The sequence below is a fragment of the Callorhinus ursinus genome, unplaced genomic scaffold, assembly GCF_003265705.2.
Source record: "Callorhinus ursinus isolate GAN/ISIS: 27379988/994484 unplaced genomic scaffold, GSC_fseal_2.0 scaffold32, whole genome shotgun sequence".
NCBI classification, from domain to species: domain Eukaryota; kingdom Metazoa; phylum Chordata; class Mammalia; order Carnivora; family Otariidae; genus Callorhinus; species Callorhinus ursinus.
The window spans coordinates 18,346,447-18,490,625 of NW_027397094.1; the positions used below are offsets into that span (position 1 = coordinate 18,346,447).

General features: G+C 45.7%; 1 long non-coding RNA gene and 1 other non-coding gene across 2 annotated transcripts; one reads left to right on the forward strand and one right to left on the reverse strand.

Annotated features, from left to right (window-relative positions):
- Nucleotides 1-6,314: 6,314 nt before the first annotated feature.
- LOC141370332 (uncharacterized) lies at nucleotides 6,315-108,461 on the forward strand. The gene is made up of 3 exons (XR_012374261.1): nucleotides 6,315-6,349; nucleotides 11,827-11,927; nucleotides 108,448-108,461. It is a non-coding gene; the product is annotated as an uncharacterized lncRNA (long non-coding RNA).
- LOC112807943 (U6 spliceosomal RNA) lies at nucleotides 53,508-53,615 on the reverse strand. The gene has a single exon (XR_003204199.1). It is a non-coding gene; the product is annotated as a U6 spliceosomal RNA (small nuclear RNA).
- Nucleotides 108,462-144,179: the final 35,718 nt, after the last annotated feature.

Sequence of the window (144,179 nt, forward strand, 5' to 3'; positions counted from 1 at the left end):
GCTCTGTGAGGTAGACGGTCTCATCTTCACTTCATGGATGAGGAAACGGAGGCCCAGGAAGGTTGAGTGAACTCACGAGTGTCTCCCCTAGTAAGAGGCAGAGCCAGAATTCCATCCATGTCTGTTTCAAGTCACTGCCCTTGAGGCAGGAAAGTGGGCAGGAAGGACACAGGGGAACCTGTCGAGCATGGCAGGTCCACTCCTGAAGGCTCTTCCAGTTCCTGAATTTTGATGATTTGAGTGTCCTGAGCCAGACTGGGGACAGCTTGCTGAGGCTAACTGCAGGGCCTGAACTGTGTATGGGCCCCATGGTGTCTCCCATCTCCCCCAGATTCCCATGTTGAAGTCCTAATCTTCAGTACTTCAGAATGTGACTGTATTTGGAGTTGGGTCCTTCAAAGAGGTGGTTAGGTTGCAATGAGGTTATTAGGGTGGGTGCTAATCCACTGTGTCTGTGGTCCTTCTAGAAAGAGGAGATTAGGAATAGATACACAGAGGGAAGACCATGTGAAGACACAGGGAGAAGCTGGTCTTCTGTGTGGCGAGGAGAGAGGCCTCAGAAGGAACCAACCATGCTGGCACCGGATCTCAGACTTCCAGCCTCTAGAACTCCAAGAAAATAAATTCCTGTGGCTTAAGTCCCCCAGTCTGTGGTACTTTGCTGGTGGACCCAGCAGACTAATACACTTGGTTTCACCAAAAGGCAGGTGGAGGGCTATGAGCAGCATGCCTGGAGACCTCTCTCTCCTCTGCCACAGATGTTAAAATCACCCCAAATGTGATTCCCACGGAGAACCACCAGCAAGTTCAAGACTAGGTAGTTTTGGATGTAAATATGATAGGATTTCATAGGAGTGAACTGGAACCCTCAGAAGAAGCTTTATAAAGAATGGAAGGTGGCTGACCCTTGAAGAATGAGAAGGATGGAGATGAAGAAAGGAGAACAGAGAGCCTCCCAGGTGGGTGTCCCAGCACGTTTTCAACAAAAATCAGGCAGAGGCCTTGTCCCAGGGCTCTAGCAATCTGCTGTGACTTGCCTACTGGGGATTTCCTGAGACTCGATGTCACACTTTTAGTCCATGAAAGATACCTCCAGCACCATGGAATTTTCTGGGATCTGATGAGTTATATGGCCCGAACCTGCTGTAGGACTCCTTCTTGCCCAGTGACCCACTCAAGACTGGTAGCCTTCTGTGTCACCTGACCAGTGGGTCAGAGAAGTATCCTCATGTGCCATGTATTTGCCTCTAAAGCCTGAAGAGCCCGACCAAGCACCGTATTTCTTTTGTAAGTGCAAGTGGCAACGACTTGTCCTCTACCTTGGAGAGTATTTCCAGGGAGGATGAATTTGGAAAAAAATCTGTGTCACCTCGTCTTCATATTTCCCCACTCTAACTGGAGGATCATGGTAGCTTTTTAGATCTCCTTGAATCAGTGTCAGCTTGGACCCATATCTAATAGTTTTGGAAGTATCTGTCTAGACCTTTTCCTCGGGGTTTAGTGACTTCAGCAAATGGCCTCTGGTCACTTTGGGAAAGGTTTGAAACAAATTTAGTTCATATACTTGTGATGGTGTTGCTAAGTCTTTCTTCAAGGGGATACAGACTTCAGTCAATAGGGTCTAGATCTGTGAATGATTTAGATCTGAAAATTGAAGGAAGGACCAGCACTCAGTCTTTTCAATACAAGTTGAGTGGCACCCTAGTTGACTCTCCATCTATCTTGTCCCTGATAATACCACGAGGATCTAGTAGCATCACCACACATCCCTACAAGTCAAGGCATCTTGATGACTATTCTGGTCCTGGGAAATTGTATGCATTTTTTTCCCCAAATTTGAGTGCCCCCTGGAATCTGCAACTCTAATTTCTAATATCCTCACTGATATTAGAAAGTCCAATTCTACGACATCATATTTCACTGTCAACTCTGCCCTAAAATGTTCAGCCATCTCCAGGCTTTTCAGTGATGTTAGTCTAGCCATCACTAGTGCATTCGTTATCATCTCAGTGAAAGGTGTGTCCTCTAGGCCTTCCTGGGCAGTGTAGACAGGGTGGCTTCTCAGGTCTTGTTTGGTAAATCTACCCTAATCTCCTTACCTCCCTGTGCTGACTGGTCCTTTCCTTGATACTATGAAAAAGAAGTTGGTATCACTGCCTCATTACATGTAGGTTTTCTTTATGTCAAATTGTCAAGGGGGCATCTCAATTGACTATTAGGCCTGGCTCCAGGTTTCCTTGTCACAACACTGAATCCCAAGTTACATGTCAAATAAATTCTCCTTTATCAGCCTATGTCTTCCCACTCCAATTCCAATACCCTCAACATTATTCGCAACATGTTTTCCCAGTTTTTGACACTACTGATTATCCAGGACTGCAATTCCTTGGGTATGTAAACTTTATCCTAGAGCAGGGACTGTATTTTCCCATTTAGGTGACTTTTGTCCTGGAATCAATCAGGGTAGCCAGGAGCAAATATAGAGGAGAACAAGTGTCTTCAAGCAAGTCATATGCTTCAGGAAGGTCTTTTGCTGCTCAATTTTCCAGACAAAGGGATACTCTTTTCTAGGAAGGAGGATTGGGCTGTATATGTATATATATATTTATTTATTTATTTTAAAGATTTTATTTATATATTTGACAGAGAGAGGCATAGCAAGAGAGGGAACACAAGGAGGGGGAGTGGGAGAGGGAGAAGCAGGCTTCCTGCCTAGCAGGGAGCCAGATGTGGGGCTCAATCCCAGGACCCTGGGACCATGACCTGAGCCAGAGGCAGATGCTTAACAATTGAGCCACCCAGGCACCCTCTTCTTTAAAAAAAAAAATCTTTTATTTATTATTATTTTTAAATTTAAATTCAATTAATTAACATGTAGTGTATTATTAGTTTCAGAGGTAGAGTTCAGTGATTCATCAGTTGTGTATAATACCCAGTGCTCATTACAACAGGTGGGATCGGGCTGCTTCTGATGGTCCACTGGATTTAGGACAACTAGAGGCTCAAAATTCTCAAGTCTCATCCATTCAAATAATCTTGGTACAGGTCTCAGAGTCCCACTTTTACTTTTTTTCCTCATTAGGGCCTTGACTTTGACCTAGGACACCTATCAAAACTCTGAATTCAATCTCTTCTGTAGCCAGATATAGCTCTGCCATATTTATAGTTTGATCCTGGGCCTGATTTTCAGCCTAGCCTGTCCTGTGGCTGCAGGAGAGTACTGTCTCCTTAAAGCCAGCACTGAAGCCTTCCGACTTTTACTGTATTTGACTTGGCAGATGACTGCCCTGAGTTTATTATTTTCTTTTTTTTAAAAGGTTTTTAATGCACTTAAAAACAGTCAGCTTCCTCTATGTACCGGTCTAGTGTCTAGTACCAAGGCAATAACTTGTCTTCTACTTGTACCTCATTCCAGTTATCCATAGATAAAAGCGTTCAGTCTTTCACCATTAAATGTGATATTAGTTATGGTATTTTTTCCGTAGACAGTCTTTACCAGGTTGGAAATACCCATCCATTCCTAGTGTGCTAAGAGTTATTATCAGGAATGGATGTTGGATTTTTGTCAAATGCTTTTTCCAATGTTAACTGAGACCATATAGGGTTTTTTATTGGTCATATTATGTATTTTATTTTATGTATTGTTGGATTTTGCCCAGCTTTTATTTCATTGATTTTTCTATTGTTTTTCAATTTCTATTTGATTGATTTCTGCTCTAATTTTTTTTAAAAGATTTTATTTATTTACTTGACAGAGAGAGAGAGAGAGACAGTGAGAGAGGGATCATGAACAGGGGCAGAGGGAGAGGGAGAAGCAGGCTCCCTGCTGAGCAGGTAGCCGGATGTGGGACTCAATCCTAGGACCTTGGGATCATGACCTGAGCCGAAGGCTCAATTTTAGGATATTTAGGGTATTATAAGGCTCAAAATTCTGTCTCATCCATTCAAATAATCTTGGTACAGGTCTCAGAGTCCCACTTTTATTTTTTTTCCTCATCAGGACCTTGACTTTGACCTAGGACACCTATCAAAACTCTGAATTCAATCTCTTCTGTAGCTAATTTGAGCCTTATAATATCCTATAATATCCTAAAAATATTAGGATATATTCATCCCCCAACACAGACTTTATGCTATTGTTATCATATATTTTCCATTTTACTAATACATATAAGTGCCAACATACATTGCATCTTTCTTTTAGATGCATCTTTAAGATGCTATTTATTTGGGCACCTGGGTGGCTTAGTCAGTTAAGCAGCTGCCTTCAGCTCAGGCCATGATCCCAGGGTACTGGGATTGAGTCCCGCATCAGTCTCCCTGCTCAGTGGGGAACCTGCTTCTCCCTCTGTCTGCCGCTCCCCCTGCTTGTGCTCTCTCTCTCTGTCAAATAAGTAAATAATATCTTTTTTAAAAAATATGTTATTTATTTATTTCGGGGGGAGAGAGAGAGAGAGAGAGAGAGAGAGAGCGCGCGCGCGCACGAGTGGGGGGAGGGGCTGATGGAGGGAAGCAGACTTCCTGCTGAGAACAGAGCCTAATGCAGGGCTTGATCTCAAGACCCTGAGATCATGATCTGAGCCAAAATCAAGAGTTGGCCGCTTAACTAACTGAGCCAATCAGGTGCCCTGGTGACTTAGATTTTAAAGAGATTCAAATAAGAAGAAATGATCTTATATATTTACTCATGTAGTAGCCATTTTCAGTGCTCCTTTTTTTTAAATATAGATCTGTATGTCCATCCTGTATCAAAACAAACAAAAAATGACTGCATATAGAGTTTATATTCCTAAATAAAAAATATATCCATAAAATATATGCTAAAGAGAAAAATAAATCAGAAAAGGGAGATAAGGGGTAAGAATATGTGTACAGAAATTTCAAAGAGGGTAGTCAGTTAAGACCTCATTAGGAAAGTACCTTTTGGGTAATACCCAAAGGAAGTGAGCCAGATGGGTATCTGGACGAAGAATATTCTTGAGGTATGTGGTAGACAGCCCCTGTCTACACCCTAATCCCAGAAAACTGAATATATTACCTTAATGGCAAAAGGGACTTTGTGGATGTGATTAAGTTTAGAATCCTGAGATGGAGAGATTATCCTGAATTCTCCAGGTGGGCCCAATATGATCACAAGAGCCTTTGCAAGAGGACGGCAAGGGGGTGAGAATCCGTGAAGGGGGTGTGATGACACTAAGCTACTGGCTTTGAAGATGGTTGAAAAAGCCACGAGCCATGGAATGCAGGTGGCCTTTAGAAGTTGGCATAGGCAAGGAAATGCATTCTCTCCTAGAATCTTCAGAAGGAACTCGACCCTGCTAACATTTTGATTTTGGCCCAATGAGACTGACTTTGGATTTTTGACTTCCAGACCTATAGGACAAAGTTGTGTTTTTTTAAGTCATCAAGTCTGGGGTAATTTGTTACACAGCAATAGTAAACTTATACAAGGCAATGCCTGATGTGTTTGAGTGGTAAGAAGTGGACCAGGCCATTATAGGGACTTTGGGTTTTACCGAGTGTGATGTTTTGACTTATGTTTTAACAAGATCACTCTGGCTGTTGTGTGGAGAGTGGGGCTGGGGGAAGCAGTGTCGAAGGCCGAGCAGGGGAGACCATAGAGGAGGTCATTGCAGTAACCCAGGTAAGAAGTGAATGGTGGCCTGTCAAGCAAATTAACCATTTGGCCCCTGTGACTGCTCCTGTGTTTCTTCTGATTGTGCTTCCCAGCACCCAATTTTCCTCCTTGATGATGTTGACCTTTTTGACTCTCAGTGCCTCTCACTTGGCGGTCTTTTGTTATGTGCCTTAGTGTCCTTCCCCCAGTCCCTGATGAATCTTACAATGGACCTGTCACTTCCTCCTCACCGACTGCTGGGGATGATTCCTTCTGATCATGATTGTTTTCTTTTCCCAGCCTCTCTTGAATCTAAACTTCTAGCTCTGTTGCCTTTGTATGTTGTCTTCTTCTGTACTTGCCAATCAATCTTCAGCGTGCTTTAAGCGGTTAAAAATTCATCTAGGGTAAAGTTTATATTTAACTTAAAACAAAATAGTTTAACTATTAACTATTAATTAATAACAAGTACTTATGTGGGGCTTACTAGGCGTCAGGTTCTGTTTAATGTGATATATCCATATCACGTCATATAACTCTCACAAATCTATGAGGGAGGTACTATTTTCACCCCTTATTACAGATGGGGAAACTGAGCTATAGAATTTCAGAATTTTCTCCAGTTGGCACAGCTACTAAATGGCAGAGCTGGGTTCTGAACCCAGAAAGTCCTGCACCAGTTTCCCTCAAATACCATCCGATACTGCCCTTCAAAAGGAGCCAATTTTTCAGGTAAAATAATTTTCTTTCGTTTCAGCTATTGCTGACTTTGAATCTTTAGTGAATGAAGAACATCATTATCTTCCAGTGGAAGAAGTAGGAGAGAGAGAGACAGAGAAGAGAAGGTTTTTATAACATGGGTCTTGGCCAAATAATAGAAGTGCTGCTCCAAGGCGTCTGGTTCTGCGAGTATGTGTCAGACAATGGAACACACAAGAAATTTGAATTTAATGTAAAAGGGTCAACACCCTCTCTGCTCTCTACTCAAACACAGGTAGCAGTTGGCAATTACTGATGCATTTATTTCAAAGGATTTTTTTTTTAAAGTCCTTCAAAAGTCACAGGCTTAGACCCTTTCTTAAAAATCAGTAAAATGCATGCCATTATGGGCTGAATTGTGTCCTTCCAAAAATATGTTTGAGTTCTAATGAGGATTAGAAGTACTAATCTAAGGTACTGAGGAGTACCTTAGAATGTGATTTTATTTGGAGACAAGAGTCTTTACGGAAGTAATCAAGTTCAAATGAGGCCATCAGGGTGGCCTAATCCAAAATGACTGGTATTCATATAAAAAGGGGAAATTTGGACATAGACAAATGCAGGGACAGCAGTAGGTGAAGATAAGGCAGAGATCAAGGTGAGGCTTCTACAAGATAAGGAACACCAAAGATTGCTAGCAAACCACCAGAAGTGAAGGGGGAAGCTGGGAGCAAATCCGTCTTACAGCCCTCAGAAGGAAGCAACGCCTGCCGACACCTTGGTCTGGGACATCTGGCCCCCAGAGCTGTGAGACAATACATTTCTGTTGTTTAAGCCGCCCAGGTTGTGGTACTTCTGTTACGGCAGCCCCAGCAGACTAATAATGCACTTGCAGACACGACTTACTGTAAAAATATCTCCGTCTTCTTAGTTTCTTATTCTACTTTCTCTCTTCCCTTTTGTTTTCATTTTCTCTCTTTCCCATGCATGTTCTCTGATGCCTGTGGTCTCTGCGGCCCCAACCCCCTGCCCTGCAGTCTCTCACTCTTGGTTTCATTTGAAATCGTCTGCTCCAGGTGGATATAGGACCCAGGGGACATGTCATCTTAGGGACAGATGAAACTGTCTAGAAACTGTCTGGGTCCACCCCTGAATTCCTCAGCTCAGTTAATAGTTGCTTGACTTTAAAGAAATGCAAAAAGGCAGTTACCAATGCTGCTGAGCAGGCAGGACAGGTTTTGAAAGTGTGGATAAAGAGAAACCAAACCTGAGTCAACCCTTCTGATTTACTGATTATTGGAAGATATTTTGAACCTCTCATGATGCAGTGAGGCACTGAGCACCCCACTGTGCCCTCTGTCAGTCCTCCCACTGAAGCAGGGACAGTGAGGCAGGACACCAAGAGCCTTCTGTGACCCTGCCTGCTCCCGACCCCTGACCTCCAGATTCCTAGGGAGGGCAGTAGACGGGGACCCTGAAGTCTGCCCGCCTGGGGTTAAGCCCGATTCTACCACTTCTCTTGGCTTTCCCACATGTGAAATGGGAACAACAGTCGACCTCATAGGATCGTTCTGTGCACTGACATGAGATGGGTAAGTCACTTAGAAAATGGCCCAGAAGACAGGAACTATTCAAAGAAAAACATGTGACTTGTTCTCACCAGTCCTAAAGTGGGGGAGGACACAGTTGCCACTGACTTTCTACACAAGAAGGGAAATGAAATGACCGACCATGTCCCTAGAGGAGTTGAAAGGGGATGGCAGCTTTCGTGTAACCAAACCCTGTCCCCAGCAGCAGGGCATGCTTTAGTTAACAGGCACTGACTAGCAGAAAGGTCTTTAGAATGTGAGCAGTGTGCTACCATGGATCAAGTTTCTCTGGAGGTTGATGGTGGTGGCCAAGACCTTGCTATGCAAGTAAGTGCTGGCTCTCACCATGGAAGCCTGGCCCTGGGCTGACTGGCTGGCTCCCTGCTCAGTGCCTGGAATGCTGCAAGGAAGGGCCCACATTGGCCTCTGTTGACCTGGGGCTAGTTCTTAGAACTAGTGGCTGACCGGAAGAGCCTCGTTCTGAGCTACAATGATGTTGCTTAGACGCTCTCCCTCCCCACTATTTCCCTGACCCTACTTGGAGGCAAGTTCCCTTCCCATCCCATTTCAGTTCTGTTTTTAGTTTTATTTCGATTCTGGCAAGGACTAGCGATTAAACGATAAGGATTTCTTTCCTTGCAGGCACACATCGCATAGTAAACATGGAATGGGAACTACGTGTAGCAGGGTACCGGTCAGTTGCTGGGGGTGATTGGGAGGAGGGCTGGTTGGGTATTTGGAGGGTTTAGAAGTGTGTGTGCTCAAAAACACGATCTCTAAGTCAAGAGAGAAAACTGGGGCTGCATTTTGAGCACAGCTCCTTTTCTTCCCTCCAAGAGTGGGGGGAAAAGCAGAACCATTGTTGGGTTGACAGTCTTAGATTTTGGATTTTATGGCTTGAGCATGATCAGTGTAAACTTTGCTACTTCATACTAAGTGTCAGTGAAAGCCTAACAGTGAATGTTCTCATGAACACTCTTGTAACATTCTCCAGCCCCAAACAACTACAGGCTCTGGGACCCCAGTGACCATCCAACCATAGGCTCAGCCCCTCTGAGTTTCTGAGCCACTCTGATTAGCAGATGGACTCTGTGCTAAGTCTCCATAGTAATCTGAGGTCTCCTCAGCTTGTGGAGACTCTGCCCTCACACATGGTCTAAGGATCATGGGCTCCCCTAAATGCAGCTACGTGCTCCTTACCAGGCTTCTGTCTCAATTCCCTGATTTGCAACCTACGTACAACAGCAGCAACAGACATTTTCTGAGCATTTGTCGTGTGTAGGACATTGATGGCTACAAAGATGAATCAGACATGGAGGCTGTCCCCAAGGTGCGACCATTCTAGTTGGGGAGATAGACCGGGAAATGGAGGATTCTAATGCAAGGTAATGAAAGAAGAGGTGAGAACAGGACATTGCAGGAGTCCTCAACAGGGACCCCTAACCCAGACTGGGTACAGGAGACTAATCCAGGGAAGATTTCCCAGAGGAAGTGGAACACTCCCACCTCATGCCTGGGACCGAAGCCCTGATTTTTGAATCTTACGTGGGTACTGCATCCTGTCGCTTGTTTCTGCAGCAGATGTCTGAGCTCTGCTCTAGGTCACAGCCCACCTGGTCTTCGGACATGCGATTGCTGCCCTTCAGTATTGCACGGCCTGAGGACTCCTGGTACTTGTCTGCCCACTGTACCACAACTCCAGCCACAGCCACCAGTTGGGTCATGTGTGGGTTCCTCACACTCAGTCATTTATTTGGGGTCCAGTCCCAGAGGGTGCTTTGGACTCTATTTTTTGGGGGGGAGGCAGTTTATTCCCCAGTAACCTGGCTGAGAGCCTGCTGTCTGTCTTTCTGACTGAACTCATCTGAGTGAAGGCAGGATCTTTTGCAGATGGTATATTGACTTCCACTCTCAGTACAACCAAAGAATTCTACATTTGTTTTGCTCTTGACCTCCTACGGGCTGGTTTTGGGGTACCTTATGTACCCTTCAAAGTACCACACACAAGAGACAAAAACAGATTCTCAGGGAGCAAAGAGGAAAGGAGCTGGGTGGCAAAGGGGCTGGCTGGTCCTCTTTCCTCTTTGGAAAGTCATCCTTAAGGCTCAACCTATCCACTAGGTGAGTGTAGGGGCCCAGCCTCCTGACCATGGTGTTCAGACATTTTATGACAACGTACAGATGTGGGTTTTGATGTGATTTCAGGAGGCTAAGAATATATGATGGAAAATAGCTAATTTTAAAAAAACAAATCTTTTTCTTTGGTAAAGGCCCATTAGAGACCCACATTGTTTGTGACGTTTCCCTAAGGCTCAATTCTTTCTTTGAATTCTTCCCCAGACTGACTCTCGATCTGTCCAACTCACTTGGAAATTTAATCCTGGCCTGCCTTGCAGTACTTTTTCCATTTATAAACTTTGTTTCTGCAAATAGATGGTCAAGGCCTTGAGGCCAAGGGCTATGTCACACTTCTTTTTATCACCCGCCCCCCCAGCCACCCCTTCCCTAGAGCTTTGCCAGACTCGGTTTAAGTCCTCACTACACACTGGACTGGAATGATGAATGTCATCTGTTATTTCATCTAACTTTTTTTTTTTAAGTGGTATATTTTCAGTTTAAGCCACCCTTTAGGTAGACGGTTTTGAAGCTTATATTAGAGAACTGGACTATCCTAAGGGGCATGTGTACTTTCCCCTCGCATCCTGATGTTCAAGTGAGCTTTTAGAAATTTCTAGAAGGCAAATGAGGAGCAGACTCAAGGGACCATAGGAACTTTGAATTGTGGCCTAACCCCTGAAGAATGTATGCACAGAGTAAGAATGTGGGCAAAACAGAGCGGACACTGGAATGAGGGAGTGGGCTGCTCTCTCACCATCCCTGCATAAGCACCACACTCTCTGGGAGGGGAGACGCTTGGTAGCTTTCCCTGTTGGGGCAATTGATGCCAGGCTGAAGTCAGTGTCTCAGCAAGAAATAGTTTCATCTGCAAGGAGATGGGAATGTGAGAGGTTGAAGAAGCTGACTTGAGAGATGCCTCAGCCTATGCACAGCCTTCCATCTCTACGCCGTCATGCTAAGTCCCCCGGATCTCCTGCCTGGATTTCCCAGCTTGATCTACTGTTTGACCTGTTTGTCCAGTGATTCTGACACCAACCGGTATGCAGCAATTCAGTTCTGGCACTAACCACCTGGAGTTCAAGCAGACCCCATAAATTAAAGGGTGTGGTCCACAACAAGACTGCTCTCATTTCTGACTGACTAGCAACAAATCTGGGAGGTTCCCATGATCCTCCTCAGGTTTGATAATTCACTAGAATGATTCACAGAACTCAGCAAAGTGCTATGCTTGTGGTTATGGTTTTATTATAAAGGATATAAATGAGAAACAGCCAAATGAAGAGGTACATAGCATAAGTTCTGAAGGGTCCCAAATGCAGAGCTTCTGTGTTCTGTCCCCATGGAATCAAGGCATATGACCTTTCTAGCACATTGATGTGTTCACCAATCAGGACGCTCCACCAAGCTTCAGTGTCCAGAGTTTGTGTTGAGGTTTTACTACAAAGGGATGATTGATTGAACCATTGGCCATGTGACTGAACTTAATAATCAGCCCCCCACCCTTCCCTGGAGGTTGGGAGGTCAGGCTGATGCCAGTGGCTCAAAGCCCTAATTCTCTAATCAATCACATCGTTGGTCTTTCCAGCATGATCAGCGCATCCTGAAACAGTCTAGGGTTCCATGTGAGTCAGCTCATTAGCATAAACTCGGATATAAACCAGGGGCTCATGAACAATGAAGACACTCCTATTACTTGGGAAATTCCAAGGACTTAGAGGTTCCCTCCCAGGAGCCAGGGACAGAAGCTCGTCAAATTCTTTATTATATGATACTAGCTTTTGGCCTTCTTGTTTTATTTTCCAGATTCAAACTCATCTATTGGCTGTGAACTTGGGGAAGTTATGATATTCTCTATAGAGGGAAACAACTAGAGCTGCTCCCCACTGCCTGACCACTCAACTCAGGTAAGATTATGATAACAGGGAGCTTCGAGATCACTGGAACAAAGCACTGCTGTTCACTTGTGCTGTGTGGACCTTGCAGGTTGGTGCCACTCTGTTGCTTAGGGGCTTCATATGGGGCCCCAGGCTCATGGAGCAGCGGTCATCAGCATAGGGCCAGCCATTGTGGTAGAGGAAAAGAGGAGCATCTCCCAGAAGGCATGGGCCCTTACGGCTTCTGCCGTAAGTGACACATCACTTCCATCCGTTTTCATTGGCCAAAGAAGGGCTTTTGGCAAGTGATAACTATGACCCAATCTCAGATTTAGGAAGACAAATTACAGTCCAGGGGATAGCGCCTTAAGGCAGAGACAGGACCGAAGAAGGAGGGGGAGGGGCGCCAGAGGCCATGGGGAGCAGTCATATGAGGAGGCAAGGGCAAGGAAGGACCCAGGGGTTCCTGAGGGATCTAGTTTGGGTAACGTGGGGGCATTGGCACCCAGAAGGTCAGGAGGAGCCCGCAGAATGTTCTCTGCCTTTGCCGGATGGTGCTGGAGGCAGCACCTGGGCTTCCAGCCAGCAGGAGGAATATAGGGAAAAGATGAGGTTTCTTCATCTCAAAAACAATCAACCCGTCAATAAGCAGGCGGCCCTCTTAACCTGAACTCCCTGTGTTAATCGAAAGCCAGGAGGACTTTGACCATGCAGGCTCGGTTGCAGAACTGGTTTCAATGCACTATTGTTTTCCAGCCTGGTTTTTTCCATGATGAAAGTGATTCGTGGGCCCTGCTGGGCAGGAGATCATATTTAAACGTTTCCTGGGTTTGATCTCCGTAAGGGGCTTGTGCTAAGGCACAGAGTAAGTGGTAAATGGATCGAATTAACCTAGACGTATTTGAGCCATCACGGTGGGCGGTGGTGACCCAAGGTGTGGGTGCCTGTTGCTTCCCAGCCTGGTCAGCCCCAGAACTTGCCACTCTTGTACTTCACCAACTCGAAGGGGTTTGACAGTGGAGAAGCCAGGGTGGGGGTGGGGAAGCCAGGCCGGGAGCCAGGGGTCTATAACGTATTTCTGCTTTTGCTGCGAGCCTGGGCAAGTCGTGACACGTTCTAAAGATTTGCCAACTGTTCAAGGACAGTGATGGGGTGAGGGTGGGTATCCCAGCTAATGGAATATGGAAGTTTGTAGACAGCTCCTGAGGAATTCTCAATGCCAAGCCACTTTCCAGAAAGAAGAAGAGATTCCGTTTTCCTCTGTCTGCTGTGGGAGTGAGCAGGGACCATGCTGTTTGCACAGGAACCTCCACTGCCTTGAGGCCGCGCTTCCCCGACCAAAGTGGACTCTGGCTCGGCGAGCTGCGCGCCTGGCTTTTCTGCTTTGGAACCAGGGCGAGGGGGGCGTGGGAGGAGAGAGAACCGGGGAGTCAAGGAAGCAAGTGGTGAGGAGTGTCTGGAATAGGGGGAGGAAGACTCAGAAATTTGCTTACAGGAGGGAATTGGGAATTGCGCGTAGGGGTGAGACAAAGGGAGTGGAGAAAGAGAGGCAGCTGTGAGGAGACAGGCTTTGGGGGGGGGCAGAGAGTCCGAGAGAAGTTGGGGGGTCAGTGGAAGAGAAGGAAAAAGAAGATTTCAGAAACGTTTGCATTAAACTCCATCCTCTGATGTCCGCTTGAAATTCTAAGTAGTAATTGGATTGATTTTTAATCAGAAATTCCTGTGGAATGGTTCTTCCTGTGAATCCACATGTGGGATTCAGGGTGTCCCCAGAATCCGAGCTGCTCTGTGGCTTGGGTCAGCGTGGGAGCTCATGGCTGGCAGGAAACACCCTGCCCGGGAGGGCGGGGATCTGTGCCTGCTGGTGCCAGCTTTACCGCAGAGGACGCTGGGCCGGGCTGGCTGCCTGCTGGAGCCTCAGCTTACCCAACTGTCAAACGGAAATGGCCTTGCCCACTCCGTCCTGGACTCTAGCTTTCTCATTAGACGGAAAGCGCCTCAGGGGCAGGCCCCTGCCCACACATGTGTGCAACAATGGGCACTCACTCCAGGGCTGGGGAGCAATGAAGAAAGTGTGCACAGCCCGGTGTGGCCCTTCTTGAGCACGGGAGCCCTTTGGCCATGTTTCTTTGCTTCACCTTTCCTGTTTCAACGCTTCTCACTGGATCATGGGCTCACTGCATCCTGAGTCCTTTCCACTGGAAAACAGGATGTGTTGCTTTGACCTCAACCTTCTCTCCCCTACCCAATAGCTCCGAAGCCCAAACACTTGGCTTCGTTTGCTAAGATGCAGCTGGTTGGTCGACTTCCTCAGCGTCGACTGCAGCTTCCTCCTTCTGGGTCCGCAGACACCGGAAAGGTAAACCTGCCCTTCCCAGATCCTCTGCACGAGGGTTCTGGATGTGATGAAGTTTCTGCCGCCCAGAGGCACATGACGAAAGTAATTTGAAATGTAGTGAAGGGGGTTACAGAGGCAGGGCAGAGGGCTTCCAGGGCACGCACTGCTGTCGTCGCCCTGGCTTCCTGGTTTGGTGCCTGGGAAGTCCCTGATCACAGCCAGGGGGCGGGTCCTTTGGTGTGGCTTTGGGAGATGAACCTGAGGCCTGACCTGGCCTACGTTAACTGTCCCAGAGATTCTGTGAGCCTTCTGATCCCTTACAGGCTGCCCTTTTCTGCTTTCAGGTAGACTAGGTTCTCTGCAGCTGAGTCCTGCCTGCCACCTAAGAGAACCCTGGTTTGAAGGGTAGTTGTGAGGAGCCCATCTCACACGTGGTCCTGGCCACCATGTCGCAGGGCCTGAGGTGGCTGGCCGGCCCCTTGACCTTTTGCCGTTTGCCTCTCTTTTCTTCCCCACTAGAGCCTGGTTGCCAACATGCAACCAGGAAGGGGCGGTGGCTGACAGAGGGGCAGAAAAACCTGAGAGCTAGAGACCGGTGACACTGTGCCTCTGGGCTCTTGCGCGTGTGTGAGGAGCTTCTTCAGACACCGCCTTTCTCCGCATCTGGGGCCCTGATCCCTCTCCTGCCCAGGGCTAGGGTGTCTTCATTCTCTCTGGTGTTGTATTTTTGGCTCTACTGTTCCTTGAAAGCCTTCAGGTTTTCTGTGACATTGATTTTCCAGAACAATCCAAGGGTGGGTTGATGCTTTTATGTCTCTAATTTTCTGTGCTTTGTCTACTACAAGAGCAAACATAAATGTTAAAAAAGACTGTTTGTACCTTTGGATGATTAACTCCTCCTACTGATTAGGGTGGAGGGCATAGGGGGTGAGGAAGAGCAAGGAGGCTTTAGAGTCAGACCCAGCGGCTTTGAATCCAGGCTCCACCACTCACTAGCTGTGTGACTTCGGAGAAGTAACTAAACCTCTCTGAACTTCAGTTCACTCATCTAGAGATTGGTAATAGCAACAGTCACCAGCTCACTGGATTGTTAGAAATTGAAATAAGGTAATGAAATCTATAAATATTTGACTAGTTCATGGTATTTATTAAGAGCGAATTTTTATAAAAGCTCTTATTGTAATTAGCCTCAGTGTTTTCATCTGTAAAAGGGACGAATAGTAAAATGCCACAAACTAACTAATAGAGAACTGGCTCTAGAGCAAGGAATTTTTATAAGGCCAACCCAATGGTTTTGGGGCTTATTGGCCTGACAGAGGTTAAGAGGAGATCTGAGTGGATTCTGGGGGCAGCTGAGGAAGGGAAAGGCCAGGCTCTCTGTCTCTGTCCTCGCCTTATACTGGACTGCTTCCCTCTCACCCTGCGCAGACCTCAACCGATGGGCCTGCAACAAGCAGGTCCAGGACTCTCACTTAGGGTAGGTTTTCTTTCTTTTGAACATTTACACATGGCGTCTTCCTTGGGATACTGAGTCATTAATAGGGGCTAATCATCAGACAAGAAACAATCTTGTAGGGCCTAGGTTGGGTATGAAAGGTTCTTCTTGGTCCATCGGAAGAAAGGAGAATCCGCTTTGCCTGATGATGCCATAGCCCCTGAACTACTAAAGGTTGGGGGGGATCCTTCTCAGTTTTGTACACCAGGGCTCCAAGAACAAAACTATGGAGTAGTATAAAAGGGGGAAGAAATACATGTTTGTCCCTCTAAGTCCCTTCTACAAATGTTTTCTCAACTTCTTCTAGATCACTTCAAATTTGGTCTCTAGGTTGAGATATTTTGGAATTCATCTGAATAAATGTAATTAACCTCTTCTTCCAACAATCTTCAACTCAACTTACCCACAACATGAAGAATGTACAGAATGGAAGTTCAAGAAGTCCCTTCTCAAAGTTCGACTGCAGTCTTTCTTAATTTTCAAAAGTTTGCTTTGGTGTTCATTGATAAGATCAACATTTTTGGATGGGTTTAAGAGTGAGAATCAGATCTCTCCCACACGGCTTTGAAGACTCCAGCAACAGTCACCTTCCATGGTGTGTGTGGCTCTGGGCTTGGGTTGGAGGGCTGGCCCCAGGCCTCCGTGGGGATACCCCACTCCTCTGCCTTCCCCTCCCACCACCCTGGGACAGCTCTGTGGCTCCCAACATGCGGTCCCTCAGAAGGCTAGTGCTGGCCACATCTGTTCCTTGGGCTGATCCACCCCCATGTTAAAAATGCAAATGTCCGATCACAACTTGTTCTATCCCCTGCCCCCATTTTGAAAACTCCTAAGCTCTGGTGTCTGCCATTAAGAATTACATTGATTAAGGGCGCCTGGGTGGCTCAGTTGGTTAAGCGACTGCCTTCGGCTCAGGTCATGATCCTGGAGTCCCGGGATCGAGTCCCGCATCGGGCTCCCTGCTCGGCGGGGGGCCTGCTTCTCCCTCTGCCCCTCCCCTCCCCCCATGTGCTTTCTCTCTCTCTCAAAAATAAATAAATAAAAAATCTTTAAAAAAAAAAGAATTACATTGATTAGAATTAGCTTTGAGGAGACTTTTCTCTTTGTCACATGTCTAACCTGTTTATTAAAAATATAGCCTATCTTTAAATTCTTTTCCCTCCATATGTTCTTCAGTTAAATTTTTTTCTCTCATCTCCCACTCCGCTGCTAAATTCCTTTAGGTATACCCCCACTTCCTTCTTTCTCCCGGACCTCTTTTAGTCAAGGGATCCTTATGCTCCCATTATTTTGCTGGTCTCCTCATTTTACATCTGATTTACAAAGAAAACTGGCATCCTCATACTTTTCCATGCTTGCTTGAAATACCATCTAGTGAAGTAATGTATGAAAAAAAATTGAAAATAGCTTTTCGGTCTCCTTCAAAAATTTTTTCGTCTCTAGTTGCAACACATGGAGCCAAATAGCAGATGGAATACATTTCTTCATCTTTAAAAACACCAAATGGTTTTTTTTTTCCTTATTTGATTTTTTATAGTCACACTGATTCTCCATCTAGCCTGTCTGTTCTTCATCTCCCAAATCTCCTAGTTCTGTTTATCATGAAAATAATCCCCAGAAACATGAAAACTCGGGCTCTCAAGGTGTCCATACATTTGGGGAGGACAAGCTGGCTTAAAGAATAAGGGATGTATGGAAAACAGGGAGCCCCACTTTCAGGCTATGGCTACAGGGTCGGTAAATAAAAATATGAGTCTTCCCCCATTCCCACAAAAAGAACATGGGTTCTCACAACTCGGGGCACACAGCAGTGAATGAAAACTTTGCTTCTATAGTGAAGGAGCTAAATCATCTTAGCTTTATAGCTTAATAAAACATAAGAGCAAAAGTCTTATGCACTGCCCAGGTCTTGGATCTTCTGTATGGCTTCTTCGTGGGCCAATCTTCCATCGTGTTTTGATTTAAGTCTTGATGAGTCATTTCGCACATTTATAAAGTGTGGGTTGTTGATAGACCATAGTATTTAAAACAAGGTATAGATGTCCTAATCCTCGCGGCACTCAGGGAGGAATGGTTTTTGTGAGAGGCTGAAGCAAGCTCGTACACAATTATGTTCCCAAAAGAATATGATCGTCAAGACAGAGATTCCATGAGGGACGAGATCGTACCCTTCAGGGGGCACAAAAGAAGCAAAATCTGCATTAGAGCCCAAGGAAGCAAGAGAGGAAGGATTAGTTTGGGGAGTTGAGGAATTTACAGGAGGCAATCATGAAGAATTTGAAAACCTTATCTGTATGAATCGAAATCATAGTATTATCACCTATCTATTCTATAATGGTATGTATTTTCCTTAAAAATGAAAAAATGAGTATGCTATCTCTAGAACTGGTTATAAAAATAATTACAGTTCTATTCACAATTCTGTTGCTGAGGAAAACAATATTTTTGGTCAGCTTTCTCTACTTTCATTAAGAACTTATCAATGATAGTTCACTCAATCACAAATATTAATAATTTCTTTTCTTTAAAAAAATTTTTTTTTTTTTGTCAGAGAGAGAGAGAGAGAGAGAGAGAGACAGCTCAAGCAGGGGGAGCAGCAGACAGAGGGAGAAGCAGGCTCCCCGCGGAGCAGGGAGCCCGATGTGGGACTCGATCCCAGGGCCCTGGGATCATGACCTGAGCCGAAGGTAGATGCCTAACTGACTGAGCCACCCAGGAGTCCCACAGATATTAATAATTTCTTCATGGAAATAGAAAGGAAGCTGCCCTGGCCTTTCACACTGGTGGAGTGGCGGGAGTCTGAATTCCAAACATTGGGCCCTGTCACGTGAGGGTTGTAATTCGGAATGCAGACTGCAGGCCTCTGCCCTGGCACCTCCATCTGCTCAAAGGAACTTCTCCCCAGGTGAGGAGGAGGCTAGAGACTGAATTTCATCCGCCCAGATTCACACGTTGAAGCCCTAACCCCCAGTGGGATGGTATTTGGAGGTAGTGCCTCTGGGAGATGATCAGGTTTAGAAGAGGTCAGGAGGGTGGCCCCAGGATGGGATTAGTGTCTTCATAAGACACTGCAGGTGTCTCTCTCCCTCTCTCTGCCATGTGAGGACACACCAAGAAAGCAGCGTCTGTGAGCCAAGAAGCAGGCCCTCACCAGGAACTGAGCCGGCCAGCACCTTGGTCTGGGCCTTCCAGCCTTAGGTCTGTGAGAAATAAATTCTGGTTGTTTAAGAGGCCCACTCTGTGGTGTTTTGTCATAGTGCTCACTATCGCTCAATGGTGGCCCTCTGCCTCCCTCTCCTGCCCCACCCAGGCCCGCGCTCCAGAGTGCTCACAGGTGAAGTCCAGGCCTCTCGGCAGGTGCCTGTTAAGAATGGCATTTGCTTCGAACCCTTTTACTGGTGTGATAGCTCTTTCCAAGCAATAATGGTGGAACGACAATATTTGTCAGGGAGCAGTGAGAATCCTTTAATAGTTTGTTTTTGCCTCTAAATTGGACTGTTTTTTAAAGGTTGCAGTTTTTAATACAGGGGTTTACTCCCCTCCTTTTTTTGTAGCTTGCAAACTATGTTCTTGGTTGCCATATGGCTTTGTGCTTATCCGTGGGTTTGGATAAGCACAGGGGAGCTTCCCTTTATAGAGCATGGGTAAGGCTTTTGGACTCGAGGCCAAGCGGGGCTGTCAGGAGGCCGGGGCCTAAGCAATGGGGCAGTGAAGACAAGGAGGACAGAGGGGCACATTCGAGAAGAGGGAAATGCAGTAACAGGAGCAGGAGGAAAGAAGGGGCCGAGGAGTGCAGAGGTGAACCTTTAGGGGAGCGGGGGAGCCGACCAGCTGCTCCAAGTCTCGGGCCTGCGCACTGCCTGTGGAGGGCAGGGGCCCGAAGGGGGCAGGAGCCCAGCCTGGCCGCCTGTGCCCTCATAAACTAGGGCGTCACCCAAGAGGGGAGGCAGGGGGACGGAAGAGGCATGAGAAGCCTGGCCTTTAACCCAGCTGCTTTCAGGGAACTGTTTACCCAGGGGAGCACAGGAAGGGGAAGTTGGGAATGAGGCCAGAGTCTCTTCTGAGGAGGCGGAGGTTCTGGTTTATTGACCCTTCCTGAGAGCAGGAGTGACTGGGCCCGCTCCATCCCACCAGGCACGGGCCTGATAAGGCAGGGACACTTCGAAGGTGGGCTAAAAATAGGTTCTCCCCAAACCTCTTCCTTCACATTCCTACAGCCTCTGAGCTGCCGAGATAGAAAGACAGGCCCCAACCCCCCCCCTCTCCCCCCCCCCCCCCCCCGAGCCTCCCAAAAAAAAAACCCCCCCCCCCCCCCCCCCCCCCCCCCCCCCCCCCCCCGCCAAGTTTAAAGTTTGGCTCAAGGCTCCCAAGTCTCCTCCCTGCACAGGTTTGCTGTCCCAGGGGGACTGGCGCTTCCGCTGTGAAGCCCACCATGCTGGGAGTGAATGAGCACGAGACTCTCCCAGAACACAGATGATAAGTGACCAGCCGCTTTTGTCCCCAGGAGTGACAACAAAGCACAAAAGGAATGTCCCTTTGGGGCCTGGAGGTTGGCGGGCTGCCTGGCACTCAGTAGTGCTCAGTAATACAAAAGGGCTGAGTGAGCAGAGTGATGCCAGGCCTGGGCACAGACCCCACGCACTGGCTGGGAGACTAAGGCTCCCGGCTGGCCTTGCAGCTCAGCTCTGGGGCTACATCTGGGCCAGTGAGCCTGGGTTTGGGCTCAGGTCTCCAGCTTGCAGGGCATTGAGAGTGGGCCACACTCCAGGGCTGGAGGAGGCGAGGAGGGGGCCAGGCCCAGGAAGGGAATCACACCAGACCCCTGCCCCATCTATGGTCTTCCATCTCACCCCCTCTGGCCTCTCTCTCACCTGCTGCTAGCGATACTTCCCTAAAACCTCCAGCTGGCCAGGCCTCTCCCCCGCTCAGATCCTTTCGGTTGGCTTTGTAGGACAGAAGACATCCACTTATCTATTCATCAGACATTTGTTGAGGCCCAGGGACGAGGGTCGGTGGCCTGGCAGGGAGGGTGAACGTCAAGGGGCCCACAGACTGCTGAGCACGGAGGCCGTGACTCACAGGGCAGCAGAGGAAGGAGCATGATTCAGGCCCCTCCTGCGGCATCTGAGGGCCAACCTCCCTCCCGCGGCCGCCTCTTGCCTTCTTCCAGCTTTGAGCCCTGCATCAATGACAGGGTTTGCTCCATTCTGTCCTTGCAACGTCCTGGTGTTCCCAAAGCCTGGCACCGGGTTAATGCTCAGTAGCTGTCAGTTGCCCCTCTGTCCCCAGACCTTCCTTACTGTGACTCAGGCCAAATTTGCAGTCTACTCTTCTAGCAGAGAAACTGCCTCATCCATCGTGATGAGTGCACAGTGCCTGGCACAGAGTAAGCCACGATTCAGGTGGCTGGAAAGCAGTCGAAAATTGGGGCAGTTTCCATTGACAGAGTTGTCTGAGAGAGGGGACGAAGGCAGAGTGTCTCACAGGGGTATTTGGTCAGATTCCCATGGAGCGGGGGCCTGTGGAGTGAGAACAGAAGAGAACCGAGTGGGAAGGTCTAGAATGAGGGGCCCTGCCTTGGGGCCTGGGTACCTGGGAGGCCGTTGCCTAGGGCGGGCTCTATTGTGACGGGACCTCAGCTGACCATACACCTTGGGGCCACCTGCGACCACACACTGCTGGCTCACCTGGAATGTTCCCTCGGGTGCTGGGGATGGCCCCCAGCATCTGGGGTGCCAGAGCCAGGAGAGTTAATGGTCGCTTCAACTGAGGCAGCATCTCTTGGAATCAAGCCTTGGAAATTTGGGAGAATTTATAAAAACACATACATAGAAAAGCAAGAATGATTTTCCACAGTGATCAAAAAAAAAAAAAAAAAGCACAACAGGCCCCTTGGGGCTTTGAGGTAGAGTCTGTTGTCGGCACCATCAGAAGGAAAGAATTTGCATGTGATTTCTATTAAGCCAGAAGGTTTTTCTCAGGATGCTCTGGAGGCCCTGTTACTGGTTTGCTTTAACTTTGCCAATCCTTTCCCTGAACACATCTGCAAAGTTTAGCTCGGTTTGTAGTATGTAGGAATTTAAAACAATCCATTCCTCCACCTCCTGAAGAATTGATCCCACTTTCCTCAGCCGCCCTCCTAAGTTGCAGAGGGAAAGGGTGTAGGTTTGTAAGGACTTAGATTGACTCACTCGGTGCCTCTGAGCCATACCTAGACCTTCCAGGTCCATGAGGCTGACCTGACCAGCACACATCAGACAACACGGACCTCCTGAATGGAAAACCTGCCCCAGGCAGAGAGGCGGTCTCTTTCCAGATCCAGGAAAACATGTTTATCCTTTCTGTTTAGGAGTCCTCAGGTTCTATACCCTCCCTTCAAAAAGATTTCACTTCTCTCCTCTAATATAGGAAACTCGCCTGCTATCCCTGTTCCCTCTCAGCTGTGGGAGGCTCAGAGGCCTCAGTTTCCCCTGCAGAAGTGCAGCCTGGGGCCCATGGGCAGGCCGGGACATGCTTGGTTCCCAGGAAGGGCCCCCACCCAAAGCAAAGCTAGGGGACCTGAGGCTATCTCTGGCAGAAGCAGCCGGCAGGACAATCTTCAGGTCCAGCTGCGGGGTCTGCAGGTGCCCGGAGACCCCAACATGACGCATGCTTTCCTTCTCTGGCCAGGAGGGGCCAGGCAGCAGGGACACCTGACGAGAGGCATCCCGCCGTTAGCATACAGCCTCAGACCGAGTCTCCGCCACACCTCCGGCAGAAGGGCTCTAGCTGCCTGGGTTTCATTTTTAACACCCCTCGTTAATTCTCCCTGGAGGGCACTCGACAGGAGATGGGCCGGCTCATCGCGGCTGCCCCGAGACAGCACAGGCGGTCTGTTCCACGGCGGCAAGCCCCCGTTCCCATCCTTCTTCTCTTCTCTGTCTACATCTACACCTCTCAGAAAGGTCCCCCTGTGCACTGCTGAGCGTTGGGTGAAGAGCAAAGAAAATCATGCATCCCGCCTGTCCAGGGACAGCTGGTTGTTGGCAGTGGGGTCCCCAGGCCATGGTGGCCATCCCGGGCCTTCTCCTCCCCGACACCGCTTGCCACTGGGGAGAGCCTAGGAGAACCGTCAGTGATGGGGAGAACAGAGCGGGGAAGGGAGAGGAAGGGGGACAGGTGTTGAGTGCCAGATCCAGGTCCCCACCTGATACGTTGTCATGTGGACATGAGCACGGCTCCTCATCACACGCTGCCTTAGTTTTCGCATCTGTAAAATATCCCAAACTAATGGCACGTGCACCGTGTGTGTGTGTGTGTGTGTGTGTGTGTGTGCTTGTGTGGTGTGTGTGCTGAGTGTGTTACTGGGCGTGGTTGTGTGTTTTATGTGTGAGCATGGGTACGTGTGTGTGTGTTGTATGTCTGTGTGAGATGAATGTATAGGGTTGTATGTGTGTATATGCTAAGTATGTGTTACAGTGTGAGTGTGCGGTTGTGTGTGAGTATTTGGTGAGTGTGTATGGTTGTGTGTATGTGAGTGTGTGAGTGTGTGGTGAGTGTGTATGGTTGTGTGTGAGTATGCCGAGTATGTTACTGTGTGCGAGTGTGTGGTGTGTGGTTGTGTATGAGTGCTGACTATGTAACTGTGTGCAAGTGTGTGGTGTGTGTGTAGTTCTGTGTGAGTGTGTGTGGTTGCGTGTGAGTATGCCGAGTATGTTACTGTGTGCGAGTGTGTAGTGTGTGGTGAGTGTGTATGGTTGTGTGTGAGTATGCCGAGTATGTTACTGTGTGCAAGTGTATGGTGTGTGCAAGTGTGTGTGAGTGTGTGTGGTTGCATGTGAGTATGCTGAGTATGTGTTACTGTGTGTGGTGTGTGTGGTTGTGCGTGAGTGTGTGTGGTTGCGCGTGAGTATGCTGAGTGTTACTGTGTGCGAGTGTGTGGTGTGTGTGTGGTTGTGTGCGAGTATGTTGAGTGTGTTACTGTGGGGGGGTAGGGGTAAGGGTGGTGAGAGTCATTTCTGAGGTTTCTTCCAGTTCTGCAACTCGTGCAGGGCAGAGTGTAGGCCAGGCTTTGGTCCCCTTAGAACCCAGGGAGTAAGACGGGGGAGGTACAGGGGGCGTCTCCTTCCGCCCAGGATGCGCTAGGTCTCTCAGAAGTGATGGAGGAGCTCCCATGGCTTCCCTGACTGCATGGGCTTCCCTTCCCTACCCCCATGCCCTTTCCTCAAGCCCTGGGCCAGTTGGGACCCACAGGTCCTGCTGGCACACCTTGGCGATTCCTCAGCTCCCTGTCATCTTCCCTGATGCTCCTTTGCCCAAACTCCTCAAATCTTGGGGTGAAAAGGGCACTGGGGACTTAGGATCACCGAGTTCAACCTGTAGTTGGACTCTGGGCCACAAGCTCCTTCCAAGGGCTCTTCCTCCGTGCTTTGAGCACATCTGATGATGAGAGCTCATCACACCAGCATGGCCTGGCCCCTCGGAGGGGTTTTGACCCTTAGGCTTGGTTACCTTGGGCTGAACTCTGTGTCCTCACGGTGCCAAATAGAACAAGTGTAGCATCTTCTCAGACCTAGGCTTTGGCTCTCTTCAGCCCCTGTGCACCTGCTTTCCCAGACCAAACAGCTTGGCTCCTCAGCCCTCGGTCATTCGAGCCGGTCTCCTGTGAGCATCTGTACCATCTAACAGGAGCTGTAGAGAAGATTTTCTGGGCCTGGAGGTCAGAAGACCGAATGTGAACCCCAACTCTGCCATGTTAACCTGTAAACTGGGACCAAGACCTCTTCATAAGATCGTCGAGAGGATGAGATTAAAATGTATGTGAATGCACTTGGCAAATTAGATTAGACATCTTTCTGGCACTGTCTTCCAGTAAATTCCTCGGTGTTCCTCTTGTTTCTGCAATTATGGTTTTAAGATTTCAGTTTAACATTAATTTTAATTCAATGTTAAGGGTAGTATTTAATATTTCAAAAGAAGTTTTAGACTTTTTTTATGAGCCCTGGAGCTGCTATCTTAGCCCAGGGAAGCTGGTCTTCCTTGCACTTTTCCTTCCCAAAGCTCACCTGCTCTGAGTCACCATACCCTTCCTCTTGTTGACAGTTTGTTGGGGCTGACACTCTTGGTGGGCTCCCCAAAGCCATCGCCAACCATTCCCTCGCTCACCCACTTCTCAATTGCCTTGCAGCTGAGCGTGGCATGTGGAACATAAGGCAAGGGTGTGGGCAGTGCGGGAGATGCTGGGGTCCCTCTCGCACTCCTGCCTGTTCGGGTGGTGCCAAGCGTGGTGGTGACGCTCGGGTCTGGGACAGCCTTCTTGGAGCCTTGGGAGGGAAGACAGAGAACGCAGAGGTGCCATGTCACAGTTACTGAACCAGCCAGAACTTTCCTCCTGTCCTGTTCTGCTATTCAGTAAACGATGAATGCGTTTACGGTTTAAACCATATGGCCACGTCCAGCCTGCTGCCTGGTTTTGTAAATCAAGTTTTACTGGGACACAGCCAGGCTCGTCTGCACACTCCTTGTTGGTGGTGCTTTGGAGCTGCAGTGGCAAGCACTAGCCTTGTGACAAAGGCCATGTGCCCACAAAGCCTCAAATACTTAACTATCTGACCGTTCGAAGGAAAAGCTTGAAGGAAAAGCTTGCTGATTCCTGATTTAAATCATTGGCGAGTTGGGGTTTTGATTACTTTCAGCCAAATGCATCTTACCTGATCTTGTAGCAGAAAAGGCAAGCCCAAGGAGCTCATACTCTCCAGGAGCATGTGACCGAGAGAGGGCTGATGGGTGTGCTGAGCCCCGTGTGCATCCTGCTGCCTCGTTGCTGGGTGGACAGCCTCAGAGTCGTCGCTTCTGCACAAATGTCAGGCGGGAGAGGGTGATGATGTTTCCTTCTGGGTCTTTTTAAAATTTTTAGAGCAGAGCGAGCTCCCCCAGAAGCCTCTCTGGAGACCCACCTCCTCTTCATACCGAGTGGAGCTGGGCCACGTGTTGACCCCTACCCCAGCCACTGGCACGCACCGCTCACTTGGATGAACCCAGATCCACCCAGCGGAGGGAGGGGCGTCAGACACATGCAGGGAAGTAGAAGGGCCAGTGGGCACGAGCCGCCCCGAGCCCAGGAACCCCACATGTCTCTGGGACGCCATCGCTGGTCTTCCCATGCACCCTGAGATTGACCAAGAGCTGAGTCAGGAGCCAAAAATGTCCCCAGTCTGCAGATGTGCCTTTGTTGTCCTTAATAAATGTGAGGGAAGGTTGGATAAGAATTCCATCCGGCAAGTTGGCCAAGCATTGTCTGTGTGCCAGGGTCTTCTGTTATGTGCTGGGGATTCAGGATTAAAAAAAACCCAAACATAGTCCTGGTCCTGAGGGACCTCGGGGCCGTGGGGGAATCAGACAAGCCGGCAAAAGTAATGGCAGCGATGTGACGACTCAGTTGTATGCCAGGGGCCTGGGGAGACAGGAGGCAGGGGATTCTTGGGGAGGTGGCATTGATTCTGAGCCTTAAACCATGAGTGAGAACCCCTCCCTGGGAAGCCTGATGGTTTCTTCTAGTCCCACTGCTGGTCATTGGGATTCTCTTGCTATTAGTTCCAACTTATATGCTACAGGATTTTCCTGAACTTTCCCATATGGGGTTTCATCCCTTGGACAGGGCCCGGTGTGGGAAGCAGCACCCTGTGACACTTCTGTTTTATAGGCCAGCACAGAGAGGGCCTCAGAGTGATTGCCCAAAGTGTGAAGGTTGGAGCTCAGGTCGGGATAGAATCCATGAATCTGGTCTCTGTGTCCCTCAGGAAGGCACCATTTATTTGCAAAACATTGAGTAGACTCCTGCTGTAAGCTGGGCACCGTGTTAGGAGCAGGAGATGCAGTGGTGTCCCAGACGGGCAAGGTCCCCATCATCAAGAGGTCACACACTGGCATGGAGCAAGATGCATGTGTCAGATGTCTGGAAGGGAGCATGGTTTTGGGGGAAGGCTGGAGCAGGCTCTCCTCTGAGGAGTAATAGTGATCCTAAGTATCATAGACATCTGTACACACCCGACAAAGCTGTGTGAGATGAACAAACGAACCACACTTCGCAGTTTATAAAGCACTATGAGGCTAGCCAAGTGAAGAAAATACGAGATCATTTATTTGAGTTCCACGGACCCAGCAACTAGGAAACATTTCTTGCCTTAGATGAGAGGAGAAAGGCGGTCTACATTCTCAGGCTTACTAAAGATGAGATGGATAAGGCGCCTTGGAGGGAGACCTCCACCCTGTCCTGCATCAGGTGCTGGAGATGCAGAGGTGAGTAATAAGTAGGCTCTGCCGTCAAGGAGCTCAGGGGCTGGTGGTGGCTGGTTCCAAAAGCCATGCTCATTGATTCAATCAGCGAACACGTATTGCCCATGTCTGGCCTCTCAGGGCTATAGCAGCCCAGGTACGGAAACCCCGTTGCTACGGAGCATACCTTGCAGAGGCTGGGCATGGGGACAGATGTCAGGCAAGCTGCTCTCAACGCCTTACTTAGACTTACTGCCTCACCTATCGCCTGTCATGTGTCACCATCAGACTGGTCCAGACCGTGCCTTGGGTGTGTGGCTGCTTCCTGTGTCTTGCCCCCATACTACCAGGATGTGACATTGTGACATTGTGATCCTTCTTGTCATCACTGCATCCCAAGTGCCTGGCATGTAGCAGGAGGGCAATAGATATTTTTCAATAAATTAAATAAGGAAAAAACCCAAATATACAATTACAGCTAGAGATAAGTGAAGACTCCCTGGGAGGGAGAATGTGGTGGGAGACTGACAGGAAGTGCTTGAAGGAGCCATTGGAGTACCAGAAGGCCAAGGAGGAGCTGGGGTTGAAATCGGAGGGGGTGGCCATGAGGGTGTTGCAGGCAGTAAACTGGCTGGATCAGCTCTCTCTAAAGGAGGTCGAGCCTGCAGGGGAGCATGAAGGAGGGATTGGTTCACTCTGTCCACAGGGGCGGCGGGGCTGGGTGGGGAGGTCCCTGTCAGAGGTGGCATGGGAGCTGGTTCCTGAAGGAACCAGAGCATGTGGCCGGGGAAGAAGGAAAGGCCATTCCTGGTGGGAGGAAGCAGAGATGCAAAGGCCGGGAGGTCTGAATGAGAACATTGTGTTCTAACAGCAAACAGCCTGTCTGCATAATGTGTAGGGCCTGTGGGGAGTGGTGCATAAGGAGGAGCAGTTCTCCAAGAGGAGGGTTTAACATCTAAGTTAGGATCCTCTTAGCGGGCTTGGTGGGAAAAGCTGGTGGTGACAGGTTCTCATGAGTTATTACCTCTTTGCCTCCTCACAGCCACATTGTGTGGATGACTAAGCTTTGGCTCTGTCCCTGAGCTTCTGAATCCTCATGAGGGGAGACGCTAGATGGTCTGTAAGCTTCTGTCCAGATCTGTGATTCTACGATTCTTTCAGGAGCCCAGTAAGGATGGGAAACCAGTTACCCGAGAGAAAGCCCTTAGTCTCCAGTAAACGCTGTGCTGCTGGATTGTTCATGAGGGCGATTCAGGGCATGCCCCCATTGCAGTGTGCTCGTGACAGGGGCTCTTTCCTCCTCCGGGCTGGCCTCAGTCACTCTGAGACAAGACAGAGGATGAATGTTAGGCATTCTGTGGCATGCTTGAATCTGGGACTCTTGCCAGGCCCCGGTTTAACTGGCACCATTCCTGACGGTCTAGAAGAGGAAACTCGTCAGGTCTTGCCTTCCTAATGGAATAGGTCACCATCGGGAAACGGCATCACTTGAGCTGTGATATCTTTGGTAGGCAATAAAAGAGATTGCCTGGGTCAAGTTAAGAACAGATGGGTGAAAGGCAGGGAAGGATTGCCCCTTTAAATAATACAACCTTTGCTGGGGAGCTTATGAATGTTACCTCATGAGAGCAGGCAGTAATGCCGAACAACTTGGCGGAGCGGGTGATTTACCTGGGTACAAAGTGTAAGATGGTCAAATAATTTTCATGAATTCAGGCAATAAAGTTCTGTCTTTTCTCAATGTTGTTGTGCATGGTTGTGCAGACCTCCCAGTACACACCTGGGCAACCATACATGGAGACGAGGCTATTCTACAGTTCGTTTATTCTACAACATTTATTTAATAACTTCTTTATACTAGGTACATGCCCGGTGATGGGGATAGGAAGTGAACTGCAATGGGTCTCAGGCCTCAGGAAAAGACAGACAGATAGGACCTTCATGTAGGGCAGCGTGGTCAATGTTTTGATAGAAGGTTCAGGGAAGGAGCAGTGGGAGGGCAGGGAAGAAGACCTTAGCCCAGACTCGGTGGAGTGGTGGAGAGAAAGAGGAAGACAAGGCCCGGAAAGCATGGCCGAGAGAGTAGCACCCAACATTTGCTACGTTCTCCTGGCCCAGGGAACTCAACGGACCTTCTCGATGGGAGCATTGTCCTTTCAAACTCTGCCGCTGGATCCTCGTTCTTCTGATGGCATGGCATTACTGTAAGTGAACCTTCTCTTCCTGAAAGAGAATGCCTATCCCCGGGGATGTGGCTTGAGGAAGACCAAGTGGGACCAGGAGCCTGCTCCTATCTGCTGTGGTTGTGTCCGTGTGGCCTGCCCTGCCCCTGCCCGAGGTCAGGGGGGTGAGCAATAGGGCCGTGCCTTCTAGCTCCAGTTGGCCAGGATTTTAATCTCACCCTGTCTTCAGTGGTAATCCCTGTTTAAACAAAGTGTCAAATGTTTTTCAAACCATAAAAACATAATGCAGCAGCCACATCTCTTATCCAGAGGGCACTGATTTTTTTTTTTTTTTTTAAGATTTTATTTATTTGTCAGAGAAAGAGAGAAACAGCACATGCAGGGGGAGCGGCAGGCAGAGGGAGAAGCAGGTTCCCCGCTGAGCAAGGAGCCCAGTGTGGGGCTGGATCCTGGGACTCCGGGATCATGACCTGAACCGAAGGCAGACGCTTACCCGAGGCGTCCCCAGAGGGCACTGATCTTGTAACCAACCAAGACCCAATAAGTAAGCCAAAGGCTCTGGGAAACCCCAACAACTGTTCTCATCTCTGGACAGCGAAGTGAATATATCAGAGGGACCCTCAAGCCCTCACTCCTAAATGTGTTTACTCTTCTCACAAGCCCCACACTGACCAATGCAGCATATTCTCCAGACCTGTCCTCTCTCAGGGATGTGCCTGCCTCCACCCTGCCCGCCGCCCAATCTCCATGTCTCTATTTACTCTATGACTATCACCTGGCAAACAGCTTTGGTCTCCACACCCTACCATTCCCTCCTCTCTCCCCTAAATTCTTGCAGTGGTCTTCAACTGAGTTCCCTTCCCCTTGCCAATCCACCATCCAACCCTCAGCAGCCTGATGGGGGCTTTCTAAGTTGCAAATCTCATCAATTTTTCCAAATTATACCATGGTTCTTCATTTTCGCCATCATAAAATCTGAATTTCTTCACATGGCTTCCAGAGCCTCCCATGATCAGAACTCTGTTTAGCTCTCAATTCTTTTTCCCCTGGTAGTCTCTACCCCCAAATACGGAGACTTGCTCTTAGTCCTCAGAACACGCCAGCTCTTTTGCATCGCTCGCTTTTGCATGTACTACTCCATGGCTTCTATTGTGTGTCCCCAATTAGCTAACTCCCTCTTTTCCGTTAGGACTCAGTTTGGAGAGGACTTCTCTGGGAAACCCTCCCATCCCTTGTCCAGCTGGGCAGGGTGCTTCGGCAGCTATGTTTCCACGGTGTATTAGGATAACCCTTATGAGGGCATTTGTCTCAGAGTATCTGGATTCTTCCCTGGATCTTTCCTTAGACTAAATGCTGCTTGAGGGCATGGCAGGGTCTTATTGATCAAATTGCATAGAACAAAGCTCATAGAAGGCATTCGGGCAGTACGGATTAAATGAACGATAAATCTAAATTCCTGGGGAAAATTAGAAGAAGTAAGTTATTTGGGTTTGAGATTCTTGATGAAGTCAAATATGCTGTTAATTAGTTAAGAATGCTTTCGGCTGCAATGACATAAAGCCTCAAGTAATGATGGTTTGTGAGAGAAGTGTGTCTCTTCTTGTGAAAGTCCTGCGCACTGCGTGTGACTGCAGAAGTTGTGGCCTCCTGGCAATGTTGGGACAGGGGCCATCTTCTGGGAGCTTTGCCCACCGTCTGTGTTGCTTTTAGCCCTCCTGATAATTCTGTTAACTATCCAGATCTCTTTCTGTCTTAACTAGCTGGTATAGATTCTAGTTGCCTGTAGGTAACAATGCTGGCAAATACAAATCTTTTACTTGAATCCCACAAAAATGCCAAAGCAATAGAATGTCTGGTTTTATAGTAGTAACTGGGAGATGTGTAAAAGGCAGCTTTGGAAACAGTTGAGACACTAGAAGCTGATTCCCAGGAAGAGGACTGGTCCCTGCTTAAAACCCACGTATATCCTCAAATCTGTTTTTCCCATTCTCAGTTACCGAATGTTAGAATTAGAAAGGATAACAAGTTTCATAGTGGAAATGTCCTCATTTGATGAAGAGAGTCCGAGATGTCCAAACCACATGGCTGAGAGGCTAAGCTGGACTCAACCCTCGGAGAACAAGTTTGTTCCTGCTGATCCGTGCTGCCAAGGCCAGCTGAGCAGAGAAACAAAGTGGAACAGGAAAGCCTGATAAAGAGACATAAACCTTGTCTACCAGCTTAACAACAAATCTGTGTAACTGTCAAATTGCCTGCTTGTAAATGGTTTATATCCCAAGAGGGCCTAAAACAAATTTCCTTTGCACTGAGCACAGCCAGCTGGGCATGTGTAGGGCCTGACTTCTCAGCGGACAGTCATGGGGTCAGGGCCTTGCTGTCCAGAGTCTGGGCGTCAAGCCTAACAGAGGACCACACTCCATAGCCCTCTGAGTTTCTAACATTATCTATTATAGCATTTTACCTGGAAGATTTAATTAGATCCCCGGAGTTTTCTCTTTTACGTGGGTTTAACTTCAGATTTCAACATTTTAAGCATTTCTCCAGCGGTGGGCCTGGCACCTTTGGAAGATGCATTTCCTTTTGCAGGCTTTGGGGGACCACTAAGTGCTGGGAAGTTCTGACAGGTCAAATGGCCCCATTATTACTGGCCTGTGGGGGAAAGGCACTTCTCAGGGTGCTTGAGTCACTGAAGAAGTAGCAGCAGCTTCTGGAGCAGAGCCCTGCTCACCAGGCTGCCTGGGGAAAGGTGCTGGGGAGAGATAAGGGGTAGAAACCTCTTTAAAAGTTAATGAGCTCAGGGAGCCTCCCAGGGCTCTGTTTTCTACGCAGCTTTGCAGCACTTTGAATTTCCACGCCCTCTGAAGATTGGCTCCTGCAGAGCCCAGCTGGCTTTTAACCCTTTCAGGCACCTCAGATGCTCCTGTGAAGGAGGAGCTTCACTGGCCTCTTCCAGAACTAGTCTGCGTCCCATGCCTCCGGTCATTGCTCTGGGAAATCCCAGCTTCCCAGACCAGCTGGGCCTTGAATGCACATCACCGTTTGCCCCTGCTGCCCACGACCAGACGACCATGGTGCAGCCTTCCTGCAAGTCGTTGCTCCTTTGCCTTCCCTGACCCCAGGCCCTTGCCTCTCCCTGGCTCACTGGCTGCACTGCAGGCTGCTGAGCTATGAACACCCCACAAGCTCAGTCCCAACTGCAGTGTTGAGAACACTGAGTGAGGGCGCTGGACCTGTGAGGGGTGGACATTGGACATTGGACCAGGTTGCGAGGGCTTGTTGACTTGGCTTTCTCATTTAGCTGAGCCTGTGAGCAGGCACCCTCCTTCCTTAGGCCTCAAGGCTGCCTCTCCAAAGTTGCCCTTGATCCATGGTGTAGGGAAGAAAAAATAATTTTCCTCTACCCTTCTAGGTTCTTGGCTGAGACCCTGTAATAAAAAGGCAGATTAACAGGAACAAAGCAACAGAAGTTTGATAACATGTATATCTCCTGCATATATGGGAAATATTCAGGAAAACTGAATAACTCCCAGAAATGGCTGAAGCCATCACCTTAAATACCGTCTTCAGCTCAAGACAAGAAAAAAAAAAGACATTGGGGAGACTGGTGGCAGGGCCCCGTTATCGGGAGGTCACCAGGAAACCACAGTAAATAGGGTAAGGCTGTAATGCAGATTTAAATTCTTGCCTTCTGCATTGGTAAGAGTTTCTAGAGATTGTGTCCCCCCCCCCCCACTTCCTGGTACAGAGGGAGACACCCTCACACATGGGGATTTCCTTTTAAATGTGAATATCCCTTACAAAAGAATAACTTCTACTAGGTTTTCAGAGTTTCTCCTGTGTCTGCTGTTTATTAATAATAATCAGCTCAAGATAATCCTTCTGCCAAAGAGGCATAGTTTGGGGTGTCATATTCTTCCCTTCACTGGTTTCCATAGCAGGGAGGGTGTGAAGGAAGGTATCAAGATCACTGTGGGCTTTTAAAGAATTCTTATATCGTCCTTCTTTCTAGAGGGCATTTCAACATATGGCAGAAGAAGAAAGGGGACACAAAGGGCTCACACACCCATGCGCAGGCATAAGCGCGCGCGCGCACACACACGTATTTTTTCTTTTTTGGAGATAAAAAGATACCTAGTCTGATTATCCCCTCCCTAAGCTGATAAACACTGGACCAGATTAGTGATTCCTAAACTCCTGGCTGTTTCTAAGAATTCCTCAGGCTAGATTAGTTAAGAATTCAGATTCTTGGACCCCTCCTCAGATCCATTCGTTCGGAACCCTTGGGGCAGGACTCAGGAATCTGCATTTTAAGAAGTCTCCTGGGGTATCTTCATACTCAGCGCCTTGGTGGGTCACTGGGCAGACAGGTCATTGGGTAGTCTCCAGCCCCACGTGGAGGCCCAGAGAGCAGGATGCTTTAGGTTTGGGGGGTGCCTGGACCACTCTTGAGGTCAGCCCTTCAGAATTTCATGGGGACATCCTGCATCCCCCCCCAGGCTGGGAAGACCATTTACCAGTCAATTCCTGCAGCACAAAGTGAAGGGTGCTCCATCTGATAGGAAACAGACAACTGTGCTTGGTTGTGTAGCAGGGGAGGGGAGGCAGGGTAATCTAATTCACCATGCCTGTGCAAATGTGATATAAAATCAACATCCCCTCTGCTTGCAGCAGGGGGAAGGGGGATGGGATAAGGGAGTCCACAGCAGTCTGCAAGAGGACCAGGCATCAGCTCACTGCCCAGGCCACTTCCCTTCAAGGCAACAGATTCAGGTGCCCAGCGCAGCTAGCGGCCTTTTCTAAATGTGCGTGGTCCCCCAACCCAGCCCCTCTCCTCTGAGCCAATCCCTTGCAAATCCCTCAAGCATTAAAAGATAAGTTCCTGCAACCCTGCTTTCTTCAGTGTTTGAAGCTGTAATTTGACATTAGAATGTTGGCAAAGATGAAGAGAGTCGTGTCCAACAACAAACACCCTGAGGTCTCATGGAAACCTCGGGGCACTGGCCAATGAATGTGATCAAATGCTGCAGTGTCATGATCTCTACTTGTCTGGAGAGACCCACTGAGTTTGGAAGGCCACAAAGAAGAGCTTCAAAAGAAAAGATTTCCTAAAAAAAGAGAGAGAGAGAGAGAGAAAGGAAAGATTTTCTAAAAAAAAAAAAATCAACTAACAGTGAATTCACAGCTGTGTTCTGGATGGTGGACCAAGTGGGTAAAAAAAAAAAAAAAAAGCTACAGAAATTACATTCAAAGTAGAATGGGTTTCATTTCATAGTGAGAAAGAGAAGAGCAGCCTTGCACCAGGGGCTGGCCTGGTCCTCTTGGCTGGATACTCACAGCTGGCCAGTGGTGTCCTCCTGTTGAACAGAAATATTTTTGCAGAACATCAACTTCAGACAAAACACCATCCCATCGTGATGGAGCCAGGCAAACACCAGACCCCTCAGGATCAGTCTGAACGCAGCACGTACGCTGTCCAGCCGCAGGAGACCAAACATGCCCCCCTCCCGTCCTCAGGACATCAGCAGTGTCCTTCCCCAGTTCCAGGCTTGGGCCTGGGCCTCACCATCCTGCATTCTATGTGAGATTTACTAAGATACCCAATCATAAAATTACCCCTGCTCCCTGGCAGCATCAAATCCAAGCCCCTTTCCTGAAGCCCGTTCCCTCATTGCCCAGCAAAGTCCAAGTCCTTCAGGTCCTTTCTGAACCCTGCATTCAGATGCCTGCGGGTCCCTGGTGCATGTCCCCCTCGCTGCAAATGGCCATCAACTCAACTGGTTCAGCCCCAGGGGCCTCCTGGCCCTTGGCTGAAGGACTCTGACAACGGAGTCCAAAATATAGACATAGCCAAGGCATCTTGCAACACGGAGAATGTGGGGCAGCATGGCACTATGTCCTGTCTTTAAGCTAAGGTGGCTCCAGAACATTTGGTGAAAGGGAAACATACATGCCGGAGTGTGAGCTGCAGAGATGCTTGCATCCATGCGGGTGGGGGGGGGCACAAACTCCCGCATTGAATTGACCCATTGAAAGACCAGTTCTTCTTTTATAACCTCAGCAGGTTGGTGGTCCAGTCTACTGACTTAACCATTTTTTCCCTCTTTTATCTTGTGTGTGTGTGTGTGTGTGTGTGTGTGTATGTGAACACTTAAGTTCACTCTCTTAGCAAATTTCAATTAGACAGTTTTATCAACTGTAGTTACCCATTTTCTAATCCTAACCTAAATTCCCAGGTGTCACTAGCTGGGACCGACTGGAAGGCCTAGAAAATCACTTCTACATTAATATAGTCCAATGTAGGATGTTAGTCCCTCCTTAGGTCCTTCCAGACACTCCTTCAAGGCCCCAGAATGTGCCTCAGTTGTGCTCATCTCTAAGTCGTTCCCTTCCCCCTCTCTCCTGCGGAACTGATGCTTTCTCACAAGGGGCTTCTGGACCCCCACATGCCCAGGACTCAGGCAAAAGATGGGTCACAGACCCTCGACCAACCACATGTTCATCTGGTCCTGTGGGCTCAGAAACAGCACTGCTTGAGTCCCCAGAGAACCCCATGGGCTGGACTCAAGGCCTCTCTCTCCTCAGTTGGCCTCTTATCTCAAGAGACCCAATTTGGGAGATGGCACAAAGTCCCCTCCATTCCCCATTGGCATGAACCGTTCCTGCTGCTTCTTCAGGTAAAATCCAGAAGTCCCCAAGTGAATGAGCCTTGCAAACAAATTCTTCTGGGGCTCTCCATTCCTCACGTGGTGGTTATTTAAGCTCGGCTGGGCTCACAAATCAGGCAACTGTGTTAGAAAATGCAGAGGCTGAGCCACAGATTTCTAGACAGACCATCTGGTTGCAATTCCTTGATCTGCCATTTGCTGGCTTGAGCATGTTCTGTACTTTCTGAGCCTCAGTTTCATGGGTCTGAAAAATGAGGTCGATAATAGTTCCTTATTGTTAGAGTTCTTGTGAGAGTCAAACAAGATCTGGTCTAGGGATTGTCATAGTGCCTGGTGTGCACTAAGAGTTCCATAAATGTTGCCTTATGGTCACTATCGATAAACCAATTAATTCACGTGTTCAGAAAGCAGACCTACACAGAGAGGTGGGAGGAATGGATGCTGGTTCGTTTTAAAGTAAACCCAGCGAAAGAGGGCAGGATACTAAGGTGCTGTCCGTTCAAGAAGCCGTATTAAGCAGGGCTCACTGCTTGTTGACCTTCGCACTCCCTTGGCCAGGGTTCTGGCTGCATCAGAGCAGAGGGGGAGGCCAAGGGAAGGAGGCCGTGCTTTGGCCTGTTTAACTTGGCCGTCCAGCCAGTTTCAGCCTTTGCAGGTGAGGCCCCTTAATGTTTTTTGTCCTGTGAAGCAGCTAGGCTTGTTTTCCTTGATCGCTAATAGGTTGGGATTCTCTCAATTTGGCTGCACATTTCTGTTTCTGTGGGTTTGGGCTGAGCATTAACAGCCACATTTCCACTTGTGTGAATAAACTTAGGTAAACGCAGCCATCTGGGAAAGGACCCTGAGATCCATTTCCAAACCAATGAGATGCTAACACGGGGAGAAGAGAGGAAAAAACAGGGACAGAAACACCAGTCCAGTGGATGAATCTGAGTTCTCAGCAGAGGCATTGTTGGCAGCAAAATGACTCCAAGGTGGGCAGCAGGGGAGAGCAAGGAAAGCGGGGGGAGGGGTGTCGTTGATCAATGGGGCAGTGTTAAATCTGGGGCAGTAGTCAAAGTGTCCACTTCTTCCTTCACCCTGAGCCTAGATAAATGAGCGCTCTTCCCAGCTCCCCTGGCAAAAGTGCCTTAGACGAGAGCATGAGGAAAGACTGTTAGATGATGGAAAGCTTCATTTCTTTGTCTTTATACCCTGCCAAAGTGGGGGCCCATCGCAGAGCCAGGACTTAGGGGCAGGAGATCTGTTCGGCGTCTGGTTTGCCCACTGCCTTTGTTTACATACTTTGGAATCAAAGACATTTTATTTCTCTAAGACATTTTATTTCTCTCCTTTTTTTCATGGTGCTGGTCATGGAGACTAAAGCAGGGTTGCCAGATTTAGCAAATAACAGTACAGGATGCCTAGGTAAATTTGAAGAATGGCTCTACTTGCCAATTTTTTGTAGTTTATTGAAACAAGCTGAATATAGGACATTTAGGAAATCCTGACAAAGTCAGTAGAGGATGCAACATCATTAAACACAGGACAGGTCGTGGCTCTACAAGGACACTGGCAACCCCGACTAAAGCCATCACATTTAACAGCCATTTCGAACTGTGATAGATACAAAGAAGGAAGCACAACATGGAATATACATACATGTGCTCACCACTAGCTACTTATTTATAATGGACCAGTTTTACTATAAATTTTATGGGATGTGTAACCAGCCAAGATACATACAAAATATGTATGCATTATTATTCTAAATATTAATCAGTCAGCAAATTCATAGTTCTGCTGGTCAAACAGAGGCAAAAAAGATTAATTCCCCAATCAGCTTAGGTAGTTTTCCAAACACTAGTTGGCTGGTTGAAAGAACTTTTTGCTTAGGAACATATGAATATAAAATTCTATAGGTTTAGGTGGCAGCTCAGAGGTTAACTGTGAAGGCCTGACAAAAGAAATGAAGAAATCCTGGGACAATAGTGATTTTAATGTTATTCCAGTGCTATCTGAGTGAAACACTGCCCTGGTGATAAAACACTAATGTGGTTATAGAAAGCCACCTCTTTCAACGGAGAACTCATGTCGCTACTTTCATTTACACAGAGCATGTTTGTTATTTATTGCTAATTCTCAAAGCCAAGCCTACTGGGTGATCACAACATTGAGTGTTAAAGGGGGGGGGGGGAAGAATGCCAGTAGGTCAGCAATCCCTTGTTTCAGAAATATTTATTGAGCAGCCTGTGGGTGCCAGGTGGTATGGGTGCCCGGCAAGGTGCTGGGGAGGGAGTGGTAGGAGAATACAGCGTTCTCCTCACACTTATCACAAAGCCAGTGGCATCAGGAGGGAATCCTGGGTCCATACAGAAACCCAGCTAGACAGGGAAAACCTTGTGCTCTCTTCTTTAGTGCCTGACTCTGGGGTTATTTGGGGTTCTGGGTCAGCCCCCTGGCTGTGTTCCCACAGTGAGCTCACTGCTTTCGTACGGATGGGAGTTCTGATGGGCAGCAAACCTGTCCTTGTGGAACTCACCACAGGTCAACCTGCAAGAGCCGACATCATGTGGCAGGCATTGGGAGGCCCACTGAGCCCAGGTGGGCAATGCAAAAGAAACCAGGGTTGGAGAATGGGGGGTCAGGTGGGAGAAGGACCTTTATGACACACAACAGACATGCATTCCTACATGACAGATGACAACCTACAACCTGCCTTGTTTGGCTGTCAAAAAGCTGGTGAGTCTTGGGATGTGGTGGAAAGGGGTCAAGTGTTCTCAGAAAGGCTGGCCTGCTCCTGGGGCCTGGGGGGAGTGTTGGGGGGTGATGGTGAGAAAATAAAGTCTTGGGAAAGGAATCAGTGGTTTCAGTACTAGATTGCCATATCCTTCCAATCCGTATGGCTGTCCATCTGATTCCAAAATGGCACTGAAGGAGGAAATGGTGGCCAAAAGAAATTAGTGATTTTCCAAGGTCACTTAGCATACCCATGGCAGTCCTGGGATTATAACTCATGGTCCTGTTTGAGTGGAAATGCCCAGAGTAGGGGTAGAAATCTAAGATAATAATCCAAACCCTTGTCAAAGATACTTTCAGCAGACTTGTGATTCATTAAAAAGCAAAACAGTAAACAAAAGAACCAACACATTTGCTGAACACCTGCTGTGAGACCCAAAGAAGGGATCTACAAAAGCCCAAGGAGCAGTGGACTTTCCTCAAGGAGCTTGGACATTAGGGCAGGAGATGAGCCAGACACACACACGGAAGTGAGCCAACCACACATGTCAAAAGCGGTTAAGTCCAGGTTAAGGTGGAGTAGAACAGGCATTCCTAGGTGACAGACAATCCAAGAACCAGTTGAGGTCCCTGCCTCCATTCCTGTGCACTTCCAAACCCTCATTCTGCTTGCACCAAAGAAGATGAACACACAGGCTCTGTCTTCAGTTATCAATAAGAGTCAGAACTTTGCCTGTGAGTATACCTTCTGTAATCTAGGCCCTGCTTCCCTGGCCCGCGGCATTCCTTCAGCCTCTCCAGCTACTGCCTGTTGTCTGGCCAGGTGGCACAAAGCAGACACACCATATCATGCCTGTGTGCCTTTCCACATGCTGTTCCTTCTGCTTGGAGTGCCAGGCCTTTCTGCTTGCCATGCACCTAGTAATACTACTCATCCACAACAGCCCAGCCCAAGGATCGCCCCTTCAGAGGTGAGGGAACGTATCCAGAGTGTAAGTGGAAAACGGAAGGCTTTTTATCTGCCCAGAAAGAGTCAAATACTTTGTAGACTTTCAGTATAATCTTTGTCTACTTTGTAGACTTTCAGTATAATCTTTGCTAGGGGAATGGGAGGTTTCTACAATGAATACACAAATCAAATGACGAATAATACAGAAAAATAAGTTCTGGAGAAAAGAAGGCCCAAGTATTTGGGGACAATTGAAGGCATTCAGAGAGTCTCAGTTTTCTCCCGCCTTGCCAGGTGTGTCCCCATGTACTGTATCTGCCTGTCCCTGCTCTGAGGAGTAAGAACAACTTGTGAGCACAGGAAGGAGTTAGGGGGTCAGATTTCACACGGGAAGCGATCACTAAGTCAGCTTATGGAAGATGAGTTGAGTTATAGATAAGCAGATGGATGGGAAGTGAGTGGGTTACCTGGGCAGAAAAGCGTGAGCAGTGGTGCAGGGGGGGAATGTGAGCCTAGTAGGGGGAATATTCCCATATCCTGAAGCTGGCCACTTATATATGATGACTATATATATATATATATATATACATATGCCAAATAGAATATATTATATATGATACACAATAAATATATTTTACACCCCCATCACCACCACCCCCACACACGCTTGCACCACAGTGACCAGCTTCAGAATCTGGGAATAGACTCACTATGGTATATACATGTAGTATATACAGTATGTATATATAAGTGCATCTATCTTTTTGAATTCGTGTTTTCATTTTATTTGGATAAATACTCAGTAGTACAATTACTGAATTATATGGTAATTCTATTTTTAACTTTTTAAAAGGAAACTCCATGCTGTTTTGCGGAGTGGCTGTGCCAGTTTGCAACCCACCAAAAGGGCTCGAAGGTTCTCTTCTCTCTTCATCCTGTTATTTCTTGTCTTCTTAATTTTAGCCAGTCTGACAGGTGTGATATGATAGCTCACTGTGGTTTTGATTTGCATTTTCCTGATGATTACTGATGTTGAGGATATTTTCAAGTGTCTGTTGGAAATCTGTATGTCTTTTTTGGGAAAATGTTTATTCAGGTCCACTGCTCATTTTTAATTGGATTATTTGTGGGTTTTTTGGTGTTGAGTTGTATAAGTTCTTTATATATTTTGGATATTAGCTTCTTATCAGATATATCATTTGCAAATATCTTCTCCCATTTAGTAAGTTACCTTGTGGTTTTGTTGATGGTTTCCTTTGCTGTGCAAAAGCCTTTTATTTTGATGTAGTCCCAATATCTACCGGATATTGTTTTTTGCTTTTGTTTCCCTTGCCTCAGGAGACATATCTAGAAAAAGGTTGCTACGGCCTATCTGATGCAAAGAAATTACTACCTATGTTTTCTTCTGGTAGCTTTATGGTTTCAGGTCTCACATTTAGGCCTTTAATCTATTTTGAGTTTATTTTTGTGTGTGATGTAAGAAAGTGGTTCAGTTTCATTCTTTTGTTTGTAGCTGTCCAGTTTTCCTAGCAGCATTTGTTGAAGAAATTGTCTTTTCCCCATTGTACGTTCTTGCTGCCTTTGTCTTAGATAATTGACCGTATAATCATGGGTTTATTTCTGGGCTCTCCGTTCTGCTCCATTCATCTACAAGTCTATTTTTTGTGCAAGAACCATACTGTTTGATTATTACAGCTTTGTAGTATTTCTTGAAATCTGGGACTGTGATTCCTCCAGCTTTGTTCTTCTTTCTCAAGACTGATTGCTTTGGCTGTTCAGGGTATTTTGTGGTTCCTTACAAATTTTAGTATTTTTATTCTAGGTCTGTGAAAAATACTGTTGGCATTTTGATAGGAATTGCATTAAATCTGTAGATTGCTTTGGGTAGCATGGACATTTTAATGATATTGGTTCTTCCACTCCATGAGCATGGGATATCTCTCCATTTATTTGTGTCATCTCTAATTTCTTTCATCAGTGTTTTATAGTTTTTAGAGTATATTTCTTTCACCTTCTTGGTGAAATGTATTCCTAGGTATTTTATTCTTTTTGGTGCAATTTTAAGTGGGATTGTTTTCTTAATTTCTCTTTCTGCTGCTTCATTATTAGTGTATAGAAATACTACAGATTTCTGTATATTAATTTTGTATCCTGTAACTTTACTGAATTCATTTATCAGTTCTAATAATTTTTTGGTGGAGTCTTTATGGTTTTCTGTATATAGTAGCATGTCATCTGCAAATAGTGAAAGTTTTACTTCTTTCTTACCAATTTCGATGCTTTTTATTTCTCTTTGTTGCCTGATTACTGTGGCTAGCACTTCCAGTACTGTGTTGAATCAAAGTGGTGAGAGTGGACATCCTAGTCTTATTCCTAACTTTAGGGGAAAAGCTCTCAGTTTTCACTGTTGAGTATGAGGTTAGCTGCGAGTTTTTCATACATGGCCTTTATTATGTTGAGGTATGTTCCTTCTAAACCTATTTTGTTAATAGTTTTTACCATGAATTGATATTGTACTTTGTCAAATGCTTTTCTGCATCTATTGAAATGATCATTGGTTTTTATCCTTTCTCTTATTAATGTGATGTATCACATTGATTTGCAAATATTGAACCACCCTTGCATCCCTGGAATAAATACCACTTGATCGTGGTGAATGATTTTTTAAGTGTATTATTGGATTTAGTTTGTTAATAGGTACAGTCCTTTTAAAGAAGACAAATTCTTTTAGACTCTGGGACTAGTCCCTCAAACCTTCAGGAGTCTTCAGGTCAAGTATATGAAAGACTGAATTATTATTTAAGGGAGGTAGGCAATCACTTGTGCCAAACTGATCATAAGTAAATATAAATATAGAACATGAACATAGCTACTAAAATCTCCTAGATTACCCAAATGATCCAGAATACATTTGTTTTTGAATTTCTAGATTATTGCAATGAAAACAAAATAATTAAGAAGTATCTTTACCTAGCAAATCTGTGAGAATGTGTACACAAGCCCCAGACACACATGGGGAAATGGAGAAATTCTGGTCAAGGACAACAGCAAAATTCCTCTAGGAGAAGAAAAGTCTCCTGCTATGGGTCTATGAAACACCTTAATGGCTTATTGGTTATATAATGTTAACTTGGGTCTTGTCTGAGTTAAGGGGAGAGGTTAAGGCAGATATTTCTTTGTCTATGTTCTGTTTTCTTTGTGGTGGCTAGAAAGACAGAGGGTCTGGCCCTGGGTCCTGTGAACTGAGAAGGGGAATGGGGTCTTGCAGAGAGTAAGAATGAGCCCCAGCAATATGGTGGTAGGCTGGCACCAAGGAGAGGAGGTGAGTGTTCCCTGGGAGAGAAAATAACCAGTGAACTGAAGGAATAATGAATCCAACATTTAATCTCAGATATTCCTAATCCCAAATTATCAACAACAGACTGATGGACCCAATAACTTGTTATGCTTGGAGAATGAAGCGGGGAGGAAGAGGCTGTGTTCACTCTGGAGAAAGGAATAGAGAGAGAAGGGCAGGTCCAGGGATGCAAGGGGGAGAGGTTGGGAGTTAGGTGAGAGCAGGAATTCAGAGTGAGAGAGAGTGGGAAGGTGGTCACGTGGCCATACTGGGCCATCCAGGACAGTGCTGAGCATCCCTCAGTCCCATGGGAGATGTGGGTTGGGCTATATATTCGAGTTACCTGTATGCAGGCAGTGACATCTCTTCCGTTGTCTGGTCTTTACTTGTATTATTTATTTGTATTTATAATTATATTTGTTAAACTTTGCGTGTGTGTTATGTTAGTGTGCTCTTCTTCAGCAGACCCTGATTCTTTGAAGGGTACAATGGACAGTTAAAATTAAATTTGGAAGTCTGTATAGAGGCGTAATCATAGAGAAGTTGGAAGAAGTTGGTTAGAGCCAGATCATTGTATAATGTTGGTTGCTATATATTTCAGAATACTTCAGTGTGAACCCTGTAATGTATTTAAAAATGTGTTGTTAACTTCACACCTTAGGAGTGGTTAGTAAGCAATCAAGAACTTATACCTGACAGGGGCTTTAGCAAGTGCTTCAATTGTCATTGCATACATCTGCACAGAGAATGCATTTTTAGCATATCAGATATTAGAAATAACTTTTCATTGGTGAAATAAGTAGCACTCAGGACATGTGCTTAGTTAGAAAGTTTGCGTGAGCACCTGCACGATGAGGAGTGAGGACACAGTGTGCTCAGTTCCCCTCCCCTCCCGCAGAGTTTTCTGGGGGGAACTCCGACGAGTCCTATGGCCTTCCATTGCCCTTCCCAGGGGACACTGTCTCACCTGTCCAAGTAGAAGCCTGGGTGGTAGAACTCTTATGACATCTGTCCCAGAGTGGACCTTGCATGAAGGATGCTTGCTGGAGCCTAAACTGACAGAGAGCAGTATCTCACCAAATTTCCAGGACCAGGTAGAATGACTGTTTTAATGCCTGCTGATAATAATCTCATTTGAGTGCTGTGCCCAATTAACATTCACATTGACAGAAAGCCACTCCTCATATTTTCTGGTCAGTCTGCAACACATGGGTGGCCTTGACGTGTATGCAGAGGGTGTTTAGAATTTAAAACTCTGGTCATGAGGGAGTCTTTGAAGATTCTGAAGCAGGGGAATGATATGGAGAACGTGTTGTGGTGTTGAGGGCCCAGAGGCAGGGAGACAAGTTAAAACCAGAGAGTTGAGCTAAGAAGGGGGTGGACCCTTTTGCAAGGTCAGAATCCACAGGCTCCCCACAATTCCTCTGAACCCTGGGGCTGGCCCAGGACTTCTCATGTCAGAGGGGATGTGAAGAGAAGCCAACTTAGTCCACCATGACAAAGCCACATTGTGATGAGTCAGGAGGAGATCTGTCCCAGACACATGGATTACATTTCCTCTCAGATATACATGGGGATGGGGGTGGGGATGGAATTCCCAGCCAGGCCAATGTGAACGGCGGCCTGAGCTTTGCCAAGAAGACATGCTCACAGAAATGATGTTGAAGCAGTCAGGAAGGCCTGGAGGCTCAGACTCTCCTAGGGCAGGCTCACTGATTCTCGTCTCTCGTGAGATAAAACCAGAGTCTGTTGTAATGGCTTCTGAAAGGGGCTGGCGTGAAGGATCATTTTCATAAAGAAATGAATGGAACAGGGAGTCACCCTGCAGATCCCTTGACCAGAGGGGATGGAGCACTGGGCTCAGGACCCCTTCTTGACTTTTGGTTCTTCTTCCTGCTTTCCCTTTCTGGCAGGGTCTAGCATTCTTGCCCCTGCTTTTCCTCTCTGAGACTCATTTCCTAAGTTTGGCTTCTTCTCAGTTGGAGGCTACGCTTTCTCTGATCAAAACTCACGAGCTGTGCAGTGTGCTGGCTATTGCTCCCTGGGGTGGGTTTTTAAAAGTTTGCAGAAAATGGAGTAAGAACAAATAGAATGGCTAGGGAATAGCCTGGTCCTCCCACCTACCCCCCAGCCGACCCTCTCTTTCCCAAGATAGGTTTACAGGATGGGATGGAGAAACTTTTAGAAATCTTTAACACGATGGCTCTTTCTTAATGTTTAGGCAAATGTGGACATTTGGGGACTAAGCTCAGGCCAGATCCGCCTATGGGTCTCTATTAACAACTGACGCCAGTGGTTTTTTTCCCTCAAGATCTTGACCTCTCTCCACTCACAGCACTGCCATGAGGAATAAAAGCTATTTGGGAAGAATAATAATTAGTATTATGAATATTATGAATATTATTATGAATATTATTAACCATCACTGAGTGCTTAGCAGGTATGAGGCACGTGCCAGGCATTTCATGTGGAGCAACCCGTTCAGTCTTCACAGCTCTTTGAGAGGGTGATTACTGAGCTTCCATTTTACAGATGAGGAAACTGAGGTTTACGTTAAAGATTTGCCCACAGTCTTGTAGCGGGTTGAATGGAGCCCCCCACCCCCAATATGACTGAATCCCTGGGACCTGTGAATGTGATCTTATTTTTGAAAAGAGTTTTTGCAGACATAATTAAGGATTCTGAGATCATCCTGGATTATGAGGGTAGGCCCCAAATTCAAAGACAAGTGTCCTATAATAGGAGGGAAGACACAGACAGAACAGAAGGCCAAGGTGGAGGCAGAGAGTGGAGTCACGTGGCCCAGAGCCATGGAATGTCTGCAATCACCGGACACTGGAAGAAGGGCAGGCTTCTCCCCCAGAGCCTCAGAGGGAGTGTGGCCTGCCTGCAACTTGAATTTGGACTTCAGCTCTCCACGATGGAGAGGATACATTCTGTTGTTTTAAGCCACCCAGTTTGTTCTAGTTTGTTCCAGTGGCCCCAGGAATCTAATACAGTCACGTAGCTCTTAATGGTTGGAGCAAAGGTGCTATAAAAGTTAAAGCCGTCATGATAGGAAAAGAACCAGTGACATCTACCAAGAATTATGATATATTATCAAATGGAAGAAACAGGCTTTAGATACATATTTTAAACTTTTATATATTTATGTATATTCATATTTATACATTAGTATATCACATATATATTAGAAAGAGGTTCCATGGACTCAGATGCACCTATTCACCCAACTGGTGAGGTAGCAGGTGATAAGGTGGAGCTTCTTGGAATAACCCCCCCGGAAGCAGAGTTCTGGAAAAAGCCCCACTCTTCCGGCGGTTCTGGCCACCAGAATCCCCACATCCTCTACCAAGGAAGCCTCTGGGTTCCTCTTGGGGATCACAAAGTCCACCAATTAATTACTTTCATTTCAGTATTATTTACATATGCGTACAGTTCTGCCTCACATTGGTTGACATATTCTAGAAAGGTTGTAAGCAAATGAAGTTGTAATACATTGAATTGTACTGAAAATGCAGATTAGCCGTGTCGTGAAGCTCACTTGGACATTTTTGTGAGGTAGTTTATTATCTTGCTTTGCACCCGCTCCCACTGCCCACCCTCACTGTTCCTGAAGAATCCAGCATGGGTAGACTAGATTTCCATGGCGGGGGTGGGGAGGCCTCCTTGCTCTGTCATCAGGCACTTGTAGCTCTTAAATGCAACTATTCCCGGTGTCGGCGCACTCGCCCACGCCAGGCACACACCAGGCACGGTAACCCCCAGCAGGCAAAGCCTTTGGCAGCTGTACCAGTGCCCCTGGACACCCTGTCACTGGGGTTAAGGTGGAGGCGGAGAGAAGGGAACCTAGCGACCCCTACTTGCAGGGCTGAAGAGGGACGCTGCTGGGGAGGGGAGGCCAGGAGGGTCAAGAAGAGCTGCAGGTGGGCCCGAGGACATGGGAGGCGCCAGAGCTGGGGTCTGAGTTCAGGTGTGGGCTAGTGTGAGCCTGCTGCTTCCAGTCCCCTGCCTCTAGCTCCCCCAGTGCTTAGCAAACATGCCCACCGAGGGGGCAAGCTGCAGGGGGCACGGCAGCTGTCAAAGCCAAGGCAAGGGCTGTAAGACTGCCAGTCGGGCGATTCCAGAGCCCTAATAATGAGCCAACAGTGTTGCTTAGTTTTGTTTTGCTTCAAGTGATTGAAATGCTTTAAAAGGGAAGGGAGGTCAGAAGTGAATTACTCCCACAGCTGGCTTCAAATCCTCCCACCTGGATTCTTTCTTTTAGTTTTATATGCAAAGGTTTTGTTGTTGTTTTAAAAAAAAATCTAAATATAATAAATGAGACACTATAGATAAAACTGTTAAGTTTTTCAAATACTATCCAGGCTAAAACCAAAAATCTCAAACTGGCCACAGGCATTGTCCATTTTTCAAGGTCTTTTTAATGAAACATTGTCTATTGCTTTTAGAACAATTTAATATCAGACTCTGGAATTGGCAGAATTTTCCCCTTGGTCCTAAATGTACAATCTGCCTAGTTTAAGTCGAGAGGGTTTCCTTGCATTGTAATATGGAGTTTGAAGAACTCAGGACCAGGAGGACCACAGAGCAGACTTGGATGCTGCCTAGCCAGGAACAAAGGAGTCAAGACCACTCAGCCCGGGACACACCTTAGCCACCATGACCCATGTGCAGCTCAGCATCTGTGACTCAGGACATCAGAAACTACCTTGTGACTGCCCAGAAGGACCAGCTATGGGTGCTCATCGATTCTTATTTCCCATCATCCCCCAGCATGTGGAGAGACTACTCATAGAGAAGACTTGAGCCCTCACCTGGTGACGGTATGTGGAGCTCCAGCTCCCAGGTGGAAAACAGAGTCGTATCTTCTCTGATCTACCATCTGAGCTGTCATCAGGAGTTTTAAGGACTGACTTGATGAATAAAATATAAGGGTTTAGAGTGAACTCTGCATGTGCAGGTTTGAAGAGAATAAATAGTTCTTTGCATGTCAAAGATCCTTCCTGATAACCCAACCTGAGAAATCTCTGCTTCAGCCGCATCTGCTGCTGGGGAATGCTGAAAAAAATAGTGACTATAAAATGAAAGGAAGCTTGGAGGTGAACCATATGAAATTCCGTGGATTGGGGGAGAAATCATCCACTATTACAGTGGAGTCTAGGGAAGGAGGGGGAGAGGAGGTGGGGCGACCATGAAAAATCAACAGTGAACATTGAAAATGTGGATTTTTCTCTTGGGAAGCTCCCTTCCCTGGGAAAGAAGAAAACATGAACAATGAAGCTTTGCCTGGAGAGCAATACTGTTCACATTTGCATGTTAAATGGATTGAGGCTCTCCTAGGCTCCCCCTGGGGAAGGCTGTCACAGGCAGCTCTAACATCTAATGGTCCCTTGCCCACACTTACTCTGGTTTGGAGCCCACAGCCCCAAAGAGACCCTTGTATGACATAGGTGCTCAATAAATATTTGTACTGAATTGTATTTAAAAGCTAGTTTCTTGAGTGACCCCCCCCCAAAGGCTGTGTTCAGATATCTCCCTATGTACATCTTGAATTCTGTGTAATCTGTACAGTGAGATTTTAGGAAGAGGTAGTTTTCATCCAAAAGCCTTCTTTGCATTAATTTCAGTTTTATTGCCTGCCCCCTCCCACCTTTAGAAAAACAGGCCTGAATTATCCCCAGAGCTGCAGAAACAGCACTGGGAGTTTGAGACTTGGGGACTTGGCAGGGTCAGCCTTGGTTTTAGCTGTGGTGACTTGCAAAGCCCTGGCTTGCCCTCCCCATGTTCTCTGGGTAGAGCAGAGACTCCTTACCCCTGGAGTACATGCAATGGGGGCCATGCTCTGAAGCTTCGTGCAACTCACTTACAGGATGCATGGCTCTTGAGGCATCCTCCGTCTTTACACACCTGTGGGCATATCTGTCCTGGCACCATCCACCCACTGCCCAGACCTCTATGTCCATATGTTTGGATTCTGGTAGCTTCTGATGAATAAATTTCTTTCCTTTTTGTTTGTTCAACATATGGTTATTGAAGGACTGCTTTATGCCAGGTGTTCCTCTAGGTGCTTAGGGATGCCGCAAGGACAAACTAGATAAAATTCTGCCTTTATGGAGCTTACATTCTGGTGGGGAAAGACAGGCCATGACAAACATGATCAGTAAGTAAATATTGCATTAGAAGGCGATGTGCTTTGGTTAAAAACGGAGCAGGATACGGAGGATCCAGAGTGAGTGGAGCGGGATCGAGATCGGAAAGGGGTGGTTGGGACAAGCCTCCAATAGAAGGAAGAGCCAGTGGCATTTGCGGAAGGATAGCTGTGGGTTCCAAGGAAAAGGCAGGCATTGGCTTCGCAGGTACTGGTCTGACTTGGTTATCTGCACCAAGAGGGAGAATGGAGGGACAAGTAGTCTGGGTGCAAGGGCTGCGAGGGGGACATTCAGTCACTGATTTTTTTGGATATTGTTTATGCAAACTCTGAAACAAACCTTACAAGTGGGGAGGAGGGTAAATGAAGAGAATGAACCTGACATAGATGACAGAAGGGAGCTCTGCCCAGATACCAAGGGGGGGGGGGGGGGTGGAGAGGAGGACAAGATGTGTGTGTATCAGGACATGGCAGAGTGTTCTGTGCCTTCCCATTGGTTGGGACCCAGGCTGGAGTCGCCCAGGGGTGACCTCTGCGGCTGGGCTTGCGATAGGCCCTGGTCAGAGAGCCAAGAGGGAACTGTGCCCTAGAGAGGGGTGAGGACCCTCCCCTGGGAAGAAGGGTCTCTGTCTTCCCCTCCAAGAGGAACGCAAGGGCACCCCACATTGATCTTGGAATGTAAGGGGATTTTGTCCATCTGTTTGGTTCATTGGTCGAATCTCAAGTGCCTAGGAAGGGGCCTGGGTCATAGCACAGGTTTGCTGGATAATTGTTGAGCGAGTAAATGGATTCATCAAGTACTCATGGGCTGCACTCTGGAACTCCACCCTTGCTGGGTATGGTAGGCTCGCAGGGAGATGTGAGTGTTGCTCCTCCTGGCTCCTCTGAAACCCGGCTCAAGAAGCAGCATCTTCCTCCAGCAAGCCAACGTGTCTCCTGAGCTTTAGAGACGAAGACATAGAGCAAAGAGCTCTGAACTTGGCATCAGGGAGCCCAGGTTTACTGGCCACAGACTTGGCCAAATCACTCAATTTCTGTGAGCCCCTTCACCTGTGAGTCCCAGAGAAAGGTGTCCTGCCAGTCTTGCCTGCTTGGCAGGGTGCTTTTGAAGAGCACAGATGTGCATAAGGAAGCACTGGGGCACCAAACCACCATGCAGTGTAAGGCATTATTCTCTCTACTCTCACACTTGGAAAAAAAATAAAGACAAAGAAAAATACAAAGAATATCGTAACAAATACAGAAGTACTCACCCCTCAGAATAGCAGGTGCTAATCAGTTACATTTGCTTCATATCTCTCTCTGGAACAAACTCATGATGTATAAAGTTCCAGTCCCCTGTTATCCATTCCTTAATTTTATTCCTCTCTACCCTCCTCCTCCTCAGAGGCAACCACTATTATGAATTTGGTGTATATCACTTTATCCCAAGTCTTAAATATTTTTAATATACTATTTATGGGGATCACAACATATAAGCAACACATTATTATAAAGTCTTTTGAAAAAAAGTTTGCATAGGAGTGCCTGGTGGCTCAGTCGGTTGAGAGTTCGACTCTTTTTTTTTTTTTATAAAGATTTTATTTATTTATTTGACAGAGAGAGACACAGCGAGAGAGGGAACACAAGCAGGGGGAGTGGGAGAGGGAGAAGCAGGCTTCCCGCGGAGCAGGGAGCCCGATGCGGGGCTCGATCCCAGGCGCTCCGAGAGTCTGACTCTTGATCTGTCTGGGCCGACTCCAAGCTCAGCCGGGAGTCTGCTTGAGATTCTCTCCTTCTCCGTCTGCCCTTTTCCCCACTCTCTCTCTCTCTCAAATAAATACATAAATCTTTTTAAAAAATTAAAAAATAAAAAGTTTGCATAAATAATACTAAATTCCTGCACCCAATTCCGAGTGTGTCTGGAGGTTTCCTGCACCACCAAGCCATTCTCCAACACCATCTGGGTGTCCTAGAATTCATCTCGGCCCTGACACTGTTTATCTGGAGACAGCGTCAGCTTCCACAGGTTAAGGGTTCAGGCCCACAAGACTGCCCCCCTCCCCGACACACATCACAAGTCCAGGCTGTCCCCTGTACTTGTCACCAGCTATTGATCAGAGATGCCAACGAATCCCTCCATGGGTTCAATTAATTTGCTAGAGTGGCTCACAGAACTCAGAGAAACACTTTACTTGCTATAGCAATGGTTTATTACAAAAAGATATAACTCAGGAAGAGTCAGATGGAAGAGATGCACAGGGCAAGGTCAAGGGAAGGGCATGGAACGTCCCTGCCCTTTCTGAGCATGGCACTCTCCCGAAATCTCCATGTGTTCACCAACATGGAAGCTCTTCAAACCCAATCATTTTGGGCTTTCATGGGGGCTTCATTACATAGGTACAACTGATTAAACCATTGAACCCACAGGCAGGTCACTCCCTGATACAGGCTCTGTTTTGGGGTATGCCAAGGAGAAATGAAACATGAGGGACTGGTCCCAGCACTGGAGATTGTTTTCCCTTAAATTCAATTCCAAATCTTGGGCTTGCCCCGGAGTTACCCCAACTAACTTGGGTCCTTGGGGGAAACAGATGGATGGGATTGATGTATATTTGGAATTTATTTGGACTCTGACCAAAAACTATCCCAGCTTAGACCTGGCTCTCAAGGAAAAGGGGTGTTGCCTTGCTCTCCCTCTGTCACCCTCCTGGCCATAGCGACAAGCAGGCTGAGAGGAGGAGTGGCCCCCAGGGATGAAGCATTCCGTGGTGCTTTTCCTGCTCACAGAGGGCTGGGTGCCCAGGTACCACCCAAGGGACCTATGTGCAGGGCCTCAACTTCCAAGAGCCCCATCCTCTGGCTTGTTCTCTCCAGTACATTCCAGAATCATGACATGTCTCTCAGAAAGGAAGAATTATTTTTGCCCATGGCATAAATAAATCCAGGAACCAGTTCCAGTAATCACAAGTACATGCCAGTTTTCAAGTGCACTCTTGACAAAAGCAGCAAGAAATCAGTATAGCCTGCCCAGAAAGGTCACTGGCGGTATGGAAGCCAGCAGGATTCTGGAGAAAGGAAGCAGGAAGGAGGGGCTAGATTTTCATTTAACATTATCAAGTTTTTCAAACAAACAGAAAGAGAGAGCAATTTAAAAAACAAATTTGAAGTTATTTTGCCCAATTTACTTCAGAGCTTAAGAAATAAAAATAAAATGTCACCTGGGTGGCTCAGTCTATTAAGCATCCACCTTCGGCTTAGGTAATGATCCCAGGGACCTGGGATCCATCCCCGCATCAGGCTCTCTCCTCAGCGGGGAGCTTGCTTTTCTCTCTCTCCCTCTGTGCTCTCTCTCTCTCTCTTTCTCTCGCTCTCTCGCTCTCACTCTCTCTCAAATAAATAAAATCTTTAAAAAAATGAAAAAAAACATTAGTTCCACTAGAAACCTGACCATCCTCTATAATTCTCTCCCCAGAGGTCTTTGCTACCATCAGTTTGTGTTTGCCTTTCTCATGCTTCCTTTAATATTTTCATGATATATATATATATATATGCATCTATAAAAACAACTGTATGTGATATTCTTTTTTTAAGCTTTTTTAATTTTTCCTTTGATACATTTATTTTTAAATTAATTTTTTAAATTTAAATTTAATTAAATTTTAGCTAGCTAACATACAGTGCAATATTGGTTTCCGGAATAGAATGCAGTGATTCATCATTTACATACAACACCCAGTGCTCATCACAACAAGCGCCCTCTTTAATACCCATCCCCCATCTAGCCCTTCCCCACTCACCTGCCTCCATCAGCCCTGTTTGTTCTCCATTGTTAAGAGTCTCTTATGGTTTGTTTCCTTCTCTCCTTTTTTCTTTTCCCCCTTCCCATTTGTTCATTTGTTTTGTTTCTAAAGTTCCACATGAGTGAGATCATATGGTATTTGTGATTCTCTAATTTATTTCATTTATCATAAAACACTCTAGCTCCATCCATGTCCTTTCAAATGGCAAGATTTCATTTTTTGATGGCTGAGTAATATTCCCTACATGATTTTCCACTGTATATACGACTTTGCAACTTGCTTTTTAAGACAAATTGTAGCAAAAAGAAAAAACACATGCAATTCACCCTCCCAATCATTTCCAAGTGTATAGTATTGTCAACCACATGAACCCCTCCTGTGTGACTGAATCTACACCCACCAAACACAACTCTCCACCTTCCCCTTTCCCAGCCCCTGGCAATTACCATTCTACATTTTAGAAAGTTGACTGCTTTGGATACCTCATATAAATGGAATCATCGAGTATTTTTGTGACTGCCTTATTTCACTTGCATAATGTCCTCAAAGTTCATCCATGTTGTAGCACATGTGAAGTTCTTTCCTTTTATGGCTGAATGATATTCCATTGTATGTATGTGCTGCATTTTGTTTATCTATTAATCCATTCTTGGACATTTTTTTTCTCTCAACAGTTTATTTTTATTTTTATTTATTTAATTTTAATTTTTAATTTGAATATAGTTGACACTATTGTTACAAAAACATGGAACGCTTCACAAATTTGTGTGTCATCCTTGCTCAGGGGCCATGCTAATCTTCTCTGTATTGTTCCAATTTTTAGAATATGTGCTGCCGAAGTGAGCACCATTTATGGACATTTAAGTTGCCCCCACCTCTTGGCTGTCATGAACACTGCTGCCATGAACATGGGTATGCAAACATCTTTTTGAGATCCTTTTTAATATTTTTTTATATACACACCCAGCAGTGGGATTGTTGGATCATATAATAATTCTATTTTGAATTTTTTCAGGAAACTCCGAACTGTTTTCCCTAGTGGCTGCACCGTTTTACATTACCACCAACAGCGCACAAACATTCCAATTTCTCCTCACCCTAGCTAACACTTGTTATTTTCTGCGTTTTGGGTAGTGGCCATCTTGATGTGTGTGAGGTTATATCTCATTGTGGTTTTGGTTTACATTTCCCTGATGATTAGTGAGTTTGAGTATCTTTTCATGTGCTTGTTAGACCTTTGGAGAATTGTTTATTCAAATTCTTTGCCCATTTTTAAATTGGGTTCTTTGGTTTTGTTTGTTATTGAGTTATAGGAGTTCTTCTTATATTCTGGATACTAACTTTTTATCAGATAAATGGTTTGCACATCTTTTCTCTATATGGTTGCCTTTTCACTCTGTTGATTTTTTGTTGCTGTTGTTCACAGAAAATTTTAAGTTTGATGTGGTCCCGTTTGTCTATTTTTGCTTTTGTTGCCTGTGCTTTTGGTGTTATATCTAAGAAATCCTTATTAAATCCAATGTCATTGAGCTTCCTCCCTGTTTTCTTCTAGGAGTTTTATAGTTTCAGGTCTTATATTTAGATCTTTAATAAATTTTGAATTAATTTTTGTATATCGTGCACACAACTTGCTTTTTGAACTGATTTTGTCTTTGAGATTTATCCGTGTTAGTACAGGGAGTTCTAGCTCACCTACTGTCACTGCTGATGGAAAGTCTATGTAACATTCTCCACAAGTTGTTCACCCATTTTTCAACTTGTCACAAATAGTATGGTGATGGACATTCTAAGTCTCCCACACACATGTGTAACAAGCAGAATCACTGGCTCCAAGGGCATACGAGCACACCTCTTCCATATTAACAGACATCTCTCAGTTGTCATACAAAGGGATCGTATGAACAGACGGCGCTGCTTCTCTTCCCTGCAGGCACCTGCACCCTCCTGCATTGATGATGTGCCTCATGATGCTAATTTCTATTTTCCTGATTGCTAAATAAAATTTGAGGCATATAGTTTATTAACTTGTTTCATGTTTTCCTACTCCCCGGAGCAGTTAGAGCAGGTAATTATCATAATGATAAAACTCAGGAAGTAACACTAAGTTACTCCATGGAACGCTCTTTTGTCTCCTGCCCCCGCAGTTTCAACTCGATGATAATAACCCATTATAGTAGTTTGGGGCAAAGGGGAGAGAATAAAGCCAGTCAGCAAAACCCATGCCTAGCTCAAAGAGATAAACTAAAGAAGAAATAGATGCCTGGTTTGGATTATGGGTCTTAGGCAGGACAAGAACTGCCCTATACTTAGATATCTGGGCCACGCTGTCCTCACTTGTTCCTGGGACTCCCTAAATAATGATACACTGTAAATGAGAGGTAAATGACATTTCTCAAATTCAGATTAATATTGAGATGGGCTGATCTGAATTAGTGATGACTGAGTTGTGAACCATCAAAACTTCAAGTTACTAAGTTTTTAAGGGCATATAACAAAACAAGGGCAAGTAGGCTTGCTTTAGCAACCCCCATGAGAATCACCTGTCTGGTCTAGCCCTCCAGGGTGGGGGTAGGAAGAGGTGGGCACCCAAGGCCCAAAGCCACACTATAAATGCAAAAGTAGTTTGTCTATTTGGGGTTGCAAAAACACCAGGTAGTCTCCAATATCAGAATGACGCCCTGAGAAAAGGCTCTGCCAGAGGACGGGATTCAGGTGATAAAATAATAAGAAAAGATGCTGATCTGGTACATTTGGAAGTTGTTACTCCTGTGTTCATGACAAAGAAAAAGCTGAACAAACTAAAAATCAACAACTCTTCTTAGATCTATTAAAGAACTAAAGTCATAAGCTAATCACCTGCCTCCCAAACTGGGGAGACAGACAGGCAGATAGAATCACAGCTTATTGGCAGAGGATCACAACTTACTGGAACAGTAGCTTAGAAACAGAAATCTTGGTGGGAACCAGTTATTGGTGTAGGAAAAGCCAAACTTTAATTGATGAATTGCTAGAAACTCCAGTCTGAGACTTGGACAAGTCTGAAAGTTAAAAACTCCTGGGGGAACTCAGGATTTGGAAGGGGTCCCCCTTTTTGTGAGTTTTACTTCCATGAGTCCTATCAGGTTCTTACAGCAAAGATTAGAGAAAAATCCCTTGGGCTTCTGGTAAGAGGAGGGGAGAAGTAACCATTCTGAAATATGCCAGAGCATTCTGTCCTTCTTAATAAGGTCTGCCCTCAAGAGAAACTACTAACCTACTGGGGCCTAACCAACTTGGAGGAGGGAAAACACTCAACTCCAGCCCCCTCTAGCCATCCTATTCCATGCAAGTTGCAGGGGTAGGGGGACAACTGAGAAGCTCTTGTGAAGATCACAGTCCAGGGCTCAGGCTTATTAAAAGACTGAGACCTAATCATAAAACCATAGACCTCTCCCCTCTCCTACACCTCACCAGCACATCAGTAATGCTCCTGTATAATATCTGGGGAATACAACAGCAGGACTGTCATGTGTCTGACCTTGTTTAAGAAGACTTTAAGAAACCGAAGCATGAACATACAGGGGAGACAAAAACAAGGACACCAGAGGCAATTTTAGCTTGTGACACCTACGGCGATAGTAAACACTAAACACAGCCTAACTCCCAGACAAACAAACATAAAACCTCACACTAAAGGCCTATTTACTTCAGTCCCTTTTACTTAGTACATCCTGTCTGGTTTTCACCAAAAAATTACAAGCCTTACTGAAAGACTAAAAGCACGGTTTGAAAAAACAGAGCAAGCATTAGAAACACAATCAGGTATGGCAGAGATGGAATTATCAGGTCAGAAATTTAAAGCAACTATGATTAATATGCTAAGGTCCCTAACAGAAAAAGTAGATATCATGCAAGAACAGATGGGTAATGTAAGCAGAGAGATGGAAATCCTAAGAAATAATCAAAATGAATTCTATAAATAAAAACCACTCTAACAGAAATGGAAAATGCCTTTGAGGGGCTCATCAATAGACTGGACATGGCCAAGGAAAGAATCAGTGAACTTGAAGAAATGTCAGTAGAAATTCCTAAACTGAAAAGATAAAAAAATAAAAGTGATGGAACAGTCCAAGCACTGTAAGACGATTACAAAAGGTGTAATATACATGTAATGGGAATACAAGAAGGAAAAAAGAGATAAAGAACAGAAGAAATATTTGAAGTAATAATGACTGAGAATTTTCCAAAATTAACAATAGACACCAAACCATAGATCCAGGATGCTCAGAAAACACTAAGAAGGATAAATACTGAAAAATCTATACCTAGGTGTATATTCAAACTGCAGAAAATCAAAGGCAAAGAGAAAATCTTGAAAGAAGTCAGAGAATAAAACACCTTACCTATGGAAGAATAAGAATTAGAATCACACATGTCTTCTCTTCAAAAACTGTGCAAGCAAGGAGAGAGTGGAATGAATTATTTAGTGTTGAAATTAAAAAATCACCAACCTAGAGTTTTGTATCTAGTGAAATTGTCCTTTAATAGTGAAGGAGAAATAAAGATTTTCTCAGGCGGACAAAAATTGAGGGAATTTGTTGCCATTAGATCACCTGACAAGAAGTATTAAAAGTTCTTTAAAGAGAAGGAAAATGACGTGGATCACAAACTTGGATCTACATAAGGAAGAGCATTAAAGAAGGAATAAATGAAAGTTGAGTAAAACCTTTTATTTTTCTTATTCTTACTTGATTTAACAGAAACAGCTCAAAACAATGACAATGCATTTGGTGATTCTAGTTTATGGATAATTGAAGTCAATGACATCAATGTTATAAGAAACAGGAGAGAAAAATTGGGAATACTCTGTTACAAGGAATATGTAATACTCATGAAGCAGTATAGTGTTATTTGTAAGTGGACTTAGATGAGTTGTAAATGTATACTGTAAACTCTAGGGCAACCACTAAAAAAGGTTTCATAAAAGATTATAATTGATGTATTAGGCAGGGTTCTCCAAGAAATAGGGTGTGTGTCTAAATAAGGAATTGGCTTATGCAAGACTGAGAAGTCCCAAGATCTGCAATCTGGAGAGCCAGGAGAGCCAATCGTACAGCTCCAGTATGAGTCTGAAAGCATGAGAATCAGGAGAGCCAACTGTGTAAGTTCCAGTCCAGGTACAAAGGCAGGAGACCAATGTCCCAGCTCAACATCATCAGGTAGGCAGAGAGAATTCTCTCTGGTCCAGTCTTTTGTTCTATTCAGGCCTTTAACAGATTGGATTAAGCCTGCCCACATTGCGGAATACAATCTGCTTTACTCCATCCACTGATTTAAATGCTAATTTCATCCAGAAACACCCTCATAGACACACCTAGAATTTTCTTTTAGGAAATATCTGGGCACCCCAAGACCCAGTCAAGTCAACACATAAGACTGACCATCACAATTGATATGCTAAGAGAGAAGAGAAAGTGGAATCATATAAAATGCTCAGTTAAAACCAGAGAGGGGAAAAAAGAAGACAAAAACAAACAAATAAAAAACAAGAGCAATAGCTAGAAAATGTAACAAATATGGAAGATATTAATCTACCTATATCAATAATAAAAATTGACTTTAAATGTCAATTGTCTGAATATACCAATTAAAAGACAGGCTGTCAGAGTAGGTTAAAAAAACAAAAGACCCTGGGGCACCTGGGTAACTCAGTCAGTTAAGCATCTGTCTTTGGCTCAGGTCATGATCTTGGGATCCTGGGATTGAGCCCCAAGTCGGGCTGGGAGTCTGCTCCCCCATCTTCCTCTGCCCCTCCCCCTGCTTGTGCTCTCTCTCTCTCATAAATAAATTTAAAAAAAAATTTTTTTAAAGACCCAATCATATGTTGTTTACAAGAAACCCACTTTAAAGAAAAGACAAGATTAAAAGTAAATGGGTGCAGAAAGATACATCATACTAACACTAATCAAAAGAGTGCTGGAAGCACTATGTTAATTTCAAACAAAGGAAACTTCAGAGCAAGGAAAGTTATCAGAGATAAAGAGAGGTGTAGATAATGATAAAGGGATCAGTTCTCCAAGAAGACATAATAATTCTTAATGTGTATGCACTTAACAACAGAGCATCAAAATATGAGACAAAAATTGTTAGAAAAGCAAGGAGAAATAGATAAATGTGGTATTACATTTGGAAGCTTCAACACCCCTTTATCACAAATGGACAGATCCAGCAGGCAGAACATCAGTAGGATATAGTTGAACTAAACAACACCATTAACTGTATTTAATTGACATTTACAGACTACTTTAGCCAACAACAGCAGAATACACATTCTCTGCAAGTTCACACAGAACATTTGCCAAAATAGACCACATTCTGGGTCATAAAACAAACAATAAATTTAAAAGAATAGAAATCATACAAAATTTTCTTTCAGATAATAATAGAATTAAACCAGAGATCACTAATAGAAAGATCATGAGAAAATCCCAACACAGTTGGAGATTAAACAACATACTTCCAAATAACACAGGAGTCACACACACACACACACACACACACACACACACAAGTCTCAGGAGAAATTTAAAGATATTTTTGAACTAAATGAAAATGAAAATACAACCTATCAAAATTTGTGGAATACAGTGAAAGCAGTGCTTACAGGGAAATCTATTGCACTGAATGAATTGAATGTATTATTAAAGAAAAAAGATCCAAAATCAATTATCTAGGCTTCTACTCTGGGAAACAAAAAAAGAAGAGCAAATTAAATCCCAGTAAGCAGAAGAAAAGAAATAATAAAAAATAGAACAGAAATCAAGGAAATTTAAAATAAGAGATTAATAAGAAAAGCAATGAAACCAAAGCTGGTCCTTTGAAGAGATCAATATAATTAATGAACCTCTAGTCAGGTTAACTAAGAAAAAAAGAGAGAAAACACAAATTACTAAAATCAGAAATGAAAGAGGGGCCAGCACTACTGATCCCATGGACATTAAAAGGATAATAAAGGAATACTATGAACAAGTCTATGCCCACAAATTTGATAACTTAGAATGAAATGGATTAATTCCTTGAAAGCTGCAACTTACTGAAATGCACACAAAACTCACAGAAGGAGAAATATATACCCTGAATAGGTCCATATCTGTTAAAGAAAATTGAACCAATACTTAATCACCTTCTAGAACAGAAAGCACCAGCCCCATTGGGTTCACTGGTAAATTTTACCAAACATTAAAGGAAGAAACTATACCAGTGCTTTATAATCTTTTCTAGAAAATAGAAGCAGAAGGAACACTTCCTAACTAATTCTATGAGGTCAACATTACCCTAATACCAAAACCAAAGAAAGATGTTACAAGGAAGGAAAACTACAGATCAATATCTCTTATGAACACAGGTGCAAACATCCTCAACAAATTAGCAAAATTGTATCCAACAATGAATAAATAGAATTATACACCATGACAAAATGGGATTTATTCCAGGTATGCAAGGCTAGTTCAACACTGAAAACCAATTAGCGTAATCTTAGTCTGCTCAGGCAGACTCACAATACCACAGAACGGGTGCCTTAGGCTACAGAAATTTATTTTCTCACAGTTATGGGGGCTGAAAGTCCAAGATCAAGATGTTGGCAAGTCTGATTTCTCCTAAGGCCCTTCTCCTTGGCTTTCAGATGTCTGCCTTCTCTCTGTATCTTCACATGGCCTTTCCTCTGTGTGCACATCCTTGTTATCTCTGCCCCTGTGTCTTAACCTCTCCTTATCCTAACCTCTTCACAAATAGATCAGCGGAACAGTCAGATTGGGCTAGGGTGCATTTTAACTTAATTACCTCTTTTAAATGCCCCATCTTTAAATATAGGCACATTCTAAGGTACTAGGGGTTAGGGCTTCAACATGTGAATTTTAGGGAGGACACAATTCAGTCCATAAAAGGGAGATTGAACATTTTCAAGATGTCCATTCTTCACAATTTGGTCTATATATCCAATGTAATCAATCAAAATCCCAGCAAGTTATTTTGTGGTTATAGAAAAACTGATCTAAAGTTTATATGGAGAGAGGGTACCTGGGTGGCTCAGTCATTAAATGTCTGCCTTCGGCTTGGGTCATGATCCCAGGGTCCTGGGATCAAGCCCTGCATTGGGCTCCCTGCTCAGCAGGACACCTGCTTCTCCCTCTCCCACTCCTCCTGCTTGTGTTCCCTCTCTCACTGTCTCTGTCTGTCAAATACATAAATAAATAAAATCTTTAAAAAAAATAAAGTTTATATGGAGAGGTAAAAAATCCAGAATAGCTAACACAATATTGAAGGAGAATAACAAAGTCAGAGGACTGACACTACCCAACTTCAAGACTTACTACTATAAACTATAATAATCAAGACAATATGGTATTGGTGAAGGAATAGGCAAATAGATCAATGGAGCAGAAAAGAGAGCTCAGGAAAAGATCCACAGAAATATAGTCAACTGATCTTTGACAAAAGATCAAAGGCAATTGAATGGAAAAATGATAGTCTTTTCACATAGTAGTGCTAAGAACAATTGGGTATCCAAATGCAAAAATATGAATCTAGACATAGATCTTACATCTTTCATAAAAACAAACTCAAAATGGATTATGAATCTAAGTGTAAAATGCATAAAAGTCCGAGAGGATAACACAAGAGAAAATCTAGGTGACTTTGGATTTGGTGATGATTCTTTAGATATAAGACCAAAAGTATGATCCATGAAAAAAAAAATGATAGCTGAGGTTTATTAAAATTAAAAACTTCTGCTCTGTGAGAAACACTATGAAGAGAATGAAAAGATAAGCCACAGACTAGGGAAAAAAATCTTTGCAAAACACACATCTGATAAAGATCTGGCATTCAAATATGCAAAGAACTTCTAAAAGCCAATGTAAGTAACAGACAACCTGATTAAAAAATGGGCAAAAGACCTGAACAGATGCCTAACCAAAGAAGATATACAGATGGCAAATCAGCATATGAAAGATGCTCCCCATCACATGTCATTAGGGAATTGCAAATTAAAACAATGAGATACCACTACACATCTATTAGAATGGCCAAAATCCAAAACACCAACAACACCAAATGCTAGCAAGGATGGAGAGCAACAGGAACTCTCATTCTTTGCGGGTGGGAATGAAAAATGGTACAGCCATTTTGGAACACAGTTTGGTAGTTTCTCACAAAACTACATATACTTTTACTATATGATTCAGCAGTCTTACTTTTTGGTATTCACCCAAAGGAGTTGAAAACTTATGTCCGCACAAAAACCTGCACACAAATGTTTATACATTTATTATACAAATGTTTATTCATAATTGCCAAAACTTGGAAGCAACCAAGATGTCTTTTGGTAGGTAAATAGATAAATAAACTGTGGCACATCAAGACAATGGAATATTATTCAGGCCCAAAAAGAAATGAACTATCAAGGGGTAACTGGGTGGCTCAGTCGGTTAAGCATCTGCCTTTGTCTCAGGTCATGATCCCCGGGTCCTGGGATGGAGCCTGGCCCACTCAGCTGGGAGGCTGCTTCTCCCTCTCCCTCTGCCCCTCCCCACCCCCACTTGTGCTCTCTCTCTCTCTCAAATAAATAAAATCTTAAAAAAAAAAAAGAAATGAGCTATCAAGTCATGAAAAGACATGGAAGAAACTTCAATTCATTTTACTAAGTGAAAGAAGCCAATTTGAAAAGGCTTCACTGATATTGTATGATTCCGACTATATGGCATTCTGGAAAAGGCAAAACTATAGCGACAGTAAGATCAATGGTTGCCAGGGGTTGGTAGAGTAGAGAGGGATGGACAGGTGGAGCACAGAGGATTTTTAGGGCAGCAAAGTACTCTGTATGATGGTGGATACATGACATTATACTATTTTCCCTCTACTCATAACACTTCTGATACCAAATGTGTGGGGTTTTCCCACATTAACCAATTCCCATCTCCGGACACCAACTAGATGCCCTACAATTCAATTCTGACACTCCTGGGAGTTGGTGCAGACTCCACAAGACCCAGACAATGTAAAACACAAAGAGTGATTGTTAAAAATGTATCAATATTGGCTCACCAATTGTAATGAATAGTATTACACTAATGCACAATGTTAACAATAAAGGATACTTGGCCCAGAGCGGGTAAGGCTGAGGAAGTAAATGGGAACTCTCTATTTTCTGATAATTTTTCTGTAAACTTAAACCTGCCCTAAAAATTAAAGTTTATTAATTTAAAAAATAGAAAAGCAGGTGCTTTGAAGTCGAAGCGATGACTAAATCAGAATGGTGAGGCAGATGGGAAGAGAGAAATGACACAGGTATTGAAGTGGAACACACAGAGAAGGCCTGAGGAATGGGCATGTTGATAGCCAAGGAGTCGGTAACTCATTTTGACAATATCTGCGCTCTGCCTGATCAGAGAAGAGCCTTTCGGTGGGAGACCACCGGACCACAAAACCATTAACTCTACAGGTAAGAAAGCTGAAGAACCTACGAAAGTGTTTTGTCTTTTAATTAAGTAAACCTTAACCTGTAGTATAATTTGTCCTACTACTTTTTTTCCAAATTTTATTTATTTATCTTAGAGAGAGAGAGAAAGAGCATGTGAGTGGGGGGGGGGGGGGCAAAGGGAAAGGGAGAGGAGCAGAGTCCCTACTGAGCCGGGAGCCTAGGTGGGGCTTGATCCCATAACCCCAAGATCATGACCTGAGCCGAAATCAAGAGCTGGACAGTCACCTGACTGTGCTACCCAGGAGCCCCGGTCCTATTACTTCTTTAGCAAAACTTGTCTTTCGTAGATAATTCAAAAGTAAATTAAATCCAAGCCCCTTAGGCATTCTAGGTTGGGTCCAGATGAGTGAAGTTTCCTATGTTACCATTTTATTCTGAATTGTCCCTTTCTGTAGTGATGAAGTAGTGTCATGTTTCTGGGTATTGTGGAGGATAGTAGAAGAACAAATACAAGCTCCACCAGCCATTGGGCATCATGTTGGAGTTTTATAGAGATAAGCTAAGATTGGTTTTCATCATTCTTGAAACCCCGCCTCTTACCTCATTGTGCAATATGGAGAAAGAATGTCATTGACCAGTCTCTGCCATGACTGGATGAAAACAAGTAGGCAAACTGTTTAGCCAATACACTGGGCCTCAGTGGTCATCTGTGTTTGCTGCTAAAGCCTTATATCCATAGGGCTTAAGACCCTTTAATGACCTCATAATGAACGCAAATAAAGACCACCTGTGAGCTCAACACCTGATCACTTTCTCTTAACTTTGGAACCATATCCACCTGCCAATGGGCCAGCTCCTTTTGGATGTCCACAGGTGCTCAAACAAAATGTGTCCAGCACCGAAGCTGGCTCTTCCTCCTGTGATCTGAGATCCCCCTGACTGAGAATGCTACCAATTGTCCTCCAGGTGCATAAGCCAAAAACATCATCTCTTTCTCTACTCTTCCTTACCCTTCCATACCCATGTGTCCTATAGACCCCCCATTCCTTTTCCCCCTTTTATAACTACTTCAGTACAGACCACCCTTATTTGTCATTTGGAGGACACTTCCCTTTGTTAGTTGTTTTCTTTTCTTTTTCTTTAGGATTTATTTATTTATTTATGAGAGACCAAGCACAAGCAGGGGGAAGGGCAGAGGGAGAGGGAGAGGGAGAGAGAATCCACATGCAGACTCCCAGCTGAGTGTGGAGCCCCACATGGGGCTTGATTACAGGATCCCAAGACTATTACTTGACCCGAAACCAAGAGTCAGCCACTCAACTGACCAAGCTACCCAGGCACCCCTGTTAGTTGTTTTCAAAGAATCCTATTCTTCTCCATTAGAAAAGTTACCTGTGTAATTACACACCCATTGTGGTGGCTGATTTTCTGATTCTCCTTTTTGACCATAATCTCCATGAAAGCAGGACGCTTTCTTTCTTCTCCCCATTTTATTTCCAGTATCTCTACAGAGCCTGGTGCACAGTAGATCCTTCATAAACATTTGTAGAAATAGTGGGTAATTGAAACTGCTCCCTAATGGTCTCTTGCTTTTGTCCGTCTCCCCAATGCAGCAAGAACACATATCTGATCATGATGTCATTTTCCTGATGAAAACTTTGCAATAGCTTCTCATTGCTCTCAGATAAAAGTCAGTGCTTGACAAGGCTTCTGACGTCACTTTCCACCATTGCCCCTAAGGGCTGGGAGCCATTCTCATCATTTAGATCCTTCCTCCAGCTCCTTTCAGGCCTCCACATTTGTTGTTCCTTCTGCCTGAATACTTGCTCTTCAATCCCCTTTTGTTTGACCTGCTCATTATTCCTTATTTCGACTTGGTTGTCACGCCTGCCGAGATATCTTCCCTGACCCCCTCCATCACACTAGTGCTCTACACACCAGTGTATTTTCTCTGTCACTTTACTCATCTGACCATATCTTACTGGCATACTTAATTGCCTGTCTTCTTTATAATATATGAATCACCTAAGAGCAGATACCTGTCCTATTCATTGGACTTATCACAGCTCCTGGCTTGGGGTAGACCCAGTCAATCCTTGTTGAATGAATGAATCAATGGATAACCAAAGGGCAAAAGAATACTGACTAATACTTCTAGGCTCTAAAAATGGGATGGGAGATAGAGTTCATCTAAGATTTATTTAGTGAGCATGCATTAAGGACATGCTCTGTGCTAGTGTCATGGAGACGGACACAGAGAGCAACTCTTGTAACAGATGGGGTGGTGAGCACCCTCAGAGCACAGGAGCCACCCCCACTGGTGTCTGCAGGAGAGACCCTGCTCCACTTGCCTCCCAGAGACAGACAAGGAAGACCTGGGTGCTTTCCACCTCTCCTGCTATTTCACTCACAGATTTTGTCCCTTCATGCTAGACCCATTGAATTTTTTCTCTCATTATCTGTGATGGAAAATCAGTCAGAAAATCATGGGATGTAGAGAAACTTGAAAGTCATCTAATTAGTCTCCTACTTTCAGGGAAGCCTACTCTTTGTTTAAATGCAGTTAGACAAAATTCCGTAGCCGCTTTCAGCAACAGTCTGGAATTTCGCACACCTTGATGCCAAGCTTTCTTTCTTACAGGTAATCTCAGTCTCTCCTGCTATAATTTGAGCTCATTTCTTCTTCTCTGCACCCAGCTTGTGACCCACCCAATCACTGTTTATGTCATTCTCTGCCTGGAGTGCCTCCCTCTCTCCCCTTGGCTCTACCTAATTGTTGCGGTCCCTGCACACCAGCTCCCTCTGAGTGTGGTCCAAGGACTTCTCAAATCTAACTTGCCTTGGGGGTGATAAAAGGAATGAATTAGATTTCCATTTGTCAATATTGATTGAACTCCAAAACACAGTGCTGAATAAAGAAAATTTGAGAATGAAGCATACCGCACATTATTTATGTAAATCAAATACTATATAAAATATGTGTAAAATACTACACATTTATGGAGGTGAACACACACACACACACACACACACAAATCAAGAGTGGGAGGAGGGCTGGGAAGATGCAGTAATAATATGAGATTGTGTTATGGGAAGGTGGGACCAGAAGCAAAGATAAAAGGACCCAAAGAAGAAGTAAATGTCTGCATGTATCAGACACCTGTGGCACACTGTGCAGCCAACTAAGGAGATGGTAACTTGAATTTGTTCAAATTCAGCCCCCAAAAGGAAAAGCACCAACTCAAGTTGCATTACATGTAGGGGTGGCTCTGAGGTGGACAGAATGCAGAGTTGGGGGAAACGAGAGGATGAGTAAGGGGAAGGCAGTCGAGTGGAAGGCGCCCAGCGAGGGGTGAGCAATGCGCGCTTGCGCTCTCTGGAACTTCTGTTACAAGATGCATCTGTTCACAGAGGGAAGGAAAAAAGAAGAACCTCTGAGCAGTGGTGCCGAGAAAATAGTCTAACTTTTTTTTTTTTTTCTGGCACTAAGAAAGATACACAGACATGTCCCCTGTAATAGAACAAACAAGCCTACGAGGGATCTTTAGCTCCAAATATCAGGAATGTTTACATAAACTGAGTAGCATTTAATGTCATGACTTTGTGAGAGTTAGATTTGGTATTTTTAAGGAAATGTCAAAAAGGATTCATGGGCCTTTGAGGTTGCTGGTCTAACCATCCAACCATGGACCCCTCAGGCTAACTGTCCAGCTCCTGAGCCATTACCAGGGCCCCGTGGCACCAGCCCTCACCATCCTGGGGGCTGGGCTACCACCCCCCTTATTCCTGCCTCCACACGGCTCGCTCTTGCCTTCAGGCTTGTTTGTGTTTCTTTGAACTTTATCTAAATTGTGTTACATTTTTAAAAATATTTTTATGTTAATGTTATTATATTTTGCTGTCCTATCGCTCTGTCTTTGAATCGGGTGAGCACATTTCCTAGAAAAGCACAATTCAGTTAACTGCCTCCTGGAAGTAAGTTATTCAGACTACAAAGCCCTAAGCTCACAATGCTGGCTTGCCTGGATCTGGAGCCGTGCCTCTGGCCTGCGCACTGCTAATGCCACTTTTAGCTGATGGTGAAGGTTCCTCCCACTTTCCCCTCCTCAGCCACCCAACTTCCACCACGACTAGTGTTAGACTTTGTAATGCAACGATAAGACGAGGCTCTTCCTCAGTGTCACCTGAGGCACCAGTCAACAAGAGGCCAGCACCTCTACATTCCAAAGATGGGAGTCAGCCCACCCAGCAGGGCTTTCAAAGGAGGTCTCTGCACATGGTGTCTGCCTGCCTATGAGAAAGGATGGACAGAGCTGAGCGGTCCAAGGCACAGGACTTACATTGTGGGCATACAGTGAGTCCTTCCCCTTCTATGGGGAAAGAGTAGGGGTGCTCCCCCTTACCTCCAGTTTAGGGAGAGGAGCTTTAAGCAGACAGCTGGGCATTGACGAGGGGATCTACGTCTGCCACTGGCCTGAGAATGTAAGGGGGACACTTGATTGAACTGGCTGGAGAAGTTATTAGTGGGAAGTTACTAGTCTTCGCAAGGGATGCAGCAGAAGACATTCCTGTCTCACCTGAGAGGGCAGGCCCTGGGCCTCTTTGCCCTTGTTAGCGCAGAATAAAATGCCCCCCACCTCCTCTGTGATGATGAGCCTCCAAAAACCAGGGACCAAAAGGGAGTTGTTGTGGCCAGCTGGGCAGTGCCTCACCCTCCTCAAGAGAACTAGAGGTGAGAGGTCCCCAGAAATGTCAAAAGTAGGTCCCCAAAGGACCCAAGACAAGCCTACAAGGGATCTTTAGAGAAGAAGTACGTCTTATTCTGGAGAGAAAGGCTGGTTTTTTGTATCTGCTGTGGCCACAGAGCTCCAAATCCAAATCCAGTTGGAGAGAATCCTTCCCTCCCTGCTAAGGCTCTAGCCCCCCCCCCCCCCAAGTACAGTTCTGGAGAGGTCAAAGCTAGGGAGAGGGGGTGGGGGTGAAAATGCTGGCAATGGGAGGAGGTATTATTGGTTAAATCGCATCTCCCCCACCCGCTGGACTCACATGCTGCAGTCCTGACCCCCAGTACCTCAGAATATAACTGTATTTGGAGATAGGGTCTTTTTAAAAGCTTTTTAAATTAAGATTTTAATTTTAATTCCAGTCCATACAGTGTTATATTAGTTTCAGGTGTACAATATAGTGATTCAACGATTCTATACACTACTCAGTGCTCATTGTGATAAGTGTGCTCTTCAACGCCCGTCACCTATTTCCCCCCCCCCCCACCCACCTCCCCTCTGGAGACCATCAGTTTGTTCTCTATACGTAAGAGTCTGGTTCTTGGTTTGTGTCTCTCTCTCTCTTTCTTTTTCCTTTGCTTGTTTGTTTTGTTTCTTAAATTCCAAATGAGTGAAATCATAGGTATTTGTCTTTCTTGGACTTGTTTCACTTAGCATTATACTCTCTAGCTCCATCCATGTCGTTGCAAATGGCAAGATTTCATTCTTCCTTATGGCTGAATAATATTCCATTGTATATATCCACCATATCTTCTTTATTCATTCCTCAGTTGTTGGACACTTGGGCTGCTTCCATATCTTGGCTATTGACAGTAATGCTGAATAAACATAGGGGTGCATGTATCCTTTTGAATTAGTGTTTTTGTATTTCGGGGGTACATACCCAGTAGTGTGATTACTGGACTATAATGTAGTTCTATTTCTAACTTTTTGAAGAAACTCCATGCTGTTTTCCAGAGTGGTTATACCAGTTTGCATTCCTGCCAATAGTGCACGAGGGTTCCTTTTTCTCCACATCCTTGCCAACACTTGCGGTTTCTTCTGTTTTTGATTTTAGCCATTCTGACAGGTGTGAGGTGATATCTCATTACAGTTTTGATTTGCATTTCCCCGATGATAAGTGATGTTGAGCATCTTTTCATGTATCTGTTGGCCATCTGGATATCTTCTTTGGAGAAATGTCTATTCATGTCTTCTGTCCATTTTTTAATTGGATTATTTGTTTTTTGAGTTATATCAGTTCTTTGTATATTTTGGATACTAACCCTTTATCAGCTATGTCATTTGCAAATATCTTCTTTCATTCTGTAGGTTACTTTTTAGTTTTGTTGATTGTTTCTTTCACGGTGCAGAAGATTTTTATTTTGATGTAGTTCCAATAGTTTATTTTTGCTTTTATTTCCCTTGCCTCAGGAGACCTATCTAGAAAAATATTGCTATGGTTGATGTCAGACAACAAAAAGAAATAAAAGGCACCTAAATTGGTAAGGAAGAAGTAAAATTTTCACTATGTGCAGATGACATGATACTATATATAAAAAAACCCTAATTACTCCACCAAAAAACTACTAGAACTGATTAATGAATTCAGTAAACTCACAGAATACAAAATCAATGTACGGAAATCTGTTGCATTTCTATATACTAATAATGAAGCAGCAGAGAGAGAAATTAAGAAAAGAATCCCAATTTACAATTGCACCAAAAACAATAAACTATCTAGGAATGAATATAACCGAAGAGATGAAAGACCTATGCTCTGAAAACTATAAAACACCAATGAAAGAAATTGAAGATAGCGTAAAGAAATGGAAAGACATCCCATGCTCATGGATTGAAAGAACAAATATTGTTAAAATGTACATACTACTCAAAGCAATCTTAACACATTCAGTGTAATCCTTATCAAAATACCACCAGCATTTTTCACAGAGCTAGAACAAATTTGTATGGAACCACATTTGTGGTTCTAAATTTGTATGGAACTACAAAAGACCCAGAATAGCCAAGGCAATCTTGAAAAAGAAAAACAAAACTGGAGGTATCATGATTCCAGACTTCAAGTTGTATTACAAAGCTGTAGTCATCAAAACAGTATGGTACTGGCAAAAAAACAGACAGATAGATCAATGGAAATAGGGTCTTTTGAGGGCAATTAAGTTAAATTGAGGTTATTAGGGTGGGCTCTAATCCAATCTGGTGTCCTATAAGAAGAGATTAGGTTAAGGGAAGACCATGTGAAGGCACAGGGAGATAGCAGTTGACCACAAGCCAAGGAGAGCGGCCTCAGAAGGAACCAATCCTGCCAACACATTGGTCATGGACTTCCAGCCTCCAGAACTGTGAGAAAATAGATTTCTGGTATTGAAGCCACTCATCTATATACGGTTCTTTGTTATGACCACCTAAGCTGACGAATATACCATGTCTCCATTCTCCCTGCTGGCTTCCTGCCTACAGCAGGCCCGAGTTTTCACTTTGAATGAGATTCACAAAGGATGTGTTAATAACTGAACTACAGTCATTCGTGGAGCTCAGATTCCCAGCAAACTCCCTGTTCACGGGTGGGGACATGAGCCATGCCCACTCCTGTCTGCCTGGGTCCTGGGAGAGCCAGCTGCATAGGTGGGTTTGCAGGAGAGGTCCAGGCAAACTTTGAGGTTGCCTCATGATTACACCAAAGGTCCTGCTGATACAAGTCCTGAAAGCAACAACCCCATCGCAAGCATCCTAAGGAGCTCTCCTCCATTTTATAGAGGACTATACACCTCCTAGGGTAGATTTTGGCTGTACCAGTTATTCTCTGGAGAAGACAGAAGTAGAAATTCAAGGTAATGAAGTTCCTAAAGCATGCCCTGCGCTCAGCAAAGCCCCGGCCTCAGCTCTGCTGCTCACATCTGGGGTGGTCTATGAGTCTTCTTGAGGCTATTTTGCAGTCTATTCTCCGAAAAAGATTCTTCTCCCCATGCTTCAGTGGCATTTCAGTTGCTCTCCTTCAAATCACTTTCCCAAATTAAGGGCTTGTGTTGGAATAATTAAATGTGCTGAGCCAGGATTTGTTGCAAAAGTGACCTTCGATTCCCTAGAGGTGTGCTGAGGCCCCAAGAATGAGAAAATTGACCCCAAAGGAAAGGGACTGGTTTGACCTTGTTCTCCAGAGTACTCAGGGGCGATCTACCTCGCCAGCAGGAAGAGCATGCGGGCTGAGGTTGCAGGAATTCATTCTGAAATGAATTTTGAAAGGAAGCTACCTTACCCGAGAGGCATTAGCCTAATTTCCTAAGTCCACCCAACAAACTGAGAGCAAACCCCTCACTTCCCCTCAGACCAGCTCTCTCCCTCCCAGCAAGAGCACAGCCCCTTCCCCTCCATGCCCCCCCCATCCCCAGCCTGGGGGCACAGCTGGGCAAGAAAGCGCCCTTGCCATGGACAGTAGTTGATGTGAATATTGAGAGGTCCTGGGGCTGCTGAGCTAAAGTTGCTTTAACCTGGAAGCGGGTCAGCCTCTGCTGGGTCCTTGGTGAGGAAGCGGAGCACTCAGCACGTTTAGCAAGGTTAATAAAACAAATCATGATGGCATTGAAGCCTGTGAGGATAAGCAGGAGGCCCTGGGGGGTGTGTGCTGGGGGTAGCCAGGCCACCAGGCGTCCCTGGGTTAACTCCAGGCTGATGCCTCATCAGTTCTGGAGACTGTTGACATGGGTCTTGTGCGTCATCGAGTCCTGGGGGTGGTCCAGGGATCCTGGTCCTGGCGAGCTCACAGAGCGCCTGAGGACTCTGCCGCTGTGCATGATCAACTGCTCTGCACACCAGCAGGAACTAATAGGGACTCAAGCCACAGTCAGCCTGCTGGGGGAGAAGAGTGCTTGGAAGACACATTGGGAGACTTTAATTTGGCCCCTTCAAAAATAAAACCAATCAAAAATAGCAAAACCCCACCACCACCTGAGGATTCTTCACAAAACGTCCGGTAGGTTCTAGAAGCTTCTAAACTCCCAGGCCGATGCATTAGTCAATGCAGCACCACTGAGTGCAGACCCGCCAGTTCTTTGTGGATACTTGGGGCCTCAGCTGACATCCCAGAGATCTCGGGGTTGCTTTCCCAAAGTTCCACTAGCTCCAATTTCTCAGACAGTGGACACAGCTCTGGAGAGTTGCTGTCCGTCTTAGAGAGGATGAGACATACCTGGGGGAGCTTGTTAGAAGTCGGATTATACATACCTATGAGAATGGTGACGATCCAGGGCCCCGACCACCCCAAATGCTGGCATCTGTAACAGCCGTCCCCCGCTGGAAGATGTTGATGGCGGGAAGGCTGGGCATGTGTGTTTGTGGGGGGAAGACTGGGAACTCTGACTATCCACTCAGTTTTGCTGTGAACCTAAAACAGCTCTAGAAAAATTAAGTCTATTTTTAAAAAAGGAGTTCGGAATCCTGGGGACCCACTTACCTACCTGGAAGGGATTCCGATTCAGCCGTGCTGGGGCTGGGCCTGGGAATCCACGTTTTGAATATTTTCCCGTATGCCCTGATGTCAGTTGTATGTGGGTCTCCCTCAGAGGAGCAAAACCTCTCAGCTCCTCGAGAGAGTTGGCGGAGGTGGACAGAGCCCCGCAGCCTGAGCATCCCTCTAGGCATCAGCCGTCCCCACCCCACCCACTCCTCCCCCCAGCAGCTGGGGTGGGCCAAGTACCCCGGCCCGGGGGGCAATGCAAGAGGTCTTGGCCTCTCCCACCCCTAGGGTCCTGCGCTTTGTGTTGGCAAACTAGGGAGAAGATTTGTGAGTGTTGACCTACCTGGCCAAAGGTTTGGTGTAGGTGGAGGTCGGATTATTGCCATGAATTCCTTCCTGGCTGTTCTCCCAGCCCCTGACTTTTCTCCTCTGCAGGACATAATGTCCACATAATGTGCCCCTGACACATTCTCATTATGCCGGCTCCTTCCTGATCTCCAGATCTTTGGGGGCCCCATGCTCCCTCCACTCCTCCGCACCCCACAGAATTGCCAGCTTCGGCCAGCCTACTGTGCTGTCTGCTTCCTGGAGAGTGGCTCTCCTCACTGCCCATCTCCCTTCTTCAGGATGCACATTCCCCCTCTCTCCCTTTCTGATGCACCTCGTGCCTTAGTTCTGCCAGAACCTCAGTGGAGAGCTTCTCTGCCTGACCCCCTGGGCCCTAGAGAATACAGCAGTGTCATTACAGAGGGTCCATCTGTCTGAATTTGCCTTGGTGTGTCCTTCCACCTGTCTTCACCTGGCGAAGAGGCCAGGCTGTGGGCAAAGGAGGCACAGGACAGAGACTAACAGGACTGAACCAGGGCACCTGGCCTCAAGGACACACTCTGCCATTCGGTGGCTGTAAGACCAGCCCAAGCTCCTCAGTTTCTCTGAGCTTTTGTTTCTTTACCATAAAGTGAGAATAATAATGCCCTTTTCCCAGGACTGTTGGGAGGGGAAAGGACAATGGTCAGGGATGTGGATGGGCTTTAAATGAGAAAGCGCTTCCCAAGATTCGGCAGCTGTCAGGCTTCATCAAGCCCGGTTCATCAAGGGCCAGGCCAGGCCCAGGGCAGACACGAGGCCAGAGAGGGACCACTGTCCCGAGGCTGAGCCTGGGGCAGGACCGACAGAAACCCCACCCAAAGGCTTGGAGTCAAGAGCAATGAGGAAGAGTGTTGTTGGGCTGGGAGGTGCGGAAGAGAGATGAGTAGAGCTGACTGGCTGGGCACCCGGACAGCAGAAATGTCCCAGGACCGAGGCCCCGGGCAAGAAAGCAGACAAGCTGCAGGATGAGGTTGAAGTCAAAGACACCAGTTTCTCTGGTTTAGGTAACAGCATCTGGAACACTCTTCATCCAGGGCCCACCTGTGGCCTAAAACAACATTGCGGCAGCCCAAGAACATGTGCCAAGGTCAGGAGTCCCAGAAACTCAGGAGGCTAACAGGTTCTCCATTAGAGGGTTGTTGCTGGTGCAGGATTTAAGGAGACTGGATTGTGTCATGATCTAGGGATTTGGCTTTGAAAGACTTTCTGTGGCTTCTCCAGTGTTTTATAAGTTCTTGAAGTTTCGGTTCCTCCTCTATAGAATAACTACCTCATACTGTTGAGGATGGCTTTTAATCAGATAAGGCACATAAAATGCTTAGGACAGGGCAGGGCATATACAGGTGGTCAGCGAATCCTAGTTCTAATAATCATTCTTATTCTCACAGAGGCTACTTAGGCAATCCGTAGAAGCTGGAAAGATGTGGGTCTTTCCTTGTACAAAATACAGGTAAGGAAAACATGAATCCACCTCCTGCCCTCAAGACCAAGAGAAGTTTCATCTGGCTGATGCCGGAAAGAAGGCCTTCCATGCTTGCTTCTGTCCAAGAATAAGTCTGTGTCTCCAAGAGGCAGATGGGGGGCTGGGGAGTGTTTTTCCAGATCAGCCTCTGTCGTCCAGACTTCCAAGTTCCCCATCCTTTCAAAGACTGCTTTTCCAGGAGGATTATCTTGAAAATGCTTGCGGCTGTCACGCGGCTCACGTCCAATAACTGCAGCAAGTTACCCACGTTGGGCACACAGTGACATGCATGTGCGGGAAGCCCCGGGGGGAGGTCTGATGGGAAAGGGCAGCGTGCGGCTGGAGGCCTGGCCCCAGGGAGGAGCGCTGCCTGCAGGTGCAGGCCGGCCGGACCACGGGTGATCTGTGACACAGCTACCCTGTGACTGAAGGAGAAAACTCACTTTCGTGGGTAAAAATTTGGAAGCAGTGTGTGCTGAAGTTGGCATTTCAAGACCACTAAGCTAATGCTAGGAGAAGGAAGGAACAGAGGAGGGAGGAGAGGAAGAAGGAGGTCGGGAGGCTGGACGGGCTCCTAAGGACGAGACTTCTGACATGCCAAATATAAATACTACTTCAATTCATGTTTACTTTGTCTAAAGACTAATTTGCTAAACATTTCTTGCACTGCTGTTCAGCTCCTATCTACTCTTACAGGGACTTCTCTGGAGAGGAAGCCAAGGGGCAGCCTTATTAGGGTGCTCTTTCTCAAAAGGCGCTGCTGGTGGGTTTTTGTTTTGTTTCGTTGTTTTGTTTTTCCCTGGTAGAATGACATTTAACCTCACGACACATTTGGGAACAAGTGTAAGGGGTGTAAAGATCCTGCAGCCACCCTCAGTGTTGGGGGGAGGGGCACACCGAGGCGGCTCGGCACCCCACCCCTGCAGGGTTTGGAACGACATAACACAGAGCATGTGGGCTTTTCTTTGGGAATCTGTCACATGGGTAGCAATCTGTGTGTTCTCCCATTATATAGTTTGATGTCTTGTTAGAATAGAAAGATTTCAAAATTAGCATCAACATTTGAGAAGAAATAAAATTTCTTCCATATGCTGCTTAGCTTGGGTGGCAGCAAAAAAGGCAGAGCTGAACCCCAGAATGTTCTGTTTATTACCTCTCCCAACGGTCCATCCAAAACTGTTTGCAGACGTGCCGCCGCCTCCACGGTGGCCTGATTTCGGCTTTCACTGTTTCTCGCCGTTCCCCACCCCTGCAGCCCCTCAGGGCTGGCTCTGCGGCCCCTGCCCTTCCTGACTCAGCCTCGCCAGGCCGTGGCACCAGTGAAGGTGAAGGCCAGCCAACCTCCGCTTCCTCACTCCTTGGCTCTTCTGACCGGGCCCTCCCGAGATGACATGGACCTGGGTGTCTTCCAGCTGGGCCACACGGTGTTCTCTGAAAGCCCTGTTGCACCTTCCCTGGATCTGAACACACAGATGACACTGACCCCTACTTTAAGGCTTTTATGGAGCCCTCGGATTCAAAGGGCTGAGACCCTCAGATCAAGATAAGCACAGATTTATGGGCCACACTTGCCCAGAAGTATTCTGTTTTCTGACTTGTTCATATTCTGGAGACATGGGTCTCTGGGCATTTTACGGGGCCCTACCGTCCAGAAAAAAGCAACTAAGACCTTGACTTTTTTTTTTTTTTTTTTGGTAAACTGAACAGTCTCCTGTGTCTCACCCATGTAAATGGTATTTTTCTTGTTCACAAAAGTTCCTGTGGTAAACAATACATTCTCATACAAAGGAGACAGCACAGAATCTTATCAGATAGGACTTCACTTACCTTTGAGGAAACCACCCATTAGATCCAGGTGATCTATCTTGGGAAACTGTTAACGAGTCCCAACTCTATAAAAACTCATTCTTAGTATGCCTACATCCTTCCATTTGGCCTTTTGTGTTATCAGAGCACAGAAACTCCACTGCCCAGGGGTCAGGGTCTGAGCTTTGGCCTTGGCCTTTCTCTGTCCCCATTCCCTCCTTCTTTCCCTACCTTGAGACCAAGGAAAAAAAATAACTTTGATCTTAATAAAAATGAATTTATATAATTTATTATATTAATAGATGGAAGTAGAGAAATATATTGTTTTCTTAACATACACGGGACAATTGACAACATCCAACAGCAATGCATTCTAAATAATTATTAGCAGACTTGAAATAGAAAGGAGCATCCTTCCCTGGGCCCTGTGTCATTGGCACAGATGAGTTTATCGAACCAGATAGTTGGCACCTTGAAGCCTTTGGGAGTCTGAGGTTAGACGGTGGGTTGGGGGGTTGGAAGGCCAGCAGCTTCCTTTTTAAGGCACACCACCAAGAAGTTGCACTTAGCACTCTTGCCCGCATCCCATTGACCAGAGGTTCAGTGAGGCCAAATGCAGCCTCTAGGGAGACAAGGAAATTTAGTGTCTAGCTGGGCAGCTCGGCACCCAGCTGAAAGCAAGAGTAAGAGCATGGATGCGGGGAGCTAGTCAGCAGTCTTTGCCACACCGTCCCTGCCGGCATGGCCCGGACACTGAGCCCAGAACACTGGGTCCTGGGCTCCTGCACGGCTCCCGGTGCTCCTGCATGTCAGTTACTGAGCTTGCAGCAGCCCCTTGGCCCCACACGGCCTGACTTGAGGGGCCGCTCTACTACCTTGGCTTCTATTCCAGATTATTCTGTAGAACTATGGACACCACTTCCGGCTGCTGAGCACCTGCCTGAGCCCCTGGCCTGCAGGGGTATCTCTGCTCAAGCAGCATGAATCCTTGGGGGCCACAGAACACCCTGACCCCCGGGGCACTCTCCATCCCTGTAGGTCACGCCCAGTCCTTCTCCCTCGGGCCCTCCTCGGGTGACATGACCCCTAAAGGAGTGCAGGGGAGGGTGACAGAGGAAGAAGTGTTCAAGGGAATGGGCCAGAGGCGAGCCCTGAGCTTGAAGCACTCAGTGCCACAGGGACTGTTATGGATGGTGTCTCCCCCAATTCCTGTGTTCAAGTCCTAACCCCACCCCATCAGAATGGGACTGTATTTGGAGACAGGGCCTTTAAAGAGGTGATTAAATTAAAATGAGACTGCGGGCCGGCACTAATCCAGTCTCACTGGTGGCCTTTTAAGAAGAGGAGATTGGGATACGGACACACACAGATGGAAGACCCATAAAAACACAGGGAGAAGATTGCCGTCTACCACGCCAAGGACAGAGGCCTCAGAGGGAGTCAACCCTTCTGACACCGTGGTCTCGGACTTCCAGCCCCCGCAACTGCGAGGAAGTAAATGTCTGTTTACCGCCAAGTCTGTGGTACTTTGTTATGGCATCCCTACAGACCGGTACAGGGGTGAGTAGGCGATGTGAGCTCCGATTGCTTCGTTGTCAAGTGCACACTTCCCCACACCCCTGCTGCCGGGGCAGGGCGAGGGCCTCAGGCTCAGTAGCGGAATGCAGGGGCTGAAGGAGACGGCGCTGTCTACAGCCTTGCGTTCAGGATCCACCTGCCGGCACGGGAGGAAGGGGCGGCTCTGTGGGGCTTAGTCACGGTTGTCCATCCTCTCTCCTTGATTCTCAGAGTCTCCCGTTCTCTCTTATGCCTTTTGGGGTTCTGTGTAATATTTCACGTACCAAAAAGAATCTAACTGGTTTTGGGGGAAAGAGGCTGAAAGCCACAGATCTAGGACAAAACCTTCATTTTACACCCAAGAAAACTATGGACCGGAAAAGGCAAGTGATGGAGCTGTGGTCACACAGGCAGTTGGAAATCTCAGAAACAGAGTCCAGCTCTCCTGCCTCACAGCCCAGGGGTCTTCCCGTCCCAGGGACATCAGTTGCAGAGGGGAGGATGGAAGGTAGCAGGTGTCTCAGCACCTGTGGATGAGAAAAGGGGCATGTCCCAGGATCCCAAGGCATCAGACCTGGAGCTCAGGAGGCTTGGGGAGTGCAGAGCAGTAAGATCTATAGGAATTCTGGCTCAGCCCTCCATGGGACATCCGATTTCACTTTCCCTCACCGTGGCGTAGGAAGAGCACTGGGAGGAGTAGAAGTCAGTAAAGGAATTGTTGTAGGTGTTAATGGGAAGGCAATAGGAAGTCTCAGAAGCAGCAGAGCACAGTGGTCTTCATCGGTGCTTCTCAAACTTTCCATGCAGATTCTGACTCAGTAGGTCTGGTGGGGCCTGATTTGGAGTCTCTAACAAGCTCTCAGGTGATGCAGATGCTGTGATAGGATCTGTGGTTTTATGTGTCAGCTTGGCTGGGCCTTGTACCCGGATATTTGGTCCAACACTATACTGGATGTTTCTGTGAAGGTATTTTTAAAATGAGATTAATATTTAAATCAGTGGACTCTGAGTAAAGCAGATTACCCTCCATAATGTAGGTGGGTCTTATCCAATCAGTTGAAGGCCTCAGGAGAACAAAAACTGACCTACCCTAAAAAGAGTGAATTCTTCCAGCAGATGGCCTTTGCACTCAAACTGCAACTCTTTCCTGGGTCTCCCGGCCCTTCAGACTTTGGACTTACCAAGCCTTCACAACCATGTGAGCCAATTCCTTAAGATAATCTCTCTCTCTCTCTCTCTCTCTCTCTCTCTCTCTCTCTCACCATGAGATTTTGGAGAGGCTATTCCAAATCTTTGCTTCCTTCTCTGTAAAATGGAGATTATACATTTAGTACAGTGCCTGGCACTACTTAGGAAACTCTTAATAAATTAGAAAAATAACCTTCATCTACACCATGGTGATTATCACCATAGTACTGGGAAAAACTGTTAAGAAACCTTCTCTTCTCTGCCTTTAGGAAATCTTGTCCCCACTCCTTCTAAGCAGTAAAAAAACCTCATCTTTTCTTAGAGGTCTCAAGGAAATGAGATTGTACAGACCTTTTCCTGAATCCCGGCATCTCTAGACTAAATCCCTCCAATTGTGTTTTTAGTCCTGCATCCTGTCCTGGAGGCAGCCCTTCCTGGCACGTGAGGGGACCAGCAGTCTTTTCCTGCCACACTTGAGTCCCCCTGGCCAGTCTGCTCGGTCCTGGTGGCCTCACTTCCCACCTCTCTCCTTGCTGCCTAGCAAGAAGAAGAAAGAAGTGAAGGGGTTTCTAGTCAGAACATGCTTGCCATCAGCTCTTTCACTGGTAACAGATCCAACTTTCTCTCCGTCTTTTAATTGGCATCAATCTGTTTATTATCAGCGTGGTTCTTTGGAGAAAGACCAGAAAAATAATTTCCTCTCTGAACAGTAAAGAGCACTGAGCTCCTCTCTGCTTGCTGACTATCCTCAGGACTAATTTAGACTTCTGGCTCATTCTGCTGCATGGGCGGGCTGGCACACTGAGTTGGTGTCCTTACAGAGGACTTGGCTGGTATCAGGCAAATGTTTCTGCAGCACTATGAGGAGCTCCACGAGTTTCACAGAAGGGGCTTGGAGGCAGGAATTTGTTAGCAGATACTAGAAGGTACTAGAATTGTCCTACACCCTTGTCTTCAGAGCAACCATGCTGGTTTTACTCAGATGCCATAGTATAAAGCATGGAGGTGACAAACTTTGATGCTGGGCCAAATCTGGCCCACCACCTGCCTTTGTAAGTAAAGTTTTATTGGAATACAGCCCGATGCCCATTCATTTACCTATTGTTTATAGCTGCTTTTGTGTTACAGGGGCAGACTTGGGTAGGGGTGACAGAAACTGTATGACCTGTATGCACAAGCCTCAAAATACTTACAGTTTGGCCCATTACAGGAAAAGTGTGCCAACCCTTGACAATGACAGAGCAATGACAATAACAATGTTTATATAAACACGAGAATGCACCCTTTGCACGTTTCAAATCATATTTGTATGATGTCTTGGTGGGTGAGATAACGGGATGCCTGGTGGGGAGAGAAGCATACAGTTTTCCTTAGCTACCCTTTTGTGGCGTGATGGCTTAGAGGCTCCCTCCTTGGCCCAGATTTGACTCTGCAGAATGCCAGCCCAAAGCTCCTGGATTCTGCTTTGTGTTCAGGTCCAGCCTCTGCCCAGAGCTCCTACTCTCCTCTTTCTCAGAGTTGTTTCTCGGTTTTTACAGGCCATGGGACCCGTGGAAAATGGTATTATTTATAAAAGGAGGAGTCTGCTCCCAGTGAAAATGCCCTATGTGGGAACTACCCCACCCCAGGCCCTCTCCAGGCCCCTAAGACTGAGGCCTGGGCCTGTGCATGCCCGGAAACCCATTCATGGCCTAGAAGTCATGGCCGCCCTCGAGGAGTCTGGGTGAGCTCTCACATGGGTGCTGAGAACTCTTTGGATCTGTTCATCCAGGGGGTTAAGGAGAGTGAGCCCCACTTTCCTGCTCCTGCTCCAGGATGGGACCTCCTGCCCCCCCAGAGCTCCAACATGGACTGATTGTACCACCTTAATAAGGACCTGGTGGAGCATTCTAGACCCGAGGTTGAGTTCTCCAGTGTTTTCTCCTACCTTGCACTTAAGCCTAATCGAAGTCGTGGCAATAGGCCAGAGAGCTACTGGTCTGTCTGTAACTGAGGAAATGGAACCTCGGAGAACTGAAGTGGGCTGCTCGCAGTCTCACGGGGCCCAGGTGGGGGAGGGCATGTGGCACCTTCCGCTGGTGTCCCGGTGTGTGGTAGCACCGGCTCTCTCCTGGAGGTGGGCGAGGAGACCGTGCGAGCGCAGAGCCCCCCAGCCCTGATGGAAATCCTCCCACCATCCCGTTGGGGCTGGGCTGGGACACGGGTGCAGCTGGGCCAGCCTGGCAGGAGGGAGAAGGGGCACCGCGCCCGAGGCAGGTTCTCAGAAAGGAGGGTCAGGGTCTCTGGGCTGACACCTGACTGTGCTACTCACCAGTTGTGGGGTCTGAGAATCCGTTCCTTAACCCCCCGGGGCCTCCTTTTCCTTATGGTTGGGCTGAGTAGGCATTGTGGGTGGAGCGTGGGAGCAGAGCTGGTGGGGGAAGAGCTGTGGGCGCCTCACCCAGACTCAGACTCTGGGAGCCGGCATGCTGGGAGCCCCGAGCACGTCTGCCTCCATCACCCATATGCAACCCCAAATGAATACAACACCGAACCATATGTTTACAAAAATCCGAAATAATCAGAGGTTTTTCTCATGATGCCTATATCAAAAACTGTTTTTGAATGCAAACCATCAAAATCTTGAAAACAAGAAGTGCTGGGGTCCCCATGTTGATAGTACACTAAATTCTTACCTTTTCTATCAGATGGCCCAAGATGGGGGTAATATGTTTGGGAAAAATGGGTATCCTGTACCTTTCGGACGTGAAGGTGCCCAGCTTGGGGTCACTGGTCTGGGGCTGTATTTAGACACATTCCCACAGGATTGTGCCTAACTAGCTGCCTTATTACTCTTCTCAATTCCTCCGGAAGTGTTTGCTGAGCACCTCAGGCACAGGGACAGGAAGGTGAGATCCGTCTGCTCAGAGCCAGCTTAGAGCCCACGTGGTGCTGCTGGTGGGTGTGAGCCAAGGGCAGAGAACGGTCAGGATCAGGGGTACTGGGGTCGGGGTGGGGGAGTCCGGAGATCCCTGCTGAGGTTGGCTACCAGGGCTGGTTTCCAGGATGGAAGGCGCCAGTGGGTGAAGCCAGGAGGCTGGGCCAGCACTCTCCTGCCTCTGCTGTGTGATAGGATGGTTTCTCCTTCCTCTATCACCTTGATGGCCTTGATTCTCCCTTTGATTTTCTCTCCTGGTTTGGTTCCCTGGCCTGTCCTCAGGTAAGAGGGCAGAGCCTCCAGTGGAGACCAGTCTCCCTGGGGGCCTATACTGTGTGCGGGGCCTGCTTCTTTTCAAGCCTCCGCCCTTGGCTTGAACTGGGTCAGGAGAAGGGTGCCCCTCCTTTCCTGAAGGAGGAAGAATGTACCCAACACTCCAGCTCTTCCGAAAGTCATCTTCACATCCCTTTCCTGAACTCATTTTCCCATTAAGTAGCCTAGAAGCAGGTGATTGGCTGAAATTCAAAGAACTAGTGTTTGGCCACCGTTAGCCCCTCTTGAACTTATCTTGAGCACCTCTCTCTAGAAAGCAATGCACAAGTGCTCATGAACTGTTCTTTTCAGCAAAGATCTTAACGCAACAGGACAAGTCTTCTTGTGACATCCTGTTACATTCTCTACGTTGATTTTACATCCTGACTATATGACCAGAAAATGTCCAAGGCAGTTTGAAAAATTGTAGACAAAAATGCAGCAAGTGTTTACATGCTTGTCTTAGTTGCTTGGCCTTCCCTTTCCATCAGATTCTGAAGGGGTGCTATGACCCAGAGAAGTTCATTGCCAGCTTGCTTGGCGCCCTGGGGCTGCCTTCCGCATGGTCTCCTGACTCCTTGCCTAGAACTCTTTCATCAGGTCCTTAGGTCTCCTCTCCCCACAAATGAGGCCTGATTGGAATTCTGATTTAAACAAATGTTTTATCTTTTCATCATTTCCCAGCTGAATCTGGGATCCACTGTGCGGCTGAAATCTATTTCATCGGGCTTGTGTGTGTTGGCACGGTTGGATTAGGTGAGAATTTCCCTGTGTGGTCCCGCCACTGGCCTCAGCCGACAGGCCCAAGCATTTGAAAGGCTTCCCCGCGTTTCCAAAGTAGGCTCGGGCTTCTGCAGTAAAATCCGAGAACCGCTCACCCTCTCCTAGCATCGGCCAGAGGAAACCCTGCTCTGTAGAACCAACAACTAGGAAGCCAGGTCCCCCAGATTTCCTTGACAGGCCAGAAAGAGCCAGGGAGAAAGGCAGAAAGGAAATACTGTTATTTCCTATATAATACCTATACTGTTTTCTCGATTCTTTCCAAGCCTCCTGATTGTCTTATAAACTTCTGTACTGTGAGTCTCAGTGGGGTGCTAGGTAAGGAAACAGAAAGAAGGGGTTCCTGTTTCAGCTTAACGACAAACTCTGAACTGCGTTACCTCCATTGAGTGAGGAAAGACATGCAGTACTGGACCTCAGGACTGTTGTGAGGACAAAGCTGGTGACCCACAGGAGGGAGTCCCCAAGGTGAATCTCTGCACGGATAGGGTACTTGGAAGACGTGGGAGTCCTTGGGTCCTACCAGCCACAGCAGTGTCTGGTTCAGGCAGAGCCCACCCGTGGCTGAAAACTGCTTTACTGATGAAGAAATCTCTAAACAGAAGTGCTGGGAAAGCACAGCAAATCTAATAGCAGGTCCTTTCCAGTGGCCCTCCTGGGCCAGCGTCTGCACCAGATCCATCTTTGAGCATCTGACCACAACAGCTACCAGATTCAAATACCAGGATTTGAAACTGCAGCTGCTGATGGGAAAGGCTTGCGATCAAAGCTATACTTATTTAGATATCTCCTTTATGGACGAAATTCTCGAGTCTTTCTGTGGCAGTAAAGAGGCAGACAAGGCGTGTCTGTTCTGTGCACATGTGTCTGGTGTGTGCATTTATGAACGTGAGTCAGAACACAGGGCCACCCCCTCCGGGCTCCCGTGACAAATACTCAGCATGGTCAGACCAGCGCTCCGGGTCTTTTCTGCTGTGAAGAACATGGTCACAGTAGGGTTAAGCCCTGAGAAAGCAGAGGCATGCTGCAAATCTTGTTTAAGGAAGACTTAGTAGATAAGACAGAAGGCGAGGCCACAAACTAGACGCAGCAGGGACGGAACAGGCTCGTACTGTGACATAGATTAAAGGAATGTGCTGGCCTTGCCGCTACCCTCCCCCCCACCTGAAGGGCAGAGGGACCAGATGGGGCCCCAGCACTGGGTGAGAACACCATGAGCACCCACTGGCTTTATTATGGAGTAAAGGTTGAATGACCTAGCGGTGAGGTCACAGATCTGGGCGGCCAGGCTCATGGGAGGCGTCAGCTGTGCAAAATGATGCCAATAGCAAGTCTGCACACCCCGAAGAGCTTTCCCTCAACTCAGCCTCACTTCTCATTTCACAAGAGGGCTTGTGAGCCAAGGCAAGAGCATGGCTGGGTGTGGGTGGCAGCGTCTCTCCAGTTGGATGCTCAGAAGGCTTCTTAACAGACATTTGCCTAATTCCCACTTAAGACTGCACCTCCTGGGTACTCGGTCCTAGGCTTTGCAAGCCCTCTGTGGGCTCCTAGGCTTCTGTCTCATCCTAGGAGTACATCCACTTTATGGCTGGCAGAAGAAATTCAAGATCCATAGGCCATAACCAGGTCTTAAACAGTGGTGGCTTTGCTGAAATCAATTTCCCGGTGACAGATGAAGTGTGGACTCCACCGATCACCTCTTCCCACAGGCTCCCTCTCTTATGGTGCTTTCCAGACAGTCGGTGCTCACTAAGCTGATCTCTCTAGAAAACCAGGAAGAGAAGATGCAGAAAGATGCCAGTTCCAAGATTTCAAGTCCCTGCACCTTATGGAGCCAGGATTCTTGGAAACACCTGTCTGAGGGCTTCTGTGGCTCCCTCGGTTGGCTTGTCTCTGTCCATCTTTCTCTCACACACACATGGCCTTTAAAACTCCCTTTCTCTTTGTTTTCCTTTTCCTTTTCTTTTCTTCCTTTAAGATTTATTTATTTGAAAGAGAGAGGGAGAGAGAGAATGCACACGCACGCACAAGCAGGGGGAAGGGGCAGAGGGAGAAGGAGAGAGAGACTCCTGAAGCAGACTTGCTGCTGAACAAGAAACCTGACAAGGGGCTTGATCCCACGACACTGAGACCATGACCTGAGCCAAAACCAAGAGTTGGATGCTTAACCTACTGAGCCACCCCAGTGCCCCTTGTTTTCCTTTTTTTGAAGCATCTTTATTTAGCACACTTAAAATGCTTCTACTTGTGGGTCCACATCAAGTTTACTTTCAGGTTTTGTGTAATTTGGGAAGGGAGGAGGGAAAAAAGGTACCTTGGAGAGACCTTCTTTTATTGATTCACTGATGTATTCATTGATTCACTGAATCATTCAAGGAAACTACTATGTGCCGCATGCTTTGCCAGTGGCAGCAGGTGAGATGATATAAATGAGATGAGCTAGCCTGGCTCTGGTGGAGCTTGGGTCTGGCAGAAAGCCGTCAGTGCTTGGAGAAAGTTCTCTGGCCATCGCAGCTGCCAGCTCTCCCAGGCCACAGTGTGAAGCTGGACTTTGGCCTGGATGCTTTTTCACTCTTCCTTCCTCTCAGTATCCACCTTTCTCTGCTTTCCTGCTGGGCCCAGGTTCTTGTGTTTCTTCTCCAGGGCCCTGTGCCTACAACCTCATGGCTGGGCCATGGCTCCCTTCTCTGCGTCCCAGCTCCTCATGGTCGTGGGGCCACCTGGTAACTGCCCTTCCCACACAATTGACCTCAAGGATCACCTCTGACCACTGAACTGAAATAGTCACACCCACCCTGACCATCCCTCGGGAGAGGGGCCCTCTCAACTGAGACTCCTAGTACATTTACAGAGATTTATAGCTTAAAGCCTTTTATTCCTACAATAGTACTTAAATCAGGTAGTGTTTTAGTACCATTTTAAAACTGAACACTGAAGCTGGGAGACGTTTAACGGCCTGCCCAAGTTCACGGAGCTCATAAAGGGCAGGATCGGGCATCAAACCCACCTCTCCTGCTTGAAGTGGCCGAGGCAGCAGAGAGCCAACCAAACAACGCAGGCACTAGTCTGCCTCTATGTTTATAGTTCCGTAGGGATTTTTAGGGCCTCAACCCAAAGTCTATGGTAGACTTTTTGAAACCTCACACCTGCTATGTGATAGTTACACGCTGTGCTGTTACAATGATTTATTCGGGTATGCCTTCTTCAGGAGGTGGGGAGGGCCCTTGACGTGGGGAATATAGAATGTGTAGGGGATGCGGAGCCTGGATCAGGAGTAGGGGTAATACGCAGAGGGACCCAATCAGATTTAACCCAGCCCTTGGCTATGGAATTACTAATAATATGAAGATAAATATGCTGAGCTGGCCCAGGGAGCCCCTGGCATCTGAGTTTTCAGAAGGTCCAAGGCGTTTCTGACACCCTTGAGGGCCGACTACTCAGACCCGGCCTGCACCTCAGAGCTGACCTTTGGTTTGCTGAGTTACCCCCTGCCCTGAAGATGACTTCCTTTCCGGGCTTGGCGGAGCTTCTCCGTTTTGAATCACTTTGACAGCCTTTGGCTTCCTGAATGTTAGAGAGAACAGAAGTCTGGATAATTATTAATTGGCCAGTTCACATCTCCTAGAGCTGGCAAAGGAGGGTGTGGGTCCTAGAGCTGACAAAGGAGGGTGTGGGTCCTAGAGCTGACAAAGGAGGGTGTGGGTCCTAGAGCTGACAAAGGAGGGTGTGGGTCCTAGAGCTGACAAAGGAGTAGCAGCCATGAGGGCACAGACCAATCTCCCCACCTCCTGGCCTCTTCCCCCTGGCCTCCTCCTCCAGGCTGCCTCTGCCTGACCCTCACCAGCTCTCTCTACTCTGCATTTCTCTCTCTGTCCAGTCTGATCCTTTCTCTCCCTGAATCTCTCTTCCTCTTCCTTCAGTCCCCTTTCTTCATTAACTGCCCATAATATGAATCTGAGGCTCATTAGAAATTATTTGTAAGATTTAGTAAGCCAAAACTTTATTTAAATATTCATTGAGCTTAACATCTTCCATCCTCAATCAAATTGAACTTCTCATGTTCAAATGAATCCCAATGGCTCTGTCTGGATTTTGTTTCAGGTAGGTCGGAGGCTTGAATGCTCACCCTTTCCCGGCAAGCCAAGGGCAATGAGGACATGGATCTGGGCAGGTGCTGTGTCCAGAGTTTGCTGCTTGGCTCTCACTAAGCAGATTTTATTCTCAATACCTTAGTTTACCTCCCGGTAAAATACAGGCTTCCTTCAAGGAGATGCCGCTAGTGCGTGCCTCGCCCTGAGCTGGGTGCCTGGAAGGACATAAAAAAGTAACAAAATACCTGGTGTTCTGGGAGCAATAATACTAGCCCTGGCATCTTGGGAGGCTGGTTCAGAGAATTCAGCTTCATTTCCACAGAAGAAAACAAGACACAAAGGATAGCTTTGTGCCCTTGCCCATTCCACCGAGCTCAAAGACACGCTTTCTTGGCCCATAGCCGGCCTTAGGAAGGGAGATAGGCTTGCGCGATCAGGCTGGCGTGATCGCAAGGTGCCTCCTCATTAATTTCTTCTGTTGTCACTCTGTGTAAGCGTGTGTGGCTTTAGGAGGGGGCAAGCAAGCATTAGGAGCACCTGGCAGAAGCCTCTCTTCCCTCCCAGGTCTAGTCGGAGGGTGGGGAGTTGGGAGCCATGCAGGAAATGAGGATATGCTCACAGGAGGCCATTATGCAAGTAAGTAAATGATTTTATGAAGAATTCTTAATAACATAGGAGATGTTTATGATACAAGGTTATGTAAAAAAAGCACACTTCAAAATCTTGTATTACACAGTGTGAACTCCATGGCCACAACGGTCCTGGGAGGGAGCCTGTGGGGTGTCCCGTGTTGGGATCACATTCGTCTCTGAGAGTCTGGTGACCTTGTGGGTGCACTGAGCTCTGACAAGCATCCTGGGAGGGAAATCAGCCTGAAGCGAAAGACCTGTGCACGGCCAGTGACAAGGGCTCGGAGGAGGGGGTATCGACCTTCACTTTGGCCCTGTCCCCATGCATTTCCATCTGTGTCCTGAGAGTGCGAGCTGGGGACGCACAGAAGAGAGCCTTTGCACTCTGGGCTCTGTGGGGCTGTGGGTAGAAGGGTCCCAGACGCCCTATCATTTGAGAGCAGACCAGAAGGGTGCAGGTCGGCCCTTCTACTTTGCCTAGGGCTGGCAGAGAGCTCCAGCTAATGGAGCGCCTAATGGGGCCAGCGCTGTCCTGGGGAGCACTGTCCCCCTGTCCAGGTGGCTTCTCTCCTGAATTAACTGTGTCTTTTGTTTTTTGTTTTCTGATGTTTTGACATCTGGGGCTTTGTTGACCCTGGAAGGACTGCTCCTCCCAGGGCTAGCCAATTCCTAAAGATAGTAAGTAACTCACCCAAAGCTCCTGTCTCTCCAGTGCAAAGCCACCAATCCAGGGCCCACCCCAGTCCCACCGCCTCATCCGGCTCTCATTCTGGGCCACTATCTGCCTGCCCTAAGTGCCCAGGGCCAGGTATCAGACAACAAGGGACACCTCTATGCCCCAGAGCCCTGAAGTTATTCAAGCTAGCCAAGCCTCAGCCTGTTTGCCCTGACTCTCCCATGCCTCGGCAGAAACCCCAGTAAGGGCTCTTGCCCGCATTTCCTCTTGCCCCCGTCTCCCTCCGGACCCGTGCTGGTGCTTCCCTGCATGCCCCCCCTCTGCCCAGGACATAGTGTGCCCCTTTCTTCTGGAATCGTGAGCCACAGACTATCTTTTCCATGACAGTCGTCTCCCGATCTGGTGGCCTTACTCTATCTCAAAGAAGGCCTGGGCCTGGCCTGAGCAGGCCAGTGGGGTGGGGGTGGGCTACGCATAAAACCTGCAGAAACCAGCAGGGAACGTGCCCAGATGATGCCACAGTGCCACACAGCTGGGTCGGGGGAGCTTTTCAGCATTTCAACTCCTTTCTACGTACCCATCCTTTTCAAAGGTCAACCGTGAGCATGCTGCACTTGGATGATGGAAGGTTCTGGTTTTGTTTGTTTTTGAGTGGTCTCTGTCCCTACAAGGGAAAGATGAAATGGTCGGAGGGTGTGCTCTGCCAGGACCATCTCTGCTCGTGTGGGTTTTGGTGAGAGGCAGCGAACTGGAACCTCCACCCCCGGAGGCAGGAGCCGGCCCCAGGGTGTCACCTGCTGATCAGCCTCACATCCCGACCCCCCAGCTGGAGAGACTTTCCCTCTGTAAGTTCAGTGAGAAACCACATGTGTTGCTGGAACAGATTCTCGGCCAACTCCAGGGATTCTGGTGGGGCAGCTGTGTCGAATTAGCAGGGGTGGGCAGGCCCACCGCACACAGCTGCTAGACAGCCGCCCATGGGGCCGGAAAGGAAGGGGAGGGAATGCGGTGCTTTCCCAGGCTTGAAGCATGGGGAAAAGGGCCGGGGTGTGTCCCGGGCAGGCTGTCCTCAGCCCCAGGCTGGCAGCTGCAGTGGAAGGCACCCAGCCTTGGCATCAGGAGATGGACAACCTTGCGCAGTGACCCCTGTCAGCTGATGAGCTTGGGCACAGCATTCGGGTATCAGTGTACCGCCTGTGAAATGGGGCCATCGTGGATGGGTAACATTTTCAGATCCTGACTTGTGCAAAGGTTCCTCCCGGCCCCAACCGCAGTAATGGCTAGGCTCTGTGCCCTGTGCCCTCAGGGTGGCACTGTAGGTGAGGAAGAAGAAAGGGGGTTAAAGTCTTCCGACTCTTCTTTCCAAAAGCCTCAGCCTCAGAAAAGGAGAGGATCCGTGGGTATAAACAAAACATCGTTGCTAAAAATGGAGAGGGAGAGGGATCCCTCACACTGGAAAGCTATCCCTGGGGTTTGGGAGGGTGGTGAGAAAGGCCAAGGACAGAAGAGAAGCAGCAACAGAAAGAGGATGGAGAAGAGAAACGAGAAGGAGGAGGAGGCACAAGAGAGGTCTGGGGCTCCTAAAACCCCTTCTTCTTGACGGTGCCACCGGGGGCGTCAGCAAGACCCCAGGTGGAAACGGCAGCCAGTGGCCAGGGCGTTGAGATGGCATCTGGACCTTGGGTGCAGCCTGGGCCTGGAAAGCCCCGGCCTGCCCTCCGTGAAAGGCTGTGTGGACAGGGCTCAGGAGGCCTCACCGGGACACGTGTGCAAAGGGAGGGGCCTGTGTCGGCACCTGGGGGGCCCCGGCCGTGCTGTGCGGCCCTGTCAACAGCAGGAGAAGAGGCGGACCCTCAGGTAGAATGAACTTAAAATGTTCACAACCTGGTGAAATAAGATTAGGGTGTCTTTCTGCACACATTAAACACTAACTTTCCACTCCGCCTCCACCCAGACTGTGGTAGGCTCTGTTCTGCCTTCCGTCTCTATGAAATGGACTTTCCAAGTCACCTCACGGCAGGGCCGCCATACAGTATCTGTCCTTTCGTGACTGGCTTATTTCACGCAGTGTAATAGCTTCAAGGTCCTTCCGTGCTGTAGCCCGTGTGAGCTTCCTTTCTTCCTAGAGCTGAATAACCTTCCACAAATGTGTATATCACATTTTGTTTATCCATTCCATTGCTCGATGGACCATAGGGTCGTTTCCACCTTTTGGCTATTGTGAATAATGCTACTGTGAACATGCGTACAAATTGTGTACAAATATCTGTTTGAGCCCCTGCTTGCAATTCTTTTGAATTCTTAGGAGCAGAATTGCGGGATCACGTGGCAATTTTACGTTCACATTTTCCAGGAACTACCAACCTGTTTTCCACACGGCTGCACGATTGTACATGACCATCAGCCATGCACCAGGGCTCCACTTTCCCTACATCCTCCTCAACATTTGTCATTTTTCTGTTTCTGTTTTTTGTTTGTTTTTTTTTTTTTAATAACAGCCATCCTAATGACTGTGAAGGGGTATTTCATTGTGGTTTTGATTTGCATTTTCCTACTGGCTAGTGATGTTCAGCACCTTTTCACAGACTTACTGGACATCTGTAGATCTTGTTTAGAGGAATGTTTGTTCAAGTCCTTTGCCCATTTTTAAATTGGGTTGTTAAAGACTTCTTTATATATTCTGGATATTAATCCCTTATCAGATATTTGATTTCCAAGTATTTTCTCCCATTCTTTGGGTTTTTGTTTCACTCCCATGGTAGTGTTGTTTGATGCACAAGTTTGGTGAAGTCTTATTTATATACTTTTTTCTTTTGATGCTAGTGCTTTCTGTGTCATTTCCAAGAAATCATTGCTAAAACTAATGTCATGAAGATTTCCCTCTATGTTTTCTTCTAAGAGTTTTGTAGTTTTAGTTTTCATGTTTAGGCTTTTGACCAAGTTACAATTATTTTTTGCACATGGTGTAAGGTAAGGGTTCAACTTCTTTCTTTTGCACGTGGCTGTCCAGCTTCCCAGCACCGTTTGCGTACAGCCTGTGCTTTCCCTACTGAATGACCTTGGCAGCCTTGTGGAAGGTCAGCTGACCATATGGGGCGCCTGGGTGGCTCAGTCAGTTAAGCATCTGCCCTCAGCTCAGGTCATGATCTCAGGGTCCTGGGATCGAGCCCCGCGTCGGGCTCCCTGCTCAGCGGGGAGTCTGCTTCTCCCTCTCCCTCTGCCCCTGCTTGTGCTCTCTCTCTGTCAAATCAATCAATCAATCAACAAATCTTAAAAAAAAAAAAAAGAAAGAAAATCAACTGACCATATAGGCAAGGGAATTTGGTGAACTCGTCCTGAAACCCTTCACAAACCCCTGTGGAGCAGGTCATTCCATACCCACCCATCCCTTTGCTGGCTTTGGAGTTAACTTGCTCTCTGCTCAGGATTGGATGGCCAATTAATAGCAAACGTAGAGAGAGAACAGGGCTTAGGGGCTTCCTGTTGGTTCCAGAGCCTCCTGCGTCCAGCTCATTTAAACTCTTGCTGCGGCCCAGGATGGTGCCCAGGGCTCTCCTCGTGAGTATGTATGCGTAGAATTCTGAGAACGAGGCACTGAGGTCCCACCCTTCCCTTCAGTGCCCTGTTGCTGCTGAGAAAATGACGTGCAAGCTTTCGAAAATGAATTTTAGATGAAGAACTGATGAGAGAACACGGGACAGGAGGAAGGGGCAAAAGAAGACCCTTTGTAAGTAAGCGCCGACTCCTTTTCCTCTCACCCTGGCTTTATAACACAACGAGTTCAAGGGATGTTTGATGTCATACTTGGCTCTGTGGCCTGAAAACCAGAAACAGATACAGAGTGTGTAAACCATTAAAATGAGTAAGAGGACATCTGGGCCCAGTGGGGAGCAGCTCCCAGTGTTGCCAGATACCACTTCCCCAGCTGACGCTGAGGCCTGGCCCAGGGGCGTCTGGCAGGACGGCCACACCTTTGGGACCTGGCTCCACAGGGGACCACAAGAAGGGAGAGAAACCTCCCGGGACAACTGGTCTATCCCACTAATGAGTTGTCTGGAGCTCCCTTCTTCTGGTAGCTGGTGTGCCCTGTTAACAGAGAGAAACCAGAAATGCCGCAAAGGAAGCCTGTGCTAATATTCCTGTACACAAACCACCAACCAATCTGTCCAGTGGGCTGCTTTGGCCACATATGTAAGATCTTTTTCCTCAGAATCTAGACACAGATAAGTGTGTTTGAAAATTCTAACTCCTTTGTGTGTGATGAAAGCATTCAGAAATTCAAACTGTGGTGTTCTGCTAAGGACTTATCAAGGCAAGACTCTATGTAAACATTTAACTTTGCCAACAGGCCAGCAAACAGAAACACCGCATGTGAATTTCCCGCTTGTCCTTTATCTTAGGCGTTATTGGTGGTTTCGTCTTTCCTCCACAGCACCCCCTCTTCCTTTCATGCTCATTTAATTATGGAATTCATAGAAATTGACTTTAAAAATATGATCCAGGGAACAGGGCCAGTCGCACAGACATGAGACAGAAGGACGCTGCCTTTGGTTTAGGTCTCTGTCGTCAGTGTCTCGAGATTCTTAATAACTTTTGGACCAGGGGCCTCCTAATTTCATTTACCATATTTGCAAATTATGTAGCTGGTCCTGTTAAGATATATGACTTCCCATCTTGGCTCAAACTCGTGGTGTGGCTTTATCCAAATTTTCTACTCTTTGGATCTCTGTTTCCTCATCTAATTTTCTCCCCACGGGCAGTGGCTGCATATTTATTTACTGTAAATCCCCAGCCCCTAGTCTGGTGCCTGACACATGTAGGTGCTCAATAAACACTGGTGGAGTGAATGAATTAATGTCAAATAAAATCTGTTGCTGGAGATTTGAGAAAGAATGCTGAATTCTAGAAATGCATTTCTTAAGAGTTATAAAGACAAACATACTGAGTGGTCAGTATGAAATGAGGATGACAACAACAGCACTTCTCATCTGATCACTTGGCTGGTAATTTACTAAATAGTGGATGAGAACAAAAGAAAAGAGCCTTCAGTGAATAAACCTGGGCCCGGTGCCAGCCATTTCATTGGATCTTATGAATTCTTCATTTTTACATGAGCATTCATGGAAAAAAAGCCTCACAAGCTATAAAGAAAGCTCTGGATATTACATTTCAGGCCAAGGTCTAGTTCAGATGCAATCTGGGAAAAGTATCATTTGGAAAAGCTGCCTGCCTGCAGAATTCTATTCCTCATTAATATTTTGGTCTCACTCAAGATAGAGGCCAAATGAAAGCCTGGGCCTGGGAAGCAAGAGGATTTCTCGTAAGGATGTCTCTAGGCAAAAGTGCAGGCCTGGACTAAGGATAAAAGCTAAGCACCAGCTCCAGCAAACCTGGGAGGCATTTGATCAATGGCTGTGTTGGACTCTGCCTCAGACTTCGGGATCATCTTCCCTGCCTCTCTCCCCATCCCTGGGAGCATGGCAGAGGCTGCATGTAGAGTGTGCTTTACCATGGAGCTCCTGGGCACGGCCGTGCCTGAGATATGAGCAGGTAGCTCTGAGCAGCACAGCTCAGCTTTTAATATTCAGTACTAAGGTTAGAAGAAGTCTGGTCATTGACCCTAGTAGCTACAGAGTATTGGACACCTACTATGTGTCAGATAACGTGTTAGGTGCTTCGTGTGTGTTATGTTTAATCCTCAAAGCTCCTGAAAGAACCTATCATTATACCCATTTTAAAGATCTGTTTATTTATTTTAGAGAGAGACAGAAAGAGAGAGAGCATGAGCAGGAGGGGCAGAGGGAGAGAGAATCTGAAGCAGACTCCTCGCCGAGTGTTGAGCCCGGTATGGGACTCAGTCTCATGAGCCTGAGATCACACCCTGAGCGGAAACCAAGAGTCAGACATTTTATCGACTGCACCACCCAGGTGCCCCTATTCTACCCGTTTTAAAGGTGAGGAAAATAACGCTTAGATCGGTTATTTGACTGAGTTCATGCATTTACTGGTGGTACAATTGAGATTTGAACCATAATCCAAATCCCTCAGTCTCTAAAGCTTATGCTTATGTTCTTTCTCATCTACTACCTGCCTTTTGATTTCAGGCTTGGCCACGACTTGCCGATAGATTTTGGGTGGGTGTGTTGTGGGCAATGGCTCTAAAAGTGCTTGCCACAGGGAGCATGCCTGAGGGAACCCCTGTCCCTCAGACTCAGCCTCAAAATAGGCCATGTGGAACAGACTGGAACTGGGAATGAAGCTGGAGAGTCACTGAGCTTTGGGGTCGCTTGTATACAACACCATGACGGCAAGAGCTGGTCGGCGCAAGCCTAGTTTCTCTCCCTAGGAAAAGACAGCTAAGATAATATATTTACGAACTTAATAACTACTTATTTATTGATTACTCACTCTGTGCACTAGGCTTGGTTCTGGGGAATACAGTAGTTAATGAGTCAGACACCAGAGGCTTCCTCAGTTTTGCTTGCTGATTTCTCTACTAAACCTGTCAATGTTAACACGAAGGCTCCGTTTTGGACTCTACATCTACAGTCTCTACAGTCTTTCCTAAGCAATTGTGTCTCTGTCCACAGCTTTAATTGCACCCATGTCCATAGCTCTCTCTTCTGTGATGAGCTCTAGACTGGCAGAGCTAACCACATTTCCACTGCCTACTTCACTTTGCCACCTGTAACCCATAGGCCCTTCATGCTTAACATTTCCAAATTAAACTTAATGCTCCATTTCCCCAAATCTGGGCTTTCTCCTTTTGGCAACCACAGAGGAAGACCTGTCCTCACTCTGTGCTGACAGGGCAACTCATACGTCTCCTTGGTGGGGCTTACAAAAGTCGTAATTGAATCTGTTAGGCAGTTGCTTGTCTCCCTCATGGGGATAGAGACTGCCAGAGATTATCCACAAATCTGTGGGTGATTATATATGTTCACCGGCAAAATAAGGCCCTAACCTTCCCATAGGTTTTGAGGCTTTCCGCGGTCTGACCTCAACGTACCATCTAGGCCTCATTTTTCGGCTCAGGCACCTAACACTCTCTACCCATTATTGCTCTTTTGCAAAAAGGGAAAGACCTGTCAATGTAGGAAGAGTATGACTTGTCCTGCAAACGCACGAGGATGTTCGTGCCCCTGGGCCTTGCCTGCTGGCTCTGAGGAGCTGCCCCTCTCTGAGTCGGCTGTCCCCAGGAGCAGACGCTTTGCTGTCCCTTTTACCACACGGTCGCTGTCCTGTTGCCCTGCTTTCCAAAGATCCCTGCACAACACAGAGGGGGAGGGAGTAGAGCAACGGAAGTGAAAGTGAATCCTGACAAGCCAAGGCTGCAGAAGGGCAGGTGGTCTGTGACGCCTGACCCCGGGACCCCCTCGCAGCAGAGTTCACAGCAAGCCCTGGGGCTGGTGTGACACCTTTTTCCTTTTTACAATTTTCATGTACTACAGACTCTAACCTCCTTGTCCATTTCTGGAAATCCCCTCGTTTTACTTCTTTCCCAAAGGGCCCATTTAAAAATTTGGCTTTGCCATTAGCAATGTTTGGATCTGAATAGCTCTAAGATAAAGTGAAATGTTTCAAGTTAACATTTTCTTTTGTTTCAAGATTTCATGTGTATTTTTTTTCTGGTTAAGAGCGCAGTCCAAAGTCCACATCTCAGAGGGCACATCCGAGCTGCAATCTCAGACCAGTGAGCTCATGCACTGTTTGTCTTGGCTCGGGCCGCCTAGCCAAACAGGCTCTCAGGGTGGGTCTCCCGAGTAGAGTGACAGTCCGGTCCTGAGCTTTTGTGAAAGGCAAGGCCGGCCAGCCTCGTGGGGAGCTCCAGCACCTTCCTCAGGGCCTCAGGAACTCCTTGCTGATCCCCGGTCGGACCTACTTTGCACCTTTGTGGTGTTTGACATTGGCCGATGCTCTTCTGCTTAACTAGGACAGTGGTGGCAGCTGGTCAGGGACATTCTGAGCAGGTCACAAGGCAGACTGGGGAGTGCACACATCCCTGAGAGTCTCTCTGAGCACGTCATGCCTGCATCCAGGGCCTGGCTCCAGGCCTTTGCCCACGGACCAGCTGAACAGCCCATTCCTCACCTGCCAAGTACAGTCCTCCAAACATAGTCAAACACATAGAGGCCACCCTGCCCCATGACCCTGTCCAGAGAGAGCTGCCCCCATCCCTGTCTGCTGTATTTTGCTTTCCTACCCCAGCCTGAGTCTTTGCCGACATCCACACCCCCACCTAGAACCTTCCTGTGCTGTTTCTAAGTTGCCCCCAGAGCCCCCATGAGGCCTCTCCTTGCCCATTTGCATCAAAGCTTCCTCCAACCTCACAGCCGCTGGGGTCCAATTTCTTTTCTAGCTGATCTTCTCCAAGGGCCAGGCTCCACAGACTCAGGGCCTCAAGGGGCTCAGGGCACTTGGCAGCCAGCCCATGGTGCCGGTGTTTCTGAAGGGTGCAGGGCTTCAAGAAGCTTCCAGGTCCTGAGGTCCAGGGGGGATGACCATGTTTGGACTACGGTGGTAGCACCATATTGATTGCATTTTGAAGAGCTCTGGGGTGTGTGGGAGGCAGCATCTGAGCTGTGGAGGCTTGGGTTTGGACCGGGCCAAGTTCAAACCCAACCATTATCACCAACTGTCTTCATGGCCTTGTGTGGTTGGCATAGCCAAACCTCAGTCTCCTCTTCTGTAAAATGAAGACAATAACCAAATTAGTAAGTCATTGTGAAGGACAAAGAGAATGCATGTGAAATCTACAGCTTGAGGCCTCCCATATAACTCTCGATGCTAGAAATCCTAACCATCCTCTTGATGACTTGTTTCTAAGTAAGAGATCACTTGTGTGTAGGTAAAGATCTTCCATAGAACTTTCTAGAAGAACATAACACTAAAATAGAGTTCTTGGGATCTGAAGGTGGATTCTGATCTGTCACAGCACCGTGTGACCATGTCACCCACAACTGCTCTGGGCCTTGCTTATCTGATGTGCACAACGAGTGGCTTGCCTAGAATCGTTGGTTTTCAAACCAGCTCTGGCCACACAGAGATGCTCGGGGAAGAAGAAGGGAGAGGGAGCTCTGTGCCCATATCCTGGCTCCTGCAGAAGAATCTATCTTTATCAGGGCCTCCATAAGCTTTCATTTGAAAAAAAGTTTTGTACTTACAAGGGAAAATTAAAAGCCCCAGGACTAGGAGAGAAGTAAGCAATCCCAGCTCTAACATTCTGGAACTGAGGCTTTAGCAGTCTAGCATACGACAAGCCTGCATTGCACTCTGCTCCAAGTGCCCCTTCTGTAAAGGTTGACTCACTCACAGGAGGGAAATGAATTCTTGTCAGGGAGAACAGTGCCAGGATCCAGCTCATAACCAAGTAGGCCGAACAACACTGATTATACAAAGGGCATGTCAACTCGTCACAAAGTGCCATATGGTCGATTATTTCTAATAAGATGAGCTCACGTCGGATTGCCAATCTGTGTGTGTCTCCACTGTCCCAGAAAAGACAACCTAAATTGATTGAAGGCTGCAGGTCTTCAGAAACCACACCGTGGATACGGTCATTGAACTCAGCTGTCACCACCCTTGGGCCAAATGTGGCTAGCAGAGTTGTGCGTGTTGATGGGGCGAGCTTCTAGGCTGGCTCTCTACAGGTAATGGGGTGAGTCTGGGTGTGGGGTTGGCATGTGCTCCTCACCAGGGGTAGCCAGAAGGTCCATGACAGCTGCACATCCACGGCCAAGTCCTCACCCAGTTCCTTTAATTATTTCTCCTGCCGTTGTCCCCACCCAAGAGACAGACCCAAGTGGGGAGGCAAGTGAGGACAGTTGCAGGGATGTGGGGGGCTGCAGTGGTAAAGTTCCCAGAGGCAGCCTGCTTTGTCTCTTGTGACATGATGGCTCTGCTCCCTGCCTTCCTGCTGAACCAAGCCCAGGCTCTGCCCTAGTCACCCTGAGGTCTGGAGAGAGTCTAGAGCTGTTAGATAGCAGTTGCAAGCCACGGGCAGCTGTTGAGCACTTGAGGTGTGGCTGTTCCAAACTGAGAGGCGGGGCCATTTTATTTTTATTATTATTTATTTATTTATTTATTTATTTATTTATTTATTTATTTTTGAAGAGAGAGAGAGGGAGAGAGCACAAGCAGGGGGAGTGGCAGAGGGAGAGGGAGAAGCAGACTCCCCGCGGAGCAGGGAGCCCGATGTGGGGCTTGATCCCAGGACCCCGGGATCATGACCTGAGCCAAAAGCAGGCACTTCACTGACGGAGCCACCCAGGTGCCCCTACCATTTTAAACACACACTGGATCTCAAAGATTCAGTACCCCCAAAAAACAAGAAAGAAAAAACATAAAAAATTTATTAATAATTTTATGTAATAATTTACATAGACCTTATTAATAATTATAATAATTATATGTTGAAATGATAATGTTTTTGATATATTGAGTTCAATGAAACATATAGTATTACTAAAATTAATTTCAACTATTTCTTTTTACTTTAGTATGGCTACTAGGGAACGTAACATGACATGTGTGGCTCACATTAAAATTCTGTCAGATGGTCCTGGACTAGAAAGAATGAGATTCGCGAGAGGCCCAAATGGACCATTTTAGCGCATCCGGGAAATGTTCACCAAGCATACTGTGGGTGCCTGGAGCTGTGTTAGGTGAGGCGGGGGAACCAAAGGCCACTCAGCTCTTTTTGCCCCACAGATGACTGGCTGAGCTGCTAGGGGAGGATGCGAGAGGAGGCTGGGTGCTCTGATAGAGGAGGGAACTGCCCTGTTGGAGGGGCGTGGAGAGCAGTGTCCATGGCTACCCTGAGTTCTAGCACCACCATCTTCCTAAGAATGTCCACGCTTGGAGGGTGCCCTAGAGATGGCACAACAGAGGACCCCCCCTTGTGCCCACAACAGTTGGGCATTTCATGGAAGCACATGGGCCAAGATGGGGGGGTGGTCGGCTCCAAACCAAAGCCCTGAGAGCACCCTGCCCTCCGTTTTCCTCCACTGAACACCCTCATCATCCCCATGTGGTGACCGCAGGCCCAGATAGCTCCAAGATTTCGGGGAGCTGCCTGTCCTCCTTGGGGTCCTGTCCCCTGTGGGGAGAGCCAACACATAGCGCAAGTCCCACAGTCGTTTGCTGACTGGATAGATAGTCTGATGGAGAAGGGGGGGAGGGAAGGAGGAAGGAAAGCAGTTGTCACAGTCCCCCCAGGAAATCCATGGCTCACCTTGGACAGGTGGACTATAGGGCCCGGTGTGCGTGACCGGTTCTGGGATGGTCGCCCTCAGCAGGTGAGGGAGCATGTGTGTGGCCGTCCGCGTGCCTCTGACCCTCGGTCCCTCCTCCCTCCTTGCTTCCTTCCCCCCTCCTTCCCTCCTGCTCTCTCCTTCTCTTTGATGCCTGGGACTAAGCATGGGAAGAGAGCAAACCTCCTGGAAACATAAAAGCTGAAGGTAAACCCCAAAGCTTCCTTTGTTTTCCCTTAATCTGCTTCAGGCTCCCACTAGCTTGGTCCTAATTGAGTTAGTCCTTGAGTGAAAGGGGGGTTTAGAGATGTTAAACTGTTATTTAATCACAAGTGGCAGGTGGGATGTGGGGCAAAGGTCAGGAGAAGGAGGGTCCGTGGGAACACTGAGCCGAGGGACGCCCTCGATGCCCTTTCATTAGTATTTCAGCCAGGGTTTTCCAAACTGCTGACCATAAACCATTAGGGGATTGGGAAATCAGTTTAGCGGATTTCCACCAGTATGTTGTAAATGTGGGGGTGGGGTAGGGTGGAGAGAACAGAATGGAAGAATAACAGAAGGCATGGCATGTAGTAAAAGGAAGTGTTGCTTTGTGAAATTTTGATTCAGGTGTGTGTGTGTGTGTGTGTGTGTGTGTGTGTGTGTGTGTGTGTGTGTGTGTGACCAAGCTGTAGATCACCAGCATGAAAGTTTGAAAGACATTCTGATGTAGCGCACGCTTCCAGAAGTAGAGTCCTCAGTGTGTTTGGATCCGGAGACATAATCCGGAGATATACAGGGAGAGGAGTATCCATCAGGCAAACAGCTCTGCAAGAGGGCAAAGAAAGGATTTGGGGTGGGGGTTGTGGGGCAGGCCAGAGGACTTGGAAACAGGAATTATGGGCTATGGCAGAAAAGGCAGTGGGGAAATGGGGGTAGGAGGTGGGTGGAACTGCATGGCCTGAGGTCTAACCCAAGTCTGAGCACAGTGGCTGGACCCCAGTGAGTGCTTGGCTCCCCATTCTGACAAGTGAGGGCCTCTGTCTCACTACATGCTCACGTGTGGTGGGGGCAAGGGGGATGGCAAAGGACAGATAGTCCTGGGGAAATTTCGGACCATGCTAGCCCAGATCCACAGTAGGCAGCTTTCCTCCAGCCCAAACAAGCTTTGCAGAGGACCTTTCTATTTCAGTTTTTAAAGAACCATCTTAATCATCTGCCTTTCATCTTTTATGTGTCACATTCATCAAATAGCCTTTTTAAGTCAAATAATGAGCACTTGAGGATTCGTACCAACCTGTTCTATTTCTAAAATAATTTTTTTCACTGGATTTTTTCTTTCGGTTCCCTTTATATATTATTCCCATTAAACTCAACTAGACCAGAAAGTGGGTACATTTGCAAAAAAGCAAACAGAATGGTGAAATACACTCTGGTTGATATGTACCACTGTGGAAGGAAGCAGCTCGTCTCTAGAAGAACAAAGACAAGGCCGCTCGCACACCCCCAGAGCCTTGAAGGGTGCGAGTAATTGTCTGAGACCTATGTGATTCCTTCACACCCATGTAGAACCCTGAGAATCTCATGGGGAAGTAGAACTTTATCTCCAAGACAAACTTTGAAGTTTAAAAATAAAAGCAGGCCTGCCATTTCCTAGAGCTGGTGTTGAGATTGCACAGAACGGGCTATTTCTGTACAAATAAACAAGCGTCCAACAGGCTAGCGAGCTAATCGCCATTTCAGATGGCTGGAACCTCCGGCTCTAAGGCCCGCCCAGGGGAAGGGTCATTTATTTTGGGCTAACATGTTCACATCAAAGGAGAGATTTTAAAAATCACCTTTCTTACGGAGATGGGGGGAAAAGCCATTATTTTCAGATGAAGGAGAGATGTGTTCTCTGTGCCGCCATGGCTTTGGAAGACAACAAAGAAACAGTCAATGGGTGAGAAATGTTGTGCCTATCATTGTTCCCAGCGGCAGGCAATTATTCACAGAAAAAAGTCCAACACCAGTTCTTTCTCCAGAGTCCCGGGGGACAAGCCGCAGTGAGCAGGGATGAGGGAGGAGCAGGGAGCACTCAGTACTGACAACTTAGCTTGTTTTTACGTGCTCTGCTTGGGGCGTGGTGGCACAGTCTTGGGGTTTCTTCCCTTCTTGTGTGTCCCTTAGTGTATCCCACAGGATGAAGCGAGTCTGCAACGCATGCCCCTCAGCCCCGGGGCGTTTCTCTTCGCCCAGCTCTGCCTGTCTTAGGCACCAATGGACACTGGCAGTGGTCCCAGGCCCAGGCCCATCTGCGGTGTCACCAGGCTATGAGGGAAACCACAGGCCCAGTGTGCACAACTCTGCCCTTTTGAGAAACACACCGGGAATTCTCTGTTGTCCTTCTGGAGGACTGGGCCGCCTAGATGTGGTGTCAGCAAGCCCGCGAGGCCCCAGCTGCCTGCCCATCTCTCTCTGTGGCCGTCTTCACGCTCCCAGGTCATCACCAGCTCCCCTCCTCTGCTGAAGGCCCGTGGACGGCGCTGGCAGCCTGTCTGAGGGAGGCTGTAGCTGCTGGACAGTTGTGTTCACTGGCATGTTCTACAGCAGACCGGACCCTTGGGATATGGACTTAGGATGGCCTGCAATTTTGCCAAAGGCTGCAGAAGGCCCTTCCCTCTGCTCCGATGCCCACCACTCTCCTGCAATTCTCCCCACCTCTCGAATGAGAACATTCTGGAGGATCCAGGAATTGATCAAGTTCTAATAGTTGGGAAGTGGCAGATTCCAAACTCAAAGCAAAGCTTTGCAACACTGAAGTTGCTGCTGGGCTATTGTGGCAGGCACGTCTTGTAACACATGGATCATTTCATGGTGGTGGAACAGACCAGCAATCTATAAATCTCCCCTCAGTAAGACTGAAGGGCACTATAGTGTGGCCTTCCTTTCGTGACCAGAGTGATGTGCCCCTCTCCAGGGAACCTTGGCCTCTCCCTGGACTAACCCACCATATTTGCAATGAATTCTCCCACCCTGGTGTGTCCTTCCCCCAAAGAGGGGCTTTGTAGGGGAGTGCTGAGGCTTGAAGATGTCAGTGAGTCAGGGGAAGATTAGACAGACACCGCTCTGGATCTGTGGAGAATAGCACACTGTGGGGTCTGGCTGCACCTTGACACTTCCGCACAGCAAGACAGAGTTTCTGTGTTGCTTGTTTGCAAGGAAAGGGCTCCTATCTCTGTGTAGACGGAGTGGGTGATGGCAAGTGTTCTTGTTCCCATCGTTGGTATCTCCGGCCCAGAGAGCCAGGGAGAAAGTCATGATTAACTTTGCTCCAGCTTTCCTTTCTCTGGATGTTTTGGCAAAGATGTTCTAAATTTTCTTTTTGTTCCACTTGAGGAAACTCTATCAGGAGGCAAGATTTCATCAGGACGAATGGATCAAGTCCTGGTTCCTGGCCATCCAAACCTCCCCGGGGTCGCTCCCGCCTCCCCGCAGCTCGCCAGTCAGCCAAGGCCGGGCACTCCTCCCGGCGTGGGGTCCCAGGCAGCAGCTACAATGCATGCTTTGTTCTGGAGTCTTGGAAAGGCAGTTGACTACCAAAAAAGTTCCTCCACTGACCAGGCCTGTCCTTGCCATCTGGCAGCTCTCCCAGGATCCAACTAACCCCCACTCAAGCAGGATTTTGAATGAACGAAATTAGAGTTTTTTGAAGTGATTTGATAATTCTCCTCTCCCAAATCTAAATTACATTTACCACTTAGTGTGTCTAGATGGCTCTAGCACTTTTAGAAATAACCCCCTCCCAAATCCCCGGTAGATAGTCCACACTGTTGTTTTTTCCAGAAGAATGTGACTCCAGGGGCACCTCCCGCCCCAACAGACAGTGGTAACTGAGAGTCTGCCCTGTATCATACACAGGGCATTTTATATTCATTCTCTCTAATAGTCACAACGAGCCAAAAGGTAAATAATAAGATCTTTACTTTTTTTAATGAGATCGAGATTTTATGCAGTTACTCAACTAGAATGTGGGAGAAAGTGGACTTGAACCCATATCCTTCTGAGGCTAAGTAAAGCCTGTGAGGCTCCATGGCATCCCTCTAAGGGACAGTTGTCTATGACAGCCTGTTTACAACCACACGTGGACAACAATTCCTGATGGAGCATCCGCACACGTCACACTGACGTGTAGGAGAGGCTTCAAATACATCAATTTGTTACGTATTCCTTGCTTCCCAGTGGGCACACAGCTAGCTCCGTAGCAAGGTAGTCGTGGGCCGAAGCTAGCTAGCTTCCTCCTGCCTTGACATAACACAGTGCCTTTTCCTCCGAAAGCCGTTTTGTTCCTTAAGCTAAAATATGTCATGCAACTGACTCCACCCTGACTCAAATACTGTGATTGTCATAGGAACCAACACCAGAAACGGACAGAATTTCAATCTTTTAATACCCCTCCCACCATCCTCCTTCTCCCTGGGACTTTACCTTGAGAGAGTTGGAAGTGAAATTCCTATCCAGTACCCTGTTGCAAGTGGAGTCTATGGTTACCTGGATTATTTTCCATTCAAGGGTCTTAAGGCTCAGGATCAGTACTGATGCAAATAAATACCCACAAAAAGAAAAATCAACCCTCAATGTGATCTAGGTCCTCTGGATCTATTTATTGCATTAAACAAACAAGGGTCAGGGGCACATGGTAAGAGACAGCATGAAATTCACCAGGAGATCCAGACCATGGGAACCTCTACAAGACAAGTGAGGTGGTTGATTCTTCAGCCACAGCCATGTGCAAAGAAAATGGAAGGAACCAGGGCGGGTAGAATGGACTAATTAAAAAGACTTCAGAGACATAGCAACCAATCTCAGTGTACAGATCTTTTTTTGAATCCCAAGTCAAGTAAATGAAGTATAAAAAAATGATAGGCCAATGGGGGAAATGTAAACAGTGGCTGGATATATGATGAAATTAAAGATTCACTTTAATTTTTTAAAGATGTAATGATCATGTAACTATGATTGTATATTTTTCGAAACCGTCTTTATCTTTTAGATATACAGTTGACCCTGGAACAACATGGGTTTCAACTGCATGAGTTCACTTACATGCAGCTATTTTTCAGTAAATCCAGTACAGTACTGTAAATGTATTTTCTCTTCCTTCTGATGTTCTTAATAACATTTTCTTTTCTCTAGCTTACTTTATTGTAAGAATATAGATAGAGGGGCCCCTGGGTAGCTGAGTAGATCAGGTGTTCCACTCTTGATTTTGGCTCAGGTCTTGATCTCACAGTCGTGAGTTCAAGCTCCGCGTTGGGCTCCATGCTGGGCATGGAGCCTACTTAAGAAAAAAAAATACAGTATAGAATACATATAACATACAATATATGTGTTAATTGACCATTTATGTTATTGGTAAGGCTTCCGGTCAATAGCAGGCTATGAGTGGTGAAGTTTTTAGTGAGTCAGTAACACAAGGATTTTCAACTGTGTGGGGGATTAGCACCCCCAATCCCTGCCTTGTTTAAAGGTCAACTATAATTATTGAAATACACATGCAATGATATGATATCTGGTATTTGCTTCAAAATGATGTGAGTATAGGCAGCAGTTGCTGAGTATATAGATGAAACATGCTAATTGCTGATGCCAGGTACTGGATAGATTGGGTTACTGAGCACTGTAATTTTGTATCTGTTTGTATACTAACAAGTTAAAAAAGGAAAGCAAACAAGGGCAGACTGTCTGTGCTCCATTCCTGATAGGTGGCCTAAGAAGAGGGTGGAGAACTTTGACTCTGGATTTAGCCCCGCCAAGTAGAGCTTGCCTGGGTGTTGCCCCACCAGGAGCTTTACTGGATGGAGCGGCCGAGGCTCACTGAAGATGGATCAGAGGCAGAAAGGACATTTTGAGGGCAAAAAAGAAAATAATGGAAGGAAATTACCAGCACAATAGCAGTCTATGAAAGGCAATTTCCCAAATTGAGAAATTCACGTAGTAGGGCTAATAACAATGTTTGCAAAACTTCTTCCAAAGGGGTTTCGGCAAAATAATTAGAGGCCAGTGCAGAAATACAAGGATAAAAAAAGGTGTGAAAATGCAAGAGAGAGATAATGGATCACGAGTAGGAAACTGACTCTGAACATGTCTGGACTCGGATCCTTGGCTCGGCACTGCTACCGACCTGTCAGCTGAGAAGGATTCAGGGCGCAGGGCAGGGCTGCCCACCTTCCTGCTTGGCTGGCTTGGCTGGCAAGGCTGGTTCTTCATGAAACAGACTCAAGATCTGGGATTGCCCAAGGGTCTCAACAAAATGCCGCCACCTGGCAAACCAGATTGCCAAGAAAGCCGGCAGGACCTAAGAGCATCACACTGCCAGAGGCAAAGGTCAGTGTGGGGGGGGGGGGAGTGGGAGGGAGCCGGAAGGTGGCCGGGAGTCAGGGGGAGAAGGGTGCACCTTAGCCAGGCGGTCAGCTCTGGGAAAGTCAGTGTGTGCAGGGCGAGAAGTGCCAGGCAGGCCCTGCTTGCCCTTTTCTTGCTGCTTCTGGCTCTTATTGCTGGAGGCACCTCTCTGGTCCTTAGACTTCCCAGACCTCAGGGCAGGAGTGGGTAAGACCACCGGAGGTAGAGCTGGGAGAGGACCATCCTCATCAGTTCCTCTAGGCAGGCTAGCGCCAGCTCTGGCCAAAAGCTAATGACTACACTCTCCTGGGTCTCAAGGGGCTGGTGTCAGGCACTCAAGGCCCAGATCTGCATCCCAGCTTGCTTCTTATTGTCTGCAGCCCTTCGGCAGATCATTTATTTGCTTCATCTGTAAGATGGCGGAAGGAGTACCTCTGGCAAGGTTTTATTTCTGTGTGTCTGAAAATTAAATGAGGTGCTGCGTGTAAAATGTGCAGCAGGTCATGGTGACTATCATTACTAGAGAAGTTTGCTTAAAGGAAGTTTAGAGGCTCTGTGTATTTCTACTTTTCCTGGAACCTCGTCCGCATTGCTGTGATCATCAAGATGACTGCGGTTTCTAGGCAGGGATGTGGGAGGCAGAAAGAGCAGGGGACAGTGAGGTATTGGGGAGAGACCAGGGGTTCTAGGACCAGCCAGAGAAGGATAAACCCTGTTCCTCCTCCCACCAATCTCCAGCTCTTGGATGAAATTTCTGGAACTTCCTCTCACTCAAAAATGGTTCTTATTTTCCTTTGTACTTTCTTAACAAATAACAATAAAAAAGTTTCTTCTGTAATCAAGCCCTTCATCTCCATCAATGTTATAAAGAAAGACACGAATACCCTCTTGGGAGCATGGATGTAAAATTTGATAAGATAATATTCTAATAAAAATTCTTGGAAAGCACTCAGGCTATTGCAAATTTCTTTCAAAGAAAGCAAGTTGAGGGAAGCAAATAAATTAAAAGGACATTGCTCCCTGCCCTGATGTATCAGTATCAATTACAGCAATACAGGTTTTTGAAGGTGGTAAATAAATGTTATATTAAACCACAGAGTGTTTAAAGTTGTCTCTCCATGGAGACAAGTTGTCTCTCCATCTCTTTCCACCTGCAGGGAGAGGATGTTGGCTCTTCTGCCATTAAAGGGGTTAATATCCACTTTGTGCTTCTTTCTGGTGATCACTTCTAGGTTAGAGATTTGCCCCCCCCCCCCCATCTGTGGCTTTACTCACACTGGTCCCACCAATGGGAGCCCCGCGAGAAGAGCTGCATGCAGCCGCTGGAGGGCGGAGCTGAGCCCCTGCCACAGCTTTACCAGACAGCCAACGGGCTCCAGGAAGATGGAGATGTGAAGCCACTTAGGGGTCCTCAAAAGAAATTTGCTCTGATACAACCAAATGTAATTCCTTTCAGAGGAAGGAAGCTCACCGTTGGGGACGGGAGCCCTCAGGGTCATGTGGGAATTGAGGACTCACCAAGAGCTTTCTCCAGGGATTTGGGGCCCGTGGCACACCCTCAGTCCCAGAGATGTGCTCTGATTGGCCCTCTGTCCCTTGAGGGGTGACGGCAGTGTCCCCACAAAGGAGTTGTGGGTGGCCTTGGCTATGGGCAGACTGTGTCAGGACCTGAAACACAGCTCGGAGTGGCTAGATGACAGATTCGAGCTGGAAGCAGAACAACCTGGGGCAGGCGGCTGGGGCCGAGGGAGCCCAGCTCTTGGAAACGGGCCACCCTCTCCCCGTTCCCCTACCTCAGCGCCCCACATTCTCTCCTCCGCCACCTCCTAGACCTAGCTCTCCACCAGCTGTGTACTGGGAAACTCTGGCTGCGTAATTTCTGCCAAGTTATTCTTAAGAGCACCGAATTTGTCCTCAGCGGTACCTGGATTAAAAAACGGTTTTCATTTTTTTGTGCAACCCTATGGCATAATGTGACATTTTTTTCAAAGCAAATTGCTCATCCAGCTATTTTTACTTCATCCTAGGTTTTTCCAGTTCTTGTTCGTTTGCATAAACAAGGTTCAGTTAATCAAGCAGAGCACCTGCTATGCACCAGGCATAACTGCAGGGCTTGGAGCGGCAAACGCCAGAGATGGCCCTGCCCCTGTAGAGGGCATGTCCGGGGCCGAGAGGGACAAGGCACAAGTCAACACAAGTGCAACAGATGACCAGACCCGTGAGAAGGGCTGCAAAAGCCCACTGGGCCCCGAGGTGTAGATAACAAAGGGGACCTGCCTGGACACGGAGCTCGGAGCCACCTGCTCCGAGGAGAGGGTATTCCATCTGTGGCCTCGCCTTCTCTGCATCCACCTGTTGTTTTACAGCTCACATGTTTGTCATACAATTGCCTATGTACTAACCTGGTAATTGCTCATTTTATGTGAATTGGCCAATCATGTCCTTTTCCCACTGAAGGGATGATTTCCTTTTAAGTAGGAGATAGGGGGCAAAGGAAGAGAGAAGAGCTGAGAGGAGCCTAGCATTTGTTAAGCATCTGCTATGTATGGGGTGCTGAAAGCGCTTTTTTTTTTTTTTTTACAAGATCCTCGACAGGCGGCATTATGAAATCTACTTATCGATGTGAAAGGATGACCCTAAGAGTCCAAGTGTTCAGTAAGTGTCAGAGCAGGCTTTGGCTTAGATGGATCTAATGTTAAAGCTCAGGCTCTTGCCACTCTAGAAGTATATTTTGCAGAAGACCAGTCTTGCAAAGTGCTCCACGAAGTGTTCTGCGACCAGGTAAATTTGGGTAATGCTGAATTCTGCGTTCATCTCCCCGTTCTCCTAGAGATTCATGATGCTCTTCATGCCATTAAGAGCTCTGAGAAGTCCTGCAGTAAAAATAAACCACCTCTTTAACTTTAGCCTATCAACTTTTTCTCCTTGATACAAATTCTGGTGGGTTTACGCAATAGAATAGTTTACAGCTGTGTGGTTCAGTGCAGAGCCACGAGACCCTGTTGAGCGAGGGCTGGCCTGAACTCTAAGGATCACATACACACAGAGTTACAAAGACTTAGTGCAAAAGAATGCAAACTATCTCATTAACAATTTTTACATTGATTAAATGTTGAAATGATAATATTTTCGCTATATTGGGTTAAATAAAATGTCAGGAAACTTAATATTACTGATTTCTTCTTTTTTTATGTGGATACTAGAAAACGTAAATTATATCGTGGCATTAAAACGAACTCAAACTAACTACATTAACAAGGATAAATTGCAAAACATAATTTTACATAGAAGATCAAGTTATAAAATGATAAATGAAATATGAGATTGTTTATTTAATGTTTAAAACCATGCAGTATAATAGCATCAATGAGTGTATACATGTGAAGTATACATTTATAGGATATAAAAAACCATGCATAGGATCAATACCAGAACTTCAGGTAATTCATCTTTTTTGTAGACTGACCACTGGGCCCTTTTTACTTCTTATCCCTTTTAACACATCACAGAGCTCATGTTCTTCAAGAACACAGCTTGGGAAATCCACACTTAAAGACTTAATCTCTGTGAGTGGAATTTAAGGGATGGCCCAATGGACCAGAGGAGATATTTTTTAAAACAGGTGATCTCTCTGGCTCAAAACTTCTACTTTATGTGTAAAACCAGGAGGAGGCAAAAGTAAGGAGAATTTTCCTGCACGCATGTGAGGGAAGACGCAGCGAGCCTGGCTAGTTTCTCAGCCTCCCGCTTCAGAGCGAGAACTGACACCAAGGTAGAGTCATGGCATTCTCCACGGTGGGGGCTGGGCGGTGCCTACCAGGAAGCTCCCCCACCCCCCAGGCATAGTGTGGTGGGCTGTGTCACTGAGCTACTGGGCTAAGGTCTGCTCAGCCACTTGGGCACATTACTTACCCATTTGGCCTTAATTTTCTCATCTGTAAAATGGGGATGATAAGGGTCACACCTGAATGGGCTAGGGTGACGATTAAATGAAGTGATGGTGTCAGTGCAGTGCTCAGACTGGCCCCCACTAGGTAAGTGTTTGTTCAAGAAAATAAACTAAAATAGAATCCTGTCCCATCAATGCTGAGGCTTTTGTCTTAACGAGCCTCTCAGACTAGCACCCCTCGCCTCCACTGCCACGATCCTGATCCTGCCTTAGATACCCACAGAATTCCCACAGGTATCTGTGGCCCCTGCGGGGAACGTCCAGGACAGACTTGGCCTTCATGCCGACAGAAAGAGGGTTTTCAGTCCCTGACACGGTGTTGTCTTGCACTCTGCCTGAACTGGCCGCTAGACCTGGGGCAGCTCTGTGAATGCCCTTCAGTCTTCTGTGCTGGATGTGTGAAAGTTCAGGCCACGCTGATGGGAATGAGGCATCTCGCACTTTCCCTTTGCCTTTCTCAAGCATTCCTGACAGCTTTCTTTCATTCACTGGGCGGGTTATCACAGAAATAAGGCGGCCAGCTTACGTATGTAGTCATCACACAAGTGAAACCGCCTGAGATAATTTGAGAGCGGTTTCAGAGGTTTGTTTTCTCTCGCAGGTTATCTGAAGTTACTGAACAAGGCACGTAACTCAGAGCAACTGAGAACATTTTAGTATTTTTCTTCTTTTCCCTCCGCAAAACAGGAGGACCGTGGGCGGGAGTCACTGCTTGTTCCTCTCAAGTGGGTTTGTCCTTTCGCTCATGAGTTAACTATAGTCAGATCTTATTAATTTCTATTTAAATAATTTGAAATGTTGTAATTCATACAGGGCTCAGATTGATGTCTCTGAGCCTTGACAAAGAATGTGTTAGTGAAAACCGTAGAAAGGGAGCGCCTGGGTGGCTCCATCGGTTAAGTGTCTGCCTTCGGCTCAGTCAGGTCATGATCCTGGGGTCCTGGGATGGAGCCTCGCATCAGGCTCCCTGCTCCGCGGGGAGCCTGCTTATCCCTCTCCCCCTGCCTGCCACTCCCCTTGCTTGTGCTCGCTCTCGCTCTGTCAAATAAATAAAAATCTTTAAAAAATGAAAACCTTTAAAAAAGAAAACCACAGAAAGGTGAAGAGTCCCAAATTTAGGATCCAAAGTGGGTGGGTTCAACTCTTAGTTATACCAAGAAGTTTTCCCATGAGGCCACTGGTTTTCCTAATCTAGGTATTCTCGTCTGTGAAGTGGAAATCATAGAAATGTGTACCTCCCAAAGATGTAAGGATTCAGCAAGACAATGAAAGTGAACAACCTTCATAACTGTAGAGTTATGCAAATAAAAATAGCATTGTTTATAGGCAGTGTATCATAGGAGTGTAAACAGGAAAAATAAAATATCCAACATAATAGTGCAAAGCTCTATGAGCATTCTATCTTCTCGCTATTGCCAACCCTTCTTTTTAATCTACTGTGACCAGCTTCCTAATGACCTCTCTTTGGAATCACTTCCTTAATAGTACAAAATTATCTTTTTAACACAGCCACATCTTTTATAAAAAAGTCTCCTATGCTGAAATGTGTCCTTTCCGACCATTAGGACAATTAGGGAAGTCGGTACATGCTTCCGTTTATAAATGGAGAGATCAGGATGGGTTACATAGTTTATGGACAGAAATGCAAAATGAAGATGTGGGTCCCTTGTCCAAAAACATTATGGGTTTCAAGTGGTGAGCACAGAGCATCAAACCAAGAGTGGGGCCCTCTCAGCACAGGGCCCTGGGTGACAGCAGTGATGCAGGAAGGTCAGAGGCTGAGAGCAGGGAGGCGGGAGGGCCACCCCTGGGCTGAGTGTGTCTCAGGAGCTAGTAGGAATTTGCCCATTTCTAATGCCCAGTTCAGATTCCTATGATATTAAAGAAGTTAGAAACAGATCTACTGATATAGCAAACATGTTTTAGGTATCTGCTCTGTACACAATACTAAACTAGGTCCTGAAGGAGTGGGAGAAGAAAGGCAAGCAGTCAGAAAGAGGACAGTGCAATAAAAAGATTAAAAATAGGTCTCTGGCAATCCTTCCAAGGGAGCAATGAATTCTAAGGTGGAGAATAGGGAAGGGAGACTCCTAGGAAGAGGGGGACTTTGAGTTCACCCCAGAACCTGGGTAAGACTTGAACAAAGTCCTATCCATCTTCACTCAGGACTCCAGCAGACCTCTGGGCACTACAGCTTATTCGGGTCCTTCTAATCCTGGGTGGGCTCCCAGAAACCCTGCCAGGGATCCCGTGTATAGAAAGGTAGCATGTTAGGGCCCGCCGGGACCCAGAGTGGCAACTTCTGGAGAGACAATTTGCTTCTTAGGGCTTTATTAAGTGTTTATATGGAAAAGAAGTTAGTTGGTGAAATCCCAATCACTCACTCACCATGACTTCAAAAATATTTTTAAAAACTGCGTGTTCTCGGCAAAGTATACGGAGATAAAAGAGCAGCCCGCCTGCCTCAAAGGGGGGGTCCTGTAAAATGCAAGGGCTGAGGCCTCCCTCTTCAGATTTCTGTTAAAGGGAAGCTTGGCTTGGTTGAATCTTCAGAGATAACTTGGGAGCACCCTCCACCCTAGGAAGAGAGCTCTGTGGGCACAGGCGGGTCTCCGCTTTCTTATGCTGTTGGTTTTTCACCCCCAGGAGATTTGTTCCATACCTTTCCTGCTCCTTTCTCCCTCTTCCCTTCTTCCTTTTTCTTTTCTATGAGTATTTGGGTCTACTTAGCCACACATTATCTAAATCCTACTTAAGATAAGCAGGAAAAGGGATTTAGGAGTTAGAGTGGAAAAGTCCTTGAAACTTTCAACTCTCCGTATGAAAACAAAAGCGAAGTGGGTAGGAAACCAAAGGGCGGGGGTAGGCGCGGAGAGATTTCTAAGGACTGAATATTGAGGAATATTTGCAAACAAATCATATAAATATATTCATCGCTGGAAGCACATTTGTGGATAGCTAAGAAGATATTCCTCCCATGAGGCATAAAGGAGGACAGTTCTAAAATTGTACATTTTTCACATAGGATTGAAATTTGGGGAGGTAAGTTTTGGAGGGTATAGGCCGTGAGAAGTAGAGATAGCAAATTGGTTGGTCAACAGGAACCTCAGACGTGTTTAAATGTCCTTGATGCTCTTGTAGGACTAGAGATCCACGATGTGCCACTCCCAGTCTTCCCAGCTCATAGTGTGGGTTCCCTCCCACCCACCTTCTCAAGCCCGAACCTCTGCCTGCCCCAAGGTCTCTGGTCTGTGAGGGAGGAGGCAAATGGGGGAGGAGGAGATGCCTTGCCTCCAGTGAAGGTGAGGGAGACAATGAGAAGACACCCCGAATTACATTTTTATAAATAGAGAAAGCCATGCAACAACATTACAAAGGTCACGAGGCAAGAAGGAAGTGAGCCCAGTTCTGTTGCCCCATTTTTCAGGTGAAGGGCATTCACTTGACTGGGGTCCCACAGAGAATTTCCTTTTTATTTTTTATTTTTTTAAGACTTTATTTATTTATTTGAGAGAGAGCGAGAGAGAGACAGAGACAAAGAGAGAGAGTGCCAGCGCAAGAGCCAGGGGAGGGGCAGAGGAGGAGGGAGAAGCAGATTCCCCGCTGAGCAGAGAGCCCGATGGATTCGGGGCTCGATCCCAGGACCCTAGAATCATGACCTGAGCTGAAGACAGACGCTTAAGGACTGAGCCACCTAGGCACCCCCCCATCCCCAGAGAATTCTTAAAGTGCTTGCAGAGTGCAAGAGCAACAGAAGTTTCAAGGCATGACTGATCTGCTCTGACCCACTCCTGGGGTCTTTGTACACTGTCTCTTCAGAGGCTGAAGGAAAAGGCCCACTTCTGGGCATCATTTCTCCCTTCAGCCTCTTGTGCCATCTTGAGGGTCTTCTAGCCTGGAAGCAAAAGACAGCTGCCATTGACCCCCACCTGAACTGGCCCAGTTGCTGCTCCTTAAACATGGCCTCATTCTTTCTAAGTTCCTCCTGGTGCAAATGTCAAGGCTTTCCTGGGCTGGAGGGAACGATGGGGGGCGGGTCCTCCAGATTCTCCTAACATTGTCCAGATGCAGCTCAAAGCAATCAGCCGGGAGTCAGATCCCTTCCAAGCACACTCATGTGGAGGCTGTGTATTCACGGTGCAGGGCTCCTTACCTCCAAACGAAATGGTATTGATACCCAGCATCTCACTTGACCAGGGGCGACCCCCAAAGAGGCAGAATTCATATGGTAAATATGCATGAGGCCAAGAAAAGCAAGGGAGGTACTTGTTTTCATCAATGCACTGACTGGTTGGGCTTAGCCACAAGCTCTGACTGCCCGTCAAGGATGAGTGCTGTGGGGGCCAGTGTTCCCCAAGGTGGAGGCTGGGGGAGCAGAGACGGTTGGAGAGGGCTGAGGGGCCTGTGAGGGGTGAGCAAATGCTCTGTCCTAGCTCACACCTACCTTTGGCCTGACAGCCTCCCTGGGGGGCCTGTAGGCTTTCATCAGAGTGCATAAACCATAACTCGCCACACTTGCCGTAATTATAGCCTCAGCCCTGAATGGGGACCTGGCTGGCCTTCCCAGCTGTCCAAAAGCCAGAGCTAGCTCTGTCTCTGATTTGAGAATGTCCCCGGTTCCGGAGGCACAGTTTGTCACTGTGCTGAATCGATCCTTTGCCCAACCCAAGTCCAAAAGTGAATTCCCTCTTCCGGGGAGAAGGGGATGGGCTGTAGGAATTCGTCCCATAAAATGTTATTTGAGACCGAGAAGAGAAGGAATGTTTCTCTAGTGGTCTTGGAGTTAAGATATATATCTTCCATTCAGATTTATCTACATCCTATCTATGTGAATTTGATCAGGTCTATTAGCTTCTCTAGACCTCAGTACACTCGTCTGTAAAGTGGGAGCAGTGACTTTCCCCACAGGGTCAGATGCCAGGGTTAAGTAAGGTCACGTGGAGAGGCTTTGTGCTTTTCAAATACTAGGTATTATAGTCTGAACGATCTAGAACAGACCATTCCTCAACTGGCATCCAAAGCCACTCTCTCCCTGACCTCCACCACACTCAGACCACCCTGGTCACGCTGTGCCTACTCTCCCAGGGCCTTGAGAATCGTTTGGCCACACTCACTTTCATAAACTTGTCCTTGGTGACTTGTGTCTTCTTGGCATGCATGTATTCACCCCCATGACACTATTTGTCCTTCAAGTGACAAGCTTCCTTGTTATGTTTTCTAAGCACCTCAACGGCCTGATCCCTGCCCTACTGAGGCACTGTCCTTCATTGGTGGGGGTCCCAAAGTCCTGCCCTCCTCCTGCCAGCCCCCCTCCGCCTGAGCACTGGCTCAACGGCACTGGTTTCTTCCCTGAGCATGGATGTCACAGGTGCCTGCTGTCAGGCGGGACGTGGACTCCCAGAGGCCTGTCACAGAGGAGCGCACAGTGGTGAGTAAATAAACACAGTACACGGGAGGACCATGACCAGGAGGGAAGGAGGAAAGAGGCAGTGCGCAGAGCCTTTCGGGAGATGGGGCCTGAGGTGGAGAAGCTCCCCGGGGAGTGATGTGGGGAGGTGCCCGGGGAAAGGGGGCCTCCATGCAGTCCAGTTTGTTCTCCGAATCTGGATCTCTGGCTCCTGGGGGCGGGGGGGGGGGGGGGGGGGGCCCCCGGCCTTTGGGGTTTTTTGGGGGGGGGGGGTGTGTGGGGGGGGGGGGGGGGGGGGGGGGGGGGCGTGACCTCAGCTCTTGCAGAGTTTCAGAGGTCCTGCAAACATTCGATTTGCATTTTTTTCTTTTTTAGAAAATATTTTAAAAATATATTTCAACCAGACAGGAAAGTACAAAGAATAATACAGCAAACATTCATGTATCCATCAAACAGATTTTATAAATGTTGACTTTAGAAAACTTTAGATGTATGGCTCCAGATAAATAGACACACAGGTGTACATGTACACGCGCACACACACACACACACACATATATATAATATGTATTTTAATTATGAAAGTATGAAAAGTAGCACACACCCAGGCAGGCTTATACAAATACGTACATATTTATCAGACTAGCTCTGTGATAACTTCACAATAAAGCTCTCTCCTCCTCTGTGCCTTTATTTAGGCTCATTGTACATGAGCCGATGGTGAGGAAGCCTGTAGTTCTGTCTGGGGCCACACGTCAAGGTGGAGCCCTGGACAAGAGAAGCTGTGACTCCAAGTCCAGGTCACTAGGTGGGTCCCTGTGCTTTCATCCCCTTTCTGTGAAACCTTGCTTCTTCTCTCCTGCCTCAGTGTCTTCACCTGTGGAATGGACACGAATCATGCCTACCAGGTACATAGTTGTGAGGGCTGAATGAGTGAGCTCATGCATAGACTTCGAGCCATGCCGGCCCATGGGAAGGGTCAGTGAGCACTGGCTGTGATTGCTGTGAACTGTTACTGTGGTTGTAGTATGTGTCTGCTTGGCACGTGGTCCTGTCAAGGCATGACTGTGGTTTTTGTGGTTATTGTGAGTTTTGTATGCTTTTTGTTTTACTTCTACATTTATAAATGCTTTTGTTTTTGGCAAAGTGGAAAAACTGAAACTTGACTATTTGTTAAAAGGTGAAAAATTTGGGGTGCCTTGGTGGCTCAGTCGGTTGAGCGTCTGACTCTTGGTTTTGGCTTGGGTCATGATCTCATGGGACTGAGCCCCATGTTGGGCTCCATACCCAGTGGGGAGTCTACTTGGAAGGTTCTCTCCCCCTACTCACGCATTCTCTCTCTTTCTCTCTCTTTCAAATATAAAAATAAATAAATAAAAGAAAAATGAAAAAAAGAGATTGGCTAAGCCTATGGCAAAATGACATCACAGCAATCTCCCAATCAATGTTTCGCCCAATGCCACCCACACTGACAACCCTGTAGGGCGGGAAGGCTGAGGGGTGGAATCAGGGTCCAGAGGGCGATGTCCTAATAACCTGTTGGCAGGGCTCATCACTTATTGTGACAAAGATCTTCTCATGCTCTTGGTATGCTTATGCTCTTCCTGCCAAATTAAGATATCTTTTGAAAATAAAAAAAGAAACACAAAAATATGGTTTTCATCTTATTTCAGTGTAAATTGAAAGTTACTGAAAAAATATAAAAACAAATGAGAAGATGAAATACACATATAGGGATGTGCAATAGAAGTTACCTCTATTACACATAAGAGATTGAAGTTGTAAAATGTGAGAAGAAAACTTTCCTTATTTGGGGACACTTGACATAAAGTGTATAAAATGAGCAGGCTTTGGGAAATGCGATTCGTGCCACCATCTGGTGACAGAGCCCAGACACGGATCCAGGAAGCTTGGCTTACTAAAAAGCGTGAGATCAGGGGCATTGTGCCATCAGAGGGGTGAGAGTGCCCGTGTTCTGGGTTTCTGCATTTTCTTATTTTTGCAAAATATGTTGACACAGGTGAGCAAGGTTTGTCTTATGTAAAACCTGACACATTCCAACAGCCACAGAGAAAGCATTCCATTCAGGTAGGTTTTTAATACACCATCAAGTAAATTAGAACATGCAGCAACACCTGTAGCCCCGGCTTGGCAGTCCCAGGAGGAGGAGTCTCAGGAGGAGGAACCACATGGCCATCTCGTGCTTTCCCAGCTCCAGGGGCATGTGGTCTCCACATCTCAAGATCTGTGAAGTGGGCTTGCACTTTACCATCCCCATGGGCCAGCTTGCTTCCAGGTGGCGGTGGTCATTGCTCACCCTTGCCCGACAAGGCTCAGTGTTGCCCAGTCTTGAGGACGAGAGAGACTACCCTTTTAGGACCTGAGTCATCCACACCCAGGCAGCTTGGAAGATGTCCTGTAAGAAACACAGGGATCGGTCTAAGTTTGTGAAGTTTCATAAACAGCTTCACCAGTTTTATTCCACTTATATTTTTTGTTTTATGAAAGAATGTTATGTGATTTTTAAAAATATGAGTAAGTTAAAAAGAATACGTCTATGAAATTATGAAATTACATGATAGGAGATAAAAAAGCATTGTGTCTTTGGCAGTGTTTTTCCTTTCTTAGTGGTGCTCAAGATCATGGTGTTAGCTTACATATGTACCTTTGATTTGGTGAAATAGGTTATTACATAGATAAATACATTGCATAGAAAAGCACTCTGCTAGGATCTTTCAAACTGGTATTGAATGATGATATAGAAATTGTCAGTTTACTAACAGTTATTTGTAATGGTATATAAGAACTTGCCTTTTCTTTCTTTTTTTTTTAAGATTTTATTTATTTATTTGACAGAGAGAGAGGGAGACACAGCGAGAGAGGGAACGCATGCAGAGAGAGTGGGAGAGAGAGAAGCAGGCTTCCCACAGAGCAGGAAGCCCGATGCGGGGCTCGATCCCAGGAGCCTGGGATCATGACCTGAGCCGAAGGCAGACACTTAACGACTGAGCCACCCAGGCGCCCCTGAACTTGCCTTTTCTTAGTGAAGTCTGAAGTCTATCTCTAGAGAAGATGTAATACTGCATATTTAAATGAGACACAAAATCATGTATATATTATGTGTGTATATGTGTGTATACATATGCATATACACGTAAAAGTATTTTGTGTATATACATATACATATATGCATTAAATGTGCTTTTTTTTCTTTTTAACTGATGGAAAAACTCTACCCAGCAAAATACTGCCAGATATAACATGGTTACTCTAGTTTCCATGTTTTGCTGATATTTTTAATGAACGGAACAAATTCAATTCAGGCCATGAGAATTACAACATTACGATGATTGCAACTGCAGAGAAATTGTTGGCAATGAGAAAACAAAGAAAAGTCTGAACTTGATCTACAAAATTAAATAAATTGGACTGTTTTAAAACTTCACTTAAATATTTTCCAGAGATGTGTATTAGGTTATCTAAGATTTTGCTTTCTAAATGGCATGGTTTAACGTTCAAAATGCTTCAAGGATGTATCAGAAAAATATTTTTGTAAGACATGGAAAAACATTCTTTGATTTCCTTCAAATAGCATATTTACTAATTAATGATGTGAAACAATCAGTTAGAACTTTTTTTGGTTGGTGATTCAGCTTTGGAACAAAAATGTTCTACTATTGTTCTCTTGAGTGTCTATATATCAGTGCTCAGCAAAGAGCAGGCAAATTCCAACTCACCACCTATTTTGTGTGGCCCAATCAGCTAAGAGGGGTTTTTCCTTTTTTAACTGATTGAAAAAGAATCAAAAGAAGAATACTGTTTTGTGACATGTGAAAATTACATGAAATGAACATTTCATTGTCCATAAATAAAGTTTTATTGGAACACAGAGAGGCTTATTTATTTACACATGGCCGGCAGTTGCTTTTGAAATACAGAGCAAAGTAGCTGTAACAGAGATCATATGGCTTACAAATCCTAAAATGTTTTCTACTCAGCTTTTACAAAAAATTCTGCCAACCTCCAATCTCAATGAATTTGGTGAAAGAACATCCTGAAGCTACAGAGTAAATTATTTAAAAATCGTTAGCATCCTCAACTACTTATCTGAGTAAGCCACACTTTTCTCAACATTCTGAAACTAAAAACAATAGATAGAAATAAATCAGTTGGTAGGACTGTTATTAGTATTTCTGAACTTTTTTCTTTCTTTAGTATTTCTGAACTTTTTGTTGAATAAAATATTTCTAATGATTATTGATTGAATCTGTAATTAATAAATGTAATAAATTTGACATAGCATAAATCTGTGCCCATAAAACATCAACTTTGGTTTTATATTTTGGGCTTTTGCATAAGAGTTTATTTTAAAATGGAATCCATCCCTGTTAAAAATGTAAAACTTATTGGTATATAAGAAGCAAGAGTTTAAAGAAGTGGGGACTCTGGGCCCTGAGGTGCCATTCTTTGAGGTCTCTTTCAAATGCCCCCTTTCAGGTAGATGCTGACCACTTTGGTTCTAAATGTCCTTTTCTCTTCTGGGTGTGTAGTAGCCAGCTGTCTCCACCTAGGCACTTCTCAGGTATTCTTAGAAATTCTTCCTCTGTTTGAGTCTAATTTCCTTACGGAGGTTTTAAGCTCCTGAGGACAGGTGAAATGTCTACCCTTTATTTCTTAACTGAATGATGCCTTTGGGGAAATTCATAATTTATTTGCATTTTTACACTTCCCCCAACTTTTGAGTTAGGCCAGGGAGATAGCATTAAGAGCTAATGATAGTCTTATGACATTATACTTGACCATGGTTTTACAGTTAAGTATTTTTGCACATACGATCTCAGTTGAGGTAGGAAGAGCTGGTCATAATTCTGCAGGTGAGATCTGTGGCTTGGCCAAAGCTCAGGAAACTAGGAAGGGCTCACTGGCATCAGAACCTGAAGGTGTGGTTCCTGATTTAGTGTTTACTACCGGACTTTGAGCTAAAGCAAGGCAGGATGGTAGGGCCTGTGTAGGAAAATGGGTCATGAGAAGCATCCCTGAGTGGCTGCCTTGTATAATGGTTGAGGGACTGATATGGTGGTATGTCACAAGGGACACACTGGCCATTCAAAGGGATGGAACCTCACTGATTGTTTCACATGTATGTTCTCATTTAGTCCTAAGACAACCTTACAGAATAGATTCTAAATCCCCATCTTGTAGATGTGGACATGGAAGCTTTGTGAGTTCAGTAATCTGCCCAAGGTCATGCCACTGGGCCACTGTGGAGTCCCACTTTAAGCCTAATTGTCTGGTATGGGGTCTGTGTTCCACCCATGAGTCTCCCTCTTATCCTGCCACATATGCCTCCCATCTATAGGGCTGATTCTTGCTCTTTGGAAACCAGGGAGAAGAGCCAGTGTCCCTCCAGGGAAGCTGACAGTGGTGATACTCCCCAGGACAAGGGAGTCCCTGCAGACAAAGAGAAGCCAGGGTATATCCCAGTCAACAAAGCAACATGAAGTGGAGAGAGTAGCTGTGCTGCCTGGGAGCTGGGGTCTGGAGACTGTACCGTCCGGACACCCAGCACCCAGGAAACCAGAGGAGCCTCAACAACATGGGATGGGGCTGCTTCACGGATGCTCGGCTCCACCGTCTCCTGCCTCTGGGCCCCTGGGATGAGGGCTTGAAACCTGCCATGATTTTTCCATCCCTGGTTCCAAACTCTTGGAAGGCAAAGCTATTCTTCTTTCTTTTCAAACCCCATCTTCTGCTCACTGAGGCAGGGAAGAGGAGAATACTTCACTGCATAAATGGGAATGGGTGGGTTTCTGAGTGGACATGCCTGCTGTTGCCCGTTTGGGTCAGTACACTGACTATCTGCTGCATGATCTTGAGCAAGTTAGAAGCCCTATAATTCTCGTGGGTAGAATGGGAATAAGAATACTTACCTGACAAGCTTGTGTGACGATAAAATGAGGTAATGTATGAATCTCTCTCTCTGTCTTTCTGTGTCTCTGTCCCTGTCTCTCTCTCTCTCTCACACACACACACACACACACATACACTCAGAATAATTCAATTTATTCCCTTGGTATATGCACCATGCTTGGGGAGCATTTGGAAAGTAAAAGATGGCGCCAATGGCCAGTGCGGAGGATGGGTGGCAAGGCTCTTAGGATTCCCCACCCTAAGGTCAAAGGGACTACAGGAAGCTGAAACAGGAAGAGAACATGAAAATACACTGGCATGTGCCTTTGAGTCTTAAGAACTTGGCTCACACTGTGTCTTGATTCACTGGAAAGAGGAGCTGAATCAAGCAGATACGCGTGTCTGGACAAGAGCCTCCTGCACATGTCCCTCGTGCACACTTCCTGCCCCGTCCGCACAACGCATATCAGAATCCCTGTGCTGACCTGGGCCAGGGGACGAGGACCACAGGCTTTCCCAGGGTGGGGGGGTGAGAACACAGAACAGCCCAGAATAGCCAGCTGTCTGTTCCCATAGTATTTTCTTTTGTCTTGAGAGTGCATTACTTGCGGAACCAGAAGCCGTCATGCTGCCCGGGGGATCGCAGAGGTGAGGGGAAGGCTGCCGTTCTCCCCCAGGCCTTCCTTGTCTCATTCAGCCACACTGAAAGCCGCTGAGGATGCACAATTATCTCAGGGCTGACTGATCCTTTCTTCCCTTAATGCAAAACTGAGGTCCACACCTTAGGAAGAAAATCATATGTGTGTGTGTGTATGTGTGTGTGTGTGTGTGTGTGTGTGTGTGTGTGTGTATGAGAGCTTTCTTTGCATGATTATATGATATTGTTTTACGGCCTGCAAAATGCTGACCAGGAAGAATATTCCTCCTGCTGATGCCTGAGATTTCATGAAAAGTTCTGGCCATAGTCCCACCAGCATGGTGTTCTGATGTTGTTCATAAGCACAAAGCCCCAAGAGAGGGTATATCATCTGAAATATCTGCTGGCTCGAAGGCTGGTTTAGAGGCAGAGAGAGCGTCCATCAGCTGATGGGCACTGACTCATTTCTTGCATAGATATGGCAAACCAGGGTCTGTGCCAGGCTCCAAGACACACGTTAAAAGTGACCCATTAGTTCAGGTTTTGCCCCAGCACAACTGAAGCCTTAGGAAGGCCCAAGAAAGGAGCCACCAGCTGAGGTGCTGTTGCCTTGCTGGAGGTGAGGAAAGGACCCCAACGGCCTCTCCCATCTTGGTGTTTGTCACGATTAACAATGGGTGCAGCCAGAGTGTCTCCTCCGGAGTATGGCCCAGGGCCCTGTGGCCACAGGAGGTCAATAAATATTTGTTGGCTGACAGACTCCTCTTCTTGTCTTATTTATTACAGAAACCCTTAGAGGCCTGTCCCTGCTGGTGAGCCCCCAGTGTGGCCCCGTCAGAAACAGGAGACAATAAATGGAGATGGATGGTCTGTCCAGGGAGTGACACCACCTTCCTTTTGGCCGGCCCCTCCCCAGCTGGGCCTTCACTGAAGGTACGTGGCCTCCGACTGGCTGCCGGACAACAGGGACGGTGCTCTCCTCCTTCCCTTGCTCCCCCCCTGACCCGAGGCAGGACGGACAAAGGGAAACACCATGTGGGTGTCGGATTATTGGCCTCCAGTTTCACACCAGCCTGGCAGGGGGCCCAGGCTAAAGTTTCACAGAGTCAACAGATGTGCTTCTAATTATTTATTAGAACTTCTCTCAGTGGGAATCAGTTCTTCTGATGAGCCCCTGCAAGTGTGCAAAGGCTCGCCTGTAGGTCAATCAGACAAGCAGGATGAGGAAACGCAGGAAAGGCAACTCGGACCTACCCGTCTCCAATTATAATTCAGTCTTTGGATTCAGGTGTGTTTTTATGTATAAAATGTGGAAAGGCACAGATATAGACACAAAGCCAGGTGTACGCTAGCTGCTAAGTGACCTGAATGGTGACTAGTATGGGCTGAGTGTGTCCCCCAGCCCCCAAATTCATAGGTCGGTCTTAACCCCTAGTAGCTCAGAATGTGACCATATTTGAAGCTAGGGCCTTTAAAAAGGTGATTAAAGTTAAACGGGCTCATTAGGATGGGCCCTGATCTGACTTGGTCCTTATAAAAAGAGAAAAACAGGACAAAGACACACACAGAGGGAAGACCATGGCAGGACGCAGGGAGAAGGTGGCCACCTGCACGGCAAAGAGAGGCCTCAGAAGGAACCGATCCTGCTGACACCTTCATTGTGGACTTCCACTGTGGGGAAAGAAAATCCTGTTATTCACGCCATCCAGTCTGTGGCACTTGGTGATGGCAGCCCCAGCAGACCGACACAGTGACCACGGTAGGCCTGGGGAAGGCTGCCCTTTGTACTGGTGACCTGTCACAATTCACGAACTGCACTCCTGGCTGGGGGCTTAGATGATCCTCACAGAGGCCTAAAGGGCAGAGCAGGAAGTGTCCAAGACACGTAGTCCCTCATCCAAGCTACTGGGGACAGATGTGTTTGGACTTCAGAATTCCTCATTTTGGAAAGAATCTGCATGCATAAACCACATGTCATCTGACACACCTAGAGGTCTGAGAGAGCACCCATAATCAAATACAGTAACATTTCTGAAACGGAACAGAACAGCATATGGAGATAGATATCTCGATATAGTGTATATTTGCATTAAGAGGGATAAAGAAAGAATATATATATATATGACCTCGATTTGTTCAGGTCAGATTTTGCCACCAAATGACTTTGTGCTAAATGGGAAAATATTTGCTTGGTTTTGGGGATTTCAGAACTATGCATAGGGAATGGCAGACTTATCTAGTATCCTGTCTCTGCCTCCTGACTTTAACTCGAAATCAAGATTCAGGGGGTTAGCTGCTCATCAGGGATCATCTGGCTCATAGAAGACCAGCTTCTAATTCCAGGTCTGTCTTTTCAAATGTGCCCTGAGGGCCACCCTGCATGGTTTGCTCTCCCTCAGCTCCTTGCAGGACGCCACCTTCTCATCCATACATCACCCACAGCCTTCATCCATAGCCCATTACTTTCCCTGCTTACCTTGAGAACTTCACAGCTGTCGACAGACATCATCTTCTAGGCCTGCTTCCCTGACCCTTCTGACTCTCGTAATGTCAGAATTGGAAATGATCTTAAAGATACAAGTCAAGCTGTTTCAGGTGAAGCTTGAGCTCCCTTCCTCCCCCAACTAACCAGAGAGAACCAAGGGACCTCCACAGAACTCTGGGGATCCCCAACAACTCCCAGTGACGTATGACCCTTGTCAATCTTATGAAGGAGAAGAATGAGCTCTGCCAGATCACAAAAGCAGCTGAAGTTTATGAGATGCAGACCAGTTACTACTAACCTTATTGCACAGAGTCAGAAACTGAGGCCCCAAAAAGGACAGGGCAAAAAACCCAAGAGCAAGCTGCTGTTTACATACTAGCCTGTGGGCCAGCAGCAGCTTTGCACATGGCATGTCAGGCAGATAGATGTTCCATTCTGTGTCACTCTCCCATATGTTAAATGAAAGAGCAAGACATACTGTTTGAAATGATGCCCAGTTGTTTCTTAGAATGATGAGGCTTTTGTTCAGGAATTCTTAGTAGGGATGGTTTGCATAACACGAGCCACAAACTCTCACGCCCGTCCTTGTGCCTCAAACATTCATAACAAGGCAGCGACTCCTGAGTTAACCAAAGAAATCCCAAAATATGTTACGTAAGAGAGATTTTTATTTCTCTGCTCTAGAAACTGCCAAATGGAGCTTGTTCAAACTTTCCATCTTAAAAAAAGACCTGCCTCAGGACTAAAATCCAAAATGTAAGAATTCAGTCCAAAAAGGATAAAATTTTAAAAGGTTGTGATCCTGTGAATGTGCTGGATTGCAGTGAGAAATAAAGCTGTCATGGTAGGAAAAATATATATTTAAAAGTATTCTCTATTTTGGAGAAGTTTAACCAAAAAACCTTGACTATCTCTGAGTTTTCTAAAAACCACCCCCATCTTTTTCTTTGCTTTCTTGATTGCACTGTGAAAGTCTCCTCTGTATGTTTGAAAACAGCTCCAGGGACTTCAAAGTTTGGGGGTGTAGTGCCGGTCAGCTACTGTCTGAGTCGAGTGTGGTAGGGACTGTAATTGACCTTCGATAGTCATGCCCTCCCTCTCTTGATAACAGAGTCCTCTGAGGGGCAGGGCTCATAGCTCTCTGTATAGAGATGACCTTTCTCAGCCTTCCTTGCAATGACCTACGGCCTGGTGATAAAGTTCGGGCAAAAGGGATGAGAGCAGAAGAGATGGAGAGCAATTTCTGAGTTATGTCCTTAAAAGGACATGCTTGCATTTCGCCCTGCTTCATGAGATCAAGGACAATACCCTCGGGTTTTGGAGAAGGGAACCAGTTCCCTGGATAAGCAGCATTACCCATGCTCCGGGCCATGTGATTTTGGACCCCTTTGTTATAGCAGCTGAGCTTGGTAGGCTAATGGGTATAAGAAGTTACATGTGGGTGTGAGGATCCACATCTCCTGCTCCCTCCACAGGCATTTGCTTCACTTCCTGACCCGTTTTCTGCTTGTCCTAGCAAAGTCCTCTCTGAGGAGAATGGCCCTGTCCTCATTGTAAAAGGACATGGAAAAGTCTATGGAGGAATTACTGTGAGGAGTACACAGTGCTAGAACAAGGGCAAGAAGTTCTGGCCTTGAGCAGAAGCCAGAACATTAAGTCAGCTTCGTGTTCGCTCATAAGCCGTTGGAAAATTAGCCATTGCAACCAAGGACCCGGGAAGGCTCCGGTGTTACTGAAAAACATCTGCTTGATGTTATGCTGACTGATAAGGGTGATCTCGGCCAATGAGAGCAGTCCTGCCACAGAGCGCGGGGGTGGCTTTTAGGCCCAAAGCTCTCACATCTGGTTCAGATAATGCTATCTCATGCAATCATCACCACACTCCCTTCTCCCACAGGGCTTTTCTCCATGGAGCAATATGCAGATGTGAACTTTCTATACCGTGGTGGGGGCGGGTAGAGGGGACTGTGAAGTTTTTGATCACTTACTTACTTGTTCACCAACAACTATTTATTGAGGGTCAACTGTGTCAGGTGCTATGCTTGACAAAACAGTCAAGGGCCCTGCTCTCATGGGGGCACTTGCATTTTAGTGGCAGAAGACAGATAACAAACAAGAAAGTAAACATTAAACAGTATCATTTCAGAAAATAATTAGCACTATCAGTACATTAAAATTGGGTAATATAAATAATGAGTTGAAGACCACTTCAGGAAAAGTGGTCAGAGAAGGCCTCTTTCAGGAGCTGGCATACAGAGACCAGAACCTTAAGCCACGTCAGGGGATAGCAAGTGCAAATGTCCTGGGACTGCGAAGATCTTGGAGGAACCTAGAGAAGGCTGTGTGACTAGAGGGCAGGGAGTTCGTGGTGGAGGGGAATGAGCCAAGGTCAGAACGGTAGGCACGGGGCAGATGGTGCAGGGCCTTGTAGACTCTGATATGGAATTCAGATTTTATTTTAAGTGCAATATAAAGCCATTGGAGGATTTGAAGTGGGAGAGGCACATGGCCTAATTTGCATATTAAAAAGATTGCCCAGCTGCTGTGTGAAGAATGTCTTTTAAGAGTGCAAAAATAGAAATAGGAAGACCAGTTAGGAGGGCATTGCTGTAATCCTGGCAGGAGGTAATAACTATTATTATCCCCATTTCACGGAGGCCTAGAGAAGATGTAATTTATGCAAATGCATGCCGAAGATAATAATAATGCTTTACTTTTATTTGCGTAGTGATTTCAATTTGAAAAGCCTTTTTACCTATATCACTTTATTTGAACTTCAGAACCACCCCGGGATAAATTGTGATTTGCATTCTTCACACAAGGAAACCAGGCTCTGAGAAGTTGCTACCTGATGAGATTGCAGAAGTGTTAAGTGCAAGAAACCTGATTTAACTCCAGGTCTCCTGATGGCCAACACTGTGCTTTTCCCACTCCCCTCTTGCTATACCATGCCACTCCCCTAAATTAAAAGCAGTAGGCATCATTGTACTGTGACAGATGGTCACTACACTTGTGGTGGGCACAGCATAACATATGGATCACTATGTTGTACACCTGAAACTAATGTGACATTGTGTGTCAGCTATACTCGAAAGAAAGAAAGAAAGAAAGAGAAGAAAAAAATTTTAAAAATGCTTGATTAAGACTATCATATCAGTAAAAGGTTAGTATTTATACATGGTCTTCTCTTGAAAATCTTTGTTCTTCTAAAACAAGGTTCTTTTAGGAAACATTCTTCTTGTTTATATTAAACTGGAAAGATTAAAAAAAAAAGTAGTGGGCATAGAAGCCCACCCTGATAAGCAACCTTCCGAAGTCATGAGGCCAGTTGCTCCAGAAGAATCCTGGTCATTCAGATGACGCTCATCAAGGCCCCCTGGGACCTTATTTGCTGCAAGAAGGTCAGTGAACAAAGGAAACAGAAGACATCCCTCAGCTTCCACTCACTTGAAATCTAGTTGGAAAAATTGGACAGACTTCCGTAAATAATCTAAGAATGCTCAGCAAATTACAAGTCATATCCAATTATAAAAAAATACAGGAAGAACACAGATTCTTTCCTTGTGGCACATGGACCTGAATTCCATTAACAAAGGTAGCTTCTTCAAATGGGCCTTAGTGGTGGTCAACCATGGCCACCAGCCCATCCGTTCTCCTGGCATCATCTGTGTCATGCTCACCTGGAGAAGTGCTTCTCACGTGCCCTCAGCTATTCACTGCCGCACAGCACAACACCCCACAACTTAGTGGCCTAATACAATAACCATTTTATTATCTTCACGAGTGTTGTCATACAGCAATTTAGATAGGTCGGAGCAGAACTGGCTTGTCTCTGATCCATGCTGTCTGGGCCTCAGCCGAGAGAAGTCAGATGGCCAAGGGCTGGAGTCCCCTGACAGCCTACAGAGCTGGTGCTTAGGCTGGGATGTCTCAAGGCTGAGCTCAGCGAGGCTTCCTGATCAGAGCATTTCCATGTGGTCTCTTCATGAGGCTTGGGGTCCCACAGCATGGCAGCCTCAAGGAAGTCATGCTTCTTGTGTATAGCTCAGAGCTCTAAGAGCAAGGGTCCCAGAGGACAAGGTAGAAGGAACTTAGCTTTTTAGGATCTGGCCTTGGAAGTCCCCAAGCATCAGTTAGGCAAAGCATCACAAGCCCATCCACGCTCAAAGAGGGGACCAGAGACCTCAAGGAAGAACGTCAAAATTTTTACAGCCATATTTCAGAACCACCACAGTCTCTTCTTGTGTCTCAAGCAGTAAATTATCACATATAAAGGATTAATAAGAGTGTGAAATAAGACTTGTGCCATTGTTTTGGATTTTTTTTCTTTATAGTAAATAGCTATGGAAAACAAAGATATCTTCTTATATCAAATGATTTGGAGCACAGAATTTTGCTGCATTATAATCAATAAAATGCCACCATTACAGACCTTTGGCTGTAATTCTGTAACAATTTGTAATTATTGATTTGTGTGTGTGTGTGTGTGTGTTTGTGTAGAATTTGAACCTTGTAAATATAAATTAATACTGAATAAGGTGTGCATGTGAACATGACTGGTATGAAGCATAAATAAATGATTACATTTAAGATCACCTACTTAGGAGGACATTTTTCTGGAAAGTTCATTTCAGTCAGGTTTTAAAAGATACAAGAAAATATTTATTTCAGGTGAATGCTGCTAATTATAAATGAATCAACTCTTTTCATTAAAGCAAGCCCAACAGGACTTATACTTGGAAGTACTTAGTGTGAATTAATAGAGTTATTATGTACTTGAGATAAAAAAGTGAGAGAGGAGAAAAAAGTCAAGTGCCAGTGAAAGAACCATGAGGGAAAAGGTGTGATTTTTGTCTGCTGATTCTCCTGGTGGGCTCCAGGACCACTGTCTAATCAAGTCTCTGGCAACAAGGGCACTATGATTTCAGAGTGTGGGACAAGAGAGAAGAGGTTTTCTTCTCCCACAGTAGGATATAAAGCATGTATGCGTAGCAGAAGGAAAATATGGGTTAGTTTGACCTTTTCCAATTGCTTTTTTTTTTTTAAAAAGCTTGAAATATAATTCATGTACCATAAAACCTACCCATTTAAAATGTACAATTCAGTGGCTGTAGGTTCTTTCACTAAAGTTGTGCAGCCATCAGCACAATCTAATTTTAGAATGTTTCCATCACCCTGAAAAGAAACCTCATACCCATCAGTAGTCATTCCCTATGCCCAACCCCAGTCCCAACCCTAGGTAACCAGTAATCTACTTCTGTCTCTCTAGATTTGCCTGTATTGGACTTATCACATAAATAGGCCTAAAGTGATTCTTTGTGTATGGCTTCTTTCACTTAGCACTGTTTTCAAGGTTCGTCCATATATCAGTATTTCATTCCTTTTAATTCAAAAACAATATTCCATTGTATGGATATACTACATTTAGTTTATCTGTTTATCAGTTGATGGATATTTGAGTTGTTTTCATTTTTGGCTATTATGAATAATACTGCTATGAATATTTGTGTCCAAGTTTTGTGTGGGCATATGTTTTCATTTCTCTTGGGTAGGTACCTGAGAGTGGAAGGCAGGGTCACATGGTGACTTGGTTTGACATTTTGAGGGTCTGCCAAAGTGTTTTCCAAAGTGGCTGCACATGTTACATTCCCATCAGCACTGTATGAGGTTTCCAATTTCTCAATATCCTTGCCAATATTTGTTATTGTCTGTTTTTTGATTATGGTCACCCTAGAGGTTGCGAGGTACTCTGTTTTTGGGGTTTTGACTTGCATTTCCCTGATGACTAGTAACATTGAACTTCTTTTCATGTGCTTATTGTCCATTTGTATTTCTTCTTTGGAGAAAGAGCCACTCAAATCCTTTCACCCATTTTCAGTTGGGTTACTTGTCTTATTATTATTGAAGTTGTGTAGGTTCTTTATATATTCTGGATACAATTCCCTTATTAGACATGCAATTTGCTAATATTTCCCCCCATTCTGTGGGTTACTTTCCCCTCTTGATAGTATCATTTGTATCATGAAAGATCTTAATTTTGATGAAGTCCAATTTATCTAATTTTTCTTTTGTTACTTGTGCTTTTGGCATCATATCTAAGAAACCACCGCCTAACCCTAGGTCATGAAGATTCATTCATAGGTTTTCTTCTCAGGGTTTTATTATAGCTCTTACCTTTATGCCCATGATCATTTTGAGTTAATTTTTGGGTATGGTGTGTGGTACAGGGTCCAACTTTATATTTTTTATTTGTGGATATCCAGTGGTCTAGTACTGTTTGTTGAAAAGTCTGTTGTTTCTCTCTTTCAATTATCTTGGTAACCTTGTGGAAATTCAATTGACTGTAAATGTAAGGGTTTATTTCTGGACACTCGGTTCTAGTTCATTGAACTCTTTTCCTCATCCCAGTATAATGCTGTCTTGATTACTCCAGCTTTATAGTAAGTTTTGAAATCAGGGAGTGTGAGACCCCCAACTTTGTTCTTTTTCAAGACTGTTTTGGCTATTTGGGGTCCCTAGCATTTCCATATGAACTTTAAGGACCAGCTTGTCAATTTCTGCAAAATAGCTGGTTGAGATTTTGGTAAGGATTAAATTGAATCTATAGGTCAATTTGGGGAGGATTGTCACCTTAACAATACTAGGTCTTCTTACCCATGAACTTGGGGAGTCTTTCTATTTATTTAGGTATTGAATTTCAATGTTTTTAAGTTTTCAGTGTATGAGTCTTTTTGTTGTTGTTAAATACATTCCTAAGAATTTTATTTTTTGATACTATTATACATTTAATTTAATTTTTCATTTTTAGAATTCATTTTCATTTTTTGATTTTTCATTACTAGTATATAGAAATATAATTGATATCTGTATACAAATTTTTCTATCCTGTAATATTGCTGATACTTAGTTTTTGTTTTTTTTCTTTAAATTTTATTGTTATGTTAATCACCATACATTACATCATTAGTTTTTGGTGTACTGTTCCATGATTCATTATTTGTGCATAACACCCAGTGCTCCATGCAGAACGTGCCCTCTTTAATACCCATCACCAGGCTAACCCATCCCCCCACCCTCCTCCCCTCTAGAAACCTCAGTTTGTTTTTCATAGTCCATCATCTCCCATGATTCGTCTCCCCCTCCAATTTACTCCCCTTCATTCATCCCCTCCTGCTATCTTCTTCTTCTTTTTTTTTCTTGACATATATTGCATTATTTGTTTCAGAGGTACAGATCTGTGATTCAACAGTCTTGCACAATTCACGGTGCTCACCATAACACATACCCTACCCAATGTCTATCACCCAGCCACCCCATCCCTCCCACCCCCCACCACTCCAGCAACACTCAGTTTGTTTCCTGAGATTAAGAATTCCTCATATCAGTGAGGTCATAGGATACATGTCTTTCTCTGATTGACTTATTTCACTCAGCATAACACCCTCCAGTTCCATCCACGTCGTTGCAAATGGCAAGATCTCATTCCTTTTGATGGCTGCATAATATTCCATTGTGTATATATACCACCTCTTCTTTATCCATTCATCTGTTGATGGACATCGTGGCTCTTTCCACAGTTCGGCTATTGTGGACATTGCTGCAATAAACATTGGGGTGCACGTTGCAATAAACATTGGGGTGCACGTACCCCTTCGGATCTCTACATTTGTATCTTTGTGGTAAATACCAAATAGTGCAATTGCTGGATTATATGGTAGCTCTATTTTCAACTGTTTGAGGAACCTCCATACTGTTTTCCAGAGTGGTTGCACCAACTTGCATTCCCACCAACAGTGTAGGAGGGTTCCCCTTTCTCCACATCCCCGCCAACATCTGTCGTTCCCTGACTTGTTAATTTTAGCCATTCTGAATGGTGTGAGGTGGTATCTCACTGAGGTTTTGATTTGGATTTCCCTGATGCCAACTGAAGTTGAGCACTTATTCATGTATCTATTGGCCATTTAGATGTCTTCTTTGGAAAAATGTCTGTTCATGTCTTCTGCCCATTTCTTGATTGGATTATTTGTTCTTTGGATGTTGAGTTTGATAAGTTCTTTATAGATTTTGGATACTAGCCCTTTATCTGATATGTCATTTGCAAATATTTTCTCCCATTCTGTGGGTTGTCTTTTGGTTTTGTGGACTGTTTCTTTTGCTGTGCAAAAGCTTTTTATCTTGATGAGAACCCAATAGTTCACTTTTGCCCTTGCTTCCCTTGCCTATGACGATGTTTCTAGGAAGAAGTTCCTGCGGCTGAGGCCGAAGAGGTTGCTACCTGTGTTCTCCTTTAGGATTTTGATGGACTCCTGTCTCACATTTAGGTCTTTCAACCATCTGGAGTCTATTTTTGTGTGTGGTGTAAGGAAATGGTCCAGTTTCATTCTTCTGCATGTGGCTGTCCAATTTTCCCAACACCATTTGTTGAAGAAACTGTCTTTTTGCCATTGGACATTCTTTCCTGCTTTGTCAAAGATAAGTTGACCATAGAGTTGAGGGTCCATTTCGGGGCTCTCGATTCTGTTCCATTGATCTATGTGTCAGTTTTTGTGCCAGTACCATACTGTCTTGATAATGACAGCTTTGTAATAGAGCTGGAAGTCCGGGATTGTGATGCTGCCAGCTTTGCTTTTCTTTTTCAAGATTCCTCTGGCTATTCGGGGTCTCTTCTGGTTCCATACAAATTTTAGGATTATTTGTTCCATTTCTTTGAAAAAAGTGGATGGTATTTTGATGGGGATTGCATTGAATGTGTAGATTGCTCTAGGTAGCATTGACATCTTCACAATGTTTGTTCTCCCAATCCATGAGCATGGAACGTTTTTCCATTTCTTTGTGTCTTCCTCAATTTCTTTCATGAGTATTTTATAGTTTTCTGAGTACAGATCCTTTGCCTCTTTGGTTAGATTTATTCCTAGGTATCTTATGGTTTTGGGTGCAATTGTAAATGGGATCAACTCCTTAATTTCTCTCTCTTCTGTCTTGTTGTTGGTGTATAGGAATGCCACTGATTTCTGTGCATTGATTTTATATCCTGCCACTTTACTGAATTCCTGTATGAGTTCTAGCAGTTTTGGGGTGGAGTCTTTTGGGTTTTCCACATAAAGTATCATATCATCTGCAAAGAGTGAGAGTTTGACTTCCTCTTTGCCAATTTGGATGCCTTTGATTTCTTTCTGTTGTCTGATTGCTGTGGCTAGGACGTCTAATACTATGTTGAATAGCAGTGGTGATAGTGGACATCCCTGTCGCGTTCCTGACCTTGGGGGGAAAGCTCTCAGCTTTTCCCCATTGAGAATGATATTCATTGTAGGTTTTTCATCAATGGCTTTTATGATATTGAGGTATGTACCCTCTATCCCTATACTCTGAAGAGTTTTGATCAAGAAAGGATGCTGTACTTTGTCTAATGCTTTTTCTGCATCTATTGAGAGGCTCATATAATTCCTGTTCTTTCATTTGTTAATGTATTGTATCACGTTGATTGATTTGCGGATGTTGAACCAACCTTGCAGCCCAGGGATAAATCCCACTTGGTTATGGTGAATAATCCTTTTAATGTACTGTTGGATCCTATTGGCTAGTATTTTGGTGAGAATTTTTGCATCCACGTTCATCAAGGATATTGGTCTGTAATTCTCCTTTTTGATGGGGTCTTTGTCTGGTTTTGGGATCAAGGTAATGGTGGTCTCATAAAATGAGTTTGGAAGTTTTCCTTCCATTTCTATTTTTTGGAACACTTTCAGGAGAATAGGTATTAATTGTTCTTGAAATGTTTGGTAGAATTCCCCTGGGAAGCCATTTGGCCCTGGGCTTTTGTTTATTGGGAGATTTTTGATGACTGTTTCAATTTCCTTAGTGGTTATAGGTCTGTTCAGGTTTTCTATTTCTTCCTGGTTCAATTTTGGTAGTTGATACATCTCTAGGAATGCATCCATTTCTTCCAGGTTATCTAATTTGCTGGCATAGAGTTGCTCATAATATGTTCTTATAAATGTTTGTATTTCTTTGGTGTTGGTTGTGATCTCTCCTCTTTCATTCATGATTTTGTTGATTTGGGTCATTTCGCTTTTCTTTTTGATAAGTCTGGCCAGGGGTTTATCAATCTTGTTAATTCTTTCAAAGAACCAGCTCCTAGTTTCATTGATCTGTTCTACTGTCCTTTTGGTTTCTATTTCATTGATTTCTGCTCTGATTTTTATTATGTCTCTTCTCCTGCTGGGTTTAGGCTTTCTTTGCTGTTTTTTCTCTAGCTCCTTTAGGTGTAGGGTTAGGTTGTGTATTTGCGATCTTTCTTGTTTCTTGAGAAAGGCTTGTATTGCTATATACTTTCCTCTCAGGACTGCCTTTGCTGCATCCCAAAGATTTTGAACAGTTGTGTTTTCATTTTCATTGGTTTCCATGAATTTTTTTAATTCTTCTTTAATTTCTTGGTTGACCCATTCATTCTTTAGTAGGATGCTCTTTAGCCTCCATGTATTTGAGTTCTTTCCGACTTTCCTCTTGTGATCGAGTTCTAGTTTCAAAGCATTGTGGTCTGATAATATGCAGGGAATAATCCCAATCTTTTGGTACCGGTTGAGACCTGATTTGTGACCTAGGATGTGATCTATTCTGGAGAATGTTCCATGGGCAGTAGAGAAGAATGTGTATTCCGTTGCTTTGGGATGGAATGTTCTGAATATGTCTGTGAAGTCCATTTGGTCCAGTGTGTCATTTAAAGCCTTTATTTCCTTGTTGATCCTTTGCTTAGATGATCTGTCCATTTCAGTCAGGGGGTTGTTAAAGTCCCCCACTATTATTGTATTGTTGTCAATGTGTTTCTTTGCTTTTGTTATTAATTGCCTTATATAATTGGCTGCTCCCATGTTAGGGGCATAGATCTTTACAATTGTTAGATCATCTTGTTGGATAGACCCTTTAAGTAGGATATAGTGTCCTTCCTCATCTCTTATTACAGTCTTTGTTTTAAAATCTAATTTGTCTGATATAAGGATTGCCACCCCAGCTTTCTTTTGGTGTCCATTAGCATGGTAAATGGTTTTCCACGCCCTCACTTTCAATCTGAGGGTGTCTTTGGGTCTAAAATGAGTCTCTTGCAGACAGCATATGGATGGGTCTTGCTTTTTAATCCAATCTGATAGCCTGTGTCTTTTGATTGGGGCATTTAGCCCATTTACATTCAGGGTAACTATTGAAAGATATGAATTTAGTGCCATTATGTGCCTGTAAGGTGACTGTTACTGTATATTGTCTGTGTTCTTTTCTGATCTATGCTGCTTTTAGGCTCTCTCTTTGCTTAGAGGACCCCTTTCAATATTTCTTGTAGGGCTGGTTTCGTGTTTGCAAATTCCTTTAGTTTTTGTTTGTCCTGGAAGCTTTTTATCTCTCCTTCTATTTTCAATGACAGCCTAGGAGGATATAGTATTCTTGGCTGCATATTTTTCTCGTTTAGTGCTCTGAGGATATCATGCCAGTCCTTTCTGGCCTGCCAGGTCTCTGTGGATAGGTGTGTTGCCAATCTAATGTTTCTACCATTATAGGTTACATATCTCTTCTCCCGGGCTGCTTTCAAGATTTTCCTTTGTCGGGAACCCTCCTACACTGTTGGTGGGAATGCAAGCTGGTGCAACCACTCTGGAAAACAGTATGGAGGTTCCTCAAACAGTTGAAAATAGAGCTACCATACGATCCAGCAATTGCACTACTGGGTATTTACCACAAAGATACACATGTAGGGATCCGAAGGGGTACATGCACCCCAATGTTTATAGCAGCAATGTCCACAATAGCCAAACTGTGGAAAGAGCCACGATGTCCATCGACAGATGAATGGATAAAGAAGAGGTGGTATATATACACAATGGAATATTATGCAGCCATCAAAAGGAATGAGATCTTGCCATTTGCAACAACGTGGATGGAACTGGAGGGTGTTATGCTGAGTGAAATAAGTCAATCAGAGAAAGACATGTATCCTATGACCTCACTGATATGAGGAATTCTTAATCTCAGGAAACAAACTGAGTGTTACTGGAGTGGTGGGGGGTGGGAGGGATGGAGTGGCTGGGTTATAGACATTGGGGAGGGTATGTGTTCTGGTGAGCGCTGTGAATTGTGCAAGACTTTTGAATCACAGATCTGTACTTCTGAAGCAAATAATGCAACATATGTTAAGAAAAAAGAAAAAGAAGAAGATATCAGGAAGGGAAGAATGAAGGGGAGTAAGTTAGAGGGGGAGATGAGCCATGAGAGACAATGGACTCTGAAAAACAAACTGAGGGTTCTAGAGGGGAGGAGGGTGGGGGGATGGGTTAGCCTGGTGATGGGTATTAAAGAGGGCACATTCTGTATGGAGCACTGGGTGTTATGCACAAACGATGAATCATGGAACACTACATCAAGAACTAATGATGTAATGTATGGTGATTAACATAACAATAAAAAATTTTAAAAAATGATATCCCTTTGTCTCTGAGACTTGTAAGTTTTACTATTAGATGTCGGGGTGTTGACCTATTTTTATTGATTTTGAGAGGGGTTCTCTGTGCCTCCTGGATTTTGATGCCTGTTTCCTTCCCCACATTAAGGAAGTTCTCTGCTATAGTTTGCTCCAATACACCTTCTGCCCCCCCTCTCTCTTTCTTCTTCTTCTGGGATCCCAATTATTCTAATGTTGTTTCATCTTATCGTATCGCTTATCTCTCGAATTCTGCCCTCGTGATCCTGTAGTTGTTTATCTCTCTTTTTCTCAGCTTCTTTATTTTCCATCATTTGGTCTTCTATATCGCTAATTCTCTCTTCTGCCTCATTTATCCTAGCAGTTAGTGTCCCCATTTTTTATTGCACCTCATTAATAGCCTTTTGGATTTTGACTTGGTTAGATTTTTAGTTCTTTTATTTCTCCAGGAAGGGTTTCTCTAATAACTTCCATGCTTTTTTCAAGCCCAGCTAGTATCTTTAAAATCATGGTTCTGAACTCTAGGTCCGACACTGTACTAATGTTGAGTAGGTCCCTGGCAGATGGTACTACCTCTTGTTCTTTTTGTTTAGATGATTTTTTTCGTCTTGTCATTTTGTCCAGAGGAGAATGGAGGAATGAGAGAACAAAATGCTAACAGGTGAACAACGTCCCCAGAAAATATACTCTAAATAAATCAGAAAAGACCTGAAACCAGGAGAAAAGAAAGGGAAAGAAAGAAAAAAGAAAGAGAAAAAAAAAGAAAAAGATAAAAACAAACAAAAACAGAACAAAACAAAAAACGAATATGATCAAATATGATCAGGCTGGTGCATAGATCAGTGCCACACACTAGATTTTGGGTGTATTTTGGTCTGTTAGAAGAAAGTGCCTCCTAAAATTTTAAAGAAAGAAAGACTTATATATGTACAAAATAAGGGTTGATACAATGAAGGGATGGAATATGACTGTAAAGATGAAAATTATAAAAAACTTTAAAAGAAGAATTGATAAGATGCTTGAAAAAAAAAGAAGAGGATTAAAAAATAAGAAAGAAAGAAAAGGGGGGAGAAAATGTGATCAGGCAGGAGACTAGAACAAAGCCATACACTAGAGATTTAGGGTATATTTTGATCTGTTAGAAGAAACTGTATCTCAAAATTTTAAAGAGAGAACAACTTATATATATATGCCAAAAATAAGGGTAACCACTATGAAGGGATAGAATATGACTCTAAAAATGAAAAATAAAAATGTTTTTTTATAAAAGGGATTGGGCACCTGGGTGGCTCAGTTGGTTAAGCAACTGCCTTCGGCTCAGGTCATGGTCCTGGAGTCCCCGGATCGAGTCCCACATCGGGCTCCCTGCTCAGCAGGGAGTCTGCTTCTCCCTCTGACCCTCTCCCGTCTCATGTGCTCTATCTCTCTCATTCTCTCTCTCTCAAATAAATAAATAAAATCTTTAAAAAAAATGAAATAAAAAAGGGATTGTTAAGATATTGGTTGAAAAAGGGAAAAAGAAATATTAAAAAAAAAGTTAAAAAATTAACTTTGAAAGGCTAAAGGATCATGGTAAAAAAGCCCTGAATTCTATGTGCAGTATTCCCCTAGCGCTGGAGTTCTGCTGTTCTCATTGATCGGTAAACTTGGTCTTGGCTGGCTGTTCGTGCTGATCTTCTGGGGGAGGGGCCTGTTGCCGTGGTTCCCAAATGTCTTTGCCGGAGGTGGAATTTCCCCACCCTTGTCCCTCCAGGCTAAGCAAGCTGCTCAGGTTTGCTCTCAGGAGCTTTTGTTCCCTGCAAGCTCTGGTACAGCTTTGGAGGACGAGAGTGAAAATGGTGGCCTCCCAATCTCCACTCGGAGGAGCCGAGAACTCAGGGCCCCGCTCCTCAGTGCACCCCCAGAGAAAAGCACCCACTCCTGTCTCCCGGTCTCCGGCCGCACTCCGTGCTCACCCGGCCTGTGACCGGGCATTTCTATCTCTGGCACCCGACCCCGAGTGGAGTCTCCAAACCCAGCAGATCCCTGCGGTGCACTCACGCGCCGCTCCTCCCGGGGGAGGAAGGGGAGTCTCCCCGGCTCTGCCGCTTGTTGGGTCCCTGCTGGAGGCGCAGTGGCCCGACTGTGTCGCTGATCACAGTTTATGGCAACCCCGAGCTGAGAGCCCGCGCCTCGGCTCTGTCTCTGCAGCCGGCTTCCCCGCTCCGATACCTGGGAGCTCTGCCGCACTCAGGCACCCCCGGTCTTTCTGTGACTCTGAGGTTCCTGAGACCACACTGTCCCGCGAGGGTTCCACCCCCCACTTAGCCACTGGAGCGACGTCCCTCAGTGGAGCCGACTTCTGAAAGTTCCGATTGGCTCTAGCACTTGCCAGAAGCGGCCGAAGGAGGCCCTGCCCCCGCCGTCTATCCTCCCGAATATCGCCTCGGATTCACTTCTCCGCACCTCCTACCTTCCAGAAAGTGGTCGCTTTTCTCTTCAGAGAGTTGTTGCTATTCTTCTCTTCGATCTCCTGTTGAGTTCATAGGTGTTCAGGATGGTTTGATCCCTATTCAGCTGAATTCCTGAGACCAGACGAAATCCAGGTCTCCTACTCCTCCACCATCTTGCTCTAACAACTCATGCTGATACTTAGCTTTAATAGTTTATTAGCTGTAAGAGTTTTTTGGTGGATTCTTTAGGATTTTTTGTGTATAAGATCATGCAATCTGCAAATAATGGCCATTTTACTTCTCATCCAATCTGGATATCTTTTGGTTCTTTTTCTCACCTTACTGCCTTGGCTAGAACCTCCAGCACATTATCAAATAGAAGTGCAAGAGTGGACATGTCTTATTCCTGATAATAGGGGGAAAGCATTCAATCTTTCATCATTAAATATGCTCTTAGCTGTGAGCTTTGCATAGGTGCCCTTTTAATATGTTGAAGAAATTCCTTCCTAATTTTTAGTTTGTAGAGTGTTGTTATCATGAAAAGATTTTGGATTTTGTCAAATACTTTTCTATATCCATTGAGGTGATCATAGATAAAAGTCTTTATTGTTTATTCTAGTCATATGGTATATTACATTAATTGATTTTCAGATATTACACCAACCTTTCATCCCTGAAATAAGTCCCACTTGGTCATGGTATATATGTTGTATTTAGCTTACTAGAATTTTGCTAAGGATTTTTGCTTCTATATTCATGAGAGGTATAAGCCTGTTATATCTTGTGATTGATTTGTCTGGTTGTGCTATCCGGGTAATGTTGGCTTCATAGAATAAGTTGGGATGTATTCTTCTCTTCTATTTTTTTAGAGGTTTGTGAAAGATTGATATTAATTCTTTTAATGTTTGGTAGAATTGGGCATGGACTTTTCTTTGTGGGGAGTTTTAAAATTATTAATTAAATCTTTTTGCTTGTTTCATAGATCTATTTATATTTACTATTTCTTCTTGAGTAAGTTTTCTCAGGAATTTGTCCATTTTACCTAAGTTAGCTTATATATTGGTAAACAGTTTGTACATAGTATTTACCATACTTCTTTTTATTTATGTAAGATCAACAGTTATACTCCCTCTTTAATTCTTCTTTTTGCTTTTTTTCTTGGTCAGTCTAGCTGAAGTTTTGACAATTTTGTTGCTCTTATCAAACTGTTGGTTTTGTTGATATCCTTTGTTTGTTTTTGGGAAAGAAAGAGCACAAGCAGGGGAATGGACAAAGGGGGAGGAAGAGAGAGAATCTTAAGCAGGTTCATGCCTAGCATGAAACCCAGTGCTAAGCTCCGTCTCACGACCCTGAGATCATGACCTGAGCCGAAATCAAGAGTCAGATGCTTAACCAGCTGAGCCACCCAGGTACCCCCTCGTTTGTTTTTTCTGTTCTCTATTTCACTTATTTATTTATTTTTTTAAAGATTTATTTTTTTGAGAGAGTGAGAATGAGAGAGAGAGAGTACACGAGAGCGGGGAGGGTTAGAGGGAGAAGCAGGCCCCCCGTCGAGCAGGGAGCCCGATGCGGGACTGGATCCCGGGACTCCAGGATCATGACCTGAGCCGAAGGCAGCTGCTTAACCAACTGAGCCACTCAGGCGCCCTATTTCATTTATTTTTACTATAACTTTTATTATTTCCTTCTGCTCTCTTTGGGTTGAGTTGGTCATCTCTTATTAGTTTCTTAAATCAGAAGTTTGTTATTGATTTGAAATCTTTCTTCTTTTTTGCTATAGGTGTTTACAGCTATAAATTTTACTCCTACCACTGTAATAGCTGTATCTCCTAAGTGTTGATATGTTTTAGTTTTATTTTCATTAATCTCAAAATATTTTCTAATTTCTCTTGTGATTTCTATGTGATTTCTTCTTTTCTCAATGGATTTCTTTGATCCATTGGTTATTTAGGAATGCATTGTTTTTTTGCACATATTTGTGAATTTCTCAAGTGTTCTTCTGTTACTGATTTCCATTTTATTTCTATTTGTGGCTGGAGAAAATACTTTGTAAAACTTCAGTCCTTTTGAATTTATTTAGGCTTGTTTTATGGCCTAGCATATGGCCTATTCTGGAGAGTGTTCCACCTGTAATTAAGAATAACTTGTATTTTGCTATTGTTAGGTGGAATATAGAATACTATTTGTTCTTGTAGTCTATTTTCTTGTAATCTTCTGCCTAGTTACTCTATTCATTATTGAAAGTGGAGTATTGAAGTCTCTAATAATTTTTTAATTATCTATGTCTCCTTTCAATACTGTCAGTTTTTGCTTCATGTATTTTGGGGTTCTGTTGTTATATGCATACATATATACATATAATCATTGTATCTTTCTGGTAAGTGGGCCCCTTTATCATTATAGCTTTTGTCTCTAGTAATAATCTTTAACTTAAACTCATTTTGTCTGATATTAGTATATAATATAATATAATATATTTTGTCTGATATTTATATCTTTTAATATAAAGTATGTCTCTTATAGAGAACACATAGTTGGATTATTCTTTGGTATCCATTCTGTCAATCTCAGATTTTGATTAAAAATTTTTATTCCATTTATAATTATTATAATTGCTGATTAGGCAGGATTTACATCTGCCATCTTGAGATTTGTTTTCTGTGTTTTACATCCTTGCTTCTGTATTCTTTCATCACTAACTTCTTTTGTGTTAAATGTTTTCTAGGTGTCATTTTAATTCCCTTGTATATTCTTATACTATATGATTTTTGGTTATTTTCTTAGTGGGGCTCTGGAGATTACAACTGTCAGCTGATTTTAATACAATTTAATTTGGATTGACACTAACTTACTTTCATTAGTACATAGTTCCATTCCTCCTCTCTCCTTTATTGCCTATTATTGTCATAGGAATTTTATCTTTGTATATTATAAATCCATCAACACAGTTTTATAATTATTCCTTTAGGCAGTTTTTTAAATCAGATGGGAGAAGAAAAGAAGTAAAAAATGCATTTATGCTGTCTTTTATAAGTATCTAAATGGTTAGCTCTTTATTTCTTCATGTGGATTTGAGCCTAGGATCTTTTCAGTTAGCAGGGCCCCTTTTAGTATTTCTTGTGGGACAGATCTGTTAGTGAAGAATTCTCTTAGTTTTTGTTTATCTGGGAATGTTTTTATTCTTCTTTTATTTTTGAATGATAGCTTTATTGAATATAGAATTCTTGGTTGACTGTCTTTCAGCACTTTCAATATGTTGTCCAGTGACCTCTATGGTTTCTGGTGGGAAATCAATTGTTAATCTTATTGAGGTTCCTTTGTATGTGGTAACTTATTTTCTCTTGCTGCCTTCATGATTCTCTTTTTTTGCTGGCTTTTGACAGTTTGACTATGATGTGTCTAGGTGTGAATCTCCTTGAGTTTATCCCACTTGGAATTTGTTGAGCTTCTTGGATATATATGTTAATTTTTGCAATCAAATTGGGGTAGTTCTTTGATACTATTTCTTCAAATGTTCTTTCTGCCTTTTTCTCTTTCTCTTCTCCTTCTGGGATTCCCACTATGTGTCAATATGATTGATAATGTCCCACAGGCCTCTAACGTTCTCTTCCTTTTTCTGTATTCTTTTTTCTTTCTGTTCTTCAGACTGGGTAATCTCAATTGGTTTATCATCAAGTTCATTAATTCTTTCTTCTGATAGTTCAAATTTCCAATTCTAATGAACTTTTCATTTTAGCTGCGGTACTTTTAAACTCCAGAATTTCTATTTTTTGGTAATTTTTGTATCTTTATTGATATTCTTCATTTGGTAATACATCATTGTTATAATTTCCTTTAATTCCTTAGACATCATTTTCTTTAGTTCTTTTAACATATTTATGATAGCTGAATTAAAATCTTTGCCTAGGGGTGCCTGGATGGCTCAGTCGATTGAGGGGCTGCCTTCGGCTCAGGTCATGATCCCGGGCGTCCTGGGATCAAGCCCTGCATCAGGCTCCCTGATCAGTGGAGAGCCTGTTTCTCCCTCTCCCTCTGCCTGACACTCTGCCTCCTTGTGCTCTCTCTCTATCTCTCTGTCAAATAAATAAATAAAATCTTTAAAAATAATAATAATAAAAAATAAAATCTTTGACTAGTAAGTCCAACATTTGGACTTGCTCAGAGCTTCTTTTCTCATATATGGGCCATAAATTTCTTTATTTTCCTATATCATAAACTTTTTGTTGAAAACAGAACATTTTTGATAATATAAGGTGGCAGGTTTCAAAATAAGACACATACACCTCCTCAGGATTTGTTGTTGCTGGTTTTTCATTTTGTTTTGTTTGTTTTAGTTTCTAGTTAGTTTGTTTAGTGACTTTCCTGGACTAATTCTATGAAGTCTGTATTCCCTATATTGTGCAGCCACTGAAGTTCTGCTTTGTTAGCTTAGTGGTCAGCTAATGATTGGCCAGAGATTTCCTTAAATGCCTTGAACCAATAAGTCTTCTGCCTGTTGCCAAGGGGCTCTCTGTGTGTTGAAGCATCACTCCAGTGCTTAAGCAGTTTACAACTCTGCTTTCGTATGTACTTTCTGCTTGTGCTGAGCTTCATGGTCAGCCCAAATGAACAGATTAGGACCTTCTCAGTTCTTTCCTGAGCATATGAACACCCTGGTACATGTGCATAGCCTTCCCAATCCCCAGGAATATATCAGATCTTCTCAAATCCCCCCTGTAGACATCTCATTCTCCAGATATTCCTTTAAATTTTTACTCAGACTCTTGATTGTTCTAACTGGTATTGCAGCATCAGGCAGATGCAGTGTTTAACAATTGCTCTTGATAGTTTTTGACAAATGCCCTGGGATAGAGCTTTTCCTGCAAAGTGAGCTCTGAGACCAAGTAACAACAATGCCCTATAAATGAGTTTTTGCCAAGAGTCTGCATGACAAGTTAACAATGGCAATGCTCAGAGGATGGAACATTTTGAGGAGTCTCAAATCCAGTCTGTTTCCTCTTGTGGCTGCAAGATTGATGGTTTTCCCAACTACTTGGATT